The 106,153-nt window shown below is 41.8% G+C and overlaps 1 protein-coding gene across 4 annotated transcripts; it reads left to right on the forward strand.

The window, feature by feature from the left end:
- The first annotated feature begins 11,489 nt into the window (after positions 1–11,489).
- On the forward strand, positions 11,490–86,269 carry SLC41A2 (solute carrier family 41 member 2). 4 transcript variants are annotated; one of them, XR_006742759.1, is made up of 12 exons: positions 11,490–11,635; positions 33,706–34,431; positions 37,429–37,536; positions 43,963–44,034; positions 45,173–45,317; positions 47,050–47,196; positions 60,258–60,405; positions 65,016–65,095; positions 66,410–66,541; positions 67,486–67,634; positions 82,126–83,106; positions 83,198–85,536. XR_006742759.1 is itself a non-coding variant. In XM_045587573.1 (11 exons), the coding sequence occupies exons 2-11, from the start codon at positions 33,877–33,879 to the stop codon at positions 86,252–86,254; spliced, it is 1,545 nt and encodes a 514-aa protein (XP_045443529.1). In that variant the 5' UTR covers positions 21,962–22,186; positions 33,706–33,876; the 3' UTR covers positions 86,255–86,269. The 4 variants fall into 4 exon arrangements, 2 of the variants coding, with proteins under 2 accessions (XP_045443529.1, XP_036312252.1); XR_006742758.1 differs by lacking the exon at positions 11,490–11,635 and adding an exon at positions 21,965–22,186; XM_045587573.1 differs by lacking the exons at positions 11,490–11,635; positions 82,126–83,106; positions 83,198–85,536 and adding exons at positions 21,962–22,186; positions 86,246–86,269.
- The last annotated feature ends 19,884 nt before the right edge of the window (positions 86,270–106,153 follow it).

Genomic DNA, 106,153 nt, shown 5'->3' on the forward strand with positions numbered 1-106,153 from the left:
TTTCTTTTTTAAAAAAATTTTTTTTCTTGATTTCAGAAAGGAGGGAGAGAGAGATAGAAACACCAATGATGAGAGAGAATCATCACTCCCTGCACGCCCCAACCAGGGATTGAGCCCCCAACCCATGGCCTCCTGGCTCATAGGTCCATGCTCAACCACTGAGCCACACTGGCTGTGCTACTACATTTTCTTTATCCATTCATCCCTTGGTGGACTTTTGGGTTGCTTTCACCTCTGGGCTTTGTAAATAATCTGCAATCACATAGGTATGCAAATATATCTTCAAGGTCCTGCTTTCAGTTCTTTTGGATTTATATCCATAGTGTGATTACTGAATAAATAGCAATTCTATTTCAATTTATCCACACCTTCACCAACAGTTGTTATTTTATGTTTGTTTGTTTGTTTGTTTGTTTTAATAATGGTCATCCTAATGGGTATAAGGCAGTGGTTTTCAACCTTTCTAATCCCTCAACCCTTTAATACAGTTCCTCATGTTATGGTGAGCCCCAACCATAAAATTATTTTCATTGTTACTTCATAACTGTAATTTTGCTACTGTTACGAATCATAATGTAAATATCTGTGTTTTCCAATGGTTTTAGGCGACCCTGCTAGCGGTTCTCAACCTGTGACCCAGGCAGGGTTGCCTAAGACCATCGGAAAACACAGATATTGACATTACAATTCATAACAGTAGCAAAATTACAGTTATGAAGTAGCAACAAAAATAATTTTATGGTTGGGGGTCATCACAACATGAGGAACTGTATTAAAAGGTCGCGGCATTAGAAAGGTTGAGTAGAATCACATAAGGTGATATCTCATTGTAGTTTTGATTTGCATTTCTCTAATGATTAGTGATATTGAGCATCTTTTCATATGTTTACTGGTCATTTGTATATCTACTTTGGAGAAATGTGTCTTCAAATTCATTACCCATTTAAAAAAATATGTTTTTATTGATTTTAGAGAGAGAGGAAGAGTGAGGGAGAGAGAAGGAAACATGGATGAGAAACACCCATTGGCTGCCTCCTGCATGTCCCCCACCTGGGATGGAGCCCACAGCCCTGGCATGTACTCTGACTGGGAATTGAACCAGGACCTCTTAGTGCATGGGATGATGTTCAACCAATTGAGCTACACCAGCCAGGGTGTTCGTTGCTCATTTTCCAAGTTGTTTTGTTGGTTTTGAAATGTAGAAGTTAGTAACTTATATATTCTGTTTATGCACCCCTTGTCAGATACAAATATAATTAGCAGTCTCTCTCATTCCATAGGTTGCCTTTTTACTCTGTTGATTCTTTCCTTTCCTCTTCCTCCTTTTAAAAGTATTTATACCACAGTATGCTCAGATCCCTCTGGTACAGGATTCAGAGGAGAAGCAGAAATCTTGGTCCAACCTTTTTCTGCTTGTTTCTGACAGAACAGGTGGTCAAAGTCAGCCAGACCTGCATTAAACCCAGTCCCAGCTACTCCCTTAGTAGCTGTGACTTTGGGCAAATCACTCTCTGAGTCTCATTTCCTCCTCTGTAAAATCAGAATAATCATATTTCACAGGGTGTCCTGGGGGTCAAAGGCTATCCTGATGAGATTATTAAAATGTATATAAGGCTGAAATCGGTTTGGCTCAGTGGATAGAGCGTTGGCCTGCAGACTGAAAGGTCCCAGGTTCAATTCTGTTCAAGGGCATGTATAATACATTGGTTATGGGCACATCCCCAGTTGGGGAGGGGGGGCGTGCAGGAGGCAGCTGGTCGATGATTCTCTCTCCCTCTCCGTAAAAAATCAATAAAATATTTAAAAAAATAATAATAAATAAAATGTACATAAGGAGCCCTAGTGAGCGTTGGCCTGCCAATTGAAGAGTCTGGGCTTCAGTTCTGGTCAAGGGCACCTACTTCAGTTGCAGGCTCTTCCCTGGCCTGGGTCCTGATAGGGACTCACACAGGAGACAACCAACCAATATATTTCTCTCACATAGATATTTGTCTCTGTCTTTCCCTCTCTCTTTCACTCTCTCTAAAAATCAATGGGAAAATATTCTCGGGTGAGGATTAAAAAAGATGTATGTAAGGAAACTGGTAACTGCATTATTATCATAATAATAATTTAACATCATACCACATTATTATCAAGTTGTAAAACGCAGAATACAAAGAATTATGGGAGAAATGACCATAGGTGCTGAGGAAGAAAACACTGATTAGCCCTAACTGGTTTGGCTCAGTGGATAGAGCATTGGCCTTCGTACTGAAAGGTCCCAGGTTTGATTTTGATCAAGGGCATGTACCTTGGTTGTGGGCACATCCCAAGTAAGAGATGTACAGGAGGCAGTTGATCAATGTTTCTAACTCTCTATCCCTCTCTCTTCCTCTCTGCAAAAAAACGGAAAAAAAAATCAATAAAATACATTAAAAAAAAGAAAGAAAGAAAACACCAATTAATGAGTTTTAGAAGCTACTTTCACTATTTTTAGATAAAGCTGACTACAAAGTCTCCCGGTAAGGGACAGCACCTTTTCTTCTCTGTATTGCCAGTACCTCACCTGGGGTTGAACGCATGGTTAATGATTAATTCAGGTTTAACTAATGAATGAACAGAGAGACGTTGAGCAAATGAATAATAGTTCATTGTTTCAATGATCAATTGATTGCCTCAGTAAACCTGGATTCCACCCCCTAGAAATGTCCTCTGTTGTTTTTTGTTTTGTTTTGTTTTATATATTTTATTGATTTTTTTTCTTTTTTTTACAGAGAGGAAGGGGAAGAGATAGAGAGTTAGAAACATCAATGAGAGTCATCGATCAGCTGCCTCCTGCACACCCCCTACTGGGGATGTGCCCGCAACCAAGGTACATGGCCTTGGCCGGAATCGAACCCGGGACTCTTCAGTCCGCAGGCTGATGCTCTATCCACTGAGCCAAACCGGTTTCGGCTGTCCTCTGTTTTTATTGTGTATGAATTGTTGACTGACTGAGATCAGAAGCATCCCTCAAGCACAACGTTGTACAAAATTAATGGAGCATTTCTGGTTTTTAAAAATTATTTATTTATTTTTCTTGCGCTTTTAATAATATCAGATGCCAGAAATCTGGGAAGGTGGCGGCTAAGAACCCTAACATTCCCCTTCCCCTTAAGCTCCTTAGGAGTAAGTTTTAGGGGAGTCGGGGAAAGGGAATGTGGGTAAGGAGCACAAAGGGGGTTCTGGTGATTTGTGGACCCGGAAGTGGAGCCCCTATAGGGGTGTTAGGTCTTAATGAATGTCTGTATTGCTGATTCTGGGAACAGGATGGTCAGCCTTACGAAACCGGCCAATCAGGGATTGGGTGTGCGTCATGTCATCCCCGTGTTTCTCAGACCTAATGGATCCTGAGTGATGAGGCGTGTAAGTTCTAGGCTGGGTTAGAAGTCTCTTTGTTCTTGCCAGATCATCTGAGAACAGATTGGCAAAGATTAAAACTTTGATAAAACTCCATCTTGCCGAGACCTGTTTGGCTCAGTGGATAGAGCGTCGGTCTGCGGACTGAGGGGTCCCAGGTTCGATTCTGGTCAGGGGCATGTGAGTTGGCTGAGGGCGCGTCCCCAGTGGGGAGCGAGCAGGAGGCAGCTGATCGATGACTCTCTCATCGATGTTTCTAACTCTCTACTCTGTATCTCTCTCCCTTCCTCTCTGTAAACAAACAAACAAACAAACAAAAACTCCATCTTAATGAAGTTATAAGGAAATGGACAGCTATATAATTGGTGGATTTGTACATTGGTACCATCTTGGAGGCCAATTTGACAGTATCTGGTACATGATCGTGGAGCCGTGTTCACAGCACGAGTCACTATCTGTGCAGTAATCTGGTCCCCATTCCTTGGTGGTTACTCCAGATTCTTCCTTTGCTCTCACTTCCGCTATTCATCAGTCCTCGTATGCTTTCGAGCACTTCTGGTTTATAACAATAACTTGGAAATTAAGGCAAGAGATGGGAGAGGCTCATGCCACTGCCGCTTCGCTCGCAGCTGTCAGCCAGGCTTGTGGCTGAGCAGAGCTACCCATGCGGGAGCACACTGAACACCATGCATAGCTCTTGCATTGAGCGTCTGCCCCCTGGTGGTTAGTGTGTGTGATAGCGACCGGTCGTTCCACTGTTTGGGTCAATTTGCATCTTACCCTTTTATTATATAGGATTATTGACTATGTTCCCTGAGCTGTACACTACAACTCCATGGCTTATTTAATTTTTTATTTTATTTATTAATCCTCATCTCAGGATATTTTCCCATTGATTTTTAGAGAAAGTGGTAGAAGAGAGAGGAAAAGACAAAGAGAAACATTGATTGGTTGCCTCCTGCACTTGCCCTGACCAGGAACTGGACCCAGGGAGGAGCCTGCAATTGAGGTTCAAGTCCTTGATGGGAATTGAACCCGGGACCCTTTGTTCTGTAGGTGGACACTCTATCGACCGAGCCAAACCAGCTAGGGCTTGGCTTATTTACTTTAGAAATGGAAGTTTATACCTCTTAGTTCCCCGTTACCTTTTCACCCATCCCTCCCTCCCTCCCCCAATGTGTTATTCTTAAGTGCTGTGATCAAGCCTTTCACTGGCTCTTGTGGAAAAAGTCGGAGAGACCACCTACAGGATGCAGACCTGGGAACATTTATGGGAGGATGGAGTGTCCTAGTTAATGAGAACAGCAAGGCCAAAGTCCAGAGGCAGGAGGAACTCACGGTCACGGTTGAGGACCGACAAAAACCTGATGAGTAATCAAGGATAGCAAACCTCGGCTTCCTCAAAGACACGGCCTGAAGGCACTAGGAATAGGGAACCATTGAGACATGGCCAGGTGCTTGTGGAGGAAACCTCTCGATAGGAACCAATCAGACTCCTACCAGTAGTTCCCTCTACCTGAAACGCTCTCTCCTTCCTTTCCCACACGCCCTCTTAAAACTTCTCTTCGCTTGGCTACTGATCCGTTAGATTTCAGCCTAACATCATTTCCTTTTGGAAGTCTTCCTGAGCCTTACCTATCTCCTCTACCTCTAAACTTTAGGAGATGTTTCTACTTTGTGCAACTATAGACTTCCCCCACTAGACTCTAGATATTGTAGTGATTGTTTATTGAGCTGACTGGCTTCCCTGAGAGACAATGTTATTATCTCCGCATTACCCTGGGCTCTGAGGAACATGGTAGAGTGATGCCTCAATTCCTCCCCTGTCAGATAAGAGTAACAACAGTCCTCACCTTAGTGGATTGTTGTGAGGACTGAATGAGTTAGTTTGGACAGGTGCTTGGAATGGTGAACTCTCACTGGGTGATCTCATTCCTGTCTTCTGACTTTCTCCTCATAGTGTTTCTCATTTCAGCGAATGGCAATGCCATCCTTCCAAATTCTTTAAAAAATATATATATATATATATATATTTTTTTTATTAATATCTATATATAATTAATATATATAATTGATCTTTTACAGAGAGGAAGGGAGAGGGAGAGAGAGTTAGAAATATCAATGAGAGAGAAATATCGATCAGCTGCCTCCTGCACAGCCTCTACTGGAGATGTGCCCACAACCAAGGTGCATGCCCTTGACCAGAATCGAACCTGGGACCTTTCAGTCTGCAGGCCGACGCTCTATCCACTGAGTCAAACCAGTTAGGGCCCTTCCAATTTCTTGAGGCAAAGCTTTGGAGGCATCCTTAAAGCCTCTCTTTCTCTCACAACCCTCTTTCAGTCCATTAGCACATCCAGCCTATCGGCTCTACTTTCAAATATAAACATTCAGAGTCCAGCCTCTCCTCACCACTTCCTCTGCAACCACCCTGGTCTGGATCACCTTCCCTCTCAGCTGTTACTGTCAAAGCCTCCTCTCCAGCCTTGCCCATTACACCCTAAGTCACAGGGCGCCATTCCTCTGCTCCCCAAATCCTTTCAGTGGCTCCTGTCTCACTCAGAGTGAAAGCAAAAGGCCCTCCTTTGGCCTACAAGTCTCATGACCTGCATCCAGCTGCTCCTCTGACTGCACCTGCTACCACCCCCTCTTGTGTCATTTTGCTCCAGCCACACAAGACTCTTTGTTGTCTCTTGAACACAACACATGCACTTCTGTCTCAGGACCTTTGTGCCTGCTGTGCTCTCCCCAGATAGCATAGCAGCCCCCTCACTCCTGTTAACAGAAGAAATGTTCAAACCTGTAAAGAATTTTTATAAAAACGTATTTGAGCCAAGCAGAGTATACACCCGGAAGCAAGCTCTCAATAGACTGAGATAAATGCTTCAAAGAGTAACAGTTGGCAGTTTCTTTTAAATTGATTTCAGAGAGGAAGGAAGAGAGAGAGAGAGAAGGATGAGGAAGAATCATCCATTTACTGCCTCCTGCATGCCCCACACTGCGGATCGAGCCCACAACCTGGGCATAAGCCTGAGCAGAATGGAACGGTGGCCTTCTGGTTTATAGGTCAATGCTCAACCACTGAGCCACACCGGCCGGGCTGGCAGTTTCTCTTGTGCGTTTGAGATTTAGGAGGGCATTTCAGGAAGATTACATGAAGATGGGAGGAATGTAGAGTGGGATTACAAGATAGTTAAGACTAAGTGATCTCTTGGGGGTGGTTATATAAAAGGCGTGTTAACTCAGATGCACAGAAACAATGGGCAGGGCATGCTTAAGTGGTACGGTAATCAGTCACTCAAAGGGGCACAGAAAGGTTCTTACACTGAGCATGCCAAAGGCTAGAAATGTGAGTGGCAGGGGAGAGCAGTTGCGAGGGACCAGACCTGCAAGGGAGGGCAGTTGTGGGCAATCAGGCCAGCAAGGGAGGGCAGCTGGAAGGGACCAGTCCAGTAGAGGAGGGAAGTTGGGGGCAACCAGACCTGCAGGGAAGGGCAGTTGGGGGTGTCCAGACCTGCAGGACAGGGCAGTTAGGGGCAAATAGGCTGGCAGGGGAGAAGTTAGGCATCAGTCAGGCTGGCAGTAAACTCACCAAAAGCTGGCAAGATAATCGGATAGAAAAGAAGCCCTATAAGCCCTCCCCTCTCTGACCCTATAAGAACCTTGGGCCTGAGCAGGAAGATGAGATGGTCCCTGAGACAGAAGTCCACCATTCTCTCAGGCAGCAGCACCTGAATAAGTCCTTTCTTTTTCCACAACCAAGTTTACAAGTTGGTCTTGGTAGCGGCAGGCAGCCCAACCTACTTGTTTGGTTACATAAGGAAAAGATAAAGCTTTTGCTAGAAAGTTATGCCTGGGGCATGATAACTCATCATGACCTGCCCCATTAAAACATTTATGATCAGATTACCATGTGAGTTTACTTTTAATAGAATCCCTTTTTCAATACACACTTTTTTTTCCTGCTCAAATCAGCAAGACCTCTCTGGATCAATCTATATACATTAGTCTCTTCTCCTCTTTATTACCCCCCCCTACCCAATGCTGCCCCCAAATTCTCCAACCCTGTTTCATTTTCATAAGTAGTTATCACCGTGTAGGATATACACCTATTATATATTCATTATACACCTATTATATATTCATTAAAGACCTGGTGCACACTGGGAGTGGAGGGTTCTCTCAGCCCACCCTGCACACTCCCAGAGTCCAGAGCCCTTCTCCCAGTCCTGGACCCCTTGCTTCTTACCACCAGCCTGCTCCTGCCTGCTTGCTGCTCCTTAGAGCTGCTGTAGAGGCAGGAGAGGCCCCCAATCACTGCCGCTGCACTCGCCAGCCATAAGCAGGGCTTCTGGCTGAGCAGCACTCCCCTGTGGGAGCACGCTGACCATCAGGGGGCAGCTCCTATGTTGAGCGTCTGCCCCTGGTGGTCAGTGTGCATCATAGCAACCGGTTGTTCCGCCATTTGGTCAATTTGCTTATTAGCCTTCCGTTATATGATATTTTTTAACCTAAAAATAAGAGGCCAGTGTGAGAGGCAACAACATTTCTTTCAAGTCCAAAGCATAACTCTTCTAAAATCACGAATGCATGCAGAAATCCAAACAGCAGTCCAATTAGGAGGTAAAGGCAAGGGGTATTTATGAGAAAGGGAAGAGGAAGGAAGGAATTTCTATAACTGCAGATGAGCTAACAGTGATATGAACTTCAAAGAATGTATTTGGTTTTCAGTCCCAGTCACAATAAACGGTTGTTTGGAATACAATGCTGTTTTAGGCCAACTTCAAAGGTTTATTTGCCCAGTTTTAACATTCCAAAGGTTTGAGGAATTAAACCTGCAAAGTGGTATCCCTGGGGTGGCAGTGACTCTATTTTAAAGTGGCCCCATTTATATTATTTTGTATGAGCTCGAGATAAAAAGCTGGGAGTCCCTTTTTGGGGGGAAAGGGTGTACTTTTTCTCTCTCACATGTAGTCAAAGATCAAGTCCTTCCAGTTCTAACCCTGGTCTATTTCTTCAATCCACCATCTTCTCCTAATCCCCATTGCCCACCATCTGGTCTGTACACATCCATCCTCAGTTGCTTCCTTCTTACTCATTGCCCACACTGCAGCCAGAATGTCTGCAAATACAATCTGATCGTGTCCAGATGGACCCTCTCCAGGTCTTTATCGGCTTCCTTTTGTCTTTAGGTTTAAATCCAAAGTCCTCAGCATGGCCCTCCCGGCTCCTGTTCCCCTCTCCTGCAGAGCCGTTCATCTCAGTCCTGTCAGTAGAGATTCCCCCTCCAAGACCTGAAGAGGTGGAACAGCTTCCTGACAAAGAGCCTTCAAACCTGAAATTTCAACGATGAGTGCCCTCCCCACCCTCACGTCCTCTCTTTGTGGCCTGGCCTACTCCTTTTCAGTTCTCAGGGCTCAGATTAAATGTCACTTCCTTTTTCTTAGCCCGTAGAGCAGACAAGTCCCTTTGTCACACACTCTCATAACTCCCAGGCTTTTGTCTAGCCATCATCACCGCAGGGACTAATACGTACCCTCAGCTCTAAGCCACTTGCTTCACATTTTAAATTTCCAGTGGTCAGGCAGAAGATGAAATAATAACGTGGTTGTTGCCTGCACACAGTAGGACCTACTTTTTCAGAAGGGGGTATCTCTTCCATCTTGAGCTATTTTCAGGGCAGAAATGTCATTTTTCGGTTTGTTTTGTTAATCCTCTCCGGAGGATATTCTTTCCATTGATTTTTAGAGAGAGTGAAAGGGAAAAGGAGGACATGGAGAGAGCAACATTGATGTGAGAAAGACACATTGATTGCCGCCTACGCACTCCAGCTGGGGCCTGCGGTGGAGCCTGCAATGGGACTCAAACCTGAGACCCTTCAGTCTGCAGACTGATGCTCTATCCACTGAGCCAAACTAGGGCTGGAAATGTAATTTAAATTTAGATTCCAACTTGAAGCTTAAAATACCTAAAAATTACACACTATGCTGTAGCATTCAGAATGAAGAGTACTGCATAAGTAGGTTGCCCACCACATGTCAACAAATGACAGGGCATTAGTTCTCTCAGAAAAAAATGGTGGTAGAGCCAAAACCGGTTTGGCTCAATGGATAGAGCTTCGGCTTGGGGACTGAAGGGTTCCAGGTTCGATTCCGGTCAAGGCATGTACTTTGGTTGTGGGCACATCTCCTGTAGGGGGTGTGCAGGAGGCAGCTGACCGATGACTCTCTCTTGTCGATCTTTCTAACTCGCTATCTCTCTCCCTTCCTCTCTGTACTAAATCAATAAAATATATTTTTTAAAAAATGGGGGTAGAATTTTCTTCCTTTCTTTTTATAAAATTTATTGACTTTAGAGAGGAAGGGAGGAGAGAGATACAGAAACATCAATCGTGAGAGAGAATCATTGATCAGCTACTTCGTGCACTCCGCCCACACTGGGGATGTAGCCTGCAACCCAGGTATGTGCCCGGATGCGGAATCAAACGGAGACCTCCTGGTTCATAGGTCGATGCTCAACCACCAACTCACACTGGCCGGGGTTCTCTTTCTTTTTTAAATTATAAGAGGAAGTTTATTTAGAGTTACAAGAAACGAGCCAGCTGGGCTGCAGAGGCTCAGGAAACACGTTAGAAGCAAAAGAAGGCCCTTGGAGCTTAAGAGAAGAGGCAAAGGTAAAGTGCTTGGGAGAGGAAGAGGGGTTTGGGAGAGATGCTGGCATACTCCCAAGAGGAAGAATCTTCAAAACCTGGAAACGGTGGCCTCTCCTATATATATTATAGTGCAGAAACCTTGAAAGACTGCACGACCCAGTGGAGAAACACTTATTTGATTGGAACTTTTATTTCTGGCAAGATTTCAAGAGCAGCCTTCGAGGGATGTGTAATTAAACACCAGAAGAACAAAACCACCGGATATTCCGTCAAAGCAGTGTTTTCCTCTTCCCTGCAATGACACTTTCATTCCTCATTGTGTGTCGGGGCCAGGAACCCCACCTGCATGGCTGTTTTATTTTACTTATTTTGCTTGGGCCATTTTAAAAAAGCAAGACTACAGATGGCCAGGTCACACAGAAGCACCGTTTACCCTGAAGGTGAAAGTCAAAACTCAGTTCGAAAAGCAGAAGAAGAAACCCCCCCCCCCCCCCCCACAAAACTGGATAAATATATGCTCTGGTGTCCTTTGGCACTTGAAAAGCTGCTACTTAAATCACTGGTGTGCTTTTGAGTTGATGGGAGCTTTCATTTGAGGAAAAGTGTGTCAGTAACTGTGTAATCTTTAAAGGGACAGTCTCTCCGTTAGAATAAGTACCTAAAGGACCAACGCCTGTTTTGTTCACTGGAATATCGCCCCCCCCCCCCCGGAGGGGGGGTAGCCCATTACCTGAACCATATACAAAAGGTGCTCAAGAAATAGCTGTTGAATGAGTTCTTGGTTTTACATTGCAAACTTTTGGCTCTCTTTTACCTAGAGTTAAAAACAAGTGTGGGCCAACTCGAAAAGTCCTGCATCCCAGCCAGCTCCACAGCTGCTGGTGCCCTTTGCTTGCGCACCCCTCTCCCGCCTGAAGGGTGCCGGGAGCGGCCCTCCACCTCCTCCTCCTCCCGGCGGAAAGGCGTGCAGAGGGGCGTGTGCCTTGGCTTTGATCTCAGCCTGCGAGAAAGAAACACGAACCCCGCTAATACAGAACATGAGTCACCGATCTGGGGGCTCGGACCCGGGAGCACTCAGGGATGTGGCTGTGCGTAGGGGGATGGGGGAGATGGAGTGGCTGCCACAAGCGGCCACAGCCCTGCAATCCTGGAAAGTCCCTCTTTCCTTTGGCGGTTAGATCCCCATCGGCGACTTTCAGGGCGCGGCCGAGGGTCCGGGAGGGGGCGGGGCTTGGGCTCCAGGCCCCGCCCCCGCGGCCACATCACCAGGCTCCGGCCCCCCCCAGCCCCGGGCGGAGGTGCGCATGCGCTTGCCCTGGGGCGGGCGGGGCAGGGAGTGCGGCCTCGGTCGCCGGCTCCGGCTCCGGGCTGTCAGCGCGGGCGCGGGTGCGAGGAGGCGCGCGAGCAGGGAGGACCGCGGGCCGGGGCCGCCGGAGGACAAGGACGAGGTGAATGCCCCTCCAGCCCCCGCCCCGGGGCCTCCCGCCCCCGGGTCTGAGGGGCGGGGTCCCCTCCATCCGGCCCGCGCCGCGCGCCCTGGCAGGTGGTAGCGGAGGGGGAGGCTCGGCTGTGGCCGCGGCGCCGGGTTCAGGCGCATCCCAGGTACCGGAGGGAGGGGGGCGGGTCCCGCTCCGGACCTGGGGGTTGGGGAGCGGGGAAGGGGGAAAGGGGGCGCGGGAGGGCCGGGGGCGCGGGGAGCGGCCGTGCGGCGGGGCGGTTCGAGCCGCGGAGCCCCCTCCCGGCCCGCGGGCAGCGCCGGCGCGGAGCCCGGCCCGCTGTGCCCGCCCGGGGTGGGGTGGGAAGGGAGGGCCGGCTGGCGGGCGGCGGACCGGCCCCCGCGGGGGTCGTTGGGGCCCGGACACCTGGCCGGGCAGCAGGCGGCGGTGAGGGATGGGTCGGTGGTGGGCGCGGATGGAGAGGCTGCGAGGCCGGCGCGGGCACACCCCGCACCCCCACCCCGCACCCCGCACCCCCTGCTTCAGGGCGCTGGGCGTTTGCTCTGAGTCACCGCGTTCTTGCCTTCTTGTCTTGATATATGGGAAGCATATCTCAGTTTTTTAAAAAAAACACCATGCAAACCCCAGAGTTCATTTAGAGAAAGATTACATATCCGTAGGTATGACCTATATCACATTTTACATGTATATTACATATATATGTGTCAGCTCTTCCCGTAATTGAACGTTTGTTTTTTTATAAATTGAGATATATTTCACATGCTATGAAATTCATCCTTTGTGGCTTTTGGTATAGTTACAAAGTTCTGCAGTTGTAATCACTATCCAGAACATTGTCGTCTGTCCCAAAAGGAAACCGCATTTCCAGTTGTGATCGCTCCTCTGTCTCTGTAGATTTCCCCAGTTCCATAGACATGGAATCATATGTGTGGCTTTTGGGAAGTGGCTCCTTGGACAAAGCATAATGTTTTCCAGGTTCATCCATGTTGTATCATGTATCAGTACTTTAGTCTTTTTGTGGCTGGGTAATATTCCATTGTAACGGTGTGCCACAAGATCACTTTTTGCTTATCCATTCACCAGTTGGTGGACATTTAAAGACGCTTCCACTTTTTGGCCATTGTGGATAAATGCTACTCTGAATGTCTGTGGATGTTTTATTGCAGGCATAGGCCTTCATTTCTCTTGGGCACGGACACATATGTTTAACTTTTGAGGAAACGCCAACTTTCCCAAAGTAAGGGCAACATTTCACTTTCTCAACAGTCAGTGTGTGCGGGGTTCCAGTTTCCACACAACCTCACTAACACTGGCTATTGTTTGTTGGCTAATCTTCATTATAGGCAGCCTGGTGGGTGTGAAGTGGTATTGATGTGCATTTCCCTGCTGACGAATCATGTTGAGCGTATTTTCCTGTGTTTATTGATCATTTGTATATCTTCTTTGGAGAAATGGCTATCATATACAGTATTTTGCCCATATTTTACTTGGGTAATTTGTTTATTGTTGAATTATAATCTTCACTTGTAGAAAAAATTTTTTAAAAAAAATATATTTTATTGCTTTTTTACAGAGAGGAAGGGAGAGAGATAGAGAGCTAGAAACGTTGATGAGAGAGAAACATCGACCAGCTGCCTCTTGCACACCCCCTACTGGGGATGTGCCTGCAACCTACGTACATGCCCCTGACCGGAATCGAACCTGGGACCTTTCAGTCCGCAGACCGACACTCTACCACTGAGCCAAACCGGTTTTGGCTAGAAAAAATTTTGGTTAAGGGGCTAGCACTGACTGATAAAGATATCAACCTGAAATTAAGCAAAATGGAAGATCCTATTTTCCTGTTTGTATGGTCTTTATTTTTATTTATTTATTTATTTTTAAAAATATATTTTATTGATTTTTTATAGAGAGGAAGGGAGAGAGATAGAGAGCTAGAAACGTCGACGAGAGAGAAACATTGACCAGCTGCCTCTTGCACACCCCCTACTGGGGATGTGCCCGCAACCAATGTACATGCCCTTGACCGGAATCGAACCTGGGACCTTTCAGTCCGCAGATCGATGCTCTACCACTGAGCCAAACCGGCTTCGGCTGTATGGTCTTTATTATAATTACTAGAGGCCTGGTGCACGAAATTCGTGCACAAGGGAGGAGGGTGTTCCTCAGCCTGGCCTGTACCCTCTCCAATCTGGTTCATCCCTCTCATAATCAGGGACTGCTGGCTCCTAATCGCTCACCTGCCCACCTGCCTGCCTGATTACCCCTAACCACTCTGCCTGCTAGCCTGCTGGCCCCCAATTGTCCCCCCTCCCCCCTTGTGGGCCTGACTGCCTCCAACCTTCTCCCCTGCCAGCCTGCTAGCTCCCAACTGGCCCCCCCTGCTGGCCTGCTCACCCCCAACTACCCCCCTTCTCCGCTGGCCTAATCACCCCCGATTGCCTTTCCCTTCTGACCTGATCACCCCTAACTGCCTTTTCTTCAGCCCCACTACCATGGCTTTGTCTGGAAGGACGTCTGGAAGCTCTCCTGGTCTAATTAGCACATTACTCTTTTATTAGTATAGATATTTATATGTGGGTGGCAAATACAATTTTTTTTTTAATCCTCATCTGAGGATATTTTTTCCAATGATTTTTAGAGAGAGTGAAAGGGAGGGAGAGAGGGGGAGAGAGAAACATTAACGTACACATCAACTGGTTGTCTCCTGCTTGTGCCCCAGGCAGGATGAAACCTGCAACTGAGGTATATGCCCTTCACCAGGAATTGAACCTGAGACCTAAGACCTGCCAACACTCTCTTCACTGAGCCAAACCACCTGGGGTCAAATATTTTTGATGGTGCTGAAGTTAAGAGCCACTTACAGCCGAATGAATGCTGCCATACTTATTTCCTGGTTAATTTCTGAGTTACCCGTATTCTCCAGCGTATAAGACAACCCCCTAATTTTACAGTTAAAACATAGGTTTAGGCCTATATTCGCTGTATAAGACTACCCCCCACTTCAAAGAAAAGACTTACTTTGCCGTCAAGATCTGCAGGTAATTTTTGTGCAATTTTGTTTTTTTGCCCCTGATTTTCGGTTGACTTTTTTTCATTTCAAAAGTCGTCTTACACGCCGGAAAATACGGTAACCACACACAAATTCAACATTAGCTTCAGGTCTCACATAACAGAAACCACTGACAAAGACACAACACTTGGAATGACCAAGAATTCAAGCCCATTTTTCTATTACTCAAATATGACTGCTCAAAAGTATTTTACCAATTTTCAGAAACATTATAAAAGAAAAAAGATTTCCCAGTGGAAATAATGGATACATAACTTATTGAAAGTGTGTGAAGAGCAGTCCAGTCCTGTGCTTCAACTACCAAATTGTAAAGCAATGGAAACATTTCATCCATTTATGCTTAATTAATTCTGTTAGTAGAATGAAGCTACTAATTTCAGTATATAACCTGAGCGTGTGTTTTTCCTTTTTTTTTTTTTGCTAATGAAATGATTATCAAACATTGAAAATGTAACCTGTCCAACCTAATATTGTTATTCACTTACCCAAGCGATGTATAAATGTCCTGTAGCTACAAATGTTTTCTCCAGTCGGTCTTCTCTTCCTCCTGGACTGGGCAGTGGGAACAACTTTTGGGACACGGTCCCGGAAAATGCTGGTCTGAGCAGATCTACTTCCTTTATGGGAGACTTCTTGGGACTTTTCATCTTGTCTCTGAAATTACTGTAGTTAGATTTCTAAAGCTTTAAAATAAAATCAAAATATCTATATCTATCAATCTATCTAATTTGGTAGGGTTCAGAGGCCAAGACTGTCAGTCAGATAGTCTATCTACTGTGAATGGATTTAATCAGATTGCTTTCCTCCTCTCTGAGGAACTGAGATTTTTTTTTTTCTTCATGTTTATTGATTTCAGGGAGAGGAAGGGAGAAGGAAGGAGAAACATCAAGGATGAGAGAGAATCATTGATCAGCTGCCTCCTGCACACCCCCTACTGGAGAGTGAGCCCCCAAGCTGGGGATGTACCCTGACTGGGAATTGAACCATGACCTCCTGGTTCATAGGTTAATGCTCAATCACTGAGCCACACTGGCCCAGCAAAAATGAGAGTTTTGACTGGAGGGGGGTAGGGAGAGGTGAGTAGTGTGGGATCATGAAACATTCTGAAAGTTTGGGCAAAACTTGCTCTATTTCTAAAAGTGTGGGTGTTGAAAACGGAGGTCTCTGGACAGCATAGGAGTCTGGAAGGTGAGAAATGACCAGGAATTCAAGCCCATTTTTCTTTTCCTCTAATGTGACTGCTCAAAAGTATACCAGCAATAGAATGAAACCATTTGGAAGGGACAGTTGTAGGATGTGAAGACAGATTCAACTTATTCAGACATTTTTGCCTAAGAAAAATTCCAAGTAAGAAAAGTGGAAGAGCCAAAACTGGTTTGGCTCAGTGAATAGAGCGTCAGCCTGAGGACTATAAGAGAGCATTGTCGGGTCCCCGATTCTGGTCAAGGGCGTGTAACTTGGCTGCAGGCACATCCTCGGTAGGGGGTGAGTAGGAGGCAGCTGATTGGTGATTCTCTCTCATTGATGTTTCTAACTCTATCTCTCTCCCTTCTCTGTAAAAAATCAATAAAATATATTAAAAAAAAGAAAAAAGAAAAGCAGAAGAAACCTTCCTGTCCTTCATTCCATTTCTCTTCCCATGTCATTTGCTCCACCTCGCTCCTCCCTGCCTACTCTCCTAGGACCCAGAACCAGACTGGGATTACTGTTGTACATGTTGCAGGTGGTTAGTGTGCTATTATTACACCCCTTCTCTCTCTCCAGATTCTGGTCAAATTGAGATGAAATTCCAAAAGCCAGATGAGGATTAAAGTATTAAAATTTAGTTCATTTTTAGTGCTGATAAAGCTGGATTGGAGAATTTAGCTCAGATTCATGCTTACACTCGTCCTCCTTAATTTGCCTACCCAGATAAAACTGCAGCACGTAAAAAACTGCAGGTTTCCTGCGGGAGGGAAAGCCCTGTTTCAGTTTATCTCCTAGGAGTTGGAATAGAAAAGAAAACTTTCTCTGCTTGAAGGCACACAAATCTAAGAGGGCCAGTGAAAGCTCAGGGGTGAGGCTTATCTGGACTATTGACCTTTATCCCTAGTTTAGCCATGATATAAGTCACTTTTCCGTCTGAGGAACCACTGGTGGAAAGAAAAGTGTCCCTCAGTCTGAGTGCCGGGGTAGAGAGGAGAATAAGCAGCCATCTCTCAGTTATGTCCTGGATAATGGTGTTTTGTAGGCTAGCTTTTGTAGGAAGTTAATTACCACTTATATTTTATTTATTGATTGATTTTTAGTGGGAGAGACAGAGGGCGAGAGGGCAGGGGAAGAGAAATACTGGTTTGGTGTTCCATTTATTTATGCATTCATTGGTTGATTCATGTGTGTGCCCTGACCAAAGGTGTATGGGACAATGTTCTGATGGAGTTACCTGGCCAGGGCTTTACTCACCATTTATAAAATTGGAACTAAGACTATGTTTTCCATGGAAATAACAGTTTATAATATATATATATATATATATATATATATATATATTTTTTTAATTGATTTTTCACAGAGAGGAAGGGAGAGGGATAGAGAGTTAGAAACATCGATGAGAGAGAAACATCAACCAGCTGCCTCCCGCACACCTCCTACTGGGGTTGTGCCCACAACACGACCCCAACCGGAATCGAACCTGGGACCCTTCAGCCCACAGGCCAATGCTCTATCCATAGAGCCAAATGGGTTAGGGCGAAATAACAGTTTTTAAATGGGTGATCATTTCATTGTGTGGTTCAAGATAGCTTATATATTTTATTCCTCCAATATATGTTGAGTATCTAATAAGCAACAGGCACTAGACTAGGCCCTTGGAATTCACTTGTGGACCAACTCCTTGCTTTCATGGAGTTTACAGCCTGGAAGGACAAGTACAGTTGCAGTAAAGCATAGTGAATGGAGAACTTTGAGATCACAGAGAAGGAGGAACTACGCATATCTAAGAGGGTCAGGGGGGTGATGTGTAAGAACAAAGATCATAAAGTGGAATACAAAGGAGCCAGGTAAAGGGGAAGAGTGAAGATGAGCACAAGAGTTTCAGGCAAAAGGAACATGTGGAAAAGCTAAGACATGTGAGAGTGTCCTTTACTAAAGGAGTATTTTTCAAACTAGGCACCTACCAGTAGATTGTAAAATCAGTTTAGTGGGCGTGACCTATATGTTTTGAAAAAGAAATTAAATAGAAAATAAGAGTGTGTCACACACAGACACTTATTAGATGTGGGATCTAGTTAGAAAGTCCCTACACAGAGGAAACAGAAGCCCAGCGTGACCACAGCTGAAGGTCTCGGGTGGGTGGTGATGATTATTCAGGGTTTAGTTAACCTTATGACAGACCTTGGCTTTATTGTAGAGTGGGAGAGAGGGCATTGAAAAGTTTTAATCAGGGCCTGGTTAGGTTTATATTTTCTGCAGATGCCATTGAATTGCATCTTTGAAATATAAACTTCAAATTTCGTGGCCCGGTGTTACAGGTATTCCAAAACTGGTTTTAATCTATTGCATTTTTCTAAAGAATCATTCCACTACTTTTAGTTCTGGACCCTTCCATTTCATAAAGATTCCTTGTTTGCCTTTCCCCTTTCAGCCTTTGCACTGAGACTGAAAGATCTATGAGAGCAGACCTTGCCTTTGTCTTGTCCCCTTGAATCTCTGGCATTTAGCCAAGTGCCTGGTACCCAGTGGGACTACACAAATCTTTGTTGATGGAGGATAAATACCCTTAATATGAGAACTGTTACATAGTAACAAAAATGACCTTGATGTTGCTTTTGAAAAAAGGAAAAGGTTTTATTAGAAATCTTTTTTTTTTTTTAGTTGAAATCATGTGATAGAACCACATTCAATTATTTAAAAGATAACTTAGCAATTTTGTGGCCTGGTGCACAAAATTGGTGCACAGGGGATGTCAAGGGGGCGGGGGAGGGTTCCCTTAGCCCAGCCTATACCCTCTCCAATTGGCCTGATCTCACCCCCAATTGTTCTCCCCTGCCGGCCTGATTGCCCTGCCTCTGCCTTCCTGATCACCTCTTACTGCCCTTCCCTGCCAGCCTGATCTCACCCCCACTTGCCCTCCCCTGCTGGCTTGATCACCCCTAACTGCCTCTGCTTCAGCCCCCACCACCATGGCTTTGTCCGGAAGGAAGTCAGACATCAGGAAGATGACCAGTTGACCTGGTCTAATTATTATAGCATATTACTCTTTTATTAGTATAGGTAGATTATATATATAGGATTGCTTAAATGGGGGGGGGGTTCGCGCGGGCTTTTTCAACAGGAGGAGATGCTCTTGACAGACAAAAATATATAATGCCTATATCTGGACTGATAGCCAGCCATATGTACTATACTGCCAAATCAGTCATTAAAAAATTGAACTGCTTTCTTACACCTTACACCAAACTGCTGTTGCCCTTAAAACACTTCATCAGCCCCCACCTTAGGTTCTGCCTTTGCAGTTCATCCAGATTAGATTCTGATTGGTTGGTTTCTATGCCATTCAGTGTCAAAAGCTCCGCCTTCTATGCAGCCATTGGCTCCTCACACTTGACCCAGATTTGGTTCTGATTGGTCGGTTTCAGTCAGTGTCTCTGGGCCTATCACCAGGCCTGATCAAAGAGGTGGGGCTAATCAGCAGCCTTGGTGGAGGCCCAGGGAGAAAGAGAGAGGCAAGTGCTGATCAACAGCTGCCATGGAGGCTGCAGATCAGACCCTGCCTCTCTCTCTGGGCCTGATCCGCAGCCCCCACTGTGGCCGCAGTGGCAGCAGTCAGTGCTGGGCCACCACACCAACCCAACACTGACTGAAGGACTGACTGCTGGTGTTGGATTGAGCCTTTAGTCATTTTGGATGTTATGGACCCTGGGTTTTTATAATTAGAATAGTAGTAAAGTTAATAAAAATAATATTAAACCTTTTGGTTTTGTGTTTCTCCTTCCCAGAAATACAAAGCAATAACAGATTAAAGGAGAAGGCAATCTGTCATTTATATTTTGTTTGAACACAAAGGCATTCTCTGTCCTCTTACCAAAAAGTAGTTTTATAAAGATGGCTGGGGACAGAGGGAATAAGTTAGATTAAAATGTATCATTCATATGAGAATGGAGAGGCAACAGAAATAGATTTTGATCTTTAGAAGAAGTAACAATAGAACATCTGCACACCCCAGAGAACTTACAAATAGGAATTTAATGATGTCAGTCTGTTGCCAGAGAACGATTATACTGTTACAGTACTGTGACTTCACAGAACTCGGTTGTGGAACCCATCTGTGAATGAAAAACTCAGGGTATGGTTTTGATAAGTGGCAAGGGAAGCTGCGAAACACTCATGAAAGGTAGAATGATTTCAATTTCTCAATCAGATTTCTTTTTAATGTATTTCTGAGATGTTGAAGCTTTGCTAATTAGTTTTGTAAATTAGGTTTTATGTATCGTAAACATGAATGCTAGAATCCAAATTTGCTAATATAGAATGGCTTTTAAAACTCATTACGTGTTATATATTTATGTTCCATTGAGTCCTATTTTGAGCTGTGCATCTTAAGAACTTATATTGGAACTAACTTTTCTAAATTTACCCTAAGGAAATAATTCCAGATATGGAAAGTATTATGCACAAAGACGTTCATTTTCATTGCGATGTAATTTAGTCAAGAAAATGCCCTGCTATAGGGACATGATTTATTAAAACATAGTAATCCACTTGAAGTAATACTGCCATTAAAATGCTTTTTTAGAGTGATGTTTTTTATTTATTACTTTATTTTTTGGATTAAGTCTGTGCTTTTATTGGCCACGTGAGAGGGATGAAGCGGGAGGAGTGGGTGGCTCTGATGCCTGGCCCAGCCAGTGGTGATGGAGAACTCACCCCAGTAATGGCCAATCATCTTCATTTCCACCTGGCTGAAGGCCTTGCCATTGTATAGGCCCACCATGCCGCCCACCATCCTGGCAGGATGATCATGTCCTGCAGCTGCCTCTTCACCACCTCGGGCTTCTCCTGAGGCGGTGCCCCCTTCTCACCTTGTGCAGCAGCCAGTGGGGAGGTCTAGGCCAGCCAAGCGATCACACCCTATGCCTATTACCTGTAGAGGGAGGCAACTGGTGGCAAGGGCGGGGGAGCAGTGCCACACAGATGGCAAGCAGTGCAGTGGCAAGGGTGGGGTCAGCTGCTGGCAGCCAGGGGAAGGAAAGCCCCACTAGGCACTGATTTCTGGTCAGGCCTAAAGGACCCTATCCAAGGAGTCCCGGATTGCGAGAGGGTCCAGGACAGGCTGAGGGACACCACCCCACCCCCAGTGCATGAATTTCATGCATGGGACCTCTAGTATATGTATAGAAAAATACAGTTATATCATCATATATAACAGTATGTGACCAGCGATTATCTTGGATGGTGGATTTCTACAATAAACAATTTTTGTTTAATATTAACTTTTTTTTTTTAAGTTTGTTTTTTCATTGAATACAATGCTTCTGTGAGGAGGGGAGGCAAAACAATCCTATATAATAAAAGGCTAATATGCAAATCAACCTAACAATGGAACAGTTGGTCGCTATGATGCGCACTGACCACCAGTGGGCAGATGCTCAACTCTGGAGCTGCCCCTGGTGGCCAGTGTGTTTCCACAGGGGGAATGCTGCTCAGTTACAAGCCAGGCTTATGGCTGGTGAGCTCAGCTGTGGCAGGAGGGCACATGCCAAGCTGAGGGCCCTCTCCCTCATCCCCCAGTAATGCACAGATTTCATGCACCTGGGCCTCTAGTAAATAATAAGCTTTGTCAGTGGACATTAGAAGCAGAGTTTCAGATGAAATATGAAAGAAGGGTATAGTCAGGACATTTTTATGAGCCAAGACCATTAGTGACAACTGTGTTGCTTCGTGGTGGCTTTGAGAGTAGTTTTATTTTATTTATTTATTTTTTTAATTTTTTTTATATTTTATTGATTTTGTACAGAAAGGAAAGGAGAGAGATAGTTAGAAACATCAATGAGAGAGAGTCATCGATCAGCTGCCTCTTGCACACCCCCTACTGGGGATATGCCCGCAACCAAGGTACATGCCCTTGACTGAAATCGAACCCGGGGCCCTTCAGTCCCCAAGCCGACGCTCTATCCATTGAGCCAAACCGGTCCCGGCGAGAGTGGTTTTAGCTTGAACTGCAGGTTGGATTTAGAGCGGTTCAGAAAATGGCTCCTTGTTTTCCTTTTCTTTCTTTCTTTCTTTTTTTTTTAAACTGGCATTTGAATAAAAGAAAAGTGCGCAGCCCTGACCAAAGGGTAGAGGAGAGAGTTGATTGTAGGGAGTAAAGGTGGTGAGCTAGGTCACTGTTTCAGTCTGATGCCAAGATGATTGAGTAACATAACACTGTGTGCCCGTCGTTTATTGGATCTGCGTGTAGTCTCTGCTACTGGGTCTGCGCACTTGAACCCTCTCTGCAGCCCTGTGTTCCGGGGAGCGCTCTTGAGGGAAAGAGCAGTTTGGGGAAGGTAGACCTGGGAGAAGATGTGCCAGCGAGGGAAGGAGGTGGCCAGCTCCTGAGGAAGACCTCGGTGCCGTGGCTGTCCTAGTCATCGCCGATGGAAGGTAAGGCCGTGTACCGTGGCCTGCTCGCCGGTCGCCTGCTCCAGGAGAGGAGACAGGAAAGGCCCTGGGAATGAGAAGTGCTCTGAGTAAATGGTGGGGATGGGGTAGCTGAGGATGGCGAGCCACGCTTAATCTTAAAACCTAGAAGAGACGTTATACCCTGACAGGTGGCAAATCGGGTTTTTTTTTCCCCCTCTCACTTTTCTTACAAAGAAAGCTTTGTTTTTCTTTTAAACTCTGACACATAAACTTCCTTTCTTTCTTTCCCTTTTCTTAAAAAGATTTTAAAACTTTGAGCCCTGGCCAGGGTAGCTCAGTCAGTTAGAGCGTTGTTCTGATTCACCTAGTTTGCAGGTTCGATCCCCGGACAGGGCACATATAAGAATCAACCAGTGAGCACGTAAGTACCATAAGTGGAACAACAAATCGATGCTTCTCTTTCTCTCTCAAAATTAAACAACAACAGCAGCAACAAAAAGAAACTTTGACACATTGGCATCCTTTCTGCACCTTAAGTTTCCGGAGGCTTTTATTTTCAGTTTAATTATACAAAGAGTGAAGTGCATATTTTAGTAGGTCCCAGAATTGTGTTTGCATTTTTAAAATTGAATTCTTTCTAGGAGTAGAAGAATGGGTTGGGGGTAAAAATATGAAAGTATATTTTTGTATAAGTTCTGAGTAATAATTTCTACTCATTTGAAATGCTGAGGAACTCTATCTAGTTTCTAAATTTAGGTATTTCAGATTTTTAAATACCAGAGAAAAACAGTAAGGAAATGTTTTCTTTTTCTTATGTACACTGTCTTTTTATACAGTGTGTTGAGTCAGTTTATAAAAACGCCTACAAGAAATATTGGTTTCAAAAAAAGAATTACAAAACCAGTACCCAAGAAAATAAGAGTAGCATAAGGCTAAGATTAATAAATTGATTAGTAAATTTCCTTGCTGCTAAAGTTAAAATAAAGGGATTGGGGGGCTCAATCTTTATTACAGAAAAATAAAAATAACTGTTTAGTAGCATGGCTTTCTGTAGCTATAATTTCTAAATAAGGATTCAAGAGGGGGTGTTGTGTTCTTAGCGGTTGTTTGCAGGAAATGAATGTCAATTACATGTCAATTATAGGAGCAAGTTATTAAATGTTGGGTAGTTTTTTTTGTTTTTGTTTTTTTTTTAATAAGATACAGGTTAGCAATGTTTAAGATAGAGTAAGGGAACTCTACTTTTTTTGTTGTGTAAAAGCAGTTTCTCAACTTCAAAACAGAGTTCTCTAATGGGACAACTTCTTTGATATCCAGCCATTCATTGAGTTGACACAAACTGATCTTTCCGGCAAGTGTTTGTTTCCTGTATTCTTTTTTTTAAAAATCTATTTTTGTACTGCTATCAATCTAATCAGAATACCCTAGTTAAATGAACATTTTTTTTCCCCACTTGTTACAGTTGATTGGTTTGATAGGGGCTAGATATAAATCTAACAGATGGCACTTGGCAGGATAAACTGCACTTTGTTTATAGAATACTCTTAATTCTAGGACACACACCATATTTACTCTGTCAACATTTTCTCAATAAGTAGAAATGGCTTAACTGTAGATGTTTAGCTGATCCATGGTCTTGTTTTTTTGTCTCTCCCCCTCCCCCCACCCCGTATCTTTTTTCCAAATAAAGCATTCTTTTAAAATTATTATTTTAAAGTAGAGTTGAGTATTGTGATTCTGAAAACAAAATCACTTGTTCTCGGTCTGGCTTCTTTTGAAAAATTATTTGTGCTAATTGAGGATTTATTATACAGAAGGCTTATTAAACCCACAGATGATTTCTTTGGCCTTAAATGAATTCTTTACAAATATTTGGCCGTCTTTTAGATATATAGAAACTTCAGGATTGCTAACTTCTATGGCATTAGCCTTTTGTGTTAGCGGTCAATCTTAGAAATGAGTGATTGATTTATGGAATCAGCTAGCTTTTGTAGGTCAGTAGCCAAATCATGTCAATAACTTTTCAAGCTTTTGTTTTTGTTAGAAACCATTAAGACCACCAATTTTACAGCAACCCAGAGTGACCGAAATGGCAGTCAATTGCTTTTTCACTTTTCTCCCATTTTAACTTGTTATGAAAGTTTTACATCACTACTTATTAGCTAAATGAGACCTATGTGAGTGCTTGAATACAGTGTAAGTAGACAGCTTCCAGTTTAGGCCAAAGAAGTCAAGGTTGCCCACTGGTTTGACTTAGTGGATAGAGCATCGGTCTGCGGACTGAAAGGTCCCAGGTTCGATTGTGTTCAAGGGCATGTACCTTGGTTGGGGGCACATCCCCAGTAGGAGTTGTGCATGAGGCAGCTGATCCATGTTTCTCTCTCATCAATGTTTCTTACTCTCTATCTTTCTCCCTTCCTCTTTGTAAAAAAAAAAATCAATTAAAAATATTGAAAAAAAAGAAAAAGAAAAAGAAGTCAAGGTTTTTTAAAGAAGCTAATTCTGTACTAGCTGGATTGCTCTGATCAGAGCATTATCCCGATATCGCCAAGATTTCAGATTTGATATCTGGTCAGCACACATAGAAAAATCAGCCATTGAATTCATGCATAAGTACAACAACAAATCAATGTCTTCCTCCTCCCCCCGACCCTTTCTCTCTCTAAAATTAATAATAATAAAAAGTAAGCTCTGTATTTCAGGAAAAAAAAAAGAAGAGATATTTCCATTCCACTTTAGACGTGAGCCTTTTAATTAGGGAGGACAGTATTTGTGAGGTAGGATTTCTTATATTTCAGTTTCCAAGCACTTTTAAATGGCTGAACGATGGTAAAAATTATAGGATATGGTATGTAAATGACTACAACTCAGCTGTGCTTGGAGCCATTTGAGACTTAGACCTCGTAAGGTTTGTGGGCCAGTTACTGACTGGGCCTACCTTCATCCTTTAGAATTGCTACCGTGGGATAGATAGTTCCATTTCCTGAGTCGCCAGAGGAAATGGGCAGAAGACATCCACATCCTTTTCTTTTTTTTTCTTCTGGTTGTACTTTCTCATGAATTATATCTCTGTCCAGAAGCCATAGTGTAGTTAGATTCAGGAGATTCCTTTTACATCACCATATTGATTTTTAGATTTTGAGGGTCAAGTGATATATTAAATATCTCAGGAAAAAAGATCTCACCTGTGCTATGTGGGAATTGGCAGTGGGAGACCAAATGGACACCTTTCTTTCTTTTTTTTTAATCCTCACCTGAAGATATGTTTTATTGATTTTAGAGAGAGGAAGAGGGAGAGAGAGAGAGAAACAATGATGTGAGAGAGAAATATCGATCTGTTGCCTCCAGTTTGTGGCCAGACCAGGATTGAACCCTCAACCCAGGTATGTCCCCTGACCTGAAATTGAACCCACAACCTTTTTGGTGTATGGGACAATGCTCCAATGAACCACTCAGCCAGGGCTAGATGCCTTTCTGTAAAAACAAAACAAGGCAAAAATACCTTTTTTTTTTTTTTTAAACTGTGATAGGAAAACTTCTAGCTATATTTTGAGCATTTAATTTTGACTGTTCTTTCCTCTCTGTACCCTTAATCCTATGTTGTTGTTTTTTTCCTTTTTGATCCTGCATTAATTTGGATAGATTTCTTTGAGGTAGAATACTTTTGTGACCTATTGGACAGGTGAAAGTTCTGGGTGTTGGGAACCATTTGGTACAAGGTGTAGAAGTAGGAAAGCTCGATAAAGCAAATTTGAAGCTTGGGAAGAGTAACAGAATTATTTAGCCGGGTTAGGTAATCTAGTAGAAGGCACTGAGTCAGTATGAAATAATTTAGTAACCAGAAATAAGCAATGCATGGAGCTTAGCGGATGAGAACGATGAAATCAAAGGGCTAACAATGAGAAATGATTTTATTTTATTTTATTTTTATTTTATTTTTTTAAATGAATTTTTATTTTAATATATTTTATTGATTTTTTTACAGAGAGGAGGAGAGAGGGATAGAGAGCTAGAAACGCTGATGAGAGAGAAACATCGACCAGCTGCCTCCTGCACACCCCCCTCCGGGGATGTGCCAGCAACCAATGTACATGCCCCTGACCGGAATTGAACCTGGGACCTTTCAGTCCGCAGACCGACGCTCTACCACTGAGCCAAACCGGTTTCGGCGAGAAATGATTTTAATAATAGCTGTAGGGCCAGCTCAAATGGAGACAGAGAGTTCTTTAATATGATTCGATAGTCAACGGCCGTGACCTCCAGAAATGGGACTAGGCTGTCCTCATGGGTTCTGATGACTTCTCAAGGGAGAAGGGTGTGACATTGAGGTCATGGCAGGACGGCAGAAAGCGCTGTCAGAGTGAACATGAGAAAACCAAAGGGATGATTATGTAAGAGCTGTTTGGCTTATGTGCTGAGTGTTGATCTGATGGTCAATTCTTCAGGAAAAGGGAAAAGAAATGGAAAAGCTGAGGAGTTCAGATGATGAAACTGGTATCTAAAAAGCTTTTAAAATTAGCTTTTGCTTGAATGGAAGGAGTTAATCACAGAGAAATTGGTGAGGATTTGCATAGGTTGGGATCTTTAAAATGAAAATAGTTGAAGAGAACTGAACAGCCATAAAGTCAACCTGCTATTTGAATGCTGCAAAAAAGCAAGTTAAATAGACATGATCCTTCTTAATGAATCTGTTATACAATTAAACAGTTAAGTACTTACTGGCTAGTATTCAAAAGAATGTACCAATTTTTTTTTTTTTTTTTAATAAAACAAGGAAATAATTTGCATAATGTAAGTTAAGGTCTAGTTTTGTTTGGCATGGTCTCCCTGAAAGCTAACTGAGCAAATATTTCAACCCCTTTGGGAACTAGCTACATTTCAGTAATAAACAGAAACATAGAAGATGTGTTAAAAAACAAAACAAAACAAAACAAAACAAAACAAAAAACCCGAAAGGAACAGAATGCCCACTTGCAGAGGGGTAAAGGTAAGAATACGTAATAACCATAGTTAGACTTCTAGGTTATTTTGTGTGGGTATACATGTATGTGATTGTACTGTGGCTTTTACGTTTATTTAAATATAAAATAGCCACCTGATCAACAACTTTTGTGATTTTTTCTCTAAGTGTGATAATTACTAGTAATCCATTACCTAAAAACCTTTTTATTGTTATGGGAAGATAGCAAGTATTAAACTCCCATATGCTGCATTTAGTAATCCAGCATGATTTCGGCCTGCTCACTCACAGCTCTGCTGGGCTTTTCAGGTTATTTAACCTTTGCAGTGGAACAGAATGCCCACGCCTGCACAATGGGCAGGTTTCCTCCGAGAGACCACGTTAGTAAATCAACACGCATACCGTACACTTCCTTTCCCTTTAAAAATAAGGAATCTTAGCCAAAGCTGGTTTGGCTCAATGGTAGAGTGTCAGTCTGCGGACTGAAAGGTCCCAGGTTCGATTCCGGTCAAGGGCATGTGCCTTGGTTGCGGGCACATCCCCGGTAGGGGGTGTGCAAGGGGCAGCTGATCGAAGTTTTTCTCTCATCGATGTTTCTAGCTCTCTATCTCTCTCTCCCTTCCTCTCTGTAAAAAATCAATAAAATATATATTAAAAAAAAATAAGGAATCTTAGTAGTAGTTTTTTGTTTTTGTTTTTGTAACCAAATTGAATTCATAAGAAGTGAAGTATTAGTATTTTCCTTTAAGTCAGTGGTTCCCTGGCACATCTCTGTAGCTCAGTGCTGGCTGGCCCATGACAAAACTTTCATAGGGAATATGGAGGTTTTAAAAAAATAAATTTTAATGTATTCAATGGAAAGGCTATCTTTTTGTCTGAGATTTTGTCCTTTCTACGTTTTTCGTGTTAAAATGTATACTTAATTTTTAAAGAAAGGTTTTAAAAATTTTTTGATTATGTGTATACATTTAATTTTTTTTTCTAGTGTATCGACACATAATTGACATATATCACTATATGAGTTTCAAGTGGTCCAGGGTGTGCACCTGTAGTAAGGTAACTTCTCCAACCAAAGTGCATTGTTAAAAAATTAGCTATTTTTATAGAAACACCACTCAGACTAGCTTAATTAATGAAGGAGTTTTATTGGCTCATGCAATTGGGAAGGTAAAGGGTAGGATGGGATTAAAATAATGAAATACAGGTTCTAAGTATATTGTCAGAACCCTGTCATCATGGCCTTGCTCTGGTTCTGTGGATCTTCTCAGGTAGATGGCTTTCCTGCAAGTGGCAATGATGGTGGTGGTGGTAGAGGGAACCTTTGGGGAGGAAGACTTAGTGACTGCTTCGGAATTATGTTATTTCAAAGCGAAGTGAGAGAACTCCCAGAGGCCTTCCACTCTTAGTCCGCAAGTCCTTCATTCCTCATTAAATGAACTCTTTCCTTCATAGCGGTTATCACAAAGCATCTCATTTATTTGGTCACCTGCTTGTTTTTCCTCAGGAGCAGGAAGGGTGCCTGAGTTGTTAATCATGAAATCTAGCAGGCACTCAGCAGAGAATAATGCAACAAACGTGAAATTCCAGGGAGGGACTCAGATCCTGCTCAAGCCACCCGTCAGTATGTGGTCTAGAGGGAAGGGGACTGTGATTGATGGACCTACCAAAACCTCATGGAATAGGGAAAGGATGGTTTCACACAGGAAATGGAGATACCACTAGCTCAAAAAACTGGGGAAAGATGCTGAGCAGACGACAATAAAAATACATGCCCATCATTTGTGCTTTATGTTCTTTAAATATGGTTTAGTCTTTTTCCCGTCTGCCCAGTCTGCTGGGCAAGATGATGCATGCTCTGCAGTACGTGAGGGTGCTTGGCTGAGGGGATGCAGTGGGCTGAGATGCAGCCAGGGTTCCACTCACAAGCTTCCTTTTTCCGGGAGCCACTCTGATTTTGACTTCAGACAAAAGCTCTGTGTGGTCTCTGTGCACATTGGCCCCAGTAGATATTTATGTCTCCATCGAACCACAATAGCTTATGCCGAAGTGAGAATAACAGGAGAAAAAGTGTAAACTGGATGTGTGTCTGCACCTGGATCCCACTGGCCACCTCAGTGTAGATCCTGCACTTAGCCATGTCTTGCACAGGTTCTCAGAGACATGACTTGTCTTGGGAAATTCCTCAGTTCTTTTCCTTCCCTTCCCTTCCCTCCATTTTTCTGTTGGTCAAAATTCCCAAGAATGCATGTTAGCTTTCTAAATTTTAGGGCGACCGAATGGTGATATAGGGACTGTCATCCTTCTTTCTGGCTTATCTACATTTCTCTGCATTTCCATGTTGATCACCCTGATAATTCTGCCTCCAGAAGAAGAAGGTTATAGATGCCTATGTCTATCACTTGCCCTTCAGTGAAAACGATTTGTCTGAAAGTTCAATCTCTTTGAGGTTTGTTTTGTATTTTATCTGATTAAATAGATCTTGGAGGCAGGGAAATGCTCATTTTTAAAAAAGGAGGTGAGCCAAAACCGGTTTGGCTCAGTGGATAGAGTGTCGGCCTGTGGACTACAGGGTCCCGGGTTCGATTCTGGTCAAGGGCATGTATTATACATTGGTTGCGGGCACATCCCCGGTGGGGTGTGCACAGGAGACAGCTGGTCGATGTTTCTCTCTCATCGATGTTCCTAGCTCTCTAACCCTCTCCCTTCCTCTCTGTAAAAAAATCAATAAAATATATTTAAAAAATAAAAAGGAGGTGAGTGGGTTGAAGGAAAAGAAACTCAGTCTGACTCATTTCAGGCTGCCGGGAATCTCCCACGTCCCAGACACACATCCTGGCCTCTCATTACGGAGGTTCTCGGCAGCGGGCCAGCTTATTTATCTCGCTTTCTGGGACGGCTTGGCTTCTCCCCTGCTTCCCCCGGACACTGTTTCCATTCATCTGATTCTCTCTGAACACTGTCTTACTGTGTGCACCTATTCGTCTGCAGGTGGCCCAAACTGGCAACTGCTATTTAATCTACTCATTGGATTCTAAGTGCAAGATCACAGGAAGTTTGCACCGACATCACCTGGGGAGCTTAAAAGAAAAGATTCATAGGGTTCAGTCATAGAATTCTCAGTCAGGAGGTATGGGGTCCTAGAATCTGTATTTTACGAATGTTTCCCAGTAAGATTCTCCAGAAAGGAAAAGGAGGGGATGATGACATAGATGAGCACACCTCAGCATCCACTTGTCTCCTATCCAAGGAGAAGAGATGGATATACTAAGGCAGTGGTCGGCAAACTCATTAGTCAACAGAGCCAAATATCAACAGTACGACGATTGAAATTTCTTTTGAGAGCCAAAGTTTTTAAACTTAAACTTCTTCTAACACTACTTCTTCAAAATAGACTCACCCAGGCTGTGGCATTTTGTGGAAGAGCCACACTCAAGGGGCCAAAGAGCCGCATGTGGCTCGCGAGCCACAGTTTGCTGACCACGGTTCTAAGGCATTGCAAACAAATATTGATGAATACAACAATTTTCCTTAAAAGCAGCAGTTTTTTTTTTTTTTTTAAACTATGTTGTTTATATTATTACAAAAGTTCCTCATTTTTTCCCTCCTCCACCAGGTTCCCACCCCACCCTGTGCCCTTTCCCCACCTCCTATTGTCCTCATCCATAGGTGCAGTTTATGTTCAGTCTCTTCCCGCATCCCCCCCCCCCCCAGAATTGTCAGTCCACTTCCCTCCTGTATCTCTGATTCTATTATAACCAACAGTTAATATTGTTCATCAGGTTTTTTAATTTCCTTGTTTTTTTTTTAATTAATAAACTTTTATATTTTTAAGAATAAATTTTAAAATCTAATAACTTTAAACCTTGTTTTTTCTGCCCTAGGAACTGAGGAGCAAACTTGTTTACATGTAAACTTGCCCTTGGGCTATCAACAGGCATAGCCATTCAAATGTAAATGAACACATTGTTTAAAGATAGCTGCTGGCTGGAATTGGATTACCTGTTCTGGGAGGGAAGGGCATGTCTTCCCCTTTCTCCATTAAAATTAAGGTGTTAGCTTTAAAACCTGTTTTTGGCAAGAGACCTTAAACTTTCAGAACTTTAAATTTTTCGGGTAGCAAATCAGTTACTTAGCATTTTCTCAAATCAATAATACCTCCATATTCCCAAGGATACACTTCAACCAAAAGACACATCCAAATAGATCAACCAACATCATCCAGACCCCACACAAGGCACTCACAGATCAACACCCCAGCGCTACAACAACTCAACACATCCAGATCTAAGCCTTTATCACTTGACTCAGCAGACACTCAAGTTCCCCCAAAAGTTTCCAGCCATGTCTGAGAAGCAGCCCTGGGGCATGGGCAGGCGAGGAGTGAGCTGTTATGGGCCTGGATGCTCCGGGCCTGGCCTCTGTTGCTTCGGGCCTGGCTGCTCCGGGCCTGGCCACTCCGGGCCTGGATGCTCTGGCCTGGCTTCTCCGGGCTTGGCTGCTGCTGCTCTGGGCCTGGCTGCTCCCGACCTGGCTGCTCCGGGTCTGGTTTCTCCGGGCCTGGCTGCTGCTGCTCCGGACCCAGCTGCTCCGGGTCTGGCTGCTCTGGGCCCGGATGCAAAAGCAGCAGTTTTGACAACAACAATTCTTAGTCTGAATTGGTGGGCGGGCAGTCCATTCAGGCAGTGGGGCCATCTGTCCCTCACCAAGTCAGCGCCACTTTCCTGAGAAACACCTGGGGCCTGTGGGTCTGTTGTGATAGAGGCTGTGAAAGCATTTGCAGATGTTCAAACCGGCTCTCTGTGCAGGCAGATGGGCATGGTCTTCCAGCTTCAGTGCCCACAGTCTCATACTAGCAATAGAAAGTATGTATTTGTGTCTCTTAGTTCAAAGTCTGTGAGGGAATCTGGTCACTGGCCTGCTGCTGGAGAATCTTCCGCAATGAGAGGCTAGGCTGTATGTCTGCCTATTAGGGGCTCACTCTGGAAATGTGTGTAAGAGCAGACTTTGAGAAGGGTATGAAGTGGTAAGTGTACTATGAGCTTTCTTTTGGTTGGCTTGCAAAGTAGAGGGTTAAGTGAATATTTGTGATCCCTTTTTATTTTGGGGATTATTCCCGAGATAACAGGGATTATATTCCTACTAGAGGCCCAGTGCACAAAATTTGTGCACTCGGTGGGGGAGGGGTAGGGTGGGGTCCCGGGGGTCCCCCGCAATCCAGCTTGCACCCTCTCACAGTCTGGGAGTCCTTGGGGGATGTCTGACTAACAGCTTAGGGGAGCAGGCCTAAGCCGTCAGTAGGACATCCTTAGTGCTGCTATGGAGGTGGGGGAGGCTGCTGTCCGCTGCACTTGCCAGCTGTGAGACCGACTTCTAGCTGAACAGTCCTGCCCCTATGATAGCCCACTGACCACCAGGGGACAGCTCTGTGTTGAGCCTCTGCCCCCTGGTGGTCAGTGCATGTCATAGTGACCTGTAGTTCTGCCATTGGGTCGATTTGCATATTAGCCTTTTATTATATAGGATAATTAATTTTTTGTATAGCAGAACTACAAATATGACTCCAATCTAATTTTATATGAGAAATAAATGCCCTGTATAGTATGCAACATATAGCAAGTGTTTTTATAGCAGACATTATCATGGTTTCTGCATAATCTAATAAACAAAATGTATATTAAGATACACATAAAGTGCCCAGCCAGCATGACTCAGTGGTTTAGCAAAACCCTGTAAACCAGGAGGTCATGGTTTGATTCCCAGTCAGGGCGCATGCCCTGGTTGTGGGCTGTCATGAAGGAGGCAGCCAATCAGTGAGTCTCTTGCATCATTGATGTTTCTATTTCTCTCTCACTCTCTCTCCCTTCCTCTCTGAAATCACTAAAAACATATTTTTAAAAATATATAAATAAAGTAACATGATTTATTACTTAATGTGCTTAAAATACATTATCATATGCCTTACCTTTTATTGTGTACTGACATATGTAAAGGATTGTAGCAGTCTGAGATCACTCTATAGTAATGGAACCCATCACTTTATTTAATAATTTTTTCCATTGTAGAACTTCAGGGACAGTTGAAGACATTACATAGGTATTAGTTACATAGAATATGCAAAGATAAGAAAAACTTATAACCAAGATTGAGCACAGAAAATAGCTCTGTAGTATATTTCTGCATACAAAGCAGTTATATGACAAAAAGCAGTTATGTGCTAAGCCCAAGAAGTATAGTGCATCTTAGGGCTGGTTTAAGAAGATATGTGTGTTATTTTTTTAAGGCAAGAGGATTTATTGTGAGGGTTTTAAAGCAAACTCAGCACACAAAGTGGTGAGAAATACAGTGTGGTGGTTAAAATGAAACCTTAAACACCAGAACTCGGTTTAAAATTAAAGCTCTGTGCCTGACAGTTTCATGAACCAGGGATGAAAGATTAAAACCGATTTATAAAATGGAGCTAATGACACCTACCTGATGGCAGTGTTGTGAGGATAGTGTTTTATATCTTTAATTATGAAAACCTTCAGTATCCACCTAGTTCATCTGATTTTTAAAAATCACCTTATCTTTTCTTTCCCAGATCCCATCCCTGTGTGGAATGTCTAAACATCTTTTATTAGTGGAAACCTTATTTTGCTATAAAATGCACTCAGCATCTTAATTGAAACCAGCATCTGCGTGGCTCTGATTCATCTGCTATGGTTTATGGAGCTTCAGATCTAAGGCGTCCAGGGTCCTCTGCGATGACAATATGACTAATAGTAAAGGAAGATCTGTTCCGAATAAAGCAAGCGGTGGTCCGAGCAGCGGAGGAGGGTTTGTAGCCTGGACCTCCAGCTTACATACAGTTCAGTCGGACAAGTTTCTAAACTTACTGTCGAGTATGGTTCCAGTCATTTACCAGAAAAACCCGGAAGATAGGCACAAAAAGGCCAACGGCCTTTGGCCAGAGGGGTTATCAGCTGCGGGACAGACGTTCGGTACCAGGTCTGAGCCCCATGTGGAGTACCACAGAGTCTCGGAGCCGACTTTCCATGGCAACAACGGGCACACGCCATTGAGCTACAGCCCGAAGTACGACGACTATGCCAACTACAATTACTGTGACGCCGGGGAGGCTTCCGAGACCACGGCCATGCTGCAGGCCGAGGAGCTGCCCAGCGACGGCGAGGAAGATGTCATCCTGGAGGCGAACCCGAAGCTCCCCAAGGAGTCCAGCGGCATCATGGCCCTGCAGATCCTGGTGCCGTTCCTGCTGGCCGGCTTCGGGACCGTTTCCGCCGGCATGGTTTTGGACATAGTCCAGGTGGGTTTCCATCTTTAACCTAACCGTCTTGGTTGTTCCGAGCGCTTTAGGTGGGCTGCTCAGCTCAGACACTTACTTTAGATTTCAGCTGTCCCCTCGTAGAATGAACTGACGTGGACTCTGGTAGAGAATTTGCTCTTTGTAGGTGTTTTCTTATTTGTTTTCCTTTATTTTCTTTTTTTCCCCTTTTTAAAATATATTTTATTGATTTTTTTACAGAGAGGAAGGGAAAGCGATAGAGAGCTAGAAACATCGATGAGAGAGAAACATTGATCAGCTGCCTCTGCACATCTCCTACTGGGGATGTGTCTGCAACCAAGGTACATGCCCTTGACCAGAATCGAACCCGGGACCGTTCAGTCTACAGACCAACGTTCTATCCACTGAGCCAAACTGGTTCCAGCTATTTTATTTTTAAAAATATATATTTTATTGATTTTTTTACAGAGAGGAAGGGAGAGGGAGAGAGAATCATCGATGCAAGAGAAACATCAATCAGCTGTATCCTGCACTCCCCCCACTGGGGATGTGCCCGCAACCAAGGTACATGCTCTTGACTGGAATCGAACCCGGGACCCACAGACTAACTCTATCCACTGAGCCAAACCGGTTAGGGCTTGTTTTCCTTTAGAAGTTCTAAGATAATAGTTTCATTCTGACCAGAACATAAGTCTCCAATAAAGTTTTACAATAATAAAGTTGGCTGTAAACAACATAGAGTGTTAAACAAAAGATATTCCTCATCTCCAGCCCCAACTCTCTTCACCTCCAGAGGTTACCTTGTTCTGAGCTTGTTGTATATGCTTGCAGACTTGTTTCTGTGCATATGTATATACATTTGTGCAGATGTGGTGGTGTTTATTTTTTTTCAAACATAAAAAATGAAATGCTGTATCTGTTTTTCTGGAACTTATTGTCATTGCTTATTATTACATCTTGGACATCTTTCCAAATTAGTAACAAATATATTCTGCATTTTCAAGTGAGTGCCTGATGCTCCATTGTATGTATACACCAGACTTTACTTATTCATTCCCCCATGTTGGTGCTGTCATAAATATTCTTATAAATATATCTTTATAATAACATTTTCATCAGATAGCTTTTTGTGTTACTTTTAGTAAGTTTTTGTTTTATTTTAACCATTGTATCCCTGGCAGTGTAGTTATTGTTATCTGTAGTTATTGATCATCATCATCATCGTCATTACCACCACTGCCACACCATCATCTTTGATGGATGTATCTCCCCACTAGCACAGCAGAATCCTTGACCCATCATGAAACATGGACAGGAACCTGTTTGTTACCTTTTGACAGGGTAAGGAATCCAGGATGCCACTGGAGTCCCAGTGCTGCTTTAGGCCCATCTTTAGTTGCAAGGGAGGGCTTTCCTTGAAAAGCCTTTGAACCAGGTTTTATCAGAGACAGATCTCATAAACATTTCCTAAACTCTCTTTCAGCCCTAGTGCTACCCCTGTTCAGAACAACCTCTAGGGAAACTTTGGGGACAAAGTGAATTTTTCTTTAAGTTAGCTGATGGATTTAAATTTTTCTCGTCTGTCTTGGTATTAATGATGACTGTGTTCTTGATTATTTTTTGGCATAAATTAATATACTTAGTTTATAAAGTTTCTTATTGGGACAGTCCCGTCTTAATAGCATTTGTAAAATAGCACAGTCTGTGAAGTCGTTTCGGTTCATAAAGTACTTTAATGTGTGCTACTTTCAATATCATGGTATTTTCCAAAGGTCAAGACAGAGCAGATAGTATCTGCATTTCATGGATGAAGAAATTGAGATCTGAAAGATACTTGCCTCACCCAGGATCACACAGTCAGGTTATGAAAGATCCAGGCCTAGAATCTTGAGTCTAATTTCCAATTTAGTGCCCTTTTATGATCCTACTAGATGCCCGATGCTTGAAATTCGTGCAAGGGGCTCAGCCTCTGCCGCTATGGCAGCTGCCTCGGCCCCCCCTGCTGTGGTAGCTGTGGGACCTGCCTCAGCCCCCGGCGCCATGGTGGCTGCCTCCTCTGCCTTGGGGCCCCCTCCCCCTGCTGTGGCGTCTGCTTCCTCTGCTTGCCACAGCGGCTGCCTCGGCCCTCATAGCCCTGGCTTCATCCAGAAGGACATCCGATATAATTAGTATATTATGTTTTTATTATTATAGATGCTCTGCAACCTTTTGCTTCAAAACGTCAAATTGGGACAGAACATGGATGACTCATAACTCCTGAGGTCAATTCTGAGTTTCATTTTTGACCTTGGGAAAGTCATTTAACCTCTCTAAATCTTTTTTTCTTCACTAGAAGCCTGATGCACGACATTTGTGCACTTCTGGGAGGGAGGTCCCTCAGTCTGGCCTAAGCCCTTTTGTAGTCCAGGAGCCCTTGGGGGATGACGGCTTAGGCTCGCTACCTGGGGCATCCTTAGTGCTGCCAGAGGCACTAAGGGGCACCTCCTGCATTGAGCATCTTCCCCCTGGTGGTCAGTGTGCATCATAGTGACTAGTTGTTCCACCGTTCCGTCAGTTTGCATATTACCTTTTTATTATATAGGATTTGTGAAATTAGATAATATTAATGCAGTTTTCCTGTGGGTTTGTTGTAATTAGTGTTGGAACCAAGATTCAAACCCATGTTACCTGGTTCTTGAGTCTGTGCTCTTAATCATGAGTTACACTAACTTTTGCCATCAAAAAGGAATAAAGTAACCTTTAAGGGTAGAATGTGTAGCAAGCTAGATGTATTTTGGGATGTAGTGACTATTAGCTACCACTCCCAACTCTAACTGGAGCTTCTAAAGTAACTCAAGTTTTCAGAGCTACGGAGAATGGGGTTAAGCGAAATGTTCACTGATTAAATGACCTGTGTTGTCATTCAAAATGCAAATGCAACATTGGGAAAAAGGCTGAGAGTTTTTAGAAATGTCTTTGTTCTAAAATATGTTGCTGTTTTTTAAGTGTCAGCAAATTCTATTTTTATTTTTCTTACAGCACTGGGAGGTGTTCAAAAAAGTAACAGAAGTTTTCATTTTAGTTCCTGCACTACTTGGTCTCAAAGGGAACTTGGAAATGACATTGGCATCTAGATTATCCACTGCAGTAAGTTTTTGCCTACCTCCAAGTATGTGTGTTACTTATGCTGTTTCCATCTGTTATGGAGAACCTGTATCAGGAGACATTTTTCTTTCCTGTCTATTGGGTACACGTCTAGACCTCAGGGCTATGCTAAGGATTTCTGCTTGATAGGATACTGGAGTGTCCTCTGTGTTGTCCTATCTGAAAATCACAGGCCCTCCTTATCCCGAGAAGCTGTAGTATACAGCAATATGGTTGCATTATGTTTTAAGAACTGGTGGGTCCCCTCGGTAGAACCAAATCCGAGAGGCTTTTTGGCAGGAGGAGGGAGTAAAGAAGCGGTCTTGAAAAACAAAAGTGGCAACCTTTAAGGGAGAAGAAGGTTATTGGGCTAGAGTTGAAAGGTGGCTTTTGTTTCATTGTGTTGGAAAATGAACTTTGTTCTGATAAATATAGTTAAGCATACAAGCATTACGCAACTTGGTAACTTTGCAGAAAAGTGGAAATTTTGGCTAGCTTACCTCAAAAGAAAATATTTCTAAAAGCAACATTCTCAAGCATTTCCAGCATTCATTTAGATTCAAATAATAAATTAAACATTAGTTTTGAAATAGGCCATTGTGTAGGGACTATGATTAAAAAAGAAATATGCTGCAAGTTAAATGTTGTTTAATTTGATCACGTTACCATTAAAACTGAGTAAAGGTGAGTTCACTCTTTTTTTTAATGTTTTTTAAAAATATATATTTTTATTGATTTTTTACAGAGAGGAAGAGAGAGGGATAGAGAGTTAGAAACATCGATGAGAGAGAATCATCGATCAGCTGCCTCCTGCACGCCCCCTCCTGGGGATGTGCCTGCAATCAAGGTTCATGCCGTTGACCGGAATCGAACCCAGGACCTTTCAGTCCGCAGGCCAACGCTTTATCCACTGAGCCAAACCGGTTTCGGCTTTTTTAATGTTTTTATTGATTTCAAAGGGAGAAAGGGAGAGGGAGAGATAGAAACCTCAATGATGAGAGGGGGAGAGATAAAAACATTCATGATTGATCAGCTGCCTCCTGCATGAGCCACACCATTTGAGCTGAATTTACTATTTATTTTTAATTTGAACTTCAGTTGTTTTGGCATCTGTATTTTCTATTAGATATTTTCCTCAAACAACTGGTCATGCCTGTTTGTGTGTTCATATTTAAGAGAGAACGCCAAAGCTGATTAGAAGCTCCGTGTATCTGTCGTAGCCTTCACTGCAGAGTGATCTCGTTGGGCCTTTCTTTGGGGAGGCGGGGTGACATGGCTGCCTTCCATCGGTCAAGGATCATGTCACTGATCATAAGATATCTGAGTCATCAACTGAAGGAATTATTCAGTTCTCTTCAGCAATGAAGACACCGTAGACTTGATGCACAATCTGTGATTTCTTAGCTTGTTGCCATGAGCCACCACTTTTTCCTCGTACTCATTGGTTGACGCTCATTTCTTGAGCTCTTTGAGATAGAGCTGTTCCAGGCAGTGCCAAAGGTCAAAGGCAGGACTGTTGTTGATATGTTAGACCAATGGTTCTCAAAGTGTGGCCTTCTGATCAGCAGTGTCAGCTACTTGTTAGAAATGCAAATTCTTGGCCTCACTCCAAAGCTGCTGTATCAGAAATTGTGGGTGTTTGGTTCAGCAGTCTGTATTTTAACAGGTTTTCCAGGTGATTCTGAGGCACATCCAAAATCTGAGAACTACTATGTTGGCTGAACAGCACAGAGGCCAGTAGGGCTGGGACCAATGAGCCAGGGGATAAGTCACAGGGAATGAGATTACCTTACCAGCCGCTGCAAGGACTTTGGTTCTTGTGTGAAATGGGAAGCCACTGTGGAAGGTTTTGAACAGAGGCATGATGTGACCTGACAGATATTTTTAACAGAATATTTTGACTGTTGTGTTGAGTCAGGACTACAGGGGGCCAAGGACTGATGATGCAGCCAGACAAATGGAGATAACGTTGGCTTGGATCAGGGTGGTAACAGCGGGTGTAGTGAGAGCTGTTGGAATCCAGAACTCATTTTCAGAGAGAGAGTTGACAGAATTGGCTGATGAGTTCGCTAAAAGACCAGGAGTAGCCACTTGAAATTTTTTTTCTGGATTTGAGAGGAGTAAAGTAAACGTATTCGTAAATGGAAAACCAGTCACTTGTGGCATCAAGCTTTGTTAACATGTTACATTCACCTATCAGGCGTCCTCAAACTTTTTAAAGTGGGGGCCAGATCACGGTCCCTCAGAGAGCTGGAGGGCCAGACTATATGAACTACTAATTCCTACTGTAACACCTCGGCTGCGCTCACTGCCCAAAAAACCTGGCGGGCCGGATCAGACTCCTCTGCGGGCCGCATGTGGCCCGCGGGCCGTAGTTTGAAGACGCCTGATCCTAGTTTATAGTGTTTGACTTGCTTAAAGAATGGTCTCGTTTGCTAGGTAGAGAGCTACGATTCTTATGGAATGCTGGAGAGTCATTGTCCGTTATAGTCATTTTGATACTCTGTCCACCGTTAGAGCAACTCCAGGTCAGTGACTTCCTGAGACCTTGTTTGGAGGGTCTAGCAGGGGAGGGCAGCTACTCGAATACACTTGACTGAAGACAAGGCCTCTCCTCTTGAGGGAAGGTCGTCCTCTTTGACTGACTGTGTAGCTTCTGGAGGCAGCATATGGATTGGTGATGGAGGGAGGGGACACCCGCTTAGCCAGCCAGATGAGCTGAATCAACCCTGGCAATCAGTGGGGTGACAGATGTCTCAGCCAGGTCACCCTCATGTCCCAGATTAATGACTTCCTGATAGCAGAATCCCCAAAGTCTCACCTCGTATGGACTCTTCACTGGCAACTCCCTACATGAAATTTTTATTATCCCCAACTGAGACCCCACACTCTCCTCATTCTCCCACCTCTCTCTTTGCTGCTTCTCAGTCTACTTTTTTGGTCTCTCTTTGCTCATCCTCTTGATTTGAGACTTTCTGAAAGTTTTAGGACTCTGTTCTACGTGATCTGTCAGTAATTTTGTGCAATCCAACACTGCCAGCACATGGCTCAGCCCCGTATCTCCAGTCTCTTTCCTGACCTCCAGAGCTGACTTTTCAAGTGTCTGTGCCACTCATACATTCAAAACCAAACTCATGACTTTCTCTTACCCCAGCCATTCCCTTTTATCCCTTATCAGTTTGCTAACATTGCCAATCATCTCGTGCTCCCCTCTCCAGCTGGACTGTCAGTTTCTGCAATGAAACCCGCTTCCCTTTCTCTCACGCCCCACTCGCCACAACCTGAACTTAGTGCCTGTTGTGTAATTGAGACTGTTGCAGCTGATTCCTAATTGTACTCCGAGGGAAGAGTAATTATTTGTTAAGCTTAAAACAAGCTCTTTTTGAAAATCAGCCTTTTCAACTATGTGCAAAAAAATCTTTAAAAATTTTTACGGTTTTCCAAGGAAGTTTTAATGTTCACTTGTTAAAGGAGTAAAAGTCATTATAGCTTTAGAAGGCCAATCTATGATTATTTTAATCTTTTTGCCCAATGAAAGGGTCTTTTCTCATTTTTATGATTGTCTGCAGGAGAATTAGGGTAAGTGAGCTTATAAGATTATAAGGAAGGCCTGGAGAAAGTATAAAGATAGCGATCTTAAAACATAAGATATCAGATATAGGCTATTACGTCAATCTGTTGAAGGTTAATTGTGCTTAAAACTTGTTACTCTATAAAGCATACACCAAAAAGGTTGCGGGTTTCATCCCCAGTCATGACAAGTACTGGAGGCCACCAATCAATTGATATTTCTCTCTCTCTCTCTCTCTCTCTTATCTCTCTCTCTCAAAATCAATAAAAACATTCTCAGGTGAGGCTTAAAAAATACTTAACTTGAGTATTTTTCCTGGATTTTTATCTTTTCAACAGTAGACATTTATTATAGTAGATATTGTTATAGATACAGAGCATTAGTATATAATTGGAAAATAAGCCAAGAACAGTGGTTCTAAAATTGTTGGATGCTATTACCTGAGGTCTGAAATTTTCTGCTTCTGAATGCTAGACATAAATGAGTAAAAATGGTATCCATTGTCCTAAAGATAGTATTTTTAAAAAAAGCCTGTGAAACTATTTCCCAGAGGCAAATTGCCTAACACAATTTGATAGCATGTTTCCTCTTTAGGCAAATTCACTTCTGTTGCCTTGAATCTCTTCTCAGAGAACTCTTGATTTTTTGAAATTAGTTTATAAGATTCTGCCTCTTTAATGAATTTAAAAAGATATATATATATATACATATATATATATATATATATATATATATATATATGTATATATATATATATAATTTCAGAAAGGAAGGGAGAGGAAGAGAGAGATAGAAACATCAATGATGAGAGAGAATCATTGATTGGCTGCCTCCTGCACGCCCCCTACTGGGGATTGGGCCCACAACCTGGGCATGTGACCCTGGCCGAAATCGAACCTGGGACCCTTCAGTCCACAGACTGACACTTTGTCCACTGAGCCAAACCAGCTAGGGCTTAAAAATACTTTTGAATCTGCTGTATGCCACGTACTATCCTGTGTGCTATGAAATCAGCAACAAACAAAACAGAAAATGATCCTGCCCTCATTGAACTTACATTTCAGTGAAGGGATATGAAGAAGTTGGCAGAACTTCTATCCCTAATAATGTTAAGTTAGACTTTCAATTCAAATTTTAAAACATAAAATAAAGAAAAATTAAAGTTCCAAAAAATGATATTAATAATTTAGATTTACAGGCTTAGAAAAGAAGTATACAAATTAAGACAGGATGAATAATTATCCAAAACACTGAGAAATACTAATATTTGCATTTGCTGGGTACTTTGAGACTATGGTCCAGAGTGAAGTTAGGCAACAGGATCTGTTTTTTAGATTGATACAGGAAAGGTTGATGTAGCGCACAACCGAATGATCTGAAGCCAGTTTGACCATAGCTAAAGCAACCCATCCTATATAATGAAAGGCTAATATGCAAATAAAACAAAGGGTGGAACAACCGAACAACCGGTCACTATGACGTGCGCTGACCACCAGGAGGCATGTGTGGAACATAGCAGGCATTGGCCATGGTGGGATGGTGGAGCAGGTGAATGGGGGCGCCAGACCAAGGCAGGGTGCCAGTCACTGTCATCGGGGTAAGCCTCTGGTGGTTACTGAAAATTCTTTGCTCCCGTGTACCAGGGTCCCCCCCGATGCTTGCACCCGTTACAGATGCCGGTCCAGATCACTCAGCTTCATCAGCAGGTGCAAGCAGCAGCTGCCGGCCCTGATTGCCCCAGAACTTCTCCGCCTCCCCCTGCTCCAGAGGGATGATTGGGGCAGCAGTTGCTGCTCGCACCCGCTGCTAGCACCAGCCCCAATAGCTCTGCACCATCAGTGGATGTGAGCGGAGCTGGTGCCATCAGTGTGTGGGAGCGGTGGTGGGAGCGGGGCTGCCAGCAGACAGGGGAAGAGGGGGCCATGGCAGTAGGGGCCAGATTGGGGTACAGAGGATGAGCCAAGACCTGCCCTGTGCCCACTGCAGCCTTGTGGCCCACAGTTCCTTTCAAGGTGCACGAATTCATGCACTGATTCCCTAGTAGGTATATAATACCCTTAAATATTTTCCATTTTACCCTTTTACTTATCTTCTATGACCAAGCAGATGATGAACAATTGAAACCTGGCTCCGTATAGTATTTTTAATAACGATTGCTCATTGTTTTCCAAAACACTGCATTAAAAAAAAAAACTTGTCAGATTTGGATATATATTTTATGAATCCTAAGTGGTTAATAAGTATGATTTGGCTTATAGAATAATATAATAAGTGAATAATAATATTTTTTTGGAGTGCATTCTTTTATTTAGCAAAAAGAGGTATAAACTTTAATAGTGAGATAAATGATCAAAATTCATATTTAACTGAATGAATTTTTTATTATTAACAGTGTTAGTCATGACTCAAATATAAATTATGTTCATATGAATGAGTTGTTTGTATCTGGGCTTTTTGGTTAATAATTCTTCAAATTACATTAGTTTCATGATGTGAAATGATATGCTAGCAACTGAAAATTTATGTATTTATATTGAGTGTACATAAAATTTGGCATGTTAGGATGCTCTTGATGGTGTTAGTTGAAAAATAACTACACACTACTGGGAAGGTGGGTAGTATTAGCTAGTCCATGTGTGAGCTAGTAATTAAACTAAAAAAATTTTTCTGAAACATCTCAGGCAAGCTGAATAAGAGATGTAAGACTGGTAGTGAACTCAGAATTATATTTAAGTGCAATGTGAGCTCATCAGATTTACTAAAGAATTACCTTTGGCTTTAAGACTTCATATGTTGTTTAAGTGAAATAGAGAGCATATAGTTTATTCAGTGATATATAAAAATATCTACCTTAACAGGTAAATGTTGGGAAGATGGATTCACCCATTGAAAAGTGGAACCTAATAATTGGCAACTTGGCTTTAAAACAGGTAAGTGATGCACATATTTATTTATAGACCTTAGGTTTACAGATCTTGGTTATTAGCTGTAAAAATGAAATAAATTTTAGTTAAGTCTACCATTTAATTATTTCAGGGGACCCAAAGTGATAATTCAGTACTGCAAAAAAGGGATAGAATAAATTAATATCAATGATTTAAAAAATTTTCTTTCTCTAGAAATTGTGTACTTCTAAATATGAAAAATATATAATACAAGTATACAAAATATTTTCTGTCATAAGTGTATTAGAGAGCCAGATTTTGAGTTAATATTTGTACCAATATAGGATGTTCCCCCAAAATATACACATTTAAAAAATGCTATTTTTATTGGTTTCAGAGAGGAAGGGAGAAGGAGAGGGATATTGAAACATTAATGAGGAGAGAGAATCATCAATTGGCTGCCTCCTGCATGCCCCATACTGGGGATTGAGCCCACAACCCCCTGACCGGGAATCATACCGTGAGCTCCTGGTTTGTAGATTGACACTCAATCACTGAGCCACACTGACCGGGCAGGAACTAAAGTTTGTATAGCATTAATCATGATTGTGGTTACATGTAAGGTTCTTGTTTAATGTCCACCAACCAAAGCTCTTTAAGGGCAGGGAATAAACTTGCTTTGACCACTGTTATAGCCCAATACCAAGCATAGTGCCTGGTACATAATAGACGCTAAATTAATAGTTGTTGAATAAGTGAATTTGAATAATTTGCCACAAGGTTAAGTAAATGGTGTAGCCAGTGGTCAAACTCTTATCTTTGGATTGTAAAATCCAGTCTCTTGCCAACACTGCCTCTGGCATCAGCCTTCCCTTCTGCGGGTGGTGTACTCTTCAGCCCTAAAGTCGGTATTTTCTTAGACAATCTGGATCCCATCATAAAAGTCACTTGAGATGCTTGTTAAAAACAGATCCCTGGACCCTGTTCCATACCTGGGCAGCTTGAGAACCCACCCCCTTAGAGAATACTAAAATTCAAATATAGTAGCTTCTCTAAAAGGCAGCTCAATTACTAGTAGCAGTACTTTCCTCTGACTCCTCCTATGCACATTTATGTAATCAGGCTTACAGGTGTGTTTGCAAAATGAATAATTCCACTGAATTTTATGGGGGAAAAATTTCAGGTTCAGGCCACAGTGGTCGGTTTTCTAGCAGCCGTGGCGGCGGTTATATTGGGCTGGATTCCGGAGGGGAAGTACCACCTTGATCACTCCATACTGTTGTGCTCCAGCAGCGTGGCAACTGCCTTCATCGCCTCTCTCCTGCAGGGTAAGAACACTCACAAGCACCTACTCGTAGTCTTTTACTTTCACTTCCCAATAGCATGGCTACTTTTTTTTAAATGTTCATAATAATAATAAAAAAAAATATCGAAGAGTTGTCTATAAACTTAAAAAAAATATCTTATTTTTTATATTTATTATCTGTAAACCTGAGTGCAGAACAGGCTTTTAGAGTTGTCTCCTGGCCTCACGTACCCTGGTACAGTTCCCAAACAAGATCAGGAGAGTAGCTGAGTTACTCCTTTGTTTCTGTTAAGTTAATTGAGAAACTCCTTTCTGGAAAGTCATGCTGAGGATTTTACTGGCTTGTCTGTTGAGTAAACAAGGATTCCAAGAATCCTGAGTTCCAAAAGCAGTCTCTCTGTTGAAATTTTTTCAAGTTTCAGATTTCAAAGAAAACTCTGCACCGTCTCTGTGGCAATACAAATATAACCGTAAGCTTAACATAGCAGATGGTTGCCTCTTGAAATTGAGAGAGCCAGAAGTTGTAAAAAACTAACTACATTAGAAATTTTCAGTTGGGATTTTGTTTTAAAAGAGGAACTTCACACCGGATAACTAGATTATTTATGGACTCATAATCATAAAGACTTGGTTCTTTTTATTTTATAAACATCATCTTTTCACCTTTACATCACCAGCAAAGTTCAAAAGAAGATTCTCTTGCTAGGTGATCATATAATGAAGCTAACTTTTTGGCTAGGTTCTTTCCCAGAACTTAGAGAATTTAATTATAATTAAGACTTGACTTCTTTCCCAGCCGGTGTGGCTCAGTTCATTGAGCATGGTATCCCATACACCAGGAAGTCACTGGTTTGATTCCTGGTCAGCGCATGTGCCTGGGTTGTGGGCTCAATGCCTAGTAAGAGGCGTGCAAGAGGCAGTTGTTCAATGTTTTTCTCATTGATGTTTCTATCTCTCTTTCCCCATTTCTGCCCTCCTACTAGGGCACATAAGTAAACTAATCTTAAATTGTCTCCACTGCATCCTTTGAATGAGTATGTTGGCATGAGAAAATCTATACAATTAGGTGTGGATATAAACGTTACCATTTTTCTCCCATTTCTATGATTCAGGAAGATAAGGACTTAAAAATGTAAGTACATAGTAACATTTTCAGCTTCTGTTCTTTAGCTATAGGCTCCTAGACACAAACTGTGGATTGCGAGAGTATTCTATAAAAAGACAGCTCCTGGCCTCATGTTAAAAATTGAATTACTTCCTTCCTCTTAACATTTCAGTACCTTTAAATAATAAAAGGAAGTAAGTATTTCTGGCTACCACTATGTAAACAAATCTGGTTTTATTGTTTTTCTTCCCCAGTTGCTATGCATATAAATATGACTTACCTCTCTTTGATATTTTTATGCATTATTTGAGGGTTAAAATAAAATGTGTGCATTTGATGCACACAAATACATTGCATCTAAGACATACAAGTTACTACATTTGAAACTTTAGCTTTAACTTTATTTGACAGGAGGTTTTCAGGTGTCTAAATGCAACACTGACCTCGAATCTTCCATGATTCCCCACTTGGAATTCCTTGAAAGGCATTTTGCCAGAGCACTAGCAAATGTTTTGTTTGTGTTAGTCACTTGTTTAAGCAGTCTAACTGAAATTCATAGGCTGTTTGTCTAACCTGTGTATTTTGTATGTAGGGCAATTGATTGTTTTTGAAATCATAGCAGAAGAGTAATGAATGTTCTTTCTTCTAGGAATAATCATGGTTGGGGTTATCGTTGGCTCAAAGAAGACTGGTATAAATCCTGATAATGTTGCCACACCCATCGCTGCTAGTTTTGGTGACCTTATAACGCTTGCCATATTGGCTTGGATAAGCCAGGGTTTGTACTCCTGTCTTGGTAAGTTGAAACTAAATATAATGTGTTAATCAGAATATCTTTAAATAAATATTGTTATAGAAATGCCATGAATCTGTGATGGCCTTCATCCATGTTAGAAGTGTGGTTGAGACTGATTAGGACAATAACTGCTATTTGTTGTACATGTACTATTGATATTAGGTCTAGTAATAATTAATGTCATTTTCTAATACTTTTTAAAATTGAATTTATTTAAACAATACAACAAAATTTAATCAACAATATAGTTGCCGTTGTTTTCTACTACTTGTGCCCAACGCTCAGGAAGCATCTTAATCCCTCTGTTGTAAAATTCTTGTGATTTTGATGCAAAAAATTTGGTCAATGCATTTTTGAGGCATTCTTCATTATTAAATTTTTTTCCAAGAAGAAAGTTTTGCAAAGAACGAAACAAATGGTAATCGGAAAGGGCAATATCAGGAGAATATGCAGGTTGAGGGAGAACTTCCCATTCCAACTGGCGCAGTTTTTCAGCAGTGATTCTTGCAGTATGCGGTCGTGCGTTATCATGGTGAAGAATTACGCCCTTCCGATTAATCAGCGCGGGTTCTTTTTCTCTTAAAGCTTGGGCTAACCTTTCCAATTGGGCACTATACACTGCACTTGTAATGGTTTGGTTAGATGGTAAAAGTTCATAATGAAGAATTCCTTTAAAATTCCACCAAACACACAACATCACTTTTTTCGCATGCAAGTCAGGTTTTGGCGTGGGCTGTGGAGCCTCATTTTTGTCCAACCATTGAGGCCGCCTTTTCAAATTAACATACAGCACCCATTCTTCTTCTCTGGTAACAATTTGCTCTAAAAACGGCAAACGGTTTTGACGAGAGAGGAGCGAACTGCAAATTGTGACACTCTGATTACGGTTGTTGTCGGTCAACTCATGAGGAACCCATTTTCCAAACTTTTGGACTTTGCCAAGTGCACGCAATTGATTGGAAATTGTTTTTTGTGAACAATTTAAAGTTGTCGCAAGCTCTTGTTGGGTAATTTGAGGATTTTGCACCAAAAGAGCTTGAAGAGCTTCTTGATCAAAATTAGACACATGGCCTCGACCACTCTTGTCATCTAACGAAAAATTTCCCTCGCGAAATTTCTCAAACCAACGCTGGCATTTTCTGGCGCTAACTGCATCTTGATCAAGAGCACTACAGATGTTTTTTGCAGCCTCACTTGCTTTTCTTCCTAATTGGAACTCGTAAAGCATGCAGTGCCGAATATGCTCTTCATCCGCCATCTTCTTAGCCCTAGTTTTGCAACAAAAACCAAACCAAACACAAACTTGTTAATTGCACTTCACACGTTCTGTAGATACCACGTGTTTGTCAATACAAGTCAACGCCAAGCAACATTTTAAACGAATGTTTAAAAACGACATTAATTATTACTAGACCCAACCATTTTTTGTCCAACCATTGAGGCCGCCTTTTCAGATTAACATACAGCACCCATTTTTCATCTCTGGTAACAATTTGCTCTAAAAATGGCATGTGTTGTGGGTCTCATATATCTTTTCTTTAAAAAAAATATATATTTTATTGATTTTTTACAGAGAGGAAGAGAGAGGGATAGAGAGTTAGAAACATCGATGAGAGAGAATCATCGATCAGCTGTTTCTTGCACACCCCCTACTGGGGATGTGTATGCAGCCAAAGTATATGCCCTTGACCGGATTTGAACCTGGGACCTTTCAGTCTGCAGGCCAAAGCTCTATCCACTGAGCCGAACCGGTTTCAGCTCATATATCTTTTCTTACAGAATAGTTAAAAACTCTATATTATTATCTTTAATTTCAGATGGGAAACTGAGGCTCATACAGGTTATATATACTGAGTGGCCAGATTATTATGATCTCTGAGGCCCGGTGCCTGAATTTGTGCATGGGTAGGGTCCAGCCAGCCTGGCCAGGGGGAGGGGACACAGGCGGTTGGCCGGGCTGCCTGCTGGTAGAACTCCTGGTCGAGGGGGCAATTTGCATATTAGCCTTTTATTATATAGGCTATACACTGAGTGGCTAGATTATTATGCATTCAGAGATCATAATAATCAGGCCACTCAGTGTATCTTATCCACTAATGGTAGGAAGATTGAACACAGGTCTGTCATTTTCTATGATCTCTGCCCTTTCCTCTAAATGGGTAGCCAGTGAGGAGTCAACCTACAGTGTTCTGATACGTGCATTGTACTACTGTCCCAGAACATAAGCTTGTGGTAGTTCTTGAAACCCAGTGATCTCCCCTCCCCCCTACCCCTCATCAGAAACCAGCTTGGCAATTAACTAAAAGAAAAAAACACACAATGAAAATGAACCTGAATACTGTGTGAAGTTGGAGTCATCTTATATATGTGATTTCTGATAACAGTGATAGAGTATAGAATCTAAGGACTTGTTGACTGCGATCTATACTCTGGGACCACTACCAATATGAATGAATATGATTTGCAAGAATCGATTTAGTGATGAAAATTGATTGTGGTTCATTTTTTTTTTTTTTTTGGTGCCAAATTAAAAAAAATTGAAACAGAAACCTATAGTAATACCAGGGAGGAAAAGATAGTTTATAGCCAAAGTAGAAGCATTTATTCACATATGCTCTTATATTTTCATGGATACTTCACCGATTTATGCTTTACTTTAGATAAGTCTAAAGTATGTTTGGTTTGAAGAAGAATCTCAAATACATGTTTTTGAACTAAAGGAAGGGCTTGAGCCTAACAAAGGCAGGAATTATCTGCTACTTTCAGAGACATCAAGGGAGGTTTCATTTAGTACCTAAAATTACCTGAATTCTGTAATGAGCAGCATAAAAATAATGCTCAGTAAGAGCTGATGTGTATGTTCAAGGAATTGTCTTCTCATTTAGAAGATTATGTGTTTCTACCTAGAATAAGGACACCAAACAGTTAATGGCCTTAATCTAAGCTCCCATAAGTCTTAGATGGTTGTTTTGTTGTTGTGGAATACACAAGGAATGATATAAATTCAAGTATACTCAGAGTAATCCTCAATTCCTTTCTCTCTCAGTTAATTAAAAACATAGAAAATGAGAATTATGTTTTTAAAGGGATAATCTGCTCTAATTTATATTCTTGGGTGACAATTGGTCATACTTTTGTCCTCTAAACTTTTTAAAAAATATATTTTTAATGATTTTAAAGAGAGGGGGAGAGGAAGAGAGAGATAGAAACATCAATGATGAGGGAATCATTGATTGGCTGCCTCCTGCACCTTGGACCAAGCTGCCTCTTGCATGTTCGATTCCAGGCATGTGCCCTTGACTGGAATCGAACCTTGAACCATTGGGGTCTGCAGGCCAACGCTCTATTCACTGAGCCAATCCTGTTAGGGCTGTCCTCTAAACTATTATACAGTTTAGAAATTGATGCTGAAGTCAGGGATTGAAATATTTGCTTGTGGTTAGTATTAGAGAATGTGACTCAATGTTGTCCTCCTGTCGTGTTCAAGTTACTCACCCACTCAGCCAGGCAGCTGGGCAGCTTGCAGTCCTCACCCCTGCAGGAATGGGCGGTTAGTGATCAGGGAAGGGAGACGGTCATCACTGGGCTGGATCCCAAAAGAGAAGGGATTAGTTAGGCATGCTTGGTTCCCACTTCCGAGCTTTACTAATTAGGAAAGACGCCCCAGTCTGAGGAAGAGGGAAGAGGGAAAAAGGGCGTGGTAGAAAAGGGGGAAGGGTTTCTTTCTAGTATTATTAAGAGGACAGAAATTCTATGGGTCTGGCCAGGAACATTGAGGATGGAGTTGGGGATGCGATACTGGGATGGTAGTGGTTTGGGGATTGGTTCCCTTACAAACATAAAAAAGAAAGGTACATTAATTGCAGTACATAATTACCATCCAGTCATTTTAACACATTTCTGAGCTGCTTCATTAAAGCCACAGTGGTGCCTAAACCGGTTTGGCTCAGTGGATAGAGCGTCAGTCTGCATACTGAAAGGCTCCAGGTTCGATTCCAGTCAAGAGCATGTATCTTGGTTGCGGGCACATTCCCAGTAGGGGGTGTGCAGGAGGCAGCTGATCAATGTTTCTCTCTCATCTATGTTTCTAACTCTCTATTCCTCTCTGTAAAAAATCAACAAAATATATATATTTTTAAAAAGCCACAGTGGTAAAAAAAAAAAAAAAAAAAAAAAGGATAAAGAATACCATTGAAATATGTTATCATAATAAATGATACAGACCTAAGTATGAGATTCCAGAAGATAGATCAACGTTAGAGGAGAATACTGTGTGTTGACTTTTCAAATTTTATTTTCTAAAATTACACAAGTGATAAACTCTTCTTATGAACGACTTAATCATATGTATTGTCATCTGAAGCTTCAGTTTTTGAGTGTTATATATGATACATTAGTAGTTGAACTGGATCAAGAAATAAAGCAAAGTAGAATGTTATCAGAGACCATAATTTTGAAAAATAATTTTATTATTAAGTATTGCTTAGACTTTTTAGGCCTTGTATTCTGCAAGTTGGCTCAAAACAATTCAAGCTAAACTAATTAAAATCAGATCTTTTACATTTCGCCTGTATAATTTATTTCCCTAAAAAAGATATTATTTTTAATGGGCTACTACAGTGATGTAATTTATAAGAAGGAGATGTTTGGTCATTCAGGTGCTCAGAATATATTTCTCATATATGTTTAGCCTTTGTCCAAGGTTCCTGACTCAGTTTCCCCAAACCCTTGGGGTTTCCTGAGTGATAAGAGCAATGGGAGCATCTTTTGTTGTAGTATTTTGTCATAATATCCTGTCCTCAATGCCTGAAGTTGCTTCAGAGCCAAAAGGTGAAACAGGTGTCTTGTTATTCATAACCAGCCCCTTTTCATCACTACTGGGTGACGTTTGGAAAGCACCTAAGGATGGGGCTGGTTGGTTGCTGGGGAAACCACCCAGAGTAGAGGGATGAATCTTTCAGTCCCATCTCTGATGTGTGGGGAGGATAGAGAGGCTGGAGGTGGTATCTCTCACCAGTCACCGATGATTTAGTCACTCATGTAATGAGGATATTATGTAATGAGGCCTCCATAAAACCCCAAAAGGATGGGGCTCAGAGAGCTTCGGGGTTGGTGAACACAGAGATTTGGGAAGAGTTTTGTATTCAGAGAGGGCATGGAAGCTATGGGCCCTTTCCCCATACACTGCCTATGCATCTCTTCCATCTGGCTGTTTCTGAGTTATATCCTTTTATTTATTTTTTATTCTTCTACTAGAGGCCTAGTGCACGGATTTGTGCACTGGTGGGGTCCTTTGGCCTAGCCTGGTCCCTCCCAACTGCCCTCTCCTGCTGTCCTGATCGCCCACAACTGCCCTCCCCTGCTTGCCATCTTGTGGTGGCCATCTTGTGTCCATATGGGAGCAGCCATCTTTGACCACATGGGGGCAGCCATCTTTGTGTGTTGGACTGATGGTCAATTTGCATATTACTTTTTTATTAGATAGGATAATAAGCTGGTAATCTAGTAAGTAAAATGTTCCTCTGAACCACTCTAGCAGATTAATCAAACCCAAAGAGGGGGTCATGGGAACCCTTGATTTATAGCCATTTGACCAGAAACACAGGTGACAACCTGGACTTGAACTGGCACCTGTAGGTGTATGTGTGTTTGTGTGTGGCGGAAAGAGGGGGTCAGGGGAAGGTTTGTAGGAAAGACCGAACCCTTAATCTGTGGAATCTGAGATGTTATACTAGTACCTTCGTGTAGATAGTGTCAATATTGAGTTGAATGGTAGGACACTCAGCTGACTTCTGAGAATTGCTTGGTGGTGTGGGAACCACCACATCTCAGGGTGGAACTGGTACTAGAATCATAGCTACTGATTGACTCCACAGTTGATTTCATAAAGGGTTTTCTGAAGTGTCGGCCTTTGAACTTCTGAAGTATCTGCACTGTGAGCACTAGGGGGCCTCCTAAGATAGCAGTTGTAAGCCTGGAATGCATGGTATTCTGCACATTTAAGTTCCAAGACCCTGTGCATCCTGCTGAGATGCCCAGTTCTTAGTAACAAAGTTTAATTACTGAATTCTGTTAAACACTTAGCGGTCTTTAGAGATAAAAAGAGGGTTTCATGGCAACTTTAAGTTTTGGTTATAAATAGAGGCCTTATATTGTACGGCTCTCAAAGAACGGGCATTGAGAAAGTTCTCACTTAGAATTCTGGACATTCAGAAATGACTCGGAACAGCTCCCCTCCTGTGCTCTTAGCTTTGATACACGGGGCTAAGACTCGCTGGGCATTCATTCCGCGTGCTGCCTTTCTTTTAGTTCTGATACAGTTTGCCGATTCCTGATTCCTGAAGTGAACAGAGGTCCCCCGCCCCACTTCTCACCTTTCCAGTTTCGGTGTGGGAGGGGGCCGGAGGGGAGGGGCGGGAGACAGGCAGGGGCAAAACAAGCCCAAGAGCTTGGTTTACTTCTGTTGACTTTATTCTTTGCGGTCACCCTGTGTAAGTCTTCTTTGCCCGGTGAACAGATTTCAAGTAGTAGCCTGGCATTTAGGCCTCCTGGAGCCCAGGTTTGGCTTACTCCTCCCTTTCTTGTGTCCTTGACTCCAGCCAAACGCAGCCGTCTTCTGATTCACATACAAGCTGTGGTTTCCCCTCCTCTTTCTTATATCATTCCCCTCCCCTACAGGAGGCTACACAGAACTTGCATTTTCCAGCCCTTTTCTCCTTTGACTGCCCTTGCGCTTTTTCGATACTTCTCGTAAGACATTCTTTTTTTTTTTTTTTTTTTTTTTTTACTGAATACCTATTTTATTTATTTATTTTAATTAAATTATTATCTGTGTACATATTTTAAAATTGCCCCCCCTCCCATATATACCCTCCCTCCCCAGAGTTTTGTGTCCATTGGTTGTACTTACATGCATGTATACAAGTCCTTCGGTTGATCTCTTATCTCCCCCAGATCTCCCTACTCTCCCTGCTGTAATTTTACAGTCTTCTACCCTCGGGCAGTCATTAGCTTTGTGTGTAAATGTAGCACCTTTCATTATGAAGGTGTAAACTTGAGGAAAGCCAAAACCGGTTTGGCTCAATGGATAGAGCTTCGGCTTGGGAACTGAAAGGTCCCGGGTTCGATTCTGGTCAAGGGCATGTACCTTGGTTGCGGGCATATCCCTAGTAGGGGGTGTGCAAGAGGCAGCTGACTGATGACTTTCTCTCATTGATGTTTCTAACTATCTCTCTCCCTTCCTGTCTGTACAAAATTAATAAAATATATTTTAAAAAAATATATATAATATATATATAAAAACCAAAAGAAAAAAACACTTGAGGATAAGTCTGTTTTTAATTTTTTAGCACGCCATAGTGGTTGTTAAGCACATTGCACTCCACCAAATGCTTTATTCCTTTTGAAAGCTACCGAATTAATGTGAGAGAGGCTATTCAGGAAGTGGTAGAAGCATGGGAAATAGAAGATTGACATATCCATCTGATTTTGTCACAGTATATGTTCAGTAGCACGTTATAGCAAAAAACGATCCCTTTGATGAGGACTTAGTATTAGGGGAATATTGGTAAGGTATCATGCCTTAGCAGGGAGTTTCTAGAGATTAGTATCACTATAGACCAATGGTCAGCAAACTCATAGTCAACAGAGCCAAATAGCAACAGTACAACGATTGAAATTTCTTTTGAGAGCCAAATTTTTTAAACTTAAACTATATAGTTAGGTACACTGTTATGAACTTAATTAGGGTACTCCTAAGCCTGCCTTTGCTAAAAACTCAAGGGGCCAAAGACCTGCTTGTGGCTCGGGCGAGCTGCAGTTTGCTAGAAAAAATCTATTTCAAGTGAAAATAGGCATTTATTCATTCATATAGTAATCTTTCAACATGTAGTAATCTTTAAATGCTATTAAAAAGATCTAAAGTTGGGCTAGTAACTTAAATATCTGTTCACAGTGATTGTTGTTTTTTCTTCCCTCTTGTTTGCATAATTTTAAGATGATTTTAAAAACTTCTTTCAGTTATTTATAACTACATTGGCTATGTAATTCTTTTCTGTATGTTATTTTTTTAAATTCGAAAATTATCCGCTTTTCTCTTTTTGAGCAAGTTCCGAGAAGCAAAATGTTGACTTCTCCTTCTTCAAGGTTAATTTAAAAAGATGGCTTGGTTGAAGCTGTAAGAGCAGTAACAATCAGCCTCAGTCGTTGCTTCAGTCCTATGGACACTAGCAAGGATGCCACCTGGTTGTTTACACGGCATTTTAGAATGTCACTGCCTTGGTGTGGTGCTGTGAGTAGAATCTAAATTTATTGTGCCTGTCACTCTTCTTCAGAGGGTTTCTGAAATATATATTTTTATTGACTTCAGAGAGGAAAGGAGAGGGGGAGAGAGCTGGAAACATCAATTATGAGAGAGAATCATAATGCTTTTAGTTTCTGCTGCCTCCTGCACCCAGGACCCTTCAGTCCACAGGCCAACGTTCTATCCACTGAGCCAAACCAATTAGTGCTAAGCCCAGTTTTTGAGGACATGCCCAGAAGCAAGATCGTAAATGATTGAGAAGATGCTCTGGAGAGTGGCATTCTGAGTTCCTTTTATGCATTTAGAATCAAAGGACAGAAACACAAGGAAGGTACATGAAATCCCTTGGTGGTAGATTAAGGAGGCAGGAGAAAGCAAAGTGGGGAAATTTCTAGAATTGGATAAAGGTTGGCTTTTTTTTTTTTTTTTTTTTTTTTTTTAATCCTCACCAGAGGAGTGAGGATATTTTTTCCTATTGATTTATTTTTAAAGAGAGTGGAAAGGAGGGTCAGGAAAAGATGGAGGGAAAGAGAGATGCATCACTGTGCAGGCTGACACTAACCACGGAGCAAAGCTGGCCAGGCAGTGGTTGGCTTTTACCTTTTCTCTTGCTGATTGTGCCATTAATGGTTTTCTAAAAGTTTTCTGAAAGTCTTCAATTTTGTGACACCTATAAAACACCAGTATATCCTAAAAAGGGGAATATTTTAGTACTTCCTTTTTTCTATATTTGTAATTTTCCCCTAGCTATCAGAATTGGATTAGAAGTTACCCAAGGAAAAGGAAGGAGAATCCTATACAGTTATATATATATGATCTAATTTGATGGGAATGGGTGTGTTAGGTTTGTTAGGAAATTGAAATAGAACACATTCACAGTAAACCATTTTAGTTAGTTTTATTTATCAGGTTTTCACTCTCTTTTTTTTTTTAAGGGTTTAAAAAATTTTATTTGGAGATAATTTCAAATATATAAAATTGTTGCAAAAAATAAAAAGAATAGAAAAAAAAAGCACCTAAATATTCTATATCCTGATTCAACTAATGTTAAGATTTTACCCCATTTGCTTTCTCTTTTTCTCAATATTACGTACCAGTATGTTTAAATGTATATACATTTGTCTTTTATGACATTGACAATTTTGAAGAATATAGTCTCCCCTCCTTTTTTTAAATATTGTTGGAAATTAAAAAAAAAGTGGCAATTTATTTTTTATTGTAAATTGATTTTTAGAGAGAGGGGAAGGGAGGAGGAGAGCGAAACACTGATGTGAGAGTAAAACATTGATCGACTGCCTCCTGCATGTTCACTACTTGAGATCCAGCCCATAATCCAGGCTGTGCCCTGACTAGGTATTGAACCAGCAACCTTTTGATGCTCAACCAGCTGAGTCACACTAGCCAGGGCCATTGCTGGAATTTTTTTTTTTAATGAGATAATAATTCAGATACCATACAGTTCACCTTTTAAAAGTGTGCAATTTGGTGGGGTTTTGTACATTCATCAGATGGTGCATCCTAACATCTAATTCCAGGACATTTTTATCACAAAAAGACACCTTTAGCAGTCACTCCCCATTGTTCCCTCCTCCCATCCCCTGGCAACCGTTAGCAATCTACTTTCTGTCTCTGTGGATTTGCCTATTTTAGACATTTCAATAAATGGAATCATACAATATGTGACCTCCAATGTCTGGCTGTTTTTCAAAGTAGAATGTTTTTAAGGTTCATCTGTGTTGTAGTATGAATCAGTATGAGTAATATCCCATTGTATGGATTAACATCATTCCATTGTATGAATATAGCACATTTTGCTTAACATTCATCATCTGATGGCCATTTGGATTGCTTCTACTTTTTTTTTTTTTTTTTAGCTATTATGAATAATGCTGCTATGAACATTCTTGTACACTTTTGCATGACCATATATTTTCAGTTCTCTTGACACATACTTAGGAGTGGAATTGCTGGGTCATATGATAACTCTGGTTAAGTGTTTGAGGAACTGCACTCATTATTTTTAGTTTCATTTCGAGAAATTTTGTCTTCTCTTTGAAAGTTCAGGACAGTGATTCAGGGGTTGGGATGAGTGTTTTTGTGGATTTTTTTTTTTTTTCAACTTCAGATGACCTTCCAGAGATTTAATATTGAGAATAACTTAAAAGCCTGGAATGGTGCTCTTCTATTGACCTGAAAATGAAATACTAGGATGATCTGACCTAGCAAAATAGTTCTTTTCAGTTGTGTTTAATGGATTTTAATGCTTTTAGTTTCTGTTTAACCCTATAAAGAGATTGTTGGCAACCTTACTTGTTTTAAGAGGTAAGAATGCTTCCTAATTAGGATTTTTAAAAAATCCTTATCCAGTGGTTTAAAAAGGAAAACTGGGAATCCATTCAATACAGGTTTGTTTTTTTAAAATTTTTAAAAAATCATAGAGAAAAAAAATGAAACTATTTAGTATTAGTCAAAGTCCTTTAAATGGAAGAAAATCTTTAAATGAATTTTGTGAGTATAATTATTTTGAAGGTGTGATGGAAGATCAGATAAAAACACAAGAATAAAGTTTGCTTGGATAATATTTTAATCTCTGTAGTAAATTGTTCCTACCTGATAGAAAAGAGTTTGTGTTTTTATCTACTTTAAAATCTCTTTAGTCATAGGTGAGAAGTTCTGTAAATATGTTAGGAAGATGAAGAAATACAAAATTGAATTAACGATAAGAATATGAATAGGGTTGAAGAATTTTGTGAGATGTCAGGAAAATTTAGTAACATTTAACTTAAATCTAAGGCTACAGGGACTATGAACTCAATTGTCTTTAAGTTATGAAGTCTCTCCTATACAAAATAAGTATTAGAGTCACTGAGAAGAATCCAGAATGCCCTGGCTGAAATCTCTGATAATAATAATACCTCCATCAGTTAAAGTGATATAACCAAAATGTCCTGAAATGATGTAACTGTTTCAAGAAGAGACAGGCAGTTTTTAAACTTGGAAAGATTTAAATATAAAATATTTGATAATTTGACTCATGGTTTTAATGGTTTTATGCCGGTGAGGCAGTACATTTTTTTTGTGTGAGTGTGTGCACTTGTTACTTAGCCCTTTGGAGTAATATGTCAGTCTTCTAATTCTGTTTTTAAATTCATAATTAAGTACTTGACCTATTCTTGTGGTTTTTAAATCAAAATCTTACCAAATTTGTATATGTATGTATGTGAATATTTATGAAAAGTTAAGACTCACTGTATTAGTACATTTAATTTATTAGACTTATAAAGATTAGTATAAGTACTTGGATACTTTTATGAGACTGGTGAAATGTCTAATGTTAAGTAGGATTTCTCAGTGTATTTAATGAAGCTTGTAAATGCTACTGAATATTATCCCAGACTCTTAAAAGTAATCTTTGGTTGGATGCTTGACATTGTGAATGTAATACTGTTACGTGCTCGATTGTTTTTTTCTTTGCCAAGTATTGGACTTTGTTCTTGTGAGCTGTTATTTGTGGATTAACTTGAGCCTCACAGGGCTTGGTTCTTTAAAAAACTTTTTTTTTAATTTATTGATTTCAGAGAGGAAGAGAGAGAGAGAAACAGATAGAAACATCAATGATGAGAGAGAATCATTGATCGGCTGCCTCTTGCACGTCCCACACTGGGGATCGAGCCTGCAACTGGGCATGTGCCCTTGGCCAGAATCAAACCTGGGACCCGTTAGTCTGCAGGCCGGTGCTCTATCCACTGAGCCAAACCAGCTAGGGCAAGGCTTGGTCCTGAGTTTGATTAGGGAGAATCTTCAGCAGACCTGACACTAAGGCTAGCTTTGCTATGAAAACACAACCCTTCTTGGGTCTACTGAATGTTCTCGGTGTTCAAAGAGCCGAGACCTCTCTAGGGGGGTAGGTCTTAAGTGACAAATCCCCAATTATTCTTGGCCTAGTCTTGTGGAGTTCGATAGTCAGTTCTCAGGCTCTTTCTCTGATAGTTCCTATTCCCCAGTTTTCTATCCTATGAACACTATAGCTCAGTTTGTTATTAATTAGAAATGACATACATATCTTATAACAGAAACCCACCCTGAAACCTGTATGTTTATGTTGACCAATGTCACCCCAATACATTTAATAGAAAATAAAAGAATGACAGTGTTCTCATACTTGTGAGGGCAATTAAACGAGTTGATGAATATAAAGCATTTCCCACAATGCTTGGTTAATAATAGGAGCCAAATAAATAGGTTTTTTACTCTTGTTGTTTTGTTATTATTTTATTATTATTGTTGTTATTCCCATCCTACTATTGATAGGACACATAGGTATTTCAGTAGATGTTTGCTGAATTAATGTATTAGTTTCAGTTAACATTTTTATCTTATCTAGTTTTATTTATTTTAAATATATTTTTATTGATTTCAGAGAGAAGAAGGTAGAGGGAGAGAGAGAGAGAGAGAAATATCAATGAAGAGAGAGAACCATTGACCAGCTGCCTCCTGCATGTCCCACACTGGGGACTGAGCCAGCAACCCAGCATGTGCCCTGACTGGGAATCGAAGAGTGACCTCCTAGTTCATAGGTGGATGCTCGATCACTGAGCCACTTGGGCTGGGCACTTTATCTATAGTTTTAAATTTGTTTGAAATTTGTAGAAAATAAATAGCCTGTGAATATGTTTTATAGCATATCTTCTGGTAAATTTTTAATATTTGCTACATGGTTAGAACAGATACTGAAATGCTGTCTCTTTTTCAATTTTAGAGAATTATTACTACATCTCTCCATTAGTTGGTGTCTTTTTCTTGGCTCTAACTCCTATCTGGATTATAGTAGCAGCCAAACATCCAGCCACGAGGACAGTGCTCCACTCAGGCTGGGAGCCTGTCATAACAGCTATGGTTATAAGTAGGTTAGTATTAAATGTGTGTGTGTACGCAATCCATATGCCTGTATCTATGTGTACATGAAAACAAATCAGTTGCCTTTTTTTATTTCTTGGGTCAATTATATTATGTATATTGGTTCAATTCTTTATTACCCAAAGTAATCATGGATAAACACTGAGTGGCCAGATTATTATGATCTCTGAACACATAAAAATCTGGCCACTTGGTGTGTGTGGGTGTATATTAGAGGCCCGGTGCATGAATTCGTGTATGGGTGGGGTCCAGCCAGCCTGGCCAGGGGTAGGGGACATGGGTGGTTGGCATATTAGCCTTTTATTATATATTATATACACTGAGTGGCCAGATTATTATGTGTTCAGAGATCACAATAATCTGGCCACTCAGTATATGTGATAGAAATTACAGAAATCAGTAGATGTAGAGAACCTCATTTGGCTACCAGTTTTATTTTATCTATCTATTTAAATATATTTTATTGATTTTTTGCAAAGAGGAAGGGAGAGAGATAGAGAGCTAGAAACGTCAATGAGAGAGAAATATTGACCAGCTGCCTCCTGCATACCCCCCACTGGGGATGTGCCCGCAACCAATGTACATGCCCTTGACCAGAATCGAACCTGGGATCTTTCAGTCCGCAGACTGACGCTGTACCACTGAGCCAAACCGGCTTCAGCTGGCTACCAGTTTTAAACTTCTCTCCAACCAAATCTTTACCAGATTGCTAAGTGAAGTTTAGTGGTGTTTGCCTTTGTATGTGTGTGTTTGTATGTGTGGGTGTGTTTTTGTGTGTATATGCTATAACCTGACAAGAGCATTACTTGTTTTTCATAGCAAATTGCTCAGATAGGTATCAGAAACCCTTAGAAATGTGTATACCATTCAACTATTTCCACTTCTAGGCCTCTCACAGGACTTAAGGATATAATTAAAGATATATGCAGCAGATTTAGTTCCAAGGATCCTAATCACCGTGGAATTTTTAATGAAAGAAAGAGAGAATGCCTTAGAAACCAAGCAGTCAGATATTGATCAAATAAAGTGTGATGCAGTCACAAAAAGGAATCTCAGTCAGCCATTAAAAATAGCATTGTTATAATTCTTTGACAGGGAAAGGTGTTCATTATATTCTTGGTGAAAAGAGTAAGCTGAAAATGAGTATCAATTTCCTGTTAAACATAGTAGATTGAAGTGTTTATCTTCCTTCCTGAAACTACCAATATGACAATAAAAAGATAAAAAGCTATAAAACTACAAAAAGAAGGAAAACAGAGAGGACAGCAAGTGAGAAATTCCTAAGATAGGAATCAAGTGGATAGCTGTGAACGAACAATAAAAGCTAAAACCCAACCACCAGCAGGGGGAGCACCTAGTAGAAACACAGGGATCTGAGCCTCAGGAATCCGGAAAGGTGGAGAATTCGGGCCTTGAGTACTCTGAAAGCTGAAGTGAAGATTGGTTAACAGTGTATGTAAGAAGCAATTAGGTCCTAAAAGCCCTTCTCTAGTTCTACCACTCAGGTAACTGCCCCTCCCACCTTGGCACAAGACAAGACTTCACTCTGGAGAGACTACATGGGAGAGGCTCCAGATTCAGAAGCTCCTGCTGGGAGTCAGGCTTATAGCTCCAGGCAAGAAGTTAGATAATGTCTTTCTGGGGGAAGGACTTCAGTTCAACAGAAAAACCTGCCTGTATTGACCCTGGCAGGTCTTTTAGTGAAGGAGCTGCATGCCCACCTGGCCATTGGTCAGTGAGGCCCACCTGCTGACCAGCTCTGCCCAGGCACACAGACCTCCAGTTGTGCTTTCCCGTGCCCTGTCAGGAGGGGGAGACTAACCCTTCACCAGACATTTGATTAAGCTTCTAACAGGAAAGATGGAGACAAAAAATGGTACTCAAAGAAAGTCTAGAGAGAGTTGAAAAACCTCAAAAAAAACTATCTCCAATGTCCTCAGAAAAATAAATGAAGTGGTGGCATCCACAATTCGGTAAGAACAGAATGATTTCAGGGGAGAGTTTAAAAACAACAACAACAACAAACAAACAGGAAGAGCTCTTGGTATTCGGAAATACACAAATAGCAGAAACAAAATCAGTAGAATAGATAGAAGGTAGAACCATCCTGGAAAGTAAAACAGAGAACAAAGAAGTAGACAACTGGAGGCAAACAGTAAGGACAGGAAATTATCAAATAAATAACATCAGGGAATTCCCAGACCTGAAGAACATGGGCTTCCTAAGGACAGGGCCCATGGCGGGTCTAGCACAATGAGCTGGAGTAGGAGGGACCCAAACCAAAGCACGTTGTCACAAATCCCCAAGCTTCCAGAATAAACACGAGTTGCATGTAAAGGACTGGGAATCAGAAGTGAGTCCTTCAAAATTCCAAGGGATCATTTTGTGAACATAAAATATGGCCTCAGTATCAACCGAACATAAGGACAGATTCAGGAAGTTTTCAGACACACAGGATTTCAATATCGTTCTTTCCCTTATGCCCTCTCATATAAAAGTTGACAAAAGACAATTTTATCAAAGTAAGGAAGTAAGATACAAGACGACATAGAAATGAGGATAGGTTCGTTTTTCTCTAAGGTAGGTTGTTGTTTTTTCCGGGAGGATTCAGGAAACAGGATCCTGTGCAATGCTGGGTGGGAGCTGGTCACAGTCATAGACGAGGCCTCCTCGTGGGGAGACTGGAGGGTAGGTAGGGATGACAGCCGTGCCCCAGGCCCAGAGAGCAGCTGTCCAGGTGTTGGGAGAATAGTGGGTTTCAGGAGCAATGTCTCCAAGAAGAAAGAAAGTGGAATCGATTGATCACCTGTCGGGTGAGCTTGACTGTAATCAGGGGCATGTCATTAACTTTGCTACACATTTGAGGCTGAATTAGTAATAAGCAGCTAAAAATTTTAAGAAAAATATGAGACAAAGCTAACAGTACAAGTGAGGAATCTAACAAGATGCTGTGTATTTCAGTTGTGAGTTATGATCCCATTGTTATTATAAAATAAACCCTAAATGTTTCACCAAAAATGATAACCAGACTGTTGGGATAGAGAGAGGAAGAGAATTGTGAAGGGACTAAAGTGAGGAGGGAGGAGTGAGATTAAACCCTCCATCTGCCACAGTGGATGCCGTTAGGGAGATGTTTGAAATTGTAAGTCAGGAAATAATAGGGAAAATGTGTTATTTAGAAACACAGAATTAAATGTCAGAAGAAGCAACTAACACAGTTGAAAAGAATTGCTAGTGGAAGGCAGGATCTGGGGGGGTGGGACCAGGGACTATTTCATAAGCTTAGTGGTGCTTTCACTTTTTAAATAATGCCCAGGTGTTTGTTTGCTAGAAATAATTTTGTTTTATCTTCACCCGAAGATATTGTTCCTTTGATTTTTAGGGAGACTGGAAGCAAGAGGGAATGACAGAAAAACATCGGTGTGGGAAAGACTCATCGATTGGTTGCCTCCTGTATGCGCCAGACCAGGGCCCAGACCAGAGAGGAGCCTGCAACCTGAGCATGTGCTCTTGACCGGAATTGAACCCAGGACCCTTCAGTCTGCAGGCCAACGCTCTGTCCACTGAACCAAACCAGCGAGGGCATGCTAGAAATAAAATATAATAAAAGTGAAGGAAAATACTTTTACAATTCAGGTTTTTATTTTTAAACATAAACACGTTTTAAAATGTCTGGGAGGGCATTTACTAGCATGCTAACAGTATACCTCTGAATGATGTAACTATGGTTGACTTTTATTTGCTTCTTTTTACTTGTATTTTCTATAGCAAGTTTTAATACCTGGGCAACAGAAATATTTTTAAATGTTTTTCTGCAAGTGTTCATTGTATATGCATTTAAAGTATATACTTTCCTTTTTTATAAGTAATTTATCTTGGAGATCAGAAAGAGAGCCCTGAAATGTGGGGCTACAGCTTATATTATGTTTAATTTCAACATTTGTGTTGACATTGATTTTTACCTTGAATATATTGTATTTTATCTATTTTTTAGTGTCTAGTTTTTTTTATTTTTTAAAACAATCTCTTGTCCTAACCAGTTTTGTTCAGTGGATAGAACATCAGCCTGAGGACTCAAGTGTCCCAGGTTCGATTCTGGTCAAGGGCATGTACCTTGGTTGCAGGCACATACCCAGTAGGGAGTGTGCAGGAGGCAGCTGATCTATGTTTCTCTCTCATTGATGTTTCTAACTCTCTATCCCTCTCTCTTCCTCTCTGTAAAAAATCAATAAGATATATTTAAAAAAAACAACGAACATACAAATCTCTTTTTAAAAATATGTTCTTATTGATATTTAGAGAGAGAGGAATAGAGAGCAATAGAGAGATATAAACATCGATGGGACAGAAACTTCATCATTGGCTGCCTCCTGCATGTCCCCTACTGGGGATAAAGCCCGAACCCTGGGCATATGCCCTGACCAGAAATCAAACCAATGACCTTTTTCTTCCTGGATTGACGCCCAACCACTGAGCGACACCAGCCAGGCTCAGGCTAATCATTTTATCTTTAAAAGTAGGGGTTTGTTGATAAAGAACAGCTTCAAATTACTACATTTCCTTTCCTCTTCCCTAAATTATATGATTCTGATTCTTTCAGCATTGGAGGCCTTATTCTGGACACAACTGTATCCGATCCAAACTTGGTTGGAATTGTTGTTTACACACCAGTTATTAATGGTAAGGATTAGATATACTATTCATAACGATATCAAGTCTTTCTGTGCTCTTAAATGCCAATAGGAACCTTAGGGCTCTGATTTAAAGAGGCCTGTCTGTCCCATCCATTCATTCTCTCTCCAACCCCAGGTTACTGCTCAGAGTGGAAATGACATTACCTTTTTCAACATGCAGAACACATTTTTTAAAAGAACTGTTTCTTAATCTTATCACTGATAAAAGTGTGAGAGTCAGGCATACCTGATTTTTAAGGGTAGTGAGGCAAAATATGCTATTTCAGTTCTGGATATTTGGGCTGTATCTGCTATCTGTTGTGTTGTTTTACAGCCGCTCATATCAATTTTCATGGATAAATTAGAGTTAGCTTAGTTTGACTCAGTTGCTTGAGTCAGTTGAGTCCATGAAAATCTGTCATCCCCCACAGTAAATTCAATAAAAATTAAAAAGAAAAAGAAAAGAAATCAATCAGTCCTCTGCTTATCCTTTTAAAATCTGCCTAATGTTTTTTCTTATCTATAAAATGGGAATTAGAGTACTTAAGTTCACAGAGAGTTTTCTATGGATTCTGTTTAATAAGATAATTTTAATCCAGTCCTTCTGGGTTTTGGTCTTGCTCTCATTAAATTGGATTTGAGTATAGCCCAAGTGAATATACTATAATAGTAATTTAAAAAGTAATTCTGCCTGGGGAAAATATGTCACAGGATATACTACACATCTAGCATAAATTATTTTTTATTTACTTATGTATAAGAAAACATTTTATTATGAAGGTAAGTTCTCCAAGATCCAAATTATATCTAAAATTTCTACTCTACATTAAATTTTTATATAGCTTTAGAATGTGCAGAGCATATAAGAAGATAATCTAGATTAAAAGATAACTCTTGAGGTTTTTTTTTTAGTGCCGTATACAGATTTCTTCAGTAACCTGAGAAGAAAAGTATCTAGCCTTGTCTTTTGAATAAATCTAGCATACGTTCTCTCTCATGAAGATGATAAACATGATACATCTTAAAAACTTTGTTTTATATCTTGGGATTGATAGTAACTTTTAAAAAGTACTTATTTTGGTCTGCTTTCAGACCAGACAGAAAATCTTGACCAATCAGACTTGGGAAAATAATGTCTTTCATCACAACGTTTTTCACGCCTTTGGAATATCTACCTCCACTTAAATAAATCCGCGTCTCAGAAGAGCTTTTTATTCTGTTTCATTGGCCCAGGGCGTGACAGAGAGAGGCTTGCAGCTGGCTGAATTTATGCAGGTTGTTTACAATATGAGGCTACCCACTCTGTTTTGCTGTGTTCCAGGGATTGGTGGCAATTTGGTGGCCATCCAGGCGAGCAGGATTTCTACGTACCTCCACTTGCACAGCATCCCAGGAGAACTGCCTGATGAGCGCAAAGGCTGCTACTACCCATTTAGGACGTTTTTTGGTTCAGGTATGTGCTTGTGGGTTTTTTCCTATTTCATTTCAGGAACTTTTCCTCTCTGTGAGGCGAGGCGGGCAACCTTTGCTGGATATGTATTTTGTGAGTGTTGCACAACTTGGTTATTTCTGAGTGCTAAATAGCTCTTAATTAGGACAGATTTCGTTCACTAAGTCTCAGTGAGCAAAAATCATTTGTATCAGTTCGCAGTTGTTGAGGAGCTCTGTATGATTTTTCTCTTTTATCCCTTTCTCTGGGATATTGTGTTATTGAGTCGGAAAGAGGAACCTCGTGGATATAAGCAAACATCGCTAGGTGATTTAGGGAGACAGGTAGACTGTCTTTCCTGGAGTGATTTTTTTGGCCTTCTCAATGGAGGCATTTGATCCCAGATAAACGGAATGAGGGGTGATAACCTCAGTTACAAGAAACATGCTTTATTTATGCCAACCAGGCATGTGAGTACAAAACACGAAAACAACAATTTAAGCCTCACAATTCTTGTCATTTTCTTTTTCTGATGAAAATAAATGTAATTGTGACTTTTGAATGAGGATCAGAGATGCCCAGCCTGTGATATCAGTGGAAGAACTCTAAAGGAAAAGCAAAATGAAAACATTTCAGTGCCGTAGAAGCTTTATATTTTTTCTTTGGTCTTTCCTCTGTTTTTGCGAAAAGTTTGACCAGTGTTCTTCATAGCAAATTTTGATCAACCACCTTTTGTTTAACATATAACATAGTGAGAATTCCAAAGAAATTTATTTTTAGCCAGTAAATTTTAAGTGATGCAGTAACTAAAAGGTAATCCCCAAATTTCAACACATTTATTTTTAGCAGTTGAATTTTATGTGATGCTATGTGGTATCGTAACGAGAAAGTAATCCTCAAATTTCAATAACTGACCTATTAACCAAAATGTGATTTTGTTTTAACAATGTTTGCATTTTACATCACAGGAGTAAATCACAAGTCTGCTCAAGTTCTCCTGCTTTTAGTGATTCCCGGACACTTAATTTTCCTCTATACGATCCATCTGATGAAAAGTGGCCACACTTCTCTAACTGTAATCTTCGTAGTAGTATACTTATTTGCTGCTGTGTTACAGGTAAGAAGTAAAACCTCTTGTAATCTCTTTTATGCTCAAATTGATGTAAACATATAACTACCTGTAAACCTAAAGGCATGGAATATTTTAACATTTAAAAAAATGAACTTACTGTCTTCATAATGATTTGATCTTAAAACTAATAACTCAAGACCTGTTTTAATATGATCTGATTGATCAGTAGAACCTTTGGATTTCCTGTTTCCTGGATCCCATGTCTTCCTGTGTTTTTTTTATTCTCGTTTTATATGACTACATCATCTAATAGATTTCTGAGAAAGAGTGCAACAGAGTACATATTTTGAGCCTTTTCATTCTTGTAAAATGCCTTGAAAAAATGTTTTTTTCTTTATTGATTTCAGAGAGGAAGGGAGAGAAATATAGAAACATCAACGCCAAGAGAGAATTAATTTCGGCTGCCTCCTGTATGCCCCACACAGGAGGCCGAGAGTGGAACTTGGGCATGTGCCCTGACCGGGAATCAACCCATGACCTCCTGGTTCATAGGTCAGTGCTCCACCACTGAGCCACTTTTTTTTTTCTTTTTTCTTTCCTTACATCAATAGGTTAACTGGATATAGAATTCTGTTTCTTTTAGGAAACAGAGAAAGGAAATACTTCCTTGACTGTTAATTTTTCCCTTTACCGTTGAGAAGAACAGCAGATGCCATTCTCATGGCTGATTTCATTGTACAAATCTACTGTTATCTCCCTGGAGGCTGGCAAGATCTTCTCTTTCCCCCATTGCTCCCGAATTTTATGTTGATGAGCCCTGGTATTTGGACTGTTTTGTTGAGCATAGTTCAGCCTTTTCAATGTAAAAAATCGTGTGATTCTGTTGTAGGAAACTTTTTTGAATAGCTTCTTTGGAGATTGTCTCTCTTTTTCTGGAATCTTAATTGCTTGCTGGGACTCTTGCATTAAACTTCTTATCTTTTCTTATTCTCTATTTCTTTATCTTCTTTTCCTTTCTATGGGAGATTTCTGGGCTTTGTAAAACCTTTCACTGCTGTGTTACTGAAGTTATTGGAGAGAGTAGAGGTGAATGCATGTGCTTAGCTTGCCATCTTTATTTCATATGGAAGGCTATTGATTTTAAAATTGAAGAAAATTTTATTTTCAAAATGTGTGATCAATATAATGTACAGAATTTTAAGATTAAATAGTTCTAAAGGGTTCTACCTTTCAAGCATTTCTAAGATAGCCACTTTGAAATATTTTAGCTATTTCTTCTGGTAGTTAACTGTATGTTTTAAAGTAATGTGCCTAAATTTCTAAGTTGTTTTTTTTTTTAAATTAATCTCAGAGATGTCCTATCTTTCCCAAATAGTTATATTACAAGTTTTTGTCAAATTAGTAGTCAGTATTCCTATTATTAGGGCTATTTAAACATTGTTTACTATAGAGCCAGGTAATATACTGTGATTATATTTTCTTTTATTTTTTTTATTGGGGTTAATAATCACATATTTTTTCCATTTGTATCCTTTATTTTATGAATTGTTCTTAATTTTTTCCAATGGTTCTAGCTTTATTTTGATTTCTTAGTCATGGCTTCTTGCTAAGCTCTATAGGATCTGGTACTTCCTACACTGAGAAATCCTGACCCCTTAAGGAATGCATTCAAATAATTCTTTAGAGAGATAACATTTGAATTTGGCCTCCAGGGGTTTGACATACAAGAGTGAGGCTGGAAGATAGGTTTGTGGACACTATTCCAGGAGAAGGAAACTGTGATGCTAATGATGTGAAGGAAATTAACTGGTATTTACAGTGTTTCCAATATAACCAGTGCTGTTAAGTGCTTTACATGTTTTGTTTCAGTTAATTTTCACAAAGACTATCTGAGATTTCTTCTTTATATGTAAATCAGTAATTTTCAAAGCGAAGCATATGCGAAGTAATGCATCATGTATGGAAAGAAAAGATTTAAATGTCTATATGTTTTTCCTCGTTTGCTTAAAATGTTTTTTTTCTATTTTATGATTATTTTGTAATAAGCATACTATATTTGCACGGTGTTAAGTATGCTCAAATATTTTATACTGAAAGGGCTACATAATTTAAAACTTTAGAGATTACTGAGTAAAAGCATGGGGATGAAAAAGCACAGAGCTTATGAAAGAAAGAGAAAGTAGTTCATATATAGAAGGGAATAGATGAGATAAGGTTAAAGGGATAGATTAGGGAAAATGTAGATGGAAAGGCTTTAAACGCCAGGCAAGGGGGACTAGAATCTATTATCAGGATACCAAGAACCCTTATGACTTAATTGATATTTTAACTTTTCTATAGTTTTAGTGCTGTATATTTTATTAAAAGTCACCTGTAAATAATTCACTCACTTATTCAATAAACCTTCATTCTAGTAGATGCAGGGGTGGGTTTTAAATCCCAGGATGAATAAATTTATACCCTATCCTGAAGGACTCATAGTCTGGAGGGAAGACCACTACATGAACAAATAATTATAATTAATAAAATATCATAATCTCTCTATATAAAAGCCTCTCTATGCTGTGTCTCCTTGGGAGTTCAACTGACTGGGAATTCGATCACTTGCTATGATGTACACTGACCACCAGGGAGAGAGTGGGGGATGAAGGAAGGCCCGGACAGCAATCAGTAGCCACTAGGAACCCTACCCGTGCAAAAATTCCATGCAATGGGCCTCTAGTATAATATACCAAACTATGGGAACAGTTACATATAACTTTCTGTCAGAGCTTGGAAGAAAAAGCAACTACCTACCAGGGGAGTAATATTTTCCCACTGTTCAGTAAGAACAAAGTTATTTCAAATGCCTTTTTACTGCTGGCTACCTTTATTGCTTTATAAGATATGGTCATTTATTATAATTTATGTTCTCCTCAATCCCCTGGGACATATTCAGAGGCTATTCATTGGTCTGTTGATAAACATGCCATATTAGAATGTGTTCCTATTTATAACTCTACCTCTTTGCCTCATGGATTGATTTGACATTTGTTTCTTGTTCTTATGTCTCTTTCTCACTCATTCTAGAGAAAGGCTCTTTGTTTTACTCATTTTTTATATCTCCAGTATCTATCCCTATCTCCATTGCTCAGTGAATGTTTGTTAAACTGAATGACTATATTTTGTCAGCTCTCTCTCTTCCTTCAGTAGAAGGATGGGGAAAAAATTTACATCTACAATTAGGTCCTAGATATTCCACAAAACAAAACAAAACAAAACAAAACCACACACACACACACACACAGAAAAATCTAAATTTTCTCCTTGCTTTCAGTAAACACTAGTTTCTTCTCTTACACAGATATACGTATTCTATCTAATAAAGAGGGACATGCTAATTGACCCTCACATCATTGTGAAGATGGTGGCGCCCACATCCAATATGGAGGAAATATATTGTACTAATTGACTGCCCTTCCTTCAAAGATGATGGCTCCCACTGCCAACAGGGAGGGAATATGCTAATTGACTGCCACCTCCCAAAGATGGCAGCACCCAATCCCCAGGTGGGCCCTGCTGCTCTGCACTCCTACCTCCAGAGTCCCCCAGTTCTCTTAGCTCCCCAGCCACCCAGGTCCAGCCTGAGGTGCAGGAAAGCCTCAGATGGCAGCTGCCCAGCCACCCAGGGTTTCCCTTGGCTCAGGTAACCAGGGCCCGTTGAGGCTTGCGCTGCTGGCAGTGGCAACAGCAGAGGTGTGATGGGGCATTGCCTTCCCTTGATCGCTGGGTCGCCTCCCACTCCTGAGGTTTTCCAGACTGTGAGAGGGGGCAGGCCAGGCTGAGGGGCCCCCATCTAGTGCATGGATTTTTATGCACTAGGCCTCTAGTTTTAAAATAAAAGGCAGTGAACATAAAACACAAAACCTCACTGAACTGTTATCAATGTTCAGTCAAAATTGTAAGGATTTACTAGAGTGTTTAAGGGAAAAAATGACTTGATATCTAGGGGTATAGATAAAGCAGAATTGGTCATGAGTTGATAATTGATGAAACTGAGTGGTGGTACATGAGCTTGGTATTGGATTTGTACCCTGGGTGTCTACTTTTGTGTATGTTTGAATTTTTCTATAAAAGGAACTTTAGTATAGGAGCTTTTCAGAGTATTTTAGTTTTCTAATTTCGGTCCTATGGCCAGTTCTTCTGTCAAGTGAAAAGTAGAAAGTCCATTTGAGTTTGAAATTGTTTGGGACTTGGAATGGTTTAGTTTGTGTCTTATTTACACACTGACTCCATTATGTCGCAAATTATGTTGTTCAGGTATTTATATGGGTCTTGCAATTAAAAGGAACCTAACAAATGTGCCTTTGTTTTGTGATATTAAGGCCATTGAACCACAGATAGTAGATATGATGGATTGTTCTCTCATTCATGTTCTTGCCCAGTGCCCAAGAGCAATCAGAGTAATTGAAACATGTCAAGGCCAGAGTAACATGTGAATGGCATTCATATTTAGTACCCAATCAATCATGTTACATGCTATTTTTTTTCAAGAATAGGGATGGGTTGGCACCAAACTCACCATCTTATATTGCCCATTATACCTTTTGTGTCATTAGCGAGCATTTATGAGGCTGCTAGCTGTGGTTAAGGGTATTATTGTTGACCTTAGAACACAATTTTTCATCTATATCAAATTAGCCCATTGAACCTACAACTTTGATGTGCTAGAACCAGAGGGTACTTTCTTCTACAAACTTAGGGGCACCTGGGTTTTTTCTCTCCAAGCAGTGATTTCCTCTGCCTTCATATCTTCCTCATTGAGGTGCTCCACTGACTGCTTAAAACCTGCTAGTTTGTGAAATCAAAAGCATAATATGGAATTCCAGGCTGTGATGGACCTTGCTGGGTTTCCTTCTAAGATGCACAGAAGGGAGTATCTTCTTCAGGGTTTTCTGTCTCTAAATGCATTCTTACCTTATCCCCTGCTGTCTTTTTCAAGGATGTAGTACCTTGACTGCATAATAAACCTGAGAAGGGTCAAAGATAACTATCAACCAAACACACAGACTGGCAATCTGTCTACCCAAGAAGGAACAGCGGTACATTGTGATTCGTTTTCCTATTTTATTTAAAGCCCCTACTTGTTTCCCTTTGTATTAGAAAGCCTTCCTTTGTGAAAAGTCAAAAGCATAGATGTTAGGTTTTTTGTTGTTGTTTGTTTGTTTGTTTTTTGGGGGACAGTGACAGGCTGTGAAGAATTCACAACTAAAAGAAGAGATAGATGCAGAAAGAAAGTTTATTTTTACTTTCCCCGAAGGGAAAGGGCCAGTGCATTGCTAATCAATACAAAAGGCAAAGAACAAAAAAAGCTGCTCTTTCTTTTAAAGCCCTGGACAAGGAAGGAGGGTGATTTGGGGGCTACTGCTGTTGCTAGGTGAAATTGAGCAGACATCTGGGGGATTGTCTTTGTTAGTTCTTTAGGAGACAGTTCGGGCAGATATCCTGGGGAGGTGTCTTATCAGTACTTTTCCAAAGTCTGTAAAACATTCTTAGAGCAACAATAATGAAGAGTTCAAGAGGCTTGTTTGAAGAGGAAGGGGGAAGGGGGAGAGAGACACACAACTTTTACTAATTATCCCTGGGTTGTAAGCCAGCAGGAAGGAGGGGTATGTATGTAGCATATCTTATCCTGGGAGTAGCTTATCTTATCCCTCAGTTTGAACAGAGGCATTTTGAACCAGAGGAGCTAACAATTGGTCTTTCATTAGCAGGTGCTTCTCGTAAATTGTGGAAGGTTACAGCAAAGAAAAAGAAAGGCCTTTTTTTACATCCTAACATAGAGCTTGGGTCACATACCCTACAAGAGGCCAAAAGATGGAGTATGTTGACTTTTTTTTTCTGCTAAAAAGTCTAAATAGGAAAAGAACAATGAGACTTTTCTAGCCCTAGATGTCTATTGAATTCCAATAAAGTGTTTAATAAAATTGGCAAACAATGCATACCATCTCTAAATGAAATTTTTAGTTGCCTATTTTAGTTACTGATGGTTTCCTACAGAAAATTAGATTACAACGAAGTCTACAAAATTCTAGTAGCACCAAGTTCTATGAGAGACTCACTGTGAAAGTTTGGTTATAGAAAACCATTGCTCTTGGCATACATGTGTGTGTTTTTTCATGTGGGAGAGACAAAATGTTTCTTTTAACAAATTTTCAATATGTAAAGTTGAGAATTGTAACTACCAACCTTTCATCAACTATAGAGTACATATAGTCTTCCAAGTACTGTGCTATCACTGTACAAAAGAAACGGGAGACATTGTCCCTGCCACTTAAGATCCTCTCTTACTTGTGGGAGATTAAAATTAAATGCACGAAAGAGCCTAAGACTTACCTCCTTAGAATCTTCTTCCCCTGTCACTTCAGAATCAAACTCCATGCTTGTGCCTGGCTTTCATTCTTTAAAATATTTTTTTGGGGTGAGATTGGAGTATAGATTATAGCTGATAAGAAACTTGAATTAATAACAATATATATGAAACTTAAAAAAAATAATTCTTGAATTTATTGTTACCATAGCAAATAAAAATTCATTTATCATCATCATAAAACAAACATCCAAGTGTTTTTATATATATAATGCAAAATAATGGATATCTTAATGCTCTTTGGAATTCAAGTCACAGAAACCTGCTGGCACTTGCTTACACAAAAATGGGAATTTACCAAGACACATAAACTAGATGTGCAAGTGGAGGGGGGGGAAGACACTTCTTCCTTTTGGGGATGACAGAGATGGAGATCTGGAAAACATTTGGCCTCCCCTTCATGACTCTCAGATTCCTTTCAGATGGATCCTTCCTCTGAAGTCTGCATTGCACTTCTGGGGCAAAAGTCCCCCATCATTGCATGCCTTTCATTCATGGGGACAGTAGCCTGCTTCTTCACGTCATTTCACCTGTGAAAGATCAGATATGAATGGTCCAATCTGGGCTCCGTAGCCATTCCTAGTCCAGGGGGCATTGCCAGGGAGCAGGGTCATGTAGTAAAAATATGGTTACTGAAACTACTCTTGACAAAATAATAACACTTATAATTTTTATTAATACAATTTTAAAAATAGGTGCCTCCTCAAATTTTATCACTAAGCAATACTTGTTGAATTTTATGCTTTCGTGTAAATTGCACCATCTCATGTTTCCCAACAGGTTTGTACTCTCAAGAAAAATTGTTCTCAGCAATCCCAAGCCCACTTTAAACGAGGCAATGAATGCTCTGCGTAATGAAATAGGGGATTGGTTAATACGGATTAATGGGTTTCTAAGAAGTGTTTCTGTTTTCCAAATAACAGTTCATGGTCGTTTTAAAACATGTGGTTTGTAATAGGAACATGGCCACAATACAAACAGTGCAAATTAAGAGCAAACATCTTCCATTTCTCCTCTAGTAGAACATGCTTGGGGCAGAAATAGGGTCTACATACTTGCTAAAAGAAGCATCGACAAAAGTGTCATTGAAAAATAAATAACAGGCATTGACAACATCTTCTGAAGTCACAGTCACATGGTTCCATGGAATTATTTTAATTATGAAAACATACAAATTAGTGTTTCCACAGAAGACAAATAGCTATAAGCCAGACTATCTGTCATCACATACAGAGCAAAGACGAGGGAAAATAAGACCCCAGTGCGCAGGACGTCGGAGAAAGATCCGCGCTCTCTGGAGTGAGGCCGGAGTTCGCATTTCTGTTCTGTTACTTATTTTGAGTCCTTAGTTGAGTTTCATAACCTCTCTGGCCTCAGAGGATAAGCTAATGTGTATAAAGTGCTTGGTGGAGTTCCTGGAGCATCATAAGTTTCCAATAATGGCGGGAGCTGCAGTATATCCTCGTTATTGTCCTCGGCATTATTATTTTCCTCCTCATTATTGCGGCAGGTTATTCAGTGCCCGGAGGCAGTTCGTCTCCACGCCTCTCACCCTCCCACGGCCCTGACTGTGTGCCCCGGCTGTGCAGCTCTCTTCTTGTTCTTGTGACGAGTGTCCTGAGCTCCAGACACCACCTTTTCACCGCTGTCTCCCAAACTGGTATCTCCAGTTAAACGTTGAAAAGGCATCCCAAACCCAACACGGCCAAAACAGAAGTCCTTTATTTCCCCCGTCGTCTGTCCTGTATTGGTGCAGGGGTGGTGGACAAGAAGCCACAAGTGGGCACGGTGAAAACGGAAAGGGGGTACGTAAGCAGGATCCCCTGAATCTCTCAGCTTTCAGTTCTGAGCCCATCAAGTCCCCCGGGGAGGGCCAGAGACTTCCTCCCATAGACTCCACTGCTGGCTTCCCATGCCAGGCATCACCCTTGTCTTGCTCCTGGAGAGTCTGGGCAGGATGGTAGGGAGACTCCTGGACTAGGAACAACCTTTTCTGGGTTCTAATTCTGGTCACTCAGCTCGAGGACTTAGGCTAAGTCACAGCATCGTCCTGTGGCTTACTTTCCTCACTTGTATTTTAAGGGTGAGTATCACTAAGGTAACCATGTGATTTTCATCCAAACCAGGACACTTGAGAATGAAAGGGAGCTGTTAATAATTAAAACAACAGCCTTGCCAGTATGGCTCAGTGGTTGAGCATCAACCTACGTATGAACCAGGAGGTCGAGGTTTGATTCCCGATCAGAGCACATGCGCAGGTTGCAATCTCCATCCCCAGGGGCGCAGCTGATCAATGATTCTCTCATCATCGATGTTTCTGTCTCTCTCTCCCTCTCTCTTCCTCTCTGAAATTAATTAAAAATACATTTAAAAATATATTTATATTAAAAAATATTAGGGCAACAAGTATGAACCCTTACTATCCTGGGCACACCAGGAAGTATAGTGGCCCTTGCTGTCATGCAAATCCCCTCCTGCGTTCATATCATATGGTTTTATGAATTCCCACTCCCATAATAAATAGGATTTGTTGCAAAGTATTGTTGTACGTATTAGTAATATGTGTTAAAATTAAAATAATCTGGTAACTAAACCAGTATGTTAATGTTAAAACCCGTAATTACTACTAAAGTAATATTAAGTTGCCTTTGATGGTGAGCAACATTGTTTTCATGTTCCAGGTCTAAAGAGATCATTCTGAATTGGCCTATTTTTAAGTTTGTTTGGCCTACAACAGACTCCCTCGGGCTCCCAGGTGTACTCTGTGATCCGCTACCTCTGTAATCTCCCCGGAAGTCTATAATCAGCTTGTTTTGCCTTGATTCGCCTGGTTGCTTTATTGGGATCAGTTATATCTCCTTTTGATCCGTGACTTTTCAGAGGAAAAGAATACTGGTTCTCTTCTACATGAGCCAGTTTTCCTCCTTGTCACCTAAAGTTGTTCTTTCTGAAAGATTGTCATCTCTGACAGTTCTTTTCTTAAGATTTGGTGATCTGCACCACTTTTCATCTGCATACATACAGATTTTAAACATTGTCATAGCAACTGTTTGTGGAGTATTTATTGTGAACCGTGCATTGTTCCAGTCACTTTGCAGGTAGGACCTGGCTGAGTCTCACAACAGCCCAGGAGGTAAGTTTTACTATGCATCCCCAACACAGATGCGGCATTTTGTCGTGGAGAGGAAGTTAAGTGAGTTACCCAGATCCAGACGCGTGATGGAGTCTGGCTCCAGTCTACCCTCCTGTGTTTACAAGAATACCTTGGACACTTTGTTTAGCCCTTAGTGAGGGTCATGGTTTTCAGGATGGCAACTTCTGTAGGCTTGAAGCGGTGCCTTTGGTTTCATTAGATCTTTTCATAGAGTTTGCACAGAAATGATGTCTACTGGAGTCAAGTAGGGACCTGGTCAAGGACATAAACATGTCCTGACAGGAGGAGGACAGAGTGCTGTGGAAGCTCAGTCCGGGGAGAGCTGCTTTCTTTGGGGACAGGGACGTTTTGTAGTGCATGAGAGTTTGTGGCATTCTTAGAAAATGCCATCTCAACAGAAGTAAATGAGAAAATGCAGGGTATTTATAGAAAGCTAGAGGCCTGGTGCATGAAATTTGTGCATGGGTAAGGTCTTAGGCCTGACCAGCGATCAGTGCTGATGGGGGCCTCTGGCTGCCAGCTGGGGCCTGCCTTCACTCTGCACCACCCCTTGGTGGTCAGTGCATGTCATAGTGAGCGATCCAATTCCCGGTCTCCTGGTTGAACTCCCAAGGGGACACTTTGCATATTAGGGTTTTATATAGAGAGATAGTTAGAATTTCTGGAGCACATGGCTTGTGAAAGGAAGTGATAGAAAATAAAATGGAAAAGATCATGAAAGGTCTTGAAGACCAGAATAAAGAGTGTAGCTTATTCTGTAGAATGATCATTTTCAATGCTTTCCCACTCCCAGCAAACCTGAGAGATCTGACGCATTTCCTTTGACGCACTGGGGATAGTACGTCAGGGCTTGGGCTCAGCTTGTCGCCACTCACCATCTGTGGCAGTTTGGGCAAGGTAACCTCTCAGGGACTGTTTTCTCATCTGTAAAAGGAGACTAAGAATAGACCTACCTCAGGGGGTTTTTTAAGGAAAAAAAGAGATAATGCATCTGAAGTGCTATTATTGTTTCATTATTTTATCATAGTCATCATAGCTGTGGATTACTGGGCATTGAGTTTCTTACGGTGTCAGTGAGAAGATTAGACCATGTGGATTCTAGCATTAAGAATCCCTACCATGCCTCTGATACCGCATTCCTTGGAGTCATTCTTCTAAATGAGGAAGAATACAGTTATGTGGGGACAACATGACCATAAGTAGAATCCCAGAATAAGTGCCCGGTAGCCTAGCAAGGCAGCTTAGCCTTGTTGGCCTGGCCTTTTTGGGCAAGTAACTTCATTCTTTGGGGTCGTCTTGCTCATGCTTGTTAAAATGAGGACAATGATTTCTCTTTGCATGGTAGTTATAAATACCTAACACATAGTAGGTCCTCATGAAATGGTGTGATTATATCTTTTATATTTCGATACTTAACCAAATCCAATTCCCAGATGGCATCTGAAAGGAAAGAGCTGACCAACTAGGGGGCTTTAACAGTTTGCCTGACCTCACTCACATTCTTTTTTTCCGCTCCTCAGGATTTAAATCTGCCAGATTCCAGCTGGGAAGCAGGGATCTCTTTATTCTTTCTGTCTGACTGCTCTGCCTCTATCTCCTAATTGGTTTCTGTTTGATAGCTTGGGTTGAGAGAAAAGTGTGAAGAGAATGATAAAGGAAATGTGAGGGGACTATTTACAATTCTAATACTTTTTTTTTTTTTTTACTGTTTGTAAAAATACCTACTTTAACTTGGGGAGTTGGTTAATATGGTTACCTTAAAGTAGGAAATTGAAATACTAGGTGAATTTTTTGAAGATTACTTTTTAGCTATGTGACTGCATTTAGGTGATATAATGGTGTGATTATGCTATTGTATTATAGCTTAGATTGTAGGGTCTTAGGATTGAGACAGTTTCCTATTATTAACTCGGCATGCTTGGGCTCCAGGCGGTTCTCTACAGAAGATGCAGTGACTGTCCTGCCTCATTAGAGGCACAGCATCCTGCATCCCGTGGAGCACGTCATTGAGGAGCGGAGCTCTTTTCAGCCTGGCAAGTCGGAATAAGGAGAAGATAGGACCAGGGGAGCTGAGCCATCTCTTTCTAGCGCGTGGGATAGGATGTCCTTGCTGAGATGGCAGACATGACTTAGAGAAATTTTCACAGCACCTACAATATATTTTCACAGCACCTACAAATAATCTTACGGCGTAGCTGTGTGCAAGTGCTAATGGGGGGGGGGGGGGGAGAACATTCCTCAAATTTTTCAGCATAAAATTTTGGTTGATTGTGACCCAGAATCTTCACTCCCAAAGTACTGGCCTGAATGATTCTATAACTTAAAATTTTTAGTTATTTTAAAAAGTAAATATTTAGCACCATATGACTTTTTAATTTGAAAACTAAATAGCCACGTTAGTTCTGACTAACAAAACTAATCTGCATTGTTCTTGTGCCACCTAGGGAAATGTATTAAAATGAGACATGTTTGCATTCATTAAAAGGGATGCTTAAAGATGTCAGAGGATGATGAAACCCTCATTCAGTATCAGAAATAAAAAGACACAGTTGAATTCATTGCTATTGTAAAGAAGTTATGCTGGGATCAGACAAAATGCCTCTAAGCAGAGCAGACTCCTGATCTTAGAGGGGGTTGCAGGGAAGTGTGCGATATAATATTCTATTGTATGAATATTCCATAATTTGCCCATTTACCCATTCTTCTTCTATTGGACTTTTAGTTTATTAGTAGTGTTTTTCTATTAAAAATCAAGGCTATGAATACGTGATTCCTTGAACTCATTCTGAGGGTTTCTTTTGGACAGAAGGTCTTAACTATTTTTGTGCCACGGGCCTCTTGGGCAGCTTGGTGAATATCATGGACTCCTTCTTGTCTCACCTTCCCCCACCTGCTACCTCGCAAGCACAGTTCAGACCAAAGCAAGGATGCTTTTGTCTGAATATCAGGAGATTGACTTCCTGTTGACTGATAATCCTACATGCTGCTTAACAGACATTTAAATATTAGATGTTAGTGTATAAAGTTTCCAGTCTGGAAACTGGATTAGGGAAGCATATTTTTATAGGGGAAATAAATTCAGCCTTTGTAAGTTAGGGGTCCGGAAGAAGTGTGCTAAAGAGCTCTTTCTGGTGTTTATTTGTTTCATATTTCCAAGCAATCCTCTCCCAAAGAAATCATCTTCCTTCACACAGTACACAAGGCTGTTTGTCACTGGCGGTTAGCTGGGCATGGAGGGGAGGCTAGCACCTGGGGATGCTGATTCTAGCTCAGAGGAGGTGCTGGCCAAGAGAACCACTATTGTCCAGAGCAAATATATATTCTTGTAATTTACGTATTTATTCAACACAGCTAGAGAGTGCATAGTTAGCTGGGGCTACAAAATTGCCTTTCCCGAAGGTCTATTTACCTCTAAAAGGTTATGCATATTCATAAAAAACAAACACGATGTGAGAGAAAACACAGCTTACTCTTAGTTTGATTTTCAAGGTGTTTTCACTGTGAAAAGCATGCATTTCTGAAGTAATCATTTAGTTTTAGAGTAAGACATGTTGCGTTAAAAAGTACCTGATACTTAATGCCAATTTAAATAATTCCTTATTCACAATATTCCAAGGAAACACTGAGCCAAACCACTAGGGCTAGAAAAGTGCTCTTAAGTAATCCACTCTACCTGCTGGCTTGTCCCTAACCAGTGAATGTTAACCTCTCTAATCCTAAGTCCCTTTTACCCTTTAGGAGTTTGAAAATCACAGAATCCTTCCACTGTAAATGGATCAAAAAGGCCAACCTGTTTATCTGATCCCCAAACTCAAAACATCACAGAGGCCTTTGCCCAGGGATGCACAAAAGTAGGTTTATAGTTGTAACACAAATAAATACTACAAAATAAATGAATCATAATACAAGAATAAGCTGTGTTTATCTGTGTGCTCAACTGTAAACCTCCTTTTGCCCACCCCTGTATTCTTGATATCCTAGAAAACACACTCATTACCTTAATATTTGAATAGTCCTTTAAGATATCTTGACTCTGTCTAAATCTTTATTTACACTGAGTGGCCAGATTATTACAATCTCTGAATGCATAATAATCTGGCCACTCAGTGTGTGTGTGTGTGTGTGTGTGTGTGTGTGTGTGTGTATGGTGGCCTGCAATGAATTTGTGCATTGGTGGGATCCAGCCAGCCTGGCCAGGAGGAGATGACATGGGTGGTTGGCCGGTCTGCCTGCTGGTCGAACTCCTGGTCGAGGGGACAATTTGCATATTAGCCTTTTATTATATAGTATGTATGCTGAGTGGCCAGATTATTATGCGTTCAGAGATCATAATAATATGGCCACTCAGTGTATATAGACAGGCCATTCCTCAATGCTCTTACCTTCCGTAAGGCAGGGCATCAGGGTGGCACTCCAGGACTTGACGCCATGACCTGGTGCACCAGCCACACAGGGCCGGAATCCGGGACTTGGGGCAGTCCCATGGCATGGGAAGGGGGGGTGGACCCGGGTCTTGGGTAATTTTACACAACGGGTCACTAGTAATAAATGAATGGTCAGTTCTCCATCTTTATTTCAATCGATATACCTGCATATCAAATGTTAAATGATTCCTAATTGCCATTTTTATATTCTTCATGTATAGTCTTCCTTCGTCACAGGATTATCATATAGAAAAAACCAATGATTTGGCAGTTGCACAATTCTATTAACTATAAGGATGGTTGTGATAATTGGGGGGCTAGACAAAAAAGAGAAGAAACATGTGAAATGTTGAATAATTTTATCATAGAATTACATGAAATGTATTCTTGTGGAAGGAAAATCTTCCTGTCAGTGAGCTATTTCTTCTTTTCAAGCATGATGCTCAGATGCATGCCATTAACTTTCAGCAAGTAGTTTAGACTCATGGTCATGTTCGCCAGGCCGGGAATGTCCGGGCGCCAGGAGTAATGGCTGGTGTTCTCTTGTAGGTGTTCACCTTGCTGTGGATCGCTGACTGGATGGTCCGTCACTTCTGGAGGAAGGGAAAGGACCCCGACAGTTTCTCCATCCCCTACCTAACAGCTCTGGGGGATCTGCTCGGGACAGCGTTACTAGCCTTAAGTTTTCATTTTCTTTGGCTTATTGGAGATCGAGATGGAGATGTCGGAGACTAATCAATCCTACAAACTGCTCTCAAGTTACCGAGACGGAAAAGGCAAGATTACCGCCAATGGCTTTTTCAGAAATCTTCAATCAGTCGTGTGACTTCAGCCAGGGCACTGTGCCGTTGGCCCTGATTCCATTAAATGGCCTTAACGTTTTTCTAAAGGAAGTTGTGTCGAACCAGAATGAACAGTATTTATGCTAATTTCACACAGACATAGAATCAAGCTCAATCTCCGAAGTTAATTAAGTAGAAACAAGCCTATAGGATGTTTACAATGAATCATTTTAAAAACCACAGACACAGCAGAAATGTACTTGATTATTGTTTAACTTATAATGCCAGTTTAGAGGAGAGTTCTACTTTAACCTCTCTTGTCTTGCGGATGTGTGGTGCCTACCGCAGAGCATACCATAAAACGAAAAGGGCCCAACCACGCTTTCAGTAGTTTTCAACTATCCCCACCTCTCTGCTAGATGGGAACCATTTGCCAATACCTTACTCCTCACCTGACCTAAATAGGTCCTGCTGAGCATAAGACAAATGGACTCTGACCTGCTGCTATGAATTTCCCTGTGCCAATGCTAATTCAGTTTCATCTCTGCAAGTCCTTGGCAGCTGCCCTTGGAACACGGAATGACCTTGAGAGATCTTTCATGAAAGCAACGGGTCATTTTTGATCATTGGCTTGTTGAAAGAATGTTGATATTTTTCAGAAGACTTAATAGTCAAGAACAGGAGACAATCCAAGCTGCATTTGTAGAGACGAGAAAGTATGTGTGTGTGTGTGTGTGTGTGTGTGTGTGTGTGTGTGTGAGAGAGAGAGAGAGAGAGAGAGAGAGAGAGAGAGAGAGAGAGAGAGAGGAGGGAGGGAGAGGGAGGGAGGGGAGAGGGAGAGAGAGAGAGAGATTTTCGATGGACAACCGAATCTTGGCTTGTTGATAGCAAAAATCCTAGTGCTGTTATAATGTTAGCATTATATGGTAGTTATTCTTAAATACACTTTATTGACATACTTTTGTTATTTGGTCCAAAAATTTTGTTACTGTCCAGAATTTAGTATTTCTTATCTACGTTGTAATTGTTTCTTATTAAAACCACTGTGCTACTTAATATGTGGGATTTAGAAGGGGCAGGTGATTAATTTGTTCTTCTGAAGAAGTCTGTTGCTATTTTTAGGCACACCATTTTAAAAGAGAAGTTATGTAGTGGGTTACTTCAGTGGTTGCTCATGCCTGCACATTTTATCTGTTTGTACAGATTCATTTTTACACTGCTGAGTCTCAAACAGTTTCTAACCTCTGGTCTATATTCCAAACACTCAGTTATTCAATAGGTAAGCATTTTTCTATCACATATAGTTCATTTTTAAGACCATCAGATATCAAATAATTTAGTTGATAAAGGGAAGAAAAATGCACATTAGCTTTGATCTTCATGGTTTAGTTGTGAGTTAGTGTTAATACTATAGAAACAGTAGGTTGTTTATAAATATATTGGGGAAAGTGTTCCTATTAAACTCTTTAAAATAAGGGGACTGTGGTTTAGAGCTATATATTTTTGCTTATTTTAAAACTTTAATTATTCCATTCTTCTGCCTTATAATGAAGCTTCTAAGGCAGGGAACTGAACGAATTATAGAATTTCTCCTTTGGAGAGTTATAATGTCTTATAGCGATCATTCTTATGAAAGAAAGAATGATTAAGTTAAGCTGATGAATATTTATCTGCAAAGACTTTTATTTTAAAAAAAATCCATAAATAATTTATTTGATTTTATTGTAAAGTACTGGTAAATTACTTGTTTACATTTGCACCATGTGATTCATAAGCATTTATGTATTTTCCCAATGGTTTATATTTTGATTTTTTAATATAAAATAGTAAACAGCAAGCCACATTGTTTTAAAGATTGATTTTTGGAGAGAGGAAGGAAGAGAGACAGAGAGAGAAAGAAACATCGATGTGAGAGAGAAACATCAATTGGTTGCTTGAACCCGCAACTAAGTATGTGCCCTGACTCGGAATCAAACCCACCACCTCTTGGTGTACGTCCAACCAACTGAACCACATTGGCCAGGGCCAGGAAACCACATTTTTAAAGCATTTATCAACAACCGTAGTACATTGACAGTACCTGTGACATAGGTCAGGTAGGTCTTTCTTTCTCTGGATTATAGCAAAAGAAACGGAAACTCAGAGAAGCTACATTTACGTGGCTGCGAAGTGACCAGATTGTGACCAAAGACAAGGTGTCCAATCTCCTGAGCCAGTACTCTTCCTATGACCCTCTCCCCCTCCCCCCCAAATGCACCAGGAGCACCTTCCTGATTCCCCGGGAGGAGAGCAGTGGAGACGCAGGGCTGGCCATAGCACAGAGCATTGCTGCTGCTTTTAGATCTCAGGCAGGGAGACCTCCATATAATGTGTCTTGCTGGTCAGTGTACCAACTGTGAATTATTCATGTTCCTAAGCCCTAGGAAAACACAGATAAATAAAAACGGTAGAATAAAAAAGAACAATGCCTTATTCCATAGAACATTTCATTGCTACCACCCTTCCCAGGTGCAGTCATTCTAGATAGACAATGAGAAAGAACTAGGATGACTGACTTATAGCTCCTTTCTCAACCTTGGTTACAGCAACAAAACGTCTAATAGGCATATGATAAAAAATAAACGTGGAAAAAATCAGTCATCAATTAACTGGATTAATTTATAAGAGGGATGTAGATTCCTCTGAAACATTTTACTGTTTTCTGAAAGCCTTTAGATAAATATGCAAATGCTAAGATGACCTATTTACCCACAAAAATAATTTATCAGTCTTAAATAATGTGAATTCACAGTATTTTTATACAATATAAAAACTCCTGCTTTCCAAACTTCTTCCTTTCACTAATCTACCAGGCACTTTATTTACGCACAGATAATTTTTTTAAAACATTTTTTATTCTTGGTTACCAACCATTTTTTTTTTTTTTTTCTTAAAAAACTCATTTCTCAGAACATGATAAAATGGGAACTTAGGGTAATGTATCTTCTGGAAGACATCAAAATTCCGCATCGAGACTATCGGTGATGTAGCCAAATGAAGTATATTTTAAAAAGTCTTTCAGTATTTGGGCTTCTTTGCCATATAATATATCTGTGGTATGGTAGTCTACCCATTTATTATGGGCATCTTCCTTCCTTGAATTGTTGTAAACCCAAATAAGAATAAAATGGAAGAAATACCCATCCTGTTGTATGTATATTTTTTAATAAACTACATGTGTGGAACTCACCCAGAAGAGAGTGGGGCGATCTATGTATATATCTTGTATGTATGAGTATAATGTATTGGCTTTGACCATACCTAAATCTCCAATCTATTGCTTTGTCACTGATTTCTCTGTTTTATGCACTCTTCTCACTTTGCAGCTTAGATTCCCAGGTTCATCAATCCATACATCCTCCCCTACCACCTTCATCATGACTGGACAGCTCTGGTTAGACATAGCTCTCACCGATGCTTTACCTGCCCGTGAGCAGCTGAATGTGGCTGGTGAAAAACAGACCTTTCAGTGTATAACCTCAGACATCAAGTTACCCCTCGACTATCTAGCAGCCGGCTGTATTTCTCTAATCCAGCGGTCGCCAACCTTTCAGACCTCACGGACCAGTGTTCCGGAACCACCGGTTGGCTACTGCTGCTCTAACCACTGTGCTCTCTGAGATGTCAGGCTTTTGTCCCTACCTCTCAGCTGAAAGTATTCCTGTCAAAGTCATCTATAGTCTCCATGTTGGCGAATCCATTGATCAATTCTCAATAAGAATTCTCATCGGCCTTTTGCTTTGTTTTCTACACCCCCTGGAGGCCCCTTCTCTGCCTTGTGGTGGTTCCTTCTCAATCTCTAAATGTTGGAATGTTTTTATTACCTATGCTCTACTTTTTCTCCCCAGATTACCTAACCCATCTCATTGTTTCAAATATTCTCAAGTTTATTTCTCCACTCCAGACCTCTCACCCGAGTTCTAGATGTGTATTTCCAAATGCTTGCTGGACAGTTCCACTTGAGTGACTACTAGGTATGCCAAACATTTGAACAATGCTGTCAACCACTTTGACCTAACTGATACATAGACTGCCATATCCAACAACTGCAGAACACACAGTAAGGGCTAATCTCAATATGTAAAGAACAAATATAAATCAGGAAGAAAAAGGCCAATAACAAAATAATAAAATAACCAAAGACAGATGATTCATTAAAAAAAAAGAGAAAGATGCTCAGAACTACTCAGATGGAAAGAAATGCTAATTAAAATCACACTGAGATACCATTTCTCACTATCAATTTGGCAGAAATTCAAAATGGGATAAAACATTTTCTTGGCAAGGCTGTAGGGAATCAGATGGAATTGATGGTGGTAAATGATAAACTTACCACAATAAGAGCTCTGTAGAGGGGAGTCTGAGCATATCTGCCACAATGATACGTGCATTTATCATTCGGTCCTGTAGTCCCACTATTTGCACCATTCAGTCCAATCCAGTGAAGCCTCTGCCTGCGGCCCTCTGCCACATGCAATGGTTGGGATCCAGCCAGCGGACTAAATCCAGCTCACTGCCTGTTTCTGTAAATAACGTCTTATTAGAATGTGGTGTGCCCATTTGGTTACATTTGCCATTGGCTGCTCTCTTCTACAACGGCAGAACCGAGAAAGAGACCACACAGCCTGCAAAGCCTGAAGTATCCACTGTCTGGCTCGTTACATACGCAAAAGTTCACACACCTGTGAATTCTTCCAATTTTATTTCTAAGCCTTCCTCGGGTACCTGGGACTAGAACCTGGTTCAGCAGCCACTCTTCTGTGATTGGCCCTCCCAGTTGGTGATCCTGCATGGACTCCGTCTGCAAAAAAGCAACCACCGTGCCGGGTAGTTTTGTCCAATGCCTGGGACCAGCCAAGCAGATGGTGAGCCCAGTTCCTGTTCCTCTCCTCTAAATTAGGGGTCAGCCTTGTGTGGGGTCATCCAGATGCCTAGTACCTGTTTCTCCAATTTAGGGGTCATCCTTGTGTGGGGTCAATCAGATGCCCCTAGGAAGCCAGACTCCTGTCCGTGGGGCAGTCCCTGGACTTATGTCTGGCCCCAGTTCCCCGAGGCAACGTGGAAAGCCGATCATTCTCCCTGGTGAGAATACCAATAGGTTTCCTGGATGGTGCTGACGTGTTGATTAGGAGTGACACGTTAGACAGAGGACAAGCGCAGAGCTTCCGGCCACTGAATCCACAGCTCACCCCTGCTCTCCAGCCCAGACTCTGTTGATAGCATTTTGACTGCGGTGTTGTCTCTGATCTAGCATCCAAGTGTGGCAGGCATCCTTTCCCCTGGGCACCCTGTCAGTTTCACCCTAGAAGGTCTCCCTACCCTCTTGCAGGCTCCGTGCCAGGTGCCAGGCAGCCCTCTGGGCGGGCACCCACTTCTTCCTCCTCGGAAGGCTTAAGGACCACTCTTCTGTGATTGGCCCTCCCAGCTGGTATCCTCTCTTCCCTCCAATTGGTATGGTGATGTCTGACCTCTATGGTGAGGTCAGTCTTAAATTGCATTGGACAAGGAACAGCCATTCATTGTATGGATGGGACCATTCTTCTCACTATGCTCCTGGGCCCTGGCCCAGCCTCCCCACTGGTGACAGTGTGTGTGTTAGGCAGAGATTGTTGAAGGAAAAAAATTCAAGAACCCTTGTTAAGATGGTAAGGTGGACTTTATTCAGGATTGTCACGAATGGTGTAGGGACCACTGCAATGGGATTCTGCAGTGGGGAGAGACATGGGGCTCAACTCCAAATGCAGAGTGGACCTGTGGGAATTATAGCCAAATATCGGGGTGGGGTGAGTGCATGGAAAATGACTATGAAGAAACAGCAGAGGTAAAGACCATTCTGGCTAAGTTGGCCTGACAGGATTCTTCGCTAAAGACAGGCCAGGGTGCTCAGACGTGGCTTGGGGGTGGAGGATGAAGAAGATGATCAGATATTGAGAGTGTTCAGGTTCAAGGGTGAGGGTGCTGGTTAACCTGACTCAGGAGCGTTCTTGCTAGGAGTGGGTTTTACAGGAAGTTTAAGGGACCTGACCAGCATTGGAATCTGTCAGCAAGCACTGAAAGAAATCACATCCGGAAATGCAGGGACCACAGCCCAGAAGTTCAAGACGGGACATGGATGCAGCGTGTTAGTCTATATTTACACTAGAGAATTCCAAACAGTAAAGTTAACATGATGAGAAAAATTATCCTCCCCTTTTCCTACACACTTTCTGGTAATATTAGCATTTTTGTCTTCCATAACGAAGTACAGTAACAAGCTTTGAGAGAGTCATTGGAAGTCAGTATTCATGGGATGGGGGCGGTGAGGGGGGAGAAGGCTGGGAGTTGGTGGCGGGTTCTGAGGTGGATGATGCAACATGAGCAGCAATAGATACAGTATTAGTTAAGTGGTGTTAGGGAACTGCAGAGACCAGAAAATCTATCGTTTCAATACAAATAGGTTCTGGAGAGCCAGGGCGTTGCAAGTCATCACAGTTCTGCTATCTCTATCCTAACAGTGGGAGAGAGTCGCCGGGAATGGCGTATTGGACAATAAATAATAACACAGCCGATTGTGCTTGGGCACAAGGAAGAATCTTTGTTTGCCTTTCCTGGACAATCAACAAATATATAGGCTCCTCTTTTCTACTCGTCTTATTAAATCTCCCTTGGATATTAAAGGAAGACATGACCCAGGGGGCTGCCACGCTCGAAGCTGTTTGGGGAACACGAGAAAGACCCATCCAGCGAGGTCCCTCAGCCAGCCACGCAGTCCAGCTCCTCCGGGCAGAAAACTAATGGACTTGTGTCAGGCCTGACGTCCAGTCAGCTGAGGCCAAGTAAGGGCAGGGACACAGGGTAATTGGATCGCGTCTTCCTCTCACCAAGCAAAGTAGGCAGAGGAGATGATTGTCACCTCTGAAGTGACCACATACCGGTCTGCACATCAGGGGGAAGGTGTCCCGAAAGGCCATGTTATCAGCTGCTAAGAATGGGTCAGAAAACCACCTTTGTCTTAGGCCTTAGGCTTAGGCAATACCGTAAGCAGGCACCTTGAGGAGTGAAAAAGACTCAGGTGATATTTTTCTTTTTTTTAAATATATTTTATTGATTTTTTACAGAGAGGAAGGGAGAGAGCTAGAGAGCTAGAAACGTCGATGAGAGAGAAACATCGACCAGCTGCCTCTTGCACACCCCCCACCTGGGATGTGCCCGCAACCAAGGTACATGCCCTTGACCGGAATCGAACCCGGGACCTTCCAGTCCACCACTGAGCCAAACTGGTTTCAGCTCAGGTGATTGTTTTCAATGGTAACTCTCCAGCGGCCTCCAGGTTGCTTAGGAAGCAGGATACACTTAGATGGAGTTTGGCCAAACCTCTTTTCCCAGTGTATCAAAACGAGGGTTTTATTCAGTAAAACAGGCTGGACACAGCTTCAGAAACTCCTCCTGGGATGCAATCTAACTCGGTTGAGTTGTATTTCTGCAGCAGCTCTGGGCCCAGGGCTGGGCAGATAGTCAAGTCCCAAGTGGATAAAACTATAGCCTTTCATGGTGATTTCTGGAAGTTTTCCACCCCAAGGCAGTGATCAGGTAGCTTCAGAATCTAAGAATCCTTGGTCTTGGCAGTCTACTTCTCTTGATGGCTCAGCAGTTGGTTTTCATATCATTGAGGCATTTCCATCACACATAGAATAAATGTGTGTGTGTGTGTGTGTGTGTGTGTGTGTGTGTGCCTTGTGCACAGGTACATGTATGCTGCTTGCACCTGGCTGTCGAGCCTGCGCTCAATGCTGTGATTTGCAGTTGATGGTGTGTATCGGCACCAGGAGCGCAGAGAGTTTATGCCAGTTAGTTTATGCCAGGTAATGCCTGTGGTTTTTCAGCAGTTCCTCTGAACAGGGGACTTGGTTGCTGGCGCCATAAGTCAACATGCATGATGCATTCATTGCAAAGTGTTCTTTAAAAAAATCATTACTTGAGTTTTGATTCTCTAGTTTAGGGGTGTCGAACTCAATCAGAGAAGGGGTCAAAATCTAAAATCCAGCCTAAATCGCGGGCCGAATGGTTTACTGAACAGTCATAAACTGTCATTGTGATGGAAACGCAGCGGAGTGCAGTGATGACAGCGCAGTGCGGGCCACATTGCAAGGCCTGGCGGGACGGATTTGGCCCGCGGGCCTTGTGTTTGACACATGTGCTCTAGTTAGTAGGTACCTCAATGGTCTCTGTTAATAGCGTTTCAGAAATTGAATAAAACAAAACACGAGATGCCTCTTTACAGAGCGAAGAGCTCCTGGCGGATGCTAATTGGACTTGGCATGATCTGGCGATTTCCTGTCGCTCAGTGTTAGGGAGATGGGTTTGATAGGCCCCAGTGAAAGCTGGCCTGGGCCGTGAGTGAAGTTCACCTGTGAAACCCCTGCTCTCAGCGCGGAGGGGAGTTCAAAGGATGGAGCAAGGTCCTTGCAGATCATGGCAAATTATCTGCGAGCAGGTCAGAGATTAATGTCTGAGAAAATTCATAGCAGAAACTGATATGAGTAAAAACTATAAGGCATCTGAATGTCCAACCGTAGAGGGAGGGTTTAAAAATTTAGGGTACATAATTTACAAAATATGTATAAAATATGTATCATTACATATAGTCATACTTTCCAAAAATATTTAATGACATGGTGGGAAGTCTCACAATATAGTGAAAAAAATCAGGATATATGCAGTGTGATCTTATTGTGGACTAGAGGCCCAGTGCATGAAAATTCATGCACTGGAGGGGGGTCCCTCAGCCTGGCCTGCCCCCTCTCAGAGTCTAGGAGCCCTCAAGGGCGGGAGGCGACCTGGCTATCAGGGGAAGGTGACGCCCCATCATACCTCTGCTGCCACCAATGCCTTGGCTGGCCCTAGTTACCTGAGCCTCGGGTGGCCAGGCAGCTGCCATCTGAGGCTTGTCTGGTCCTTGGGTCGCTTGGATGGTTGGGGAGCTGAGGGAACTGGGGAACTCTGGAGGCAGGCGCACGGCAAGGCTGGGCTCCCAGGTGGGCACAGCCTTGCTACGAGCCTGCTGCCCTGGTGGGGCTGAGGGGACTGGGCACCGCCATCTTGTGGCTGTGGGAACCACCATCTTGGAGGGTGGGGCAGTCAATTAGCATATCCCCTCCTTATTGGCTGTGGGCGCTACCATCTTTGCCATGGCGTGAGGGTCAATTAGCATATCCCCTCTTTATTAGATAGGATTGCCTTCCACCACCCCTGCCCAGGGGTCAGGGAGAAACAAAGAAGCCACTTTCTCAATTTTTCTGGGAAGTCAATGCAAGGACACAAGTGCAACCCAGGCAAGAAGAAGTATATGCCTCGGGAAGGAAAAGAATCCTCCCTGAGAGGTCAGATCTATAATTTCAGATCATATTTTAGGAAAATGGCCTCAGAACTCCACTTTATCCATACCCCCATGGTCTCCGTCTCAACCCCCTCACGCCCCAATCAGTGGTCACTGAGACCCGCGCTCACTGCTGCCCCTGATGGAGTCAACAGAAACTGCAACCCACCTGTAGCCCTCCTCGGGCTGTGAAATTTGCAACGCAGGCAGGCGCAGGGCTCAGAGAGCTTGTTATTTCTACAGGGAAGAGTGGCAGTGTGCTCGAGGGGAAAGGAGCAGGTTGGAGAGACCACGGGGAAGAGGGAGAAGAGAGAAGAATTCAGTGAAGGCCGCGTGGCACTGCCCCGAAGGCCTAGCCGGCATGTCTCACTACCCCACATTCAAGTCCCCCGAGGGCCTATAAAAGCACTGACTCGGAGACCCTCTGATGAGTCAGCTGTAGGGCCAGCCACCTCATGGTCCTAATGCAGCCAGGGATGCGGCTGATCAGCTCCCCGGCCCCTCCCACGTCCGTGTGACACTGCAACAACCACTGAGCCACTCATCCAAGGCCTTCCGGTCTCCTTGGTGGCGTGTGCACCTGGCTCAGAGAGAGGGTCCTTGGAGGCGCTGGCCTCCTGGCTACCTTGGGTGAACCGTGGCAGCCCCCTCACCGTGGACCGCTGAACATTGGGGGGAATCAAATAAAGGCCCCAACTTTGCTCTTCCCTAAGGGGAGCTCAGACATGCTCTGGACTCATGGAAGGGGCTTCCACAGAACTCAGTGGCTTTGAGCTGGAGGAGAGATAAGAAATATGTAGATGTCATAATTTGATGAACAAGAATAGATTCAGCCGAAACCGGTTTGGCTCAGTGGATAGAGCGTCGGCCTGCAGACTGAAGGGTCCTGGGTTTGATTCCGGTCAAGGGCATGTACCTTGGTTGCGGGCACATCCTCAGTAGGGGGTGTGCAAGAGGCAGCTGATCGATGACTCTCTCTCATCAATGTTTCTAACTCTCTATCTCTCTCCCTTCCTTTCTGTAAAAAAATAAATATATTAAAAAAAAAAAAAAAGAATAGATCCAGAGACAAATGGTACGGGGTGGGGTGGGCAGGCATTCAGTTAGAGAGCAACCAAAGGACTTGTATGCATGCACATTAGCATAACCAATGGCCACAGACACTGGGGTGTTGGGGGCTTGCCCGGGGTGGGAGTGGCTGGGGGGAGTGGTCAATTGGGGAAAAAGGAAACATATGTAAAACTTTAAACAATAAAAAAATTTAAATTTAAAATGAAATATGTTGATGTATAGCTGCATTTTTAGAAGATTGGAAGGAAACAGCAAAATAATAACAATCTTTAATGGTAAGATTTTAGGTGACAATTCTTTTCTTTTCATGCTTTGCTATTTTTCTCAAATCTTCTGCAGCAAACATGTATTTTTATGATTGTATTTTTTTAAAGCTACATAACCTACAAGCAAAAGCAAGCCTAGCCTTCCAAAAGCATGTGTTCCGATGGGGTTTTCCAATGAAATCTGCTGCTGAAGCATTCCCGTGGCTTGAGAGGTTATGACAGAGGCTGTCTCTTTGTCGCCCAGGCTACCACCTGTCTCCGCCTTTAGTGCTAACTTAAGGCTGATTGACATCATCACAGGATCGTGATTTAAAGATTTCCTGCATCTTTTTACGCTGAGCAACTAATACTTTTAATATATATATATATATATTATTGATTTTTTACAGGGAGGAAGGGAGAGGGATAGAGAGTTAGAAACATCTATCAGCTGCCTCTTGCACACCCCCTCCTGGGGATGTGCCCACAACCAATGTACATGCCCTTGACCGGAATCGAGCCTGGGACCTTTGAGTCCGCAAGTCGACACTCTATCCACTGCGTCAAACGGGTTTTGGCAACTAAAACTTTGTGCATGAAATGTCCAGGGCTCTGCATTGCATTTCCTAGGCTTCAAAACCCCTATCAAATATCTCTATGGCAAAATATATTCTAACTTGTTCTATTAATGAGTATTACACACCGCAGTATCTACTGAAGCCCTGGTGTGCAACAAAGCATACTAAATACAGCTTCGGTAATTAATATCTCATTCCCGATCAAGTAATTGGAGTGTGCCATCCTTTGGGTTCAACCATATCCGCCATGCCCATTAGGATGACCATCAGAAGTAAGATGGTGCCCTCAAGTCTATTCATCACAGATGCCCACAAAAGCCCGGGGTTAAATACAGGAACATCTGGGGCCCATTCAGAGTGGTAACCTGAGGTGACTTGCTTAGCTGGAGAAGATCGTGGCTCCTGACACCACTAGCTCAGATGACAAAAGTCCTTCTTCCAAAGGGTCTGCTGGGGGGAAGCAAGCCTGTTCCCTTTCTCTGGTGTCTATCTTTCAGACACCCCTGTGATGGGGAGACCTGGGGAGGGGTGATGTTGAGGTTTCATTCAAAGATACCATGAAGCATGTCCCATGAGGAAGAAATGCAGACTCCTTTGCTATTTATCCGGAAGGCTGAATCATTTCAGGGCAAAGGCACATGTGGTTAGCGGCCTCAAAGGAATCGGCGCAGTAAGCCATCCCGCAGGAATTGAGAACGGATTCCGTGCGGGTTAATGGAGACAATTAACAGCAAAGCGAGACACCATCTGTAAGTAATTGGGGCTGTTTAACACCGTTATTGACTGTGTGAGTCTCTGGGCTACGGATTAGGCAGCCTCACCAGTCAGCAGAGGGGTAATTAGCAACACTTGATTGGATTTTAGTGTTGGCTCCAGAGTGGATTGGAAGGGAAGCACCTTGGTAGGTAGTTTTCCCTGAGAAGCATGCCCGAGGTGTCATCATTTGGATGTTTGCTTTAAACTGGGTCAATGTCTACTTTTAGATAGCTCCAGTTTACCCAAATTTATGCTAATTCTCATCACACCCCTCCCATCCCTCTTTCCCCCACTTCCTTAAGGGGCCTTTTCTGCCCAACCACCCAAGCCCCTTCATGGTTCTCCCCATCACTCATTCGGCTTTGACACAGGCTTGGCTGGCACCGGGGCTGGCCTCCTCCTTGTCCTTTGACCAGCGAAGCTCACTTCTTTTTTTTCTTTTTTTCTTTTTTAAAATATATTTTATTTTTTACAGAGAGGATGAGAAAGGGATAGAGAGTTAGAAACATCAATGAGAGAGAATCATCGACCAGCTGCCTTTTGCACACCTCCTACCAGGGATGTGCCCGCAACCAAGGTACGTGCCCTTGACTGGAATCGAACCTGGGACCCTTCAGTCCACAGGCTGACGCTGTATCCACTGAGCCAAACCGGTTTAGGCCGAGCTCATAGTTGCCTCCTGTCTATCACCGGGCCAAGAGGCATTTATTGAGAAAAATGGAGCTACACGTAGGGGAGCCCATGGAGAAGGGGTGCGCATTTGAATCTGCAAGGGAGGCAGGCGTGGTAAAAGCTTTCCTCAGATCTAATCAGACGGACCCTTTTGTGCCCTTTTGTGCGAATGTTTTCCACGCCTGCGCCGAGCTGAGCATTGGAATCACCTGGGAGCTTTCAGAAAGGCCTGGGGCTCCCCTGGGAGGTTCTGAGGAACTGCTTGGAGGTGAGGCCCAGCCATCCCAGTGCTCTCCCAGCGCTCAGGTGGTTCGGAGGGCAGCCAGGTGCAGAACCACGCCTTCGGGGCAGGGCTGGGCCCGCGCTGACCTGCAGGGAAGTCACGGAAGGAGGGGGGGTGCGGGGGGGGGGGTGTGTGATCAGGACGAAGATTCTGGCTGGGCAGGCGTGGCGTGCGGCCTGGCGTTTTGCATTCCTGAAAAGGCCCTAAGCGATGCATCCGATTCCACCTGCAGCCTCTCTCCAGGCCCGATCCATCTTCTTCGTCCCGGCAGGAGAGGAAGAATGTTGATTGGCTCCAAACTGGAGAAACTGCCTCCTGACACTGAGTTTCTCACTTACTGGAGCGAGATGGCTGACGGATGCGGGGGCCTGTGGTCCCAAATCTCACCAGTGGGAGCATCACCCGTTTCGGATTCTTGCAGGATGCACCTGAAAATGAAAAGTCAAACACTACAGAGATAGAGTCTTGCTCTCCACTCCTTCCCGGCTGCTCCTAGGTAAGCCCTTCCACTCATTTCCATCTCTAAGTCTTCCCATGTCTACCGCCATAGCTCCAAACCCCAGGCACACCTCGGAGATATTTTGGGTTTGGTTCATTCCATTGCAACAAAGTGAGTCCTAATCTTCTTCTCTGGAGGAGGTTTCCTGCCTTTGGTGTGGAAACACGCCACCCGGGGCAGCACAGTAAACCAGGCTCGCCTGCATATGCTTACCCCGTGCCTCAGGAGTGCTTGGTCTTAAGCTAGGGGTGTCGAACTCAATCAGAGAAGGGGCCAAAATCTAAAATCCAGCCTAAATTGCGGGCCGAATGGTTTACTGAACAGTCATAAACTGTCATTGTGATGGAAACGCAGCGGAGTGCAGTGATGACAGCGCGGTGCAGGCCACATTGCAAGGCCTGGCGGGACGGATTTGGCCCGCAGGCCTTGTGTTTGACACATGTGTCTTAAGCGGTGAGTACTAATGACCAACATGAAACATGCAGAATTTAATTCACACCTGGGACACCTCCCTCTGCATTTTGTTGGTTATACTTTTTAAATAACGGGCTGTTATTTTGGACCCTTTTATAACTATAAGTAATTTGTTTACATGTCTGTTTCTTGATCCTTAGTTGTTGGATACTGTTCCTTTACTCACCCCTTACTCACTTGTGTACCCACCCCTGCCTTTCCCTCCACTTCTCCCTCCTTCCCAAGTCCCGTGCGCTGTGTTGTTACTTCGTCAAGTTTGCCTAAATGGAAAACAGAGCTTAGAAAGTTACGTTTCAATAAACCATTTAACGAAGGCCCAGGGCAGGTTGACTGGATGCTTAAATAGGAAATCTAGTCCTATGGTGCTGCCACTCACACTCGTGCCATCAAAGGGGAGAGTCAAAGTCAAAGTCAAATGGACCCTCTTCCCTTCAACCCCATCGAATACTCTGAATTGTTTTGTGGTTGTTTGTGTTGCTTTTGGAATTAGTATTCTTGTACTGGCTTCCCACCGGGTGTTTTAAAATTATCTTCTTGTTGATGGGAAACAAATTTCTCTATCATTAATATCTTCCAGCTGTTTAATACATGTTGAGCACGCTAATATACCCTGACTTCCTAGGCTCGTTTGCATAGAAGTTATCCTGGGATTACTTTTTGTTACATTCTTTCATTAGTTTCACTGTATTGGGAGCTGATGTTATTGTTTCTTGGATTTGTTTTTCCTTTTGACACAGTAGATCCTTAAGTTACCTTTTCAGATAAAGAATATAGGTATTTGCATGTCAGAAATATAGGTGTTTTTGCATATCTGAGCTTTTGCATGTCTGAAAATGTATTAAATCCTCCCTCCCCAACTGGATTAATATTTTGGGTAATTCTACATTCAAAACCATTTTCCTTCAGACATTTGAAGGCATTTCTCTACTAGCTTTTAGAATTTGGTATTCGGAAAAAAAAAAAAAAAAAAAAAAAAAAGCCGAAACCGGTTTGGCTCAGTGGATAGAGTGTCGGCCTGCAGACTGAAAGGTCCTAGGTTCCGGTTAAGGGCATGTACCCTGGTTGCGGGCACATCCCCAATAGCAGGTGTGCAAGAGGCAGCTGATCGATGATTCTCTCTCATCGATGTTTCTAACCCTCTATCCCTCTCCCCTCCTCTCTGTAAAAAATCAATAAAATATATTTTTAAAAAAGCCACGGGCAAGGGTACAAAGCCAGACTGTGGTTTGAATCCCAGTTCTGCCACCTGCTGGATGTGTATCCATGGGTACGTTCCTCGGTATTTTCACCTGAATAATTATAGTAGTAAGTCATAGAACAATTGTGAAGATTAAATTGGTAAAAAGTGATGAAAACATCTACTTGCACATAGTAAGCCCTATAAAATATTAGCTTTAAAAATTAATTTAATCATCATTACCATCTTTATATTTATCCTGGGTGTTCTGAAATTTCATAATAGTATATAGCTATGTGGGCCTTTTTGCACTCAGTGAACTTGGAATTTGAAAGATCCTTTCAAGTATTTTCCTTAAGTTCTGGGAATTAAATATTTAAACAAAAATTTTGCCTTCTATTTTTCCTTCCCCCTTCCCCCTGGATATCTTGGTCAAATGTGGCCCTTTTGGATTCAGATTATATGTTTCTTATCATTTTTATCTCAAATTTTCCACTTCTTTGTCTTTTAGTCTTCTATTCTGAGAGTTTTTTTCTCATCTACTTCTTCCACCTAACTTATTACATTCTTAATGTCTATATTTATATCTTTATCACAAACTGTTCAGATTTGCTTTTGGTTAACAACTTGGAGTTTTGAGTGGATATAATCTCCATATCTCTTTGTGGCTCCATAGATTTGTTTTATGACTTCCGATTTCTGCTACATTATCTCAGTCCCTTTCAGAATGTGATGAACAATATATTTATAGGTGCCTCACATCTTTCAAACACTCTCTCTCGATTTTTCCATGATATGAATTCCACTCTCCCAACTCCATGTGACTAGGACATAGAATATGCTCCTTTGAGAACTTTGACTCTACAGTTAGTTCCTTGGGGAACTGCTAGCACCCGGCATCTCTCTTGCACTGGGGGAGGTAGAGGCAAACTTTCTCTGGGCTCTGCAGCCGCAGGGCCATAGCTGATCCTTTACCAGAATAGTTCTGCAGGGTAGCTCTGGGCAATGTTCCTGGAGACGTAGTCCAGGATTGATTCCTTCAGTCCTTTCAAAGATTGTCTCAGATGCCTAACATCCAATAATAAATACTTTCCTGATGATGACTTTCCAGCTGGATGTACCCCCCATATGCCAGATTTTGTTCAAACTGCCCACATGACCTTGCCACATGGACATCCAGTGAATGTGCCCACCTCTTGGTATTCATGCCCTTGTGTAATCTTCCTTCCTTGGGTGTGGGCAGGCTGGGCATATTGACTTGCTTCTAATGAGTAGAGTATGGCAGACAGAATGGGATGTCCCTTCAGTCTTGGTGCTCGTTCTCTCTACTTCTCTCTTGGGTCATTCTTCCTGGGGGAAGCCAACTGCTGTGATGTCAGAAGGCAGCCCTGCGGACAGGCCTAGGTGGCAGGAAAGTGAGGCCTGCCAGAAACCATGGGAGCAGATCCCATCCATCTCAGCTGAGTTTTCAAATGAGACCATTGCCCCAGCTGACAGCCCCACTGCTACCTCAAGAGAGACCTTGAGCCAGAGGCACCCAACTGAACTGGCCCCAAGTTCTGACTCACAGAAACTGTGAGACAGTAAATACTTGATGTTTTTCAGCCACTAAATTTTGGGATAATTTGTTATGCAGCAGTAGCTAACTAATACAGATATCACAGATTTAACTTGTTCAAGTAATGCTCCTCCCTCATAGTCTCCTGGTCTTAATAAATGACTACTCTATCCTTCCACTTGCTGAGGCCAAAAACTTGGAGCCATCCTTCATGTCTCATTTTCTTTTTTTACAGGAACAAGAGGGGGAAAATTCAATTGCTCAATGATATGCCCCTTGGTGTGGTGTTTTTTGTTTGTTTGTTTTTTATTCATTGTACTTAATACATAGAATCCCTCCTTCTGTGGACATGTCCACTATTATTTGATAACTTCCTACTCACTGTTTTATCTCCCTGGAATTCCTATTAGTTGGCAATTGTACCTCCATGGGAGATTAACCTCCTGTCTCGTCTTTCTTTTCTATCTTTGTATTATTTTATTTTATTTTTTTACTTCTCTTTGTGAGGTTTCTTTCTCTCCCTGTCCTCGATTGAATTTATTTTGACTATCCTGTTTTTCATTTCCAAGAGCTCTTTTCATTTCCTGTTCATCCCTTGTTCTTGGCATTTCTTTTATGAATACAGTACCCTCTCTTACCTCTTGAAAGATTCCAACTCTACCTGGTACTTTTTATATTTGTTTTATAATCTTCTCCATTTCCTCTGGATTTATTTTTTCTCTTTCCTTGGAGGGCTTTCTTTTGCTTTGGATGGGTTTCCCAAGTATTTGGAGATTCCTAGGCAGTGTGCTTTGTTAAAAGATAAACCGAGGCATATTAAAACTTTTAAGAGTTGATTTGGCCAAAAACAAATTCAAATTGGGAAGCACCAAACCAGACATGGTTAGGGGTGCTCTGCCCAAAAGTCAAGGGAAAACTTACAGAGAAAAGGCACAGAAGCAAAGAAAGGAAGTTAGTTGACTGGGTACAGCTTAACGCCTAGTTGGCTGTTTGCGATGGGCTGTCCTTGGCATTTTGATTTCATAACCTTGAGGCATTTACAGGCTTATATTATATTTGGATTTGCTTTGTGTGGGTTGCCAAGGTATTAGAGCCAGTTCAGTCTAATGGCCTCCTTGTTTAATTAACTTAACAGCTTCTATTCAAGAGTAAGCCCAGGCCTGGGCTTCCTTTGTTGACTAATGGATTTCACTTTAGAATAATTAGGACAATTGAGCATTTCTATGGGGAGCATTTCTCTGGGATCCTGAGTGATATGTATATTGCAAGAGGCTTATTCTCACACTGGGAGGCAAAGAATAAGAGTCAATCATACCATGAAAAACGTCAGAAATAACGTATTGCTGTCTAAACATGATTTTCATCCAAGATCCTGAGCTTTTGCCCTTACTGTATTTTGCTATTCATATCCTATAACCTGTGACCAATGAGAGGACACACACTGCTATTTATTCACCTTTATATTTCTCGGTGTCTCAATAAATGCATGTAGAATGAATGGATATGCTAAGCCCCATGGGGATTTACTTAAAGCCTTGCCCAACACCTCGAATTAACACCAACCCAACACTGTTGGCTGGCTCACTGCTGGCTGCTCAGTGGTCCCTGCCCAGGCCCTGAGTGACCCGCTCCAATTAGGCAGTTCTGACCTCACGCGACCAAGACAAGGGTCTGCCTGTGCCCAGGGCCCAGCAGGCAGAGAATGGCCTCCCACTTTGCTGTGTCACTGCTCACTGCTCATTCTTACCGACGAGACTAGGTTCATGGTTGGATCCATTTTTACCAAAACTCAGCATGAAGATAATGGCTTCCAACTATAGAGTGAACCCAACTACCCCCCACTCCCCCCCAGTGTCTATACAGTTTGGATAGTTTTCCCTTTTGTATTTTCCACATTTAAGTTCTCTCCGTGTACGTCAGCCCCGTCCCTTGGCCTTCCCTCTAGCCCGAAGAGCCACTTGTCATCTGAAAACGTGCCTTCCTTGAGACCAACACTGAACCTTATATATCGATTTTCCATCCAGGAAAAGAAACTTTATATCCCTCCTTACTTTCCCCTCTGTAAGTCAGGTTGTGTCACATTTTCCCCCACGCCAGATAATTAACATTTTTATTGGCTTTCTTCAAACTTTCTGGAAGCATCAACAGATGGCGCCTTCCCCAGCGAAGCACGTGTTATTCATTTGCATCGAACTGGGTGCAATCGTGGCTAAAGAGAAAAACGTTCCCTTCAGAGCGGTGCCGTCAGGAGGGGGGAAAGCCTACCAGCAGAACTAATATAGGTCTGGCAGGTATTATATTAGTTCTAACACCTCAGATACGGAGTGCAGGGGATGGAGAATAAGCCAGGGCTCTCTCTGTGACCCGCGCTGGGTTTCTACATGGCTGTCACATGTGTGAGTCACATTTAAAATCGGGAACATTACCTGGTGCTTTGCTTTTGTAACTCCCCACTCGGATTTGCAAATAAGCAAATGGATAAATTTAAAACCAGGACATTGCCGTGTGTGCTTTGCTTTCCCCTCCGCCTCATCCCGATTTGCAAATGAACAAATGGAAATCTGAAGTGACAGGCAGGTGGGAAAGAGAAACAGCTGCTTTAAGGAATAATATTGAAAACGCATAAAAGCTGTTAATAAATAAAAAGAAGCCCTTATGCGTATTTAAAAAAAATCCAAAAAACACTTCTTTCCTGGCTTATTCATAATCTCTAAGTGTAAATAAACTTAAAAAAAATTTTTTTTGCCCTCGCTGGTTTGGCTCAATGGATAGAGTGTCGACTTGCACACTGGAGGGTCCCAGGTTCAATTCCAGTCAAGGGCACAGGCCTGGGTTGCAGGCTCTGTCTAATGTGCAGAAGGCAGCCAATCAATGATTCACTCTCGTCATTGATGTTTCTGTCTGTCTTTTCTTCTCCCTTCCTTTCTGAAATCAATAAAAATATATTTTTAAAAATGTTTTTAACCAAATCTGCCCAAATTTCCAAAGACCCTCAAGGAAGCATAAAGAATAAGGTATGGCCGAAACCGGTTTGGCTCAGTGGATAGAGCGTCGGCCTGCAGACTAAAAGGTCCCATGTTCGATTCCGGTCAAGGGCATGTACCTTGGTTGCGGGCACATCCTCAGTAGGGGGTGTGCAAGAGGCAGCTGATCGATGATTCTCTCTCATCGATGTTTCTAACTCTCTATCCCTTTCTCTTCCTCTCTGTAAAAAATCATTAAAATATATTAAAAAAAGAATAAGGTATGAGTTGATGTAAAAGGTTAAGAAATGATGGGTGTTAGGAAGGCGGAGCAAGCATGAGAGACAGAACCACGGCTCACAGTGTAGCTGGGGGGACACTGAGGTGAGGAGGGCTGGACCCAGGAGAGCAGCTTGCATAAGACTCCCTTGAGATCAACGCTGAGGGGCTTCTGAGTGTCCCTGGGGGATTGAGCCTCCTCCACCGCCGAAGACCAGAGCAGCTCTGGGGGTGTCTCTTTTTCAGACTGGACTTCTGCACAGGATTTCGTTAGGACCGCTGTTTGGCAGTTCACGCAAAGTGTAAGGAAGGCTGCTGATTCTGCACCAAGAGCCACTTAGGGGTGGGAGGGGCACCTGTATACAATCTAAGGCAAGACCCAATCTCAGAAGCCGGCGGTGTAATACCCGCCAAGCAGGTGGAAGGCACCTGATGAGCTAGAACAAGTCGGCCCCACAGTGTCGGGCTCCAGAGGAAAGGCCAGGGTAAGAGGAAGTCATTAAAGATCAGTATTCTAAACCGAACGGCAGTCTCAATTCAAGTCATTGGGAGGGAATGGCAGAGAAACCCACCTCGGTGCAATGTTCCAAGAGAGAGTTTCTGAATGAAAGACTTGGTCTTTTAAGGAGTTAAGAAGAAGCATTGAGACGTAAATACAAAACAAATTTGGAGTTTACTTATCCCTTAAACTGTAAAAAGTAGAAAAAGAAGGCTTTGGGGAAAACTTGCACAAAGCTAAGAGAAATGGGGTTGTCAGTGTTCATGGGGCTGTAGGGTTGGTTGGGTTAATCTTTGAAGGTCAAATTGACCTTTAACCTGACCTTTAGCATAGACTAATGTGATGGCTCTTTCAGAAGCCAAAAGGTGCTTTGTATCCAATAATAATGGTAAGAATTGCCCTGGCTGCCGTGGCTCAGTTGGTTGGAGCGTCACCCTGTACACCAAAAGGCTGGGGGTTCAATTCCTAGTCAGGGCACATATCTAGGTTGTGGGTTCAACCCCCAGGGACACATATGGAAGGCAACCAATTGATGTTTCTCTCTCTCTCTCTCCCCCCTCTCTCTCTCTTCCCCTCCCACCATCCTCTCTCTCTCTAAAAAAATAAAATAAAACAACAACAAAAACATCTCCTGTGGTGAGGATGAAAAAAAATAAAAGAAGAAAATCTAACCATCTGATCCTGGACAGTGTGGCTCAGTTGGTTGGGCATTGTCCTGTGCACCAAAAGGTTGCCAGTTCAATTCCTAATCAGGGCACGTGCCCAGGTTGCCAGGTCCACTCTTGGTAGGGGAAATGCAGAGGCAGCTGGTCAATGTTTTGCTCTCACATCAATCTTTTTCTCTCTCTCTCTCTAAAAAAAAAAAAAAAAAAAAAAAGTCAATAGAAATATATTTTTTAAATCTAACCATCTGTTACTTAAAGAGACATATTTAAAAATGAAAGGCATATGCAAACTCTTTAAGCTATGTGAAAAACAGAACAGATAATAGCATACTGTCCTACAAAATGTAATGAGGTTCTACAATTTAAATGCCATTAATTGCTCTTGCTACATCATCAAGTTTGATGAACAGATAGTTTATATACAAGAAAATTGTCTTACGGGAAAATGCACAATTTTCCTAGCAATGTAAGAAAAAAATAATAAACGGAGCTATTTTCTAGGCACCATTACTCATGGCTTCAACTAATGAAAATAAATTTAAAAGAAAAAGCCCAATGCTGGTAACCAAGAGAAATATGTATTTGTATTACAGTGCTATCCAGGGGCAATTAGAAACTATTGCAACAAGGACTATAAAATTGTTCATATCCTTTGTTCTAGTAACTCTAATAAGTCTCAAGAAAATATCCTCTAAAGAAAATAAAAGGTTTTTTTTTTTTTAATAACAATGTTCATATTGGCACTGTTTATAATTGCTTTAAAATTAGAGTTCTTAGTGTTAAGGGATTAACTAAATTCTCAGGGTTAAGGGATTAACAAAATAAGCTGTGTAATATTGACTTCACTATTGCTTTTGAAACAATAAGCAGACTTCTGTATGGGACCATGAAGGATAAATGCAGTACAGCCCCACCTCCAACCCCCAACCCTAAAAAAGGAAGCCCTAGAAAAATGGAAAAATACAGAAAACAACCATTTCAGACATCAGGCACCAGGCTGAAACAGACTGAGATCCCTGAAAAAAGGGAACCATTGAGGTGCGGTCTACCATGGCCAAGGCTTCTGTCTGGTGGTGATTCCCAGACTCAGTCCATTCCTTCTGAGTTGAGGAGTAGACTGAAGTTCCGAGAGGCCAAGGTGTCTGGGATTGTCAAAGTAAGGGAACCTGAGTGAGAAGAGCTACAGTAAGAAAGAGCTTCAGAAATGTGGATAGAGGGCCTTTCACTGAATACTGGTGAGTGCCTGTATAGGGTAAAACTCCATCAGATGAGACAAGAACAACTTCTCAGGGAAGGACAATTGCTGGGGAACTCTACAACCAGTAGTTCCCAGGGGTCACTCAGTGCCAGGTATTATCTGAGTTGCCTTTAGCCAGAGTGAAAGAGTTCATTGAATATTTGGGACCAGACCTTATCCATGGAGCTTAATTAGCTCCAGAAAAAAGTCTACTCTAGGCCCCTCCTGAATGAGTTTTTAAAAAAATTTAAAAGGATCAATCTAATCCACAAGTAATATAATTACTTTCTATAAAGTCCAACATCTCTCTCTTCTTTAAAATATATTTTTATTGATTTCAGAGAGGAAGGGAGGGGAAAGAGAGATAGAAACATCAGTGATGAGAGAGAATCATTATTGGCTGTCTCCTGAATATTCTACACCCAGGATGGAGCTTGCTGGTAATAGAACCATGACCTACTGGTTCATAGGTCAATGCTCAATCACTGAGTCATGCCAGATGGGCCAACATCTCTTAAAGAAGGGATAAGGAAACTTTTTTTCTGCAAAGGGCCATTTGGATATTTACAATATAATATCATCCTCGGGCCATAAAAAATTATCAAATTATCAATTAGCCACTATATTTGGTCAAACATTTAATTAACTCACCCCTAATGCCTTGGCAGGGCCAGACAAAATGATTTCGTGGGCTTTATATGGCCCATGAGCCAGACGTTCCCACCCCTTTTTTAAAGGAATGCAAGCACTCAACAATGTAAAAAAGCCAGCATCAAATTAAAAGTTGGTAGACCTATGAAAAGGCAAGAAAATGTTAAAAATCAGTCAATAGAAACAGAACTCCCAATGGCATATGAGCGAATAGCAGACGAGGACATTAAAGAAATGTATAAATAATTCCCATTTGCAAGGATATAAAGAAAAATGGGATCACTCTAAGGAAAGAAGAAATGGAAGATTTATAAAAGACACAAATGGAGCTTACATATTTAAAAAATACAATGTGTAAGAGGAAAATTCCACTGTAATCAACAGCAGAAAAGACACTGTGGAATTAAGAACCAGTGAACCTGAAGACATAGCAATAAAACAAAGTGAAGCACCTACAGAAAACAAAAACTAAAAAATAAGTAGCATATAGTGATGAATGGGACAACATCAAGTGGCCTAATATTCAAGTGGAGTCCTAGACAGAGGGTATAGGCAGAAAAAAATGTTAATCAAGTAGTGGCCACACATTCAAATTTGATCAAAAGTATTTAGACAAACAAAAGATGAGAGGACTTATTGCCAGTAGGCCCACAGTGCAAGAGATGTGGAGGAATGTTTTCAGGTTGAAGGAAAATGAAACTGGCTATTTAGAGTTATACAAAGAAACAATGAGTGTCAGAAATGAGATGAATATTACAGTTTTTCTCATCTTTGGGTTCTGTAAAGAATAATTG

Source organism: Pipistrellus kuhlii, unplaced genomic scaffold, assembly GCF_014108245.1.
Source record: "Pipistrellus kuhlii isolate mPipKuh1 unplaced genomic scaffold, mPipKuh1.p scaffold_m20_p_3, whole genome shotgun sequence".
Taxonomy (NCBI): domain Eukaryota; kingdom Metazoa; phylum Chordata; class Mammalia; order Chiroptera; family Vespertilionidae; genus Pipistrellus; species Pipistrellus kuhlii.

What these genes read in the sequence shown, in the direction of transcription:
- SLC41A2 (XM_036456359.2), top strand. Translation starts at nt 33,877, where the DNA reads ATGACTAATAGTAAAGGAAGATCTGTTCCGAATAAAGCAAGCGGTGGT. An exon ending in CATCTAGATTATCCACTGCA is followed by an intron (nt 37,537 to 43,962) that starts GTAAGTTTTTGC and finishes CTACCTTAACAG; the next exon opens with GTAAATGTTGGGAAGATGGA. An exon ending in CATCGCCTCTCTCCTGCAGG is followed by an intron (nt 45,318 to 47,049) that starts GTAAGAACACTC and finishes TCTTTCTTCTAG; the next exon opens with GAATAATCATGGTTGGGGTT.